This window comes from Thermobia domestica, chromosome 3 (assembly GCF_964235325.1).
Source record: "Thermobia domestica chromosome 3, izTheDome1.hap1.1, whole genome shotgun sequence".
Lineage (NCBI taxonomy): Eukaryota > Metazoa > Arthropoda > Insecta > Zygentoma > Lepismatidae > Thermobia > Thermobia domestica.
This window is the reverse complement of record NC_137456.1, coordinates 72,623,236-72,740,717: the sequence shown is the minus strand read 5'-3', so window position 1 is coordinate 72,740,717 and position 117,482 is coordinate 72,623,236. Positions and strand designations below refer to the sequence as shown.

Sequence of the window (117,482 nt, the reverse complement as noted above, 5' to 3'; positions counted from 1 at the left end):
AAGCATTACTAGTGGAAGAACCTGGTCAAAATATCTCGAACATGTTCCGCTTTCAGAGTATGGAGGCAAATTAGCGAAAGCGATTCTCCAATTTTTGGAACAAAGTTGAACAGACATTCACAACTACTTGCATTGGAATGCGATGGAATTAATGTGAATTCAAGTAGATTTAATAGAATAATGATATGTGTGGGGGGAAAACTTAGGAAAGAAGATGAATGTGTGTCTAGTACATACGAACAAACTTCCTTTCGACCACCTAGTTAAACATCTCGATGGAGCATCTACGAGCTCAAAGACACTAACTGATCTCTCTGGACTAATTATACAACCTTGTTGGTTGATAAGTTCTTCAAGATAGCTGTATCTTTATGTAAGTATCCTTGCACTTGAATGACCGTTACATTGGCCGATTCAGTACATGGTTCAGGTATAATTGCTGTGAAATTTCCCAACACTTGTGGAAAATCGTTGAATTGACCCATTTTCTTTCAGAAAACAAGAAACAAGTTTTTCCATTCATTTGCACATGTTAATGAATATTTCTCTATTTCTGATAGCCATTTTTCATCCACGATAAGGGACAAAAGCAGCGACATTAGGACATTAAGATGAAGATCAAGACAGGGGGTTTCCCAGGATTTTGATTTCAGGGGTAGATATTTTCTGGGGGGTGTCCCGACTTCTGCATATTAGGTTTCTATATATATCTTTTACCATATACACACTTAATGTTTATACGTATTTAATGTTAAAATATATTAAAAAGCTAATATACCAAGTTAAATCAATGAAATCCAAAACCTGCTCGTTACTTGCGTAGCTTACCTCTCGAGTCATATTAATAATATGTTTACTCACCGTTAAACTATTGCAACTATTAAGAAAAAACTAGCACTCACGATTTCTGGAAGCAGAATTAGATTTTCAACCATCCCTCATATGAACACGTAAGTCCATAAAACACATATTAATACCAAATATACAGAACTTCACTTTATTTGCAAAAGGCAGCTAGCAATCCAAATACTAATCACCCTGTTTGCTTGCAGTTCAATCATACATAACTTAAGGTTGAAATAAACGACTTTTCACTTCACATAAGTTACCACACTTGCAGTATGTGTCACTATGCACATCTAGTGTTTTCTCCTTGATTTCTTAAGCCAGCGGTTGTAAGTTCTCTCAATGAAATCGTTGAATAGGCGAACACTTTCTTCATCATCTTCCCTTGCATCTGGAATCTTGGGACCCTCGATGAACACTTTCATAAGAGCACACACATGTTCAGGGGAGAGTAGCTCTTTGAGAGCAGAACATTCTGTTCGTTGTCGAGAAAGATCTCTCCACAGAAGCTGTTCCAATGGGCAGAAAAAGTATCTTCCTCGCAACAGTTGAGTCATTGTAAGTTAAACTACACAAAAATCGTCACTAGAAATATCCTCTGGCAACCTCTTTTCCATTCTACCTAGGTATACTCAAAAGAAAGTTCTTCCGACACTTTCAGTAGAGAAGACAGTTTCTTGAAGTCTGGCTTCTTTTCTTCTCTTTCAAAGTTTTCTGAAACGTGACCAAAACCTGAGAATCATCGTTAAATCTCAGTCTAACATCTTCCACAACTGTCTTTCTGTATTTCTCAGAAACACGCAGTATTTCAGTTTTGTCAATATCACTGACGGATACAACACCAGCTTCTTGTGCAGACTCGATCATTTTTGCTGACAGATCAGAAATCTATTTTTAGACATAGTGCTCGCAATGCTCTAATTCAGTTATGAATAAACTATGCTTCCGGGTGAGATAAGGCCTTCTGAAAGGTTTCCTTCGTTCCACAACATGATGCCTAATCTTAGGAATGAAAAGAAGAATGGGTTTTTTTCGATAAAATTGCATTAGAACAGACCGATACACGAACATTTGACTTCACTTCAGAGAATCACTGCATCCCAGTACAAACCAGATTACAAAAACTTCATTGGTAATAGAGCTTAGTATTACAACAATTGTCAAATGTGCCATTCTTATTTTAGAAAATTATATTGGGTCGATTAAGATTCTTTTCCCTTTTCCGTTGGTCCTCTTCTAAGAAAGTTCACCCGTCACTATCCTAGTTCGTGCTGTTTGGCAAACGAACGTGTAATAATCACCCGCACCACAAGGGAAGCCCTAGTTTGCCTCACATGGTACGTTCAAGTGATGACGTCATGAACAACACAGATTATACCCGAATTATGCAAAGCGACATTCACATAATGATTCGCGTTCGTTTCATTTATCGATCTTTTGGCAATCGCTCAGTAGTATCGACATTTTTAAAAAGCAAAGCAATTGATGAATTCGCCAGTTTTGTAACCAAGTTATTTTAAAAGTCGTTAGTCGCTTTTCTAAACATTTTGTCATTATCTGCCTCTCGGAGTCCGCTAGATTTAGCAACTTGTCGCTAAGATCGGCAACATCAGCACCGAATTACGATATGTAGGGCCTTATGCAGAGTCGTTCTGACGCGTGATTAGTGTCATACTAAAAAATTAGACTAACATATGTTTCCTGCAGTAGTCAGGCCTTTAGTATGACTATAACCATACGTCAAAATGACACTGCATAAGGCAGATAGTGTTGCCAGTCAAAACACGCAAATGTTAATTAAGTTTTAATAATGTTCCTTGCTAAATAACATAGACAAAAAAATACTCTCCATTATCTACGCTAAATCAGAATATACACCGTATCTATAGAATAGAAACAGAAATAAGGACAGTAATAGAAGCTGAAATATCTTGCGAGTGTCGGTAATTCTGTAACCATAAAGCTGGGTATCGGCAGAACAAGACAGCTTGTCATGCTTGGGATCCTTCTTGGAGCGTGAAAGTGGTTGAGGAAGGGAGGCAAGGCAATGCGAGTTAGAAGGAAGCAGATGTTGCCTCGCAAGCCTTGCATCCCTTGCTCAACGGCGCACCTAGAAGGAGACACTCTGTACAGTACAACTGACTACAACAGTGAATTATCTTTGACAGTATTCTCGTGATAGTTTTGAGGTGTGTTAGGAGGGTATTAACTGAAATTATCTAGGATGTGTTCCTCGTAATCTGGGGGTGTAGAGGGGATGTAAGAAAATCTATGGATCAAGAACTGTCTACAATAGAAAAGAAGAGGCTTACGTGAGTTCACCATCCGCGAAATAGACTTTGGAACTGTTGATTTCTACATGATTGGTTTTATCAGGTAACGGGAACAATGGCTAAGTCGATAACTACGAACCGGATTGAAGAAAACAACAAGAACGCAGCCAAGACCGATTATAACATTACGCCGTTTCCCTAACATTCTCAGACTGTTGAGATACTTTAGTAGCGGAGGCTTTGAAAGCAGTTTGTGGACCCGAGCGAAGAGACGCTTACATTCAGGCCAAACTGCACTCGTCAACATATACCAGTGTTTCAAACAAAGTATAATTATGTCATGTGAAGATGAACAAGTTTACTAACAAAAGCATGACTAACAACGGGTTAAGGTGGGCGGGAGGAATGATACAATTAAAATAAATATTTAAATTAGCTTTGATGTTTATCTGAAGCCGACATGGTACATAACGTATGACTCGTATCATTTTTTCTGTATATTTTCCCGCGTTTATGAAGTGAAGTAGAAGCCATGGAAACAGGTAATGACGCTTGGCGGCTTGGGAAGCAAAATCTTATGCGATAAGGTAACGCATAGGTACCCCGGCTAATGAGCTGGGGAATTGGAACATTTGTGTGTGTGCGATGTGCGAATGGGATCTTCAGGTCCGTACCAAAGATGTTATAAAATAGAGGATCTGCCCATACAACAAAATCGTGAAACCATACATCATAGCTTCGCCACACCTACTCTGCGCACTCTGCACCACTAAGATCGCAATGTTCCGAGCCAACAATCATGGCGGAAACGAGAGTAGTCAATCAGACGTGCCGGTTCAGACGTTGCTCGCTTCATTGAGTTCATATGATGAGGCTACGTATGGGCAGATCCTCTATTTTACAACATCCTTGGTCCGTGCGGTGGTGTCCGATGCGCTCGCAAACCTCGAAGACCACATAATGGCGAATCTTGGTGCAAAAGATAGTGATGATGGTATGAATTGTGTTGAAGAATGACGGATGTATGTTAAGACATTGCGAACATTGAATGTAAAAGAGGAACGATAAGAGAAATATGCGGGAACGATGATAACGGACTTTGGAAGAAAAATTTACTGATTTGTATATATATATATATATATATATATATATATATATATATATATATATATATATATATATATATATATATATAATTCCAGATACTCATTCACTCATTTTATTACCTTGCTCTACCTACAACCTAAATGGGACAAAGTTTTACAATATAATTTCGGTTATATATGATGATCATAATATATATACACAATATTTTGGAGAACATGCAGCAACCATACTAACGGGCAATAGAAAAACGAAACTACTGGGTAAGTTGAATGACACCAATTCCGTGAAACAGGCGACATAAATTCGCGAATATTTGTTTCACGTATATTATGAGAAGTTTGGGCTTCACCGCGTGATGGATGGCTTCACTTTTTAATTTTGTGTAAAAACCAGACTGAAAATTTTTGGTACTTTTATAATTATGGAGTCTGAAGGTTCAAAGAGAAATTGTCGCAAGCAATGAGCTTGATTGGAATAGTAGTTTTTCTTGGGATGATTCCCAGGAAGCAATCTATTTATCTGATGAAGATTCAGATATAGTTCACGAATTATAACATGTACAAGATGAAGAAAAGTAAGAGAGTGATTATTATTTTTCACACTCTATGGATAAGTTTCCAGAACTGGATTTTGATATGGAATATGATTTATTTGAGGACAAGGAGATGTGAATGTATTTAGATCCGATTCGCCTCCAGAAATTTTGACACTCTCGCCAATCCGTTCCCCTAAACACTTCATATCACAGTTAGATAATTTTGTGCATATATTGTTCATGTAAAAACATTGATAGTAAATGTGTGACAGACTGTATTACACATTGAAAACCAGATTATCCATTAATGTGCAGATGATGCCAAGGGAATCTACAATGAAGAAACGCATAAATGTTTGGTTGTAGATCCTATATCATACAAAACAAGGGTAGTGTGTTATTACCACACCGAAAGTTGAAGACCTTTTCTTCACTGTATGTGGATGCACAAAAGATGAACGCATATCATACCATTTTTATAGTAGTTATAGCAGTTGTGACCAATCTTACATACTTATTACCTAATGGAAATTTTGCTTCAAAAAACACAACATGGATACCAATTAAACGCACTTTAAGAATATGATTTGAACGAACGTTCAGTGTTTCTGTAAAGTGTTCGTGATTGGATGAATTTTGTTATGATTTTTTATTTTATTTCTTTTTGTTTTGCTGAAGGATCATATATTCTTATATAAACTGGTTATAATAATTTTGGTAGTGGAAACTGTGCAAATAGAGAACGTTGGGCCTAACTGTATATCTTTATATGTATGAGTATGTGCGTAAGCGCATGTGCAAAACATCACTAATATTTTTCACTTTTAAGTAAGAAACTGTGAAAGTTCTCAGTAGACAATCTAGTCATGGAGAATCCAAACAACAATAGTGTTCATATTGTTGAAAACCCACCTAAGAAGATTGGTGAACTGCCCAAACTCATTGAACTCTAGTTTTAATGAAAATTAAATTTCTACTTATCAACAAATAGTGAAAACCAAAATGGTGTTACCGAAAACGTTATACGTAAAACATCTAAGAATACTAGGGGTTTTAGCAAACAAGAAAAATATACGCTCTCGGAAACACAAAGACTTTGTGTTTCCGAGTGCACTTTCAGCACTAAATTGGCCAATATGTGGTTGTGCATATAAACACATTACTATTGATTGTATAAAGAACATATAGAAAAAATGAGAACCTGAATATTGTCATGAATGTTACAGTAAAGAAAAGCACACAACTGACACAAATATATTAGGAACGTGAAAGACTAGAAAGTTTCACAAAACCAGTCGAAAACACATGTCTTACAGATCAAAACATGTGTAACAAAAGAAATTCGTGATATTTATAGCGAAGCATAAGAAAGACAATTGTACACGGGATAAACACCAAATTGCAGAGATGAAATAGTTAATCCCTTGTTTGAAAAAGATAAGAATTTAACATACAATAAGTACTCATATTCTTAAGTGAGTTTTGTTTCTTTTTTTAGTCTTGCGAGAACTATGACTATTGTATAGCATGAAATGATATACAATAAACATTACGTTGGTTTTAAAAAGTACATAGTGAACATAAAATTCATGTTTTATTTTTTACAAGAAATCGAGAACTCGAGAACTTTATACTATGTTGAATTTTAAACTTATTTGAATATATATATCTGTGTGTATGTGTTCGTCATACAAGATTTCTTAAATACTTTAATTCTATTTTACATACATTTTAAATTTGATTATATAGAATACAAACATATATCAATTATGCATGTATAACTTTTATTACATTTTACATATTTTTCAGTGCACGTTTGAAATAAAAAAACATGTAAATATTTTCTAAAAGAAAAACTTTCTTAAATTGCAAATAAGAAAAGTATATTTCTTTTCATTTGTAAAAAATTTTTACATGATTTATCTAATTCTATCTGACACACACTCATAGTCAACGTCTTGCGAATAAAATCAGAAAAATAAACACACTGCTGAACAAGACTGCACTTATTTAATATAAAAACACATTTACAAGTGACGTTTCGATCTTCTAACCAAGATCATCATCAGACGTACACCTCTGATGAGGATCTTGGCTAGAAGATCGAAACGTCACGTGTAAATGTGTTTTTATATTAAATAAGTGCAGTCTTGTTCAGCAGTGTGTTTATTTTTCTAATTCTATCGTTTAAGATTTTACTTTTTGAAGTTTTAAACATTTTTTAAATTAATTTTTCCTTATGATTTAGTGTAGAAAAATGAAACAAATTCAACACATAATGTTGATTCTTCTTCCCGGCAAACTTGAATATTTGAAAAATATATTCGTATTTTAATTAAGAAACCGATTTATTTTGGTGTTGGAGTTACCATACTGTGAAGGTAATATCCACACTCTAATTTATTTATATAAACACACACCCCATGTGCTCCTGTTGAATCGGAAGAATGCAAATGTATTAATATCACTAGTGCTTTAACATTTTTAAGGTAAATTATCTATAGCGTAAACAGCAAGGAAATGATCAGCTATGAATTTATCAGCAATTACAACTTTTACAATTTCAATTGTAAGCGTTTTAAACTTATTTTGTGGCTACTATATGTTAATATATGCTTGTTGTTGTTTAAGTGTCTAAATTTGTAAAAACGATATAGTTAATATTTGGCATGTTGTTTGAGTTTGCAGCATCGTGAAAACAATGTAGTTAATATTTGCATGTTGTTGTTTGAGAGATTTTATAATTGTAAAAGCGATGTATTTTCATTTTTACACGTTGCTTAAGATGTCAACCTTGTGAAGATGAAGTAAATAACAGTTGCATGTTGTTCTTTTAAGAGCTTTTTAAATTTTTAAAAACGATGTAGTTAATATTTGCAAGTTGTACTGTATTTTAATTTTTGCAAGTTCTATTTTATTTTTGCAAGTCGCATTTTAATTTTTGGAAATTATGTTTTAATTTTCACATGTATTTCTCTTCTTTTGTAAGTTGTATTTTAATCTTTACGAGTTGTATTTTTATATTTGCATGTTCTTAAGAATTTTCAACTTGGTAAGAAATGATGTAGTTAATATCTGTTATGTTGTATTCTTATTTTTGCATATTATTCAACAGTATTTCAATTTGTAAAAACGATCTATTTAATGTTTGCTGCTATAGTTCATTTTTGTGCGTCTTGTTGTTTAAGAGTTTTTAATTTTGTAAATGCGATATAGTTAACATCTACATTTTTTTATTACTCATTTCTGACTGTGAGAAATATAATTATACGTTGTAACTTGCATGAGGAATATAAGTATTTTAAACACTTGCATTTACAACAGCAAAGCAAACTTTTATTTACAGGAAACGTCTTCAGACTGTGTAGCGAACATTTAATAATACTGCAATATATACGAATAAAACTAAACTGTAACATAAATAAATACGTAAATGAACATATTAATAGGTGTGTTTTAAAATTAGACACAATTATGATTTTGTACAAAAAACGAAAAGAAACTTTTAATACTTGAGAGTAAGACATTATTTCACATTTTCATAATTTTATAAGGGAGACTATTACATTTTAAACAGAAATTATTTAATACTTTTGAAAGATTGTACATAATGCAATTTTCACAGAGTATTACTGAAATGATAAAATGAATTAAATATATGAGAATATTAATAATTGAATAATATGAATGAGTTTTGTCTTTTCTGGCGAATATTACGTTATTGTAATTTATATTGGTTCGAACTTCTTACGAAATAATTTTAAACATCAAGTGTTGGAGCAAATACTAATATGAAAGAATAAATATTTTAAAATAATTGAGAAACAGAAAAGATGAATACAGAAGGAGAGTTTCAACTAAAAACAAATATTTAAAAGTAGGAGAGGGTCCAAGTAAAATGAAGGGCAAGGGGAATGAAAACAAATGGAATTTTTAAACCAACGGAAACTGCAAAACTTGGTACATCCTGTGTTCTCAGTAAACTTCCCTCGACGAGCTGGAGTTATTGAATAAATCGTCAGTCCACCGATTAATCGCAACATCCATGCTTTATAATAGCATTATGTGCAAAGATTTTTGAAGTTAAAGAAATTTCTGTCATTTTTAAGTGTTCTCCTTTACCAAAACAAAAACTTCAAATTTTCTCCTGACCATCTTAAATGTCCCTGACTTTCCAGTTTGTAGGAATCCTTTCGAATTACATAATTAATGTCATCACCACAGGAGAGACCGGTTCGATTCCCGATGGGACCTCAGGTGGTTCAAATCCTACAGTAAGGTTTAAATCCATGTCTCATATAGCTTTAGTCCAAAACTTAATCTTCATTATGGCTATACGATTAGGCTATATATTCCTTTGACAGATGAGGCCCCGATTCAATTTCCTCTGACAGCTCTCTAGATTCAGCTGAAGCTTTAAGTTCACCTTAAATATAACCTCGTGGTTGAACCTTAATCTAAAATATCATTAAATTTTAAAGGGATTGAGTTCGATGCTTCATCATGGGTTGTCTTGTGTGCACACTTGTGTTTTGTGGAACAGCAATCTTCTGATATGAAAGACGAAAGGGTCAAGGTCCGATATATGTCAATAGTTATTGAAACAAGCTTTTTACTAGAATCAGCACAATTTTTGCTTCAGCTGATATCCGGTACAATTAAAGAGGAATGAGTGGCTTTGAAAATGTAACGCTTGGTACGCGTTTATGGTAAATAGAGTTTGTTTTATTAATTGATTCGGGTCCTACCTTAATCAATAATAATAAAAGTGTGCTATTTAATGCTGTAATGGCTAACTACATATCATAGTTTCGAGTTCGATTTTTGATGGGGATTATTTTTAAAAAATACGATCTCGCTATCTTTTGAGAAAAAAGTTTAATACAAATTGAAGATTTAAAAAAAATACTTTCCAGTTAGAGCTCACAGCCTTTTCTTTTAGGCTTCCTAAGTATATCGTAAATGTCCGAAGTCATAGAACGGCTTTGTCCGTCCTTCCATCTGTCTGTCGATAGGTATCAAAGCAAAAACAGTAAGGTATCGAGACGCGGTTTTTTGTAATCGATTCCGCGCCCCAAGAATAGTTAAACTGAGCGTGTGAATGAAGGGAAGTGGATGCCCACCATGCTGGCAGACTATTGCTGGTGTATCATTAGAGACAAGAGACACACTCAGTACAAAAGAAAAAAGTAAACCATTATGTACGATCGACAGCTGTTTCGCATACCTACAATTCTATATAAGATATAGTGTCAACAATATATAGTAATGCTTTACAAACACAAACAAACATTACGTGCTGATACTCCAAAACTATCCCTGATGCAGAAAAACTAAAATCAGATTTGAATTCAAGAGTGAAAATCCTTTCAGAATCACTACTCGATCTCGCAGGGAAGCAACATCTATTGGCATTAGCAGCAAGTGACAGGGTATGTAGTGACATCTATATTGCGTAACGCACTGAAGTTTTCAGTTTATAAGGAAGTTTTGTGCCCCTTGTCTTTCTACAACCAACATAATTATATTACACAAGGTTGTATAACATTCTAGGATAGTGTAACAAACATAACGACATATTTCCCTTTTATATAAAAGTAACCAAGAAAGTTCTGTTGCTTTTTCACTCACCACTTTCGAACATCGATATGTCACCTAAGACGTACCTGGAAGATCAAAAATAGTCCCCATCAGCATCAATGACCTTCTGCCAACGTTCTGGAAGGCCATGAATTCCATCCATGGTAAAACTTGGTGGGTCATGAAGCGAAGAAGGTATCTAGTGCATTTTGCACCTCTACTAGGAATTTTAACTGGCGTCCTCTAAGGCGATTGTTCAAGGAATGGAACAGGTGATAATCGGACGCTGCAAAGTCCGAGGAGTATGGCGGATGCAATAGTTTCCCATTCAAGGCGTAAAATGGTGTCCCGGGTAATCCTAGCCACATGGGGATTAGCGTTGTCCTGTAACGGGAGGACCCCTTCGATTCAGAAGTGCTGGCTCCAGAGTTTTGAGTTTTTCTTGAACACGGCTCAACTGCTGACAGCACCCAGTTGCATTGATGCTCTGATCAGCTGGTAGCAGTCCACCGAGCACACAGGAGGATTTTCTTCTGATGTAGTGCTGGTTTCGGCTGTTTTGGGATCGGTGCATGGGATGCTAATCACTGATGACGGCGCCGTGGAGCTTCGTATAGGACCTACTTCTTATAACATGTCAAAGCACCCTGTCCAGAAATGGATCCTTCCTCAGCCGAGACAGCAAAGAAACACAGATGTCTGCTCGCGTTGCCTTCTGGCCCGGAGTTAAATCATGTGGGACCCACCGACCCAACTTGTAGTGCTTCCCAAGTTAATGGAGGTGTTACCGAATGGTTTCTTCACTCTCACTGAATTGTAGTCCCAGCTCTTCACATGACTGGCCACTGTTTGCCTCAATTCCTGCCTGAAGATCTCCATTTTGTACATATGTTGGTCTTCCGGCACGTGGTGAGTCTTCGAGTGTTTCGTCACCGTACTTAAACTTGTTAAACCACCGCTGCACTGTCAACGTAATCACGACACCCTCACCAAAGGCCTGACATATCTTTCGCCCTGCTGCAACTGCGTTTGACTACTTTGAACTCGTACAGCATACACGCTCTTATGACACTCTGTGGAGGTCCCATGTTCACTTTGTACTTACGCAAGTTCACGGTGTAACTGAACTGCCACAACCAGGTAGTATGGTGGTTATACCCACACCAACAACTGATCTTCGCCATATCTCCATTCGCATTCAACTCACGGTGTGAGGGCCAATGGAACACAGACCTCCACAAAAAGTGACAGAATTTTTTTGGTTACCTTAGTAATTAGGAGGGCTCGCATTTCTATGATCTAAAACTTAGAAAATATACATGGATTTATGCCCTAAAAATAGCAAAGTGTGACCTAAAATACACAACTTGACATTAATAAAGGGCTTGACTTCAAACATTTTGAAACTTTACTTACATGATATCAGGTTCTGTTAGTAAAGAAACCTGCAACGAATGTCAAATATTCCCCATACTCGATTTTTTTAAGTACCCCAATAATCATTTCAAGGGTTGGCCAGGGGAAAATTCTCCAGGGATCGTATCTCCGATTGTTATCAACGTGAATTGCTAGTATTTTTGCAGTACTACTTTCATCCATCGCGTATTTCAAGTTTTTCCTTGATGTGGAAGGAAATTTTCCATCAACCAACAACAAATCAACTCCTTCAGGTACTACTGCTGAGGAGTTGATAGAGAGAGACAGAGACAAGACAGACTGAAATGGCGATTTCTCTTATTAAAGTGGTTGATTCGCCTGGTCAAAAACTCCTACCCATCATCTATTCAATATTTTAAAATCTTCTTACACAAGCCCAAATATTTCTAAGAAACAAAGTTCCAAGTTACCTCGTTGCCAATATTGGCAAATATATTTCTGAGCAATAAGTGAAACTCGCGTAAAATATTACCAAAAATATGCTTTTATATCATTTTGGGCCCAAATACGTATAATCTTAAATTAAAATATAGATCAAATATTAATTTATATGACCAATAAAAACTTAATTTCCGTGTTCAAAAGTCAGAAATGTCTTTATACTTAATCAGGCGTGAAAAACGATACCAAGATTTAAAAAAAAAAAAAAAAAAAAAGTCATAGAAATTAGAGCCTTAATAATTATAAGATTTACGCGATCCGGCTCGCAGTATTTGCAGAAGAACTTGTTTAGTCGCTCAAATGTTAGGAGAATATCATAAACATGATTTTGTGAATTTTCAGATTCAATTTCTTCACTCAATGCCAACAATTTAAACGAATTCAGGGTTCCTACTGATCTGGAGAAATTTATTTCCCTGACGTTTGGCAGGAAATTCCGACTTTCATGACAGATGCTGGATGACGTTGACATAAATAAGGAATAAATAACGGTGAATATTTATATATGAGAACAATTATTCTATAGAGACAAATAGTAATCAATTGCTCATAAGTACATTCCATTTACGTTCCATAAAAATCTGAACAACGTCTATTATAATAGTTGGCTAAGCTGAAAATCGTATACAATTGATGTTAAAAAACGTATTTTATAAGATTTTCCTGACTTTCCCTGACTTCCCTGACCAGTAGGAACCCTGGAATTGATCGAACAGAAGAAAAAACTGAATCCCAATAAAACAGCAGTCTACGACTAAACAGAAAACAGGACAAACAATACTTCTACAATAGAAAATTAAAGAGAATTTGTATCATGCAGTAATCTCTACCAGATATCTCTAAAGAAGCCCTTCTCTGGCAATGAGGATGTATGGAGCCTATTTTGTAATAGGTGATGTAAATTAAAACACAATTCAAAATATAAATCAATTTATTGTTTTTTATAAAATATTTATGACACAATAAGGCACTTCAAATTAATACATGGATTACTCTACTATAAGATGTATTTATGAAGAAACTATTAACAACAGAATTTTATCAAAGAGATTCTATTTCAAATCTGACTCAATCTACAAACTCTAAGCAATCTGTGTGTGTGTTGCTTATTCATTTTATTCATTCTTTCACTGTTTGTGGTGGACATCACCGTCATTCCTGAGTTTTCTCAGGTTTCTCCTGTTTCCTCCCACATTCTCACTCTACCACTAGTTATTTCATGATCATTCACTGTCATTAATCATCAGTCTGCTTTAGCTTAAAAGGCATGGCTGAAAGACACTGAAAGACTTACAAACAAGTATCATAATGAAAACCACAGATAAAAAGTAATAGAGTACATATTAAGACGAAACTAACTTTGGGTGTCATTCTGCAGATTGTCTAAGCTACTAGTTGGTTTTGAATGTGTCCATACAGAACTTTTTGTTAAGTGTTGAACCTATATCGTCAAGAAACAGAATTTAAACAACACAATCCACACAGTGAACCTCCACTTTCGTAGCAACACAATAACGTTAATTTCACAACAAATACTATTCGGATTCATTTCATTCTTAACATTTTTTATTCATTTTAACACTTCTTTCACTATTTCAATGAGAAACAAGAGGGAATAAGAGAAAGAATATTTCTAGACCAATACTATAGTCTTTTGTCGCAAAAATAAGAACTTACTTTGGTAATAAATTATAATCATAGAGGTCTCGGGTTTTGCTATACAATTTTTCGTTTGCATCGCATTTATAAGATGTTAGTGTAGAAAACTGTGATGCGATATCGCTTAATAGGAATGTTGATATAAACTCTTATTGTATCTTCTACTATTATACAGTGCTTCCTATGTTCAAAGGGATCTCTCTCTTTCTACATAGTAGAAAGTTGCACTAAAATCGCTGTTATTAGTACAAGAAATATCAAACTTCAAATTTTATTATTTTATTGAATTGTAGCTGATCGCCAAATGTTATCAATAGTTTCGACCAAATACTAACAGCCGATTCCCACTGCCTTTATCTTTTGAATTCTTAAACCTTTTCCCTACCTCGGAATTCAAGAAGTAGCCTAACAAATCTCAAACTGACCTTCCCGCATAGAAATCGAACCAAAATATGACTGCAAAAGGCAAGCGTATTAATACTAGGCTTCTCGACGCTGAATAATTCATCATAACTATTCTGCCATCATCGGCAGGTCATTTGCTGCAACTGTGAAACTTCTATGCTCCACGGTCTTTGGCTTATCTCTTCGTCTTCACGTATGATTTTTCTGTTTTGATGTCGACCATTAATTGTAGTCTCCTTCGCCCCATTTCTCTCTTTTCTGCCACCATACAATTTTAGCACGTCCGTTGACACATTTCTTTGTTAGCCAATATCCTAATCAGTTTCTCTTTGTTTAAAATTGTTTCTTTTTCCTCCAGCAATTCTAACACCCTTTCATTCGTTTCCCGCTCAACCCAGTTAATTCTCTCCATTCTTCTCCACACACACATTTCGAAAGCCTTCAGTTTTTTTTTTCATCGTTTTTGCGTAACGTCCATGTTCCTAACCCACACAGTACAATACTTCACACGAAGCATTTTGTTTTTTTTTTTTTTTTCTCAACTCTTTATTCAAGGTCCCACAAAATAGTATTTTCTTTCTCCTAAAGGTTCTTTCGCCATTCCTATCCTTAATAACCTACAAGGCTTCATAAATTAAAGTAACACAAATATTAAGCAAGCCACAGTTCCAAAACCGTGCCCTACGAAAAGCTTGAATAAGAATAACCATAAAATGACTGGCAGTGGGAAGATTGAAATTGCCAATTTCAGTTGGTAAGTACTGTAAACAAATTATTTAATTAGCCAATCTACCATCAGCCAAGACTGTAAATTATTCATTGTAGCTTTGGAAAATTCAAGATTACTAATAAAACTCCAACTGACCAAAGCAGTAGATATATTTTAAGATTATATATTTGTGTTACATAGCCGAAACTGCAACACAGATAGATAATCTTAAAATACATATACTGCTTTGGTCAGTTGGAGTTTTATTAGCAGCCAAGACTGGTGGGTGTGGTCTTGTAATCCACCTCTTTTATAAGCGTTGATCTTGAATGATGGTTTGTGCTTACCTATTGCATTGGATTCAAGACCTCCATTTGTAGTTCGGAACCCACGCTAGTAATAGTTCCTGTCTTTCGTAACCTTGGCGGTGCATCAGAATATAAAAGAAATCAAGCAATGAACTTGTTACAAAATGGAAATCTCTTTTACAAGCATCTTAAAAACTGTTCTTAAAGAAACTAGAATACATATACCGTTCAGCAAAAAAGGCTTCTTCAATGTAATTTGTATCAAAACAAATTCGAAGAAACACATTGCTGAATATTCTAAACCAATCTATACATTTCTTTGTTTTTTCTTAACATTATATTTAATTACTCATTTTTTATATCTACGGCTGTTTCACTGGTTTTAATTCAATTCTTTATGCAAACGTTTACCCCTAATACATATTTATCTATATAAAAACTAAATTTTACAATTTTTCATGTGGAATAATCATATTACAGTATTGTCTCACAAAAGAAACTGACAAAACCTGCGAAACAATTGTTGGGATATATAAAAGAATAAGCAAATGAAAATAATTACAAGAAAAACATATATAGGTTAATTTAAAATGATTAACAATTGTCGAGAAACTTTAAAACAATATATAACATTGATCACTATATTGTTGGTTTTCGATCAATATATTCACTCACTGATACTACTGATCCTTATTTACGGACGCAATAATACGAAACAATGTTTTCCGATTTGATGTTTACACCACATTCTTAAACTATTGAGATCAAATAACTTTTGACAGTAGCTGTATATAAACTATTTTTAACTGTACAAAATGGAATTGAAAAATACACAATATAGAATACTAAACATAAAGTGAGTTAAAATATACGAATAACTCTTTCTCATATACATATGGTGTGTGTGTGTGTGTGTTACTTCATTCAATTTAAATTCTAAAACAGTTAAAAAACTGCAGTTACACAAAAAGTAACTGACAACACAAAATCGTGCCTGTGACACACTTGTTATTCACGAAGATACTAGTAGAAATCTTCTTCATTAACTTTAGTTCCTCCCTGTTGATTTTTAATCTGTTCCTGGCTTCTATACATGTCCGCTACCTAGAACAAAGAAAGTGATATATATATAGCACAGGGCATCTATTTTTAAATCAAGTACGCAACTCTTGTTTCTAAAAATCAAATAAATCTGCTCAGTGACTGCATTTGCACCAGTTCCTTTCGTAAAAATTTAACTAAGAATAACTCGAGATGAATGCGATAAAACTGCGTTATTCTTTTCTACATTATAGAGCACATACTGCATTTGTTTCACTGGTACACTTACAACAGACCGGCAAGTATGTACACTCATGTCCAAAATTATTGTCGTGTGTCTATAAATATGTTGTTCTAGGAATATAATTTGATAATGAATTCGTCCGGTATTTCTTAAAATATTAGTATGTTTGTAATCGGCAAAGACATGTATGTGTCAAATTTCTTGTCAAAAGAGCAGTAAATAAGAACAATACAACGAAAATAAAATTTTCTTGTCCATTTAGCAATATTTTATTTTACTCATTGTAATTTTCGTATTTATAATTCTTTTCCTATGAAATTTACTACAAATATACATTTCCCGATTACACACATAGTATCAGTATTAAAAGTACTCTGCAAAATTATTAAATTATATTCTTATAAGAAGGCAGTTGTAGATATGCGACAATAATTTTGGACATGAGTGTGCATCCCCACCCACTCCCACATACTTGTTTTGTGAACGCTTTCTCATGAAATTATACATGAAATTATGGCCATACAAATTCGAACCAAATTACAAAAATATATTGTTAGTAGGGTTTTATACTTGTCTTACTCTTTATATTTTATATACTTAACTACCAAAAAATAGTGAAAACAATCATACACTAAAAAGAGTACACTTTACGACCTTTCGCTAACGTTTCATCAGATGGAGAAAAAGGCGTAGGAAGAAAAATTAAAAAGCAGAAAACTACCAGTTAAGCGCCCAGATAGACAGCGCCGTCTTAAAATGCAACATCACGTAATAGTACTGTAATTAGGCCCAAGGCGAAGAGAATTTAATAGCGGAAGATAAAATTTATGGGATGGCTTGGTCGATAAAGAATGCAGGAGAGTGAAGGAATAATAAACGAAGAGAAAATTACATGATCTAGTCACAAAAAAATTCAGATCATTACATTTCAATATTAAATTAATTAATGCATCTAAGTGCTACGTGACAGCGAACTTTTTTTTTTTTTTTTTTTTTTTTTCGTGGTGAGTTCAAAGTGGTGTGATTCACCTAAACGCCGAAAATTAAAAGACATTTCGCCTTCTCGTTCAAAGCGAAATTTGCTAGTTCCTGTTTATGAATATTTACAAAATCCTTTGCATCACACTTCTACATAACTAAACAATAAATTAGAAAAAAAAAAAGCTTTTTCCCATTTCATTAGACTTTCCTAAGCGACTAATTCTCATAACATCGAGTTCCTTCTGTATGTATTTAATATTTTTCAGAAAGACTATTTAAATGGAACAAATTCTTAGAGCGAATTGCGTTTTTGCAGTTCATCAAGTCTAAATTGTTCTTCAAAAATGATTTAAGCATATCATTAATTTTCACATCTAATTACAAATATTGTAAAATTTCGTTTTCATTTACAACACTACAGCATCAACTTCCAGCACTACGCAATATTGTAGCGCTTAATTATTCGCCAAAAATGGAAAATGCATTAAGGTATGTTAAATATTTTTTATAATTATCTTAAATATTTCGTTAAGTATATTGCTTAAGTGAAGTAGCTTTCAACTATAATTTTGCTTAATGCTAAAAAGTAATATAACTATACATGTCTTTTGTAATGATTCCCTTTGATATGTAGAAAATAAAATATTTGGACAGCCTTTCTGTATCTCTGCAATCCGCAGTTGTGAGGTATAAATCGCACTAAGGAAGGAAGGGGGAATATATAAATACAAGCAAACTGATACATAAAAAGAAGGAAAAGTATACGCAAAAGAAATGTAACTAATTAAACTTTGAAATTTGAACTGATTTAGATACCAGCCATTGAATGATACTCCAGAAGTTTTATATATATATATATATATATATATATATATATATATAAACTTTCTTAGTGCCCACTTTCTAAGGTCTCATCTTTAGAACCCCCTCAAACCTACAGACGACAAAAGTAGAAGTTGTCAAAAATATTTATAGCACCTACAAATCTTGAAGAGAATCATCACAATTAAAAAGTTACGATTTCCAACACTTTTCTACCCCATGGCAACTCTTCCTACATGCGCTGTTATTTGTAAGGGTGTTCACGTCACATTCTTTTGATTCAGGGTTCCAGGTGGCTCAGATTTCATGATAAATTGTAGATTACAGTATATGTCTTATAGCTTCAAGCTGAAAAGGGACGTTAAATTACAAATACTATATATGATGGACGGAAAGTAAACATATATTTAAAATATTAATAATTCGTATATATTAAAGGATTTTCATTTAAACGATCTGCAAGTGGTAGAAATCTTACCATCCTGATATTTATTTATTTTTTTATTTATTTATTTTTTTTAAATGACACGAACAGGAGTTTCAGGGAAGTCACATCGTAAAATTTTATATTTTACTGCTACGCTAAGGACAGAAGGCTTCATACAGCTTCAGAAAGCGTATACGAGAATTAATACATAACGTAAGCACACTTCCCTTAGCCTGTAGCGGTAAAGTTAAAATGTTTACCGATGTGATTTCTCATAAGAGCCGCCACAGAACAGAAGATAAATGGAAAACATTTAAACTGGTTTCGCTGTACTAAGCGTGGCGGTCAGTGGTACGGGTGCAGAGTTAGTGAAGAAAGAAACATAGACTTAGTGATATCGTACACTCAAGGATTATCAGAATTTGCCATTTCCAAACTGATGATGAGGGGGTCTCCGACGAGGTCGTCCCTCCGTATCCTAATAAGGGGAAAACTTCTAATTGATTCAACATTCACATAAAGTTTAAAAAAAATGTCAATACGGCCAGGGCGCTACGGAAAGTGGCCTTATCCACCACGATATGCGAACTGTTCTAACGGCAAAGTTCATCCCTGGAAGCCACATTTCTGTTCTCGGCGAGAGACAACGGAGATACTATGTTGACCGATATTGTTTGAGAATAATTTTATAAGATGAGGCAATGTATAGGTGTGTGTATAAAGCACCAAATTAACCAAAGATTATAATGTGGTGTAGCATAGCATGCCGTATGTTTTGGACACGATGAACGTCATCTTACTATGATGGAAAATGAGGTATAGCCTTCTCTGTTCATCTGGGATAATGTTCATGATCTCATATTGATGCAAGATTATGCTCCGCCTCCTTTTGGTCTTGAATTCATGCCTGGCTTGGTGAGAATTTCCTAGATTTCTGTTGAGTCGTACTGGCTGGCATGAGTGATCGGTACGAAGTCTTAATCTTTAGCCGTGGATTCTTTTCAGGGATTGGTTTTAAAGATTAAACCAAACCATACATTTTGGATCAAGTGGAAGATTGTATTCACCATGTGCTCACCAATATTCTACCACATTTTCTATGTCTGTAGTGGATATTCTCAATCGTTTGCAGATCCTGGATACCATGTGCCATTTCGAAGAACGTAATTCCAATATCCCAACCATTATAAATAGTAAAGGACAGGGAAATTCGATTTAGATAATAAAAGGGATGTTGTTATAGTATCTCACATTTACCTTAATCTTATACATTTAATAATGACTACCTCAAATAGCTGAAATATATTGAGAATCATGTTTTTCTCATTATGGAGTTATGAGTATTATATGTTTTTAACTTTGACAACGTTTTTGGTGTGCAACTTTTCACTCAATCCGTTTCTTGATGCTGCAACATCAAAATACAATAGTACTGCATTACAGATCTGAATTATATGTACTTTTATCAATTTTAACCACTAATAATCTACGGGATTATTTTATTTTGCAAGTTTCTACCGTATATGTTCATGTTCTTGGATGGTTGAATTGATTGAAGTTTAGCATCCCTTCCAGCATCTAGGCTATACCAGACACGGACTAATAGTTTAAAGTAGAATCCGAGTCACCATAATGCGTTGAAATTTCAAGGCTCTCCCACCTGAGATCAAACCCGGATCCCATGAATCAAAAGTACGCATGCTAACCATAAGGCCAGCGAGAGTGCTATGTTCATGCTTTTATTATTAGTTATTTGTAAGTGAAGAACATTATACAATTAGTAGACGCTATACTATATTACAATGTTACCTGAATCGCCGTTGTAGCGTCTTCAACATTTTTGTCTTCCCTTATTCTTATGAATCGTGGGAACCTTAGAGAAATGCCTTTCTCAGGATCAACCTGTAATGACACAAACGTACGATGTTAAGTTCACTAGTAAGTCTTAATTTCAAAATACCACATATAAAAATATAGCAAAATGTTAGAACTGCTAGGTGCAATTAGATTGCAGTTTTAATAATATTGCGACGACGAACCAATTTCCTTGAAAGTGAAAAATTTATCAAACAGTATGGACACTTGTGACTTTAATATAAGTAGGGCATTTCACAGCATGAATTTGTCTGAGATGATTAATTACTTTAAGAAAAAACCTTTATATTGTATTGAATTAGAATTTAGCGTTCCTATCAGCAGCAAGGTTATATCAGACATGGATTTACAGCTTTACGTAGGTAATGAAATGAAATCTTTAAGTTTTACGTCCCACGGTTATGTCGGCTAGGCTAGAGGAGACGGTAATAATGAGAAATGAATGAAATGGTAGAATGAAGAAAGTGGGAGGAAACTGAGAACCCCGAGGAAATCCACGCACACGGTGTTTATCCACCACAAAGATCACTTGGGGCGAGTTGGGATGGAACCAGGGACCCCACGCACCAGAGGTGAACGCTCTATCACTGAGCCACCGCGGCCCTCAGGAAAGGAACCCGGGTCTCCCGCTCCGAAGACGCGTACGCTAACCATTTAGCCATAAGGGAACTCAAAAATTATTTATTTATAATGTATTTTAGTGTTAAGAATTAACGTGATTAAACTTAATATTTCTCTTCAACCTGGCTTTATACCTAGTTTGGTAGGCTGCAAGGATAAGAGCATTACATGTCATTTACTTTTTTGCTTGGTATTTTTGCCTCCAGCCCTACGACTCAAAATCTACATCGAATAAAGTACAATGAACCCTAATCTTAACGTTCTTAATTAGGTTTCTAATAACTTTTTATATTTATTTACCTATATATTTATTTTAGTGACTGAAAATAAGTATCAATTATCTGGGAACTATCTATGAATCTGGTATCTTCAAAACGCTAGAAAATAAAGTATTGACTGTTTTAGAGCTTTCCTTACAAACAAGAAATCTGGAGATATACACAGATATAATTTAACTGTCGGGCACTCAAATATCTGTATCTAGGTATAATATGGAAAGTTTTAAAGACAATTATTAGTTCATATAATAGCACTGTACATATATCGAAAGATAGGTGAATCGTCTACTTTCGAAAATTATATTCTACGTTGGTCTTATGGTGATTATAAAAAATAAAATAAAATGAAATGAAGAGTGTATGCTAAGAAGTGTAGTAATGACCCTTAAGTTAGACGACTTCCACGAGAGCAATAAATCCACAAACAATAGATATTTAGAAATTTACACAAAGTATTTTCCTAAGGCTTTCTTATGGATAAGTGATTAGCTTGAGATACTGAAATAAAAACAAAATATATGCGCCATAGCTACATGCCTTCTCATTTCATGCAAAAAAAAAAAAAAAAATCATTTATGAAAATAAGAATGGGAAAATTACTTACAATGCCTAATGCAGCACGATGAATTGGCGACAGTGAGAGATCAGCGCATTTAATTTCCCATACTTGGACGACATCAAACCAATGATCTGGTTCCAAACTTGAATCATAACGGTAGTAAGATTTGGGCTGGGGTATTACATGGTCCTTGAAGAAAGTGGAGTGCTTCTGGAGATCTTCATCACTGAATCCAGTTCCAATCTATAATCACAAAGAGCACATACAAATGCAAAACCAATTACTTCTGTAGCTTTAAGTTAGTTACTGTTTACTAAAATATGTGGGTTTGTAAGTTTGTTCAGTCAAGTATTCTGCATTAAAATATCAATTTACCTAAATGTTATTCGTTAAGTACATATTATAGTGAACAAAAGCAACTTCTTTTATAACTTTATAAATGTTTATTTTGTGATTTTTTGTAGTTGTTATTATTGTTATGTAATTGCAATCGAAGAAAAATTCTAAATATTGTTTCGTTTCAATGTTTACTATTGATAAAATACATCGAAAATGCCGTACTTTTTGTGTATGTGTGTGGGGGGTCATACAGACCCCACGAGAGGCATTTAGTGAAATAAGTATCTTTGGTATCTATTTATGTATAAATGAGTTTGAGCCAAAGTGGACTCAAATAATCCGTATCTTTATTCACTTTTCTTATTCATATGCAGATTAAGTCGGTATATTTCTTTAATTTGGACCAATAAAAATCGTTGTTAACTAACTTGAACTAAATTAGTTCTTCTGTACTCCGTAGTACTTTGAAATCGTTCATATGTAATTCTGTGTAATGGTTTCACTTGTGCAACTGTTTATCTTTTTGTCCTTCTGAAATGACTCTTGACAGTTATATTAAGAAGCATGTAAAGATCAGTACAACGTATTTTTTTTTATCAGGATTCCTTCGTGAGTGAGTCGGCAGACGTATCGCATTTGTGGCCAATTAGTCCTGGTTCTGAGTTTAAATGGGGGACAATTTCTCTCGGATGTAACTCGAGAAGCGGTTTTTATTCCGCTTTAAGCTTATGTGACCCCTTCCAGCATAACTCGGTTGTTGCATAATAATATCAAGGCGAAACTTATTTCTGTCCATATATGATATGAATATATAGAGCAAATCATTTAAACCATAAAAACCTGGTTTAAACAAACAAACAAAAAAAAAAGTTTTTTTTTTTTAAATAAAAACCATGGTTTTTGCCAACCCTGATTTAATGTAACTGTTAAAATTTTCAAGGTGATCACCTCCAGCATCTCTTATAACTTCCATGACATTAAAGTTTAGCTTCGAGTTAATTTCAGTTGTTTAAAGTGGTTTGTGGAAAATAAAATACGGCAAGTTATGAACTGCATAGTTACTTTCTGAACACCCTGTACTTCCTACTTACAGGTTAACTTTACCCATCATTTGGATAATATTTAAAAAATCGTTAAAACAATGATCGATGACGAAGAAAGATTGCTTAAACGAATTTCCCGCTATTGTTCAGAAGCTGGTTACAATGTTGGGTGAAGAATCAATGTTCTAAATGGATAACATTATTGATACAATAATACGTTCATGAATGTCGTTATTGTAAGTAAGTTACCTCTCATAACTGTGCTGGTATATTATCGAAACACAATTTTGTTTAAATTTAAAAAAAAAAAAGTATAAGCAGTCTTCTGCTCCACATACCTTGCATAAACTTTGGTATTCTTCATTTTCGGAATCATAACAAGCCAAAAGGAAACCTCCATAAGTACCAGTTCGCTTTCCACGTCCAAGGTAGCCTCCTAAAACCACTACATCCAATGTATCCCCACATGTATCCAAATAATCCTTCTTTAATTTCAACCAGTTTCGGGAACGCTTAGCGATTTCGTAAGTAGCTTCTTCATCTAATGTTTTCACCATAAGCCCTTCACAATTTCCTGAAAATATAATATTAGAAATGTTTTAAAAGAGTAATGCCAACTATTAAAATTACACATTAGAAATGTTACGCTAAAAGCATTCAATTAAAGACCTTCAAATGCTCGCTCAATTATTAAGTGCCAAATTTTCAAAATTTTCGAACGTAACATGATTTATTTTCCAGCTCATCCTACTCAAGAGATCACTCCTATTCCATTTCTTCTAGGCGTGGGAGACCTGGGTTCGATTCCCAGCGGGAACTCATGTGGTTCGGATTCCACGTTAATCGGTAGGTCCCGTCTCATATAAAGTCGCTACTGAAAGGGACGTTAAACTCAAAATCAACTCAACTCATTTCTTCCAATATATTAGTTACAAATATCTCAAGCTTACTCTTCATTATACTACACACAGAAAATGACAAGGTTTTCCTTTATTTTCCTCTAGATAAAATTACTACTTCGTTTTCTATAAACCTCATTTATATTATTACAAATATAACTTGAATATTTGAAATAGAATAACAGACAATCAACAAGTGTAACAAGCAATTAATACTTTAACTAATAAACTAAAACCTGTCTCAATTCTAAGTTAAACGGAACGAAAAATATTTTAAACTTGCGCCTAGAGAACAAAACATTGAACTTAGCGTAAGAGGGATTTTGCAAATGGTAAGAAATGTTCTCGTGGATTTAAGCAGGTAGGTATATCATATGAGGCGTTCTGGATAGCAAAGGCGAACATTCCTCTTTCAATTAATTATTATTACTTCAGACAAATAATAATAAAATGAGCTGTTGTTGAGTTTACCCTTGCTACCAGGAATGCATCATATTTATATTATACAGATTGTCTCAAAAGTCCAATGACAGAGTGACTGTTATCAGTTACAACAAAATGTATGAGGAGAAACAGTCTCCAAATATCATGTTTTCTATCTAAAGTGAAGGGATTTTTTTTTTTAATTAGACGCCCGTTTCGGCTGTACACTCTTTATGCGCCCAATGTTAATGAAAACGTAACATTGTCATTTACCTGGACCCACAACACAAGTGAATGAAGTTACTGCCTTTTACACTAACATGTCGATGGCCAGCCCACATTTCAAATATCCCCATTCACCATACTCTTACAAAATTTATCCACCTCCCGGTAAATGGTAACGTTGCATTTTCATTTAACATTTGGCGCCTAAAGAGTGTACAGCCCAAACGGCTCGTCTGATTTAAGAAATTCCTTGACTTTATATTGAAAACATCATATTTGGAGACTGTTTCCCCTCTTATATTTTGTGTAACTCCGATAATAACAGTTACCCTATGTCAGGGGACTTTCGAGACACCCTGTATAATATACACCATCAACCAAACAAAAACTATGCTATCTCAACAGAACAAAGATTGATTTATGAGACGACCAGAATATATAACAACTCAATGCTAATATAATATGAAAAACTTCATAGACATTTCTGTCACTACAACGTATCTATCTCTTCTATCTCCAGGATATCAAGTTGTGAGGGAAACAAATCTACGAGGGGTGATCAGAAAGTAAGGTTACAAAGCCTGCAGTGAAACGTGTATACATTTCTGATACAACCAATATAATATAGCCAATAGATTAGGTTATTTTTCGACACACTCTCCACATTGGTTGAGGCACTTGTCGCATCTTGGGATTAGTCCGATGATTTCCTCCTGGTAAAAATTCTGTCCTTGCGTGTTCAGCCATGTTGTCACGAAATGTTTCACCTCCTCATCTGAAGTGAATGGACGACCTCCTAGGTGCTTCCGAACGACATTTCCAATTCTGCCATCGGATGCCGCAACGAGATCCTCCTGTTGTCTTGAATCAGCTCCTCCACGCAAGCTGTGTTCAAATCTGTTGATGCCATGCTGGGTCGGTCACAGCTCTTCGTCGGTGACGCTTTCTCTACCAGACCAAACTTTTGACATCATTTTGCGACATGCTGACGAGACAGTCTCTCTCCGTATACCTCTACCAGCTTCCGGTGAATTTCAGCCGCGGTTACAAGTTTCGCCCACAGAAATCGTATAACTGAGCGAACTTTGCACGATCACTTTTCCAAACGAGTCGCCATTTGTGTTTACCTACAACTAGTGCCGTCGGTGGAGGGTGGCTGAAACTGCACAGTTGCCAACTCAATGTATTAAAATTACCGCAAACTCCTCATTCCTCTATAACACACGAAACTCCAGAAATTTCGGCCTTGTAACCTAGTTTCTGATCCTCCCTCGTATTTTGATTGTATGTCACTATTCTACACTACACTAGAAATCAGCAGAAAAACATTTCAGCTGCAGGAACCAAAACTTCAATCTTCCAAGTATGACCGCATTACAGTGATGTAATCTTATATGCAATTTTAATAAGATATATTTCATTGTGTGCTTAGCAAATGCTAAGAGCATTAGCAGAACAAATTGAGACAGGACAGATATACAAAGTAATCCCAAATGTGAGTTCAGAGATAGTTTGCAGTTTACTTTTTGATTTTGAGACCGTAATAACTCTTATGATAAAAGCAGATAAATGTTGACAGAAACACAGAAACTCGACAGACAGTACTGTTTCAAAAATTTTAAGTTAGATAATAAAAATGTCAATATGGAATTCTTCCACATCATTACTTTAAAAAACAGGGGCTTCCATCATTTTCTGAATACCACACTGTAATAAATACAGGATAATCTCAGTTATAACACCGAACTGAGCCAATTACTAGTAAACAACAAAAATTCGTTAACAAGATACTTGTAGATCAGAGTAAACTTTTTTACCTTTAACAGATTCTTCCAGAAATTCCTGGACTTCTTCCATAGACTGAGAATCAATACTGGTAGCGAACTGAAACTGACCTTCTACTTCTTTAAAATTCTCCTTTAATAGTTTCCTTCTGGTAGCCAATGTTTCTTTCACGAGTGACTTTCCATTCAAATATAACAAATCAAACATGAACACACACACCCTTACTTTGATTTCGGCCTCATTCGCTTCCTGTAATGAATATAGAGTTAAACAAGTGAGTTTCGTTTCACAGCGTCAAACTATGCGAATTCAACACTCAAACTTGAAGTAGTACATCTATAATTATCGGTTGCAATAGAGGAATAAGATCAAAAGACAGAACCTGCTTCTCGGACGCTGAATCCATATCAAAAAAGCCATTACCAGGGTGTCTACTAAAATTCTAAAATGAAATTTCGTGACTTTTTCGTGACCTTTTCTTTAGCAAACCATAAAATTTAGTAACATTCTCAAGAGCGAGTTTGGGTGCAAATGGGGCCGAATTTTCATGCATGTGATACAAGCGTGCTTTCCTTGTAATTTGGTAACGTCTAAAGCCGACCACATACATTTTTGGTGGTGAATTTTGACGTTTTATAGAACAAAATTTTCCAGTCTATACTTATAATTTGTACAGATAACAACAATCGTGACCCAAAAGCTCGGTTTCTTGACTTTCATGACCGTTTTCTGATTTCGTGACTTATTTTTTCATGACTTTCGTGACTGACAGCACCTTGATAACTCGCTCTCTTACTGTTTTTGCTCTATTGAGATTAATATTGAAACCGGAAGTGGTAACTGACGTCTATAACTTATGACTGCAATAGAAGAATAAAATCAGGGGTGAACGCATTCTTGAGGACTGAATGCAATCAAGTTGTTTGGAAGTCTAATGCAATCAAAGTAATGTTGTAACGTTGCAAGTAACAAATTAATACGTTCGCACTGTAAGAAGAACGATACACATAAATCAACTTTATTTCACAATAAAACTATCCATCACGTAACAATAAATTTGAAATGTTGACAACCCGAAAAATAATTATAAGAAAATTAGATTTTTATTAGTCAAATATTAGGTCTCATAATAATTAAATGTTGTAAGATTAAAATCCAATTCTTGTATTACTAATGCCATGGCCGAAACGGACGAGAATTTTTGAGATGTATGGTAACGTGAAACTAATGTAATTTAATGAAATTTCTAAAATAAAATATGCGCAAGAACTGCTAAAACTTGTCTAATAGTTACTAATTTCAATTATTTCTGTAGGTATTTGTAATTGTTAAGCTCTTGGATGAACACTAGCATTTCTTTCCAAGAAACTGCAAGAGGAAGTTTACTACAAATAATAATAATAATAATATTATTAATAATAATAATAATAATAATAATAAATAAATAAATAAAATTGACAAAGAGAGTAAGTGGAACATTTGCATATGACATCAAATTTAATAATAGTGCTGATAATAATAATATTAATAATTTGAAAACAATTTTGCTAGCTATCCGTGAGCAACATGGGATATTTTTCAGACGCTTTCTAAAAGACAAGTTTTTTTTCCTTTTGTGTGTGTGTGTGTGTGTAAAATTTTCCATTTTCTTTATAAATCTAGACGTCATAAATAATAATAGCTTCTAGGAAAGTATTATTTATTCTAATGACTCATCATTAGAGATGCAAAAAAGCCGGCTTTTTTGAATCGATGGTTTTTTTCACATAAAAAGCCGGCGTTTTTGGGAAAAAAACGAGAATTTTGGAAATTTTGGCTTTTTTCAATTTCATGATTTTTCTATCTAAATAGCTTTCTTATAGTATATTCTATAGTTAGATAAGAATTCCATGACCTAAATGCAATATTTCGCTCTAAAATTCACCATCAAGATGGATGGAGCACATGTTTTACGAATTAAAGCTAACATGAAGAATGTACTATTTGAGGGCAATTTTAGAGACTATTTAACTTTATTTTAACTTTTGAGTTATCGACATTTTTTCTTCTCGGGATCATTTCAGTTTGTCATCCGTTTTTCATTTCTAAGAGCTTAGCACTCTAGCTTCTAGCGCAAAACTTAAACTTACGTTGTTCTATATATCCGTCAAAGCGTACGTTTTTCAATATATCCGTCTAACCGTACTTCCACATTTCTGTTATACTGTAGCTGTGCAACGGTTTAGCAATAATTTTCCGGATACAACCTTGAATACTAATGTATACAAATAATCAGTAGTGGATTTAGAAACGTACTTTGTGATGGGTTTCTCTGATTGTTTCGTTTCCTAAAATGTCCTAATTTTATTTGGGAGGAGCTTGAAGTTTATGAGTACAGGCATAACTAATACTGTATTTCGTTTCGTTTATATATTTAGCGATAATCTTCCGGATACAACCTTGAAGATCATTTTATACTGAGAATTAGTGGCGGATTTAGAAAAGTATTTTGGGAGTTTGCTTTTCTTACTAATGTTTAGTTTTTCTAAACATTCGTAATTTTTATTTGGCGGGAGCTTAAAGTTTATGAGTAAAGGCATAACTAATAGATATTTCGTTTGTTTTAGACATTCCGTGATTTTGGGGAACAGGCTTCAGTCCGAAAGACCGCCCCCTAACCTTCGCAAAACCGTCACTGCTGGTAATTAGTAATAATAACGATTTAAAAACAATAAGAAAGGAAGTCGGCCAACTCACAGTACACGCACTATTTCTACTTCACAGATGGAATGAAGGAAAGCTTTGTCAGAATGGTCGAATGGTGAGTTGAATCCCGGACTTCCCGATAGAAGCGCAAAAGCTCCACTCAGTTATGTTTGTTGTGCAGTTGTATTTATCTTCCGTAAACCTTTTTGTGTGGGGGTGGGGGTGGGAAGAGTTCCATAATGATATGAAGGGTGTGAGCCAAGAACATGCTAACTAACAAATTTTCAATTGCTGAGTTATGCAGCACCAGATAGACAGCAACGCATACCGCTTTGTTTAATCCTTCATGTATAGTCTTATGTGAAAAATCAGCTTTCCGACTTTCAAAATGGATTGTGCAGCAGAAAATCTCTAATTTCTTAAAATAGTAAAATTGTGAGTTACCATGTTCTTGCCTCACATCCTTCATATGTTGAATCCCTCTTGTTAAAAATACAGAAAACTTGAGGACTGAGTAAACCGTGATGGTGCTTATATAAAACTGTAGAATTTCAAGAATATATTAAACCAAAAGCTCTAGATGTGCAACCTTTAAGTGTATCATATAAATCTAAGTATTTTTATTATGTTTTATTTTAATTTTATTTTGTTCTAAAAAGAGGGTTTGGAATATTTTGAAGTAAAAATACTAGATAGAATTTTGCTACTTATTTGTGTATTTTTTTCAAAGAAGTGTTTATTTTTAGGGTTGACTGGTTTACACCAGCTGTTTTTCTTTCTTTTTTTAAAATAAACAACTGGTTTAAACCAACAAAAAATAAATAAATAAATAAATAAATAAAAATAAAAATAAAAAGAACGAAAAATGCGAATCGTGTGAACTTCATGGTAACGTTTCCTCACATCAAACCATCCGCATTAGTTTTATTTCCTTTTCACCTTTTAATCAAGGTGTCCCATGTTCAATTCTCGGTCGAACCACAACCCTTCTTTCATGCGTAAACAAAGTAGCGGTTCGGATGTAACTTTAAGCAAAAGTCTTCTCCTTGATAACCTCGGTATTACGTAAGGATGTTAAGCCTGAACATATGAAACGAAACCAAATTGTATATTTCTGCATGCCTGAATGCCTGTTGTTTTATAAAGAAGCCAAAGTTGCTTAAATATATTGATATAAATTGGCAAAATTTATCGATTGCCTACGTAGCTTCCAACATTAGCTTGGATTGTACTTTCAATGATATGTACGTACTAAATTTGTAATTTAATACCTCAGTTTTAGCGTACTGATTATGATACGTTGACCTTTAAATTTTACATGTAAAGCAATAACAGCATTTCTTTTATTGTTTTACATTTAGAGTAATGACGGGATTTTCCCGATGGCTAGGGCGGGAGTTTCTCAATTTAAGAAATTTACTGACCGGACTTCTTTAAGCTTATTTGACCTCTTCCAGCATAACCCAGTTGTTGCATAATAACACCAAGACGAAACAAACTTATTTCTGTCAATATGTAATATAAATACATAAAGCAAACTATCTAAATCCAAAAAAAAACCTGGTTTAAACCAAAAAAACCTAGTTTAAACTCCCCCCAAAAACGGGTTTTTGGCATTTTCAAAAACAACCATGGTTCTTGCTAACATTGCTTACTTTTGTATTTAGGGGGTTAAAAAAATCTTATTATATACATTGGTTAATCCTTTGGAATTCATAATGTAAATATGTTGAGAAGTAAAACTGTTTGAAATATCTTTTCGAAATTCATGGTTTATTTTCGAGGTTTTATATTATTATCGGCATCAACCACTAATTAAATGACTTTTTGTGTTATAGAGAAGCGAAACAAAATCTAGTTTATCAATTTAAAGCAGAATTTTGAAAAAAGCCCAAAATTTCCCAAGCAAAAAAGCAAAGCAGAAAAAACCGAGTTTTTTTCCGAGCCCTTGCATCTCTACTCATCATACATGTTAAATTTTGTTTAAAGTAAAGATGCAATCCTCAGTACTATTGTGGCAAGAATATAATAATGAATTTATCAGCTCTGAAACAGAGATATCAAAACTGTATATATTCGCCACATGTTATGGGACCGGCACGTATGAAATCGGTTTATAAATTTCATACTGCAGATCAAGGCACTCATCAGCTTTTCATGATGGAATTTAAAGCTTCATGAATAAAATTATTTGTAAGTGATGAGTTCATTGTCATTATGAATCTCAAGATTTCAAGTCGCAATGAAACATTCCATGTAGGTTTAAACCCTAAAAGCTGCAGCGAATCTATCGATATTTAATCTAAAAGCACTCTCCGCTAGAGAAAAGAAATTATATTTTCTTCCTTCAACACAACACAAGACCTCATTCAGCAAGTGTGTGGAAGAACAGTTTCGAGCATGGCTGGCTTACCCTAACCGACCTGTCATATTCATTCACCTCTCTCGATGCCTGTAAAATGCTGGTTGAAGAGAAATTTCTTTAATGAAAATCACGCTTGAAAATGTTTCGGAGACTTTTTCACACTGAAACCAATGAAATTCTTCCCGTAAGTTACCGAAGAGCTAATTGGCAACTGATACAACTTATTCCAAATAATGGTGGAAATAAAAGGGTTACGACAATTTTAGTCTTTCCAAATTTAGTAGTAATTTTTTTTAAAAAAATAAAAAATAAATAATAAAAAAAACAGGACACCGGAAATGATCTATGATTCGACCTAATACTTTCACCTTCTAATTAGAGACTCCTAGAAATTGGCTTAAAATTCCTCCGTATGGGTCTCGTATGAAACATAGAACGATAATGTTCATTGGGACGCACAAATTGATATCAAGGTCATTACTATAAATAATTGGAAAGACTTTAAAATCTCAAATTTCCTACCCTCGCAGACTACTTCTTTCTTTCCTCAAAAATAGGTTGGTGGGCAACGTGAAAATTTAAAAATTTTCCTCTAATTTGAGAGAGCTGTTTTATACTTTGATAATGTCTCTTCTTCATAACTGCATCTAGATATTCTATCCTTGGTCTTCCTTTTCTTGGTTTTCCTTCTGCCTTTCCACCGAATAAGATGGCCATGCATGCTGTTTCTTCTTTCTACTATTATCTTCATGATCTGTTGTCCTTCATTAGCTTCCTTTAGTACGTCTTCATTCCTTTTCCTCTCGGTCCATGATAAGTGCAGCATTCCGCGCCAACACCACATTTCAAATGCTTCCAGCTTTTCTCAATGTCCACGTCTCTGATCCGTAAAGCGCCACGCTCCATACCAAGAGTCTTAATAAATCGTTTTCGAACGTCCAACGACACATTTTGAGGATGTTAGCAGTCCTCTTTTCCTATTGAATGTTTGTTTAGCCTGTGCTATTCTGGAACTTGCGTCTTTTTCACTTCTTCCGTCCAAGGATATTAGACTTCCTAAATAGGGGAACGTCTTAGCGTCTTTGATTTTCTCTCCCTTTAGCCATACGTTTGCTCCCTCCTGTATTTTTTTGAAATTCTCACTGATTTTTTAAAATCAATTAATCTATTATGAAGTAACTTTAGTAAGTAAATACTGAATATTGTCTCCGGACATAACATTCAAGTTAACTAACTTTGCAGTAACCAAACTGTGTCTAGGAATCACTAAGCAAAATCAATTCTGATTTCCCTCTACTTTTTAATGTATCAAGTAGACCTACTTCAGAATAAAATGAACGGTCTTCAAATACATCAAACAATAGACCTACTGCACAACAAAACTAAGGCCTAGCTCTAAATTACTTGACAAACTTGTACACACAATTTCTATTCCGGTAACTAACAACATTCATAACAACAACAGAACACATTCACTCACTTCCTTTTTTAAACACATTTTATCTGATAATTTCTTTTTTAAACTCCTACGAAAGACTCATCATACAGCACACAAAGATGTATCTAATACCCATTAAATTACACCTTAAAATTATAATAAAGAATGCAATCCCAATGAGTGAATTTAATAATAATAATAATAATAAACTAGAATTGAAACATTTAACAGTAATTTCCTAATTAACAAACACAAACGGCTGTATGTACCAACAAAGTTCAACTGTTGAACGACGTTCGATCTTAAGACCCGATCAAGTGGTGAATGAACTAGGTTTCACCTTGAACGGTCGATTTCTGGGGATTAAATTCGTTGATTTTGGTTAGTCTACAGTACTGAAACAAATGTGGAATTGTGCAATAAAATTCCTAGAACTCATTTACATAAACGTTCATTTGAACTTTGTTGTGCACACAGTCGAAAGTGTAGTAACTCTATGGACCTTTTTTTTGCTTGCACTACACATTCGCACTGAATTTCAGTAACCGTAATAAAATGATAAAGATCTTCAAAATTGGTCAATTGCGGCTTCTTTTCTCGACACATGTCAATGTGTTTGGTCCGTCAACTTCACTGCGTGCAGTGTCTGTCCAGGAATCCAAGAACATACATCAAGAACGACGTTGAAGTGGTTAATGTCTTTAATCATCTCACAAACGACAGCCTTCACGTGTCCTCACAAGCAAAAATTTATAAGCGCTAATTCTGGGGACTGGCAGCCGTTCAACAGATCCATGACCAATTGATTGATTGGGAAATTGGACATCCAGTCCCTGGAGTGCGCACACATCGTAATGGGAGGGACGCAGTCTTGTTGAAAGACAGATGAAATGGACAATTCTCCTTTAGAACTAAAGGCACAACAGTATCACGGAGAATGGCAAAGCACGTCTCTACAGCTAAGGTGTTATCAATGAAGATAGGACCAACTTTTATATATATATATATATATATATATATATATATATATATATATATATATATATATATCCTAATTTTTACATCTATCACTTCTTCAGCACCTGTTTTGGAAGGGTCAGTCCACTGGATACTGCAAATTTTGGAGACTGACTCCAGTGCCGTAAAAATTTCCTAAGCACGACGCTACGAGTCAAGTTGGGATCGTGACGGAGATGCAGTTGTCTCCATCCACAAAACTCCACTCATCCGCACTGCGGTGATGCAGGTATTGCAATTTACATGGACGTCACTTGTTGCACTGCATGAAATGAATGATACTGGGTTGATTGACTCTTACACACTGTCTTCTTCTACACAGATTTTAACCTTAAGCAATAATCATGACTGGGAAGCCTCCAAGAAAATACTCGCTAAGTTTCATCAAGATTTTTACGACAGTCAACATGGAGCAAATACACAAAAGTACATGTCATTTCGAGTACATCGATGTCCCTCTCTTTAATAATTAAAATTATGTTTAGAATATCAAACAGTAATATCTGATGAATAGAGGAAACACATTTAATAAAGAAAGCTAAAATTAGTCCCGCAATATTTTTAAAATAGTGCAAGATGCGTAAATGAATCCTTACCTTCTTTTTTCTCGTGCTCAATACTTGGAAAGGAAGAATTTGTTCCTTTTCCCTATCCCACGCAACTGCTTCACAGTCCATAATGCAAGATTTGACATCCTCTCCAAGGCACGATGGGAGACTAGAAATTATATCAGGATACTTAGTTGTGTTATTCTCTTGATTTCGACTGTATATGGATATCTTTCCATTCTCGTCCATATGGATCTACAACCAAAGATATAAGCTTCATTGAATTTATAATTTGTTGGTGGCGTATAAAATTTTACATATAAAAAATAATCATCCAAATATGTTGATTTAGTAACATTCGAACAATAAAAAAGAAAATGCTAAAGAAACGTAAGTGTCAATACTTTGAATTCGGTTTGATCAATTACTTCAGGTCGACGGAACTTAAGACTGTCACATTCCTAAGGGAAAAATAGCGAACACAGATCACAACATAGCGGAAGTGTGCACCAAAACAAAATCGCGTAGCGTATATAATAAGCCGAATAATAATATAATTCAGAGACAATTCTTCATAGATAGAATACACACTGTCTCTATTAGAGCTAACCTATTCTAGTTTATCTTACCGCTGTGAACATTTTAAATTTCTATTGGCATGAAGAAAGAAAGAAAAAATCAAAATGATATTGGAATTTTCTAGAATATATTTCCACGTTAATCCCTTAAGCACGATTTCTACATATTTCTAAAAGCAACATCTACTAATAGAAATATCTAGATTGAGTGTAGTTCATGACAAAAGTAATTATCATATGGAACGTACGTTCTATATAATAAAGTACGAGGCTTACAATGCCGAAATAACACTGATTATTCTCTAGGACTTCGCCAAATTTTTGTACCATTTACTTCTTGCAGCAATCCTTAATAGGATGTGATTACGCTGATCTTGACTCCGGTCTCAACTTTCATTCTCACCTGGAATCTGAACCAAGCTTGATTATATAAAGGACATGCTGTGAGGTAACATGGATCTCCTCTGTTAATCACCAGGCACGATTCCACGGTTTGATTTATCAGTGTAGAGTAGAACGCTGATATTGGTGGTTACTCGACTTGCCAATGAGTCTGATGTCTCTAGACCCCTTTTATCTACGCTACATGTTTCCTTTGCTGTTTCTGTATTGAACCTCTTTTTATAGTTATGGTGTTAAGGGACCACAAACAAGTTTCCCTCCAGAGAGTTTCGTTTCGTCTCTCTCAGCAAATAGATACTTGTCTCATTTGAGTGATTTGAATCAGAGTCTATTAACCTCTAATGTAAATTTAAAAGAGTGTGTAGTTCGAAAACAGCTACTCACTCTGTTATATTCAATGTCTAATGTGACAAGATCAAAATTAAGAGAGAAATTGACAGATTAAATTGCCGAACTACTTAAGGTACCGCAGAATAGTGTATATTTTTACGGTATTTTGATATATGTTTATATTTAAATAAATTACCTGTGCTCGCTCACCGTCGTACTTCCATTCACATGTAAATTTCATATTTTCAAACCTCTGCAGTACGTCTTGAACACCTTTAGTCGGCTGAGCCAACATGGGTTTAAGAGGAATTCCAGGCGTTATACGACAGTGATTAGGTAACTCTCTTATTCCTTCTTTCAACAAAACAGGGATTATCCTATCGTACGTTGGACACTCACTAAAAATAAAAAGTAAATTAATTATATGGAGCGTAAAACCACCTACTATTGTTTGATTTTTGATTGTATAGAGCACATAATTTTGAATACAATGTATTAATTTTATAGGTCAAAATATTAGGAAAAATCCAATGACTTTTGAAGATATTTAATCTAAATCCATGGTCTGCAAAATTGCAGCTAAATAGCATATAACTAACCTTATTATCCATATTTAACATTTTAAATTGAAAAAAAGAAAAAGAAAGTAAAAGGAAAGAAGAAATTTCGGGGATTAAGTAGCAAGATTTTTCCAGAATAGTACAGCGGGGAAGAGCGATCTAATAATGAGTTCGGTTTAACAATTTTAAAAAGTTATTGAAAAAAAGTAACAGAGCACACTGAACTACAGCAACCTCGTTTATCCGGACTTACTGGGACCAAAGGCAATCCGGAAAATCGAAAATCTGGATATATGGGTAATAAGCACAACAAATTCTTAAATAAGCAGACTTACCATTTACTACGATAACTCTTCACATTATTTCTTAACATAACAAAGAATTGGCCCACTGTCTTCCTGTTTCAAACACGTGGCGTTTGAATGATTAAGGGGAGTCGGAATTCAAGGTCAAAGTCAAAACTATTTATAGCCTGTAAGTCAATCCACTTCTACGCCCTGTGACAATGTAGTAAAGCTTTCTTAAACTCGACAAAAAGCATTTTATGTACAGTATTACCATAATTTATTGTACAATCTATGCAGAAATTGTACATTTAATCAAAATAAGAAGCGAAAGTTTGGTGTACTTATACTTACGTTCTTGCTATCATATTAAAAATTATTATCTGTGTGAACATTAAATTTAAAAGACATCTACAAATCTGATCCGGATCAATGAGGGTCGGATAAAGGAGGCTGTATTATATATAAATAAATCATAAAACATATCGTCAACGGCGTCGAAAGCACGAACTCTTACCCAACATCTTTAGCTTATGCTATTAACTGCACCCTTGCCGTTAATCAGTGTCTTTAACACATGCTATTAACATGAAGTTATTAACATGTATTAGATACCATTATATTCCTTTAAATATCATTTTTCAGATTTCTACACAAATAGATTTGTGAACTGGGAAAATGGATATAATTTTCTATGCGTTAAAAAAGAAAGCAACTGTAATGAAGTTAATAGAGGTCTGAACCCAGGTTCTTTCCCAGTATATCCACGTTCAGTAGTTAGATCTGTCTCTTCAGATTTTCTATCTTACCTGTTATGTTTAGACTCCTGACATTTTATCCTCCAATTTGTATTGTCTGTCGATACGTAAGCGACTCCTTTACCCCCACCCCCAAAAAATGGAGCTAACTGTTTTTGTAGTACGGGATTCTAAGTTTATTATTGTGCCCATTTGAAGCTGAATAAATAAGAAGATAGGACGACGAGAAAAAGTTACAGCATAATAAACGAGAGCCCTAGCAGTAAAACTAGCTACGAAACTAAGGGATAAAAGTATTATGCAAGTATATATGCCAACGACAGCGCACGATGATGAAGTGCAGCAAGCTCATGAAGTTATTGAAAATGTTATTAAAGACATAAAAGGCGAAGAAAATCTTATTCTGGCAGGAAACTGAAATCTGAAGGTAAAGAATATCTTCTGGTAGGAAAAGGCGCACAAGTGTTAATAGTAGGAAAATATGGACTAGGGAAGCTCAACGAAAGAGGAGAAAAACTGATTGAATTTCGCACAAACAGGCTAGTAACAGCAAATACTTTGTTCAAGAAATGTAAGTGCAGGATTTATACATCGAAAATGCAAGTAGATTTAGATAGGTACCAAGTAGATTATATACTTGTTAAGGTACCAAGTAGATTATATACTTGTTAAGGAGAGATTCAGAACCCAAATTAAAAATTCTAAAAGTACCCAGGAGCGGATGTGGACAGTGACCACAACATAGTTATGATGAAGACTAAGTTGAAATTTACGCAAGTTTGTAAAAAAGAATAAAAGAGGAACAATAAAAAAGAATAAAAGAGGAAGAACTGATACAAGCAAGCTAAAGATCAAAGCAATTCAAGGAAGTTAGAAGTATTCGGTCACGAAGAAAAGATAATAATGAAAGAATGGATAGCCAAGGAAATTCCATAATTGCGTTGAAATCTGGAATAAGTTTTGTCACCATCAATCTTAGATCTGATTCCACATTAAGACGATTGCGCTTTAAGGTTTTTAATAAGGTTTGAAGAGCAGAAAACGTCTGCTCACATAAGTAAGTGGTAGGGAAAGGCATCAAATGTTGCAATGTCTTTTTGGGCAACTCTTCATACTCACAACGCACACGCAACCAAAAGCTACAAAGTTCATTTTCTTTGAAAACGTTTTTCCATGAAGTATCGGAGGATAATTCCAATAGCTGTTCTTGTTCTGTGTTAGAGATTCATACCTTGTATGTCATGGATTTCTACATTATTGAAAGAATTTAATCCAATCATTACCAGGTTGACAGAAATATTCTCGAAAACTTGTAGCTAATGCTCTCAAGTGTCCTACAAGTGTTTTGTGCATTTCAGCTGAGTTTTTCACCTGAAAAATCAATGAAATCCCTGAGCACTGGAAATGATGAATAGTTATTGTTTTGCACTCGTATTGCCCACAGCTGCAGTTTCTTAATCTTAAAAATACTTCTTGCATAACAGCTGTGACTTCCATTTTATTACAACATATTTCAATTTTTAGGAGTCGTTGACCCCCTGGCTAGTTTCCGCGGATTCCACTTTGAGAACCATTGGTATAGAAGAATGATAAAAATTAGATGGACAGACAAGGTATCAAATGAGAAAGTATTGGAAATGATGGGAGAGAAAAAGAGAATATTGAAGAATATTTCGAAAAGATGAAATAGGATGATTGTACGCATTATGAGACATGGAGGAATCATGTCAGGAGCTATGGAAGGAATTGCAAAAGGAAAAATATCTAGAGGAAGGTCGGATTGAAATATACGGTCCAAATAATGCAATATATAGGGAAGAAGAAAAGCTACAAAGAAATGAAAAGTCTGGCCCAGGATAGGGAAGGGTGGAAAGCTGTGTCAAACCAATCGAGAGATTGCTAACTTATGATGATGATGATGATGATGGTACACGCGTAAAGGACAACACTTGAAATTTCTAACATTTCGTTAACTTATTGCTGATTTTAGTGTCTTGTATGGAAAAATGATTAAATTGATTTAGGATTTTAGATTTCTGTGCTTTCAGAATCTAAGGCCATTTAACCCTTCACGTCTTTGAGGGATGACCTCCCTCGGCGAGCACACAATCCGGGGAAAGGGAAGGAAGAAAGGAAGCGGCCTGGGACCTATAAGTTAGGTACCACCCCGGCATTTGCCTGGTGTGAATGAGGAAAACCCAGGAAAAACCTCATTCAGGGTGGCTGGCCTGAAAAAGCGTTTTATGCTCTTTCGACCGAGTGTCCCCATCGGGAATCGAACCGGAGATAGCTCGCACCGAAGACGAGAGCGTTAGCGACTAGGCTAGACGCGGCCACAATGATTAAATTGAATAAAAGTAAAAAATATTTGTGAAACTGAAGTTCTTCACTACTGTCTAGCTATTGAAGGAAACAGGATTAGTTGCCGAAATCATACTAACCAAACTCTTTAAAATTCTTATTATACGTGAGTGTCAGCTAACTTTTTTTTTTTTTTTTTTTTTTTTTTTTATCGCAGTTTCTTAAGTGCCCACACAAAAGGACGATGACATCACAGCCCTCCAGTGGCTTTGTTTACAGTAAGAACCTTATTTGTTTCAGGACTGCACAAGAAGCTATGATGACAAAAGTGGTTTATTGTTCCCACGAGGCCAACATGCCCGACAAATAAAATAGTTCTATGCATCGGAATGTATTGACGGACCACGTACGGTGTGATTGTTTTCATGCAAAAGAAGGACAGAGAGAATTTTCGAAACCTGGAAAAATTTCATGGATTCCCATATATTATCTTAGCTTCCTTGTATCCATTTCGTACTTAACGTTTCATTGCGAGCACAACTATATATAATTCGAATTGCTGGTGAAATATGAAACACGAATAACTTTACTTCAAAAATATTATGCATTCACTGCCCAAAAGAATTTACGAAATTGTAAAATGAAAAGTATCTACTTGCCGAAACTGCACCAATAATACATATACACGAAATATTTCAGTCAGATCGGCCTTTTTATAGAAGTAGCAAAAGAAAGAAAAATGACTAGTATAAATAAATCCACATTTCTCGTAACGAACTTTCTACAAACACAAGAAACTTTAGAATTATAATGCTTTTAGGATTTTATGTCACCAGCGTTGTGTGTACTGTACTAATCATCAGCCCACTGGACTGTTGAAAACAGTCTTTAATACAGTTCGTTGAGAGTTCACGGAGTTCTTCTTTGCTACAACTGAAGGAGGAGTACGATCTGTCTTTGAGAAATATGTAGTAAATAAAAATTTTAGGCATAGCTATCGGAAAGTTGATGTTGATTGCACTATTTTTCATACATATTCGTACGGCAACGAGCAAATTCTATAGATTCTACACCATTTCTACTATCAATAGAATGTACAAAGGTATAGCTTTTTATTAAACTACATAATATCTTACTCATATCAGAACAATTTTATTATTAATATTAAAAGGAATCAAGCTTTAATAGTCGTACCTAATGAAACATTTTTTTTTTTCTTTATTTTTACGTATTACTACAAACTGAAAAATAACAGGGAGTTAATTTTTGTATAAACCTGCAAGGTTTAATTTACTAATAATATATAAACGCTCATGTAAAAACATTTTTACAATAATTATATTAATTACTAACTATAGGATTAGCTTCTAAACATTAAATGCCAGGGACGCTTACCAGTATGTTGTTTTCAAAATTAAAGCTTCTTCATCTAATTTGTTTTTAAACTGTTCAGATGACATTTTCTTTGCTGTATTAATTATTTCTGGAGGATAAGGTTGTCCAGGTGGTGTTGTTACACATGCAAGCGCCAAAGCCTGAAAAGACAGACATATTTACAATAATAAAGTGTAATTCTTTATAAACCGAGGTACTTCTGAAAAAAGCTGTTCGGAGAATGTCACCTTCATATTTTATTACTATACATACCGAACTGTGATAATTTTCTTGCATGTTCGTCTCGTATTCGAAGTTTGGATTAAAATGTTTTATGAGCTTAAAGCTTTCTTAAAAAAATATTTTTTTTTAACACGTGTTTAACTGGGGACACTTAAAGAAATTTAAGCCTTAACAATATAATAATTTCAAAGATGGCCAATATCTATGTTAACTGTTCCCGACAGAAAGAAACCACATCAGTGACGGTTTTTTGGTTTTTATCATCTCTAGTCGCAATAAATAGGAACCTGAGATAAACAGTGGACTGAAAAGTTTACTATGGCAACGAAAAGAGCGACGTAGTACTTTAAGATAGATAAATAACAAGAAACTATGCTTCCTTTTAAGTTTGTCTCACAAAAGCTGAACAGGTAGCTGAAAATTAGTTCAAAAAATAATTAACTTACTTACATTGGAAGAAAAAAAGTGTATTTTATTTAAACTTATTTTTCATAAAGAACTTTAGGTTCATCATTGACCACAGAAAGTTCCTTGTATTTCTGGCTTTATAGTTTGGCAATTTTTGAAGAAAGCTACACACATCATTTGTAATTTACCACCATTGTTTAATACAGTGCAGCCCACTTATAACGAACTCCGAAATAGCGAATTACTGGATATTACGAACATAAATGAAATCCTCGTCACACTGCCTATTTAAATTACTGAAGAAATGACCGTATATTACGAACAATATTTTCCTTAAAGACTACTTATAGCGAAGTTTTCAGAACGTGATCATGTTTTCTTTTCTTCTGCTTGTGAATAACAGTTACCGCAAAACTGGTTTTCACAGCTGTTGTCACTGTGCAAGCCAGGTATTACTCACTCCTCCCCCTCCCAATTGGATGACAGCAGAAATCGCCCCTGTAATTCGTATTTTACATTTTACGAAGTAGATTCCGATGATGAGGAAGAAGTGAAAAATGTGAAACAACCCGTAAGTTTCAAAGAAGCGATCCAAAGTTTGGAAAACATGCAACGTTATCTTTCGAACACAGCAACACACGGTGCCGGATAATGCATTTCGGGCATTTGAGGAAGTGGAAGTGCTACGAACAGCGGTAGCAGACACGGTTCAGAAGAAAATTATAGGTTTTTTCAAGCATGCTTGAACAGTTGAGTTGAGTTGATTTTTAGTTTAACGTCCCGTTCAGCAGCGAGGCTATATGAGACGTGGACCTACTGATTAACGTGGAATCCGAACCACATGAGCCCCCGCCGGGCATGCTTGAACACGTAAGAAGAACTGCAGTATGTACGATAGGCTAGATAACAACCCAATTAATAAAATTATCTTCAGATCTAATGCTATACTGCTGTATATTCTTTTTTAAACGTATCTGCTTGTTATCAAATACTTTGTTTTTTTTCCATAAGTCGGAAAAATACATGAGTTTGTTTGTACCGAAGTTCGGATATAAAGAAATTGTGTTGGTCCCTTGAAATTCGTTATAAGTGGGCTGCACTGTAATGGATTTTCACTGAAGAAGTCACTTCAGTGAAATAAATTAGATTAGGAATGGTACAACTTTATTGACAATTTTTAATACAACAAAAATTAAGAGTATTCAATTTTATTTAACATAACGGTAAAATTACACTTACCTGAAGAACAGATTGTTCTGCAAGGCCAATCCGTAGCTTGCCCAACAAAGAACGAATCAAATAGCGAGCTTCAGAGTAACGACACGCTACAAACATTGACTGTATTTTGTCCATTTTTTTCGACATAGACTGAAAAAGTAAAATATAAAAGTACTAGATTATTTTCATTATTCCAATGCTGTCAATTCTGAAACATTGGTATTGGTCATGTTCTTAGATCCAACTTAATATTAGTGAATATTCAAATGATCTACTACATCGCTATCTTAATTAAAAACATTAGACGTTCATTAAGGTATAGACAAACGTAAGTTATAGACAAGAGTGAAGTTTTTATCTTTTCACAATGCAATTAACTTATTATCTCGTGTCCTAATCGAAGGGTATTCATAAGTAACTTTAACAAAAACAGTTTCAAGATAAAACAAATGCAAAATTTAACTTATGATTCTAAGAACACTTTAAAAACTTCTGTCAAAACTAATTCAACCTCTGGCGCAACAGCCTTTAGGGGGCCAGAGCCTACTAGCCGGTCTGTGGCACTCATGTATCTTGGAGTGATATGTATTCTGCTTTCCTAGCCGTTAATGTTGTTGGTTTTTATATATATATATATATATATATATATATATATATATATATATATATATATATATATATATATATATACAAGTAATTTCCAATTAACCTAACACTCTGGGTAGGTGCTGTAACAACAACACTATCTGGTGAATATGAACGGTCATTCACCTTCCCTGACAAGATCTGGTATTGCTTGACTTCGCTGATCTTACGAGAAGTGGTATTGCAGTGCAGCTAGGAAGTTCTTTTATAACATCCGTTAATCTTATGAGACTGAGATTTAGGTTAAACTTTCTGAACGCTACACTAACCTTCAGGAATAATAATATAAAAGTTTTCTTGTGACTTACCGCGTGGCCTGTCATTTGAGCAATTTCTTTCAATTTTTCGAAAACTTTTCTTAACGTAAGTTTCGCAGGCTGGAACATCATTCTCTGATTACTCCGGCTCTGTTCTGCGACGATTCCTAAATCTCCTGCATCAGCAGCATCCGCTTTTATCTTCTCCAATGTTCGACCTGTAGTCTGGGCTATTGTCTTCATCAAAGTAGTTTCTGCGATACCTAGCTCCAAGCCTTAAAAGAAGTAAATTAAGTTCAGTTATAAATATCTAGTAAAACCAATCAATTCTGTGTTATATTGTTGTCTGTTGAAGTTTAACATCTCTTTTCAGCACCGAGGTTAAACGAGGAATCTACAGTTTAAGGTGGAATCCGAACCGTGTAATGCATTTAAATTTGAATAATCTCCCACGGGACCACTAAAGGCGCCCGCGCGCTAGCCACTAGATCAGCAAGGAGGGCCTATGTTACATTTATGACCAATAAAAAGTGTTTACATGCTCTTTCGAAACACGTCGTCTGGTTTTTGAAAATGTTGGGAAACAAAAAAACATCAGTGGTGTTAATTAATAGTTAATCCAATGAGATGCATACCTACTAACTGTAAATACAAATTCTTGTACCTTAAAACATCTAAAAGATTTAAAATCTGGGTAAAAAGATTAAACATTAAACTGTCAAGTTAACGTCTCAGGATTACATCCTGCAGGGTAAAGTAGGCAGACTAGGGCTCCTATTCATCTGGAGAAATCTATTTCCCTGATTTTCCCTGACCTTTTCGCAGGAAATTCCCTGACTTTCATGACAGGTGTCCGATGACGTTGACATACAAATAAGGAACAAATAACGGTGAATATTTATATATGAGAACATTTATTCTATAAAGACAAATAGTAATCAATTGCTCACACGTACATTCCACTTATCTTACCAAATAGGTATTATAATGGTTGGCTTAGCTGAAATTGGTGCATAATTAATGTTAGAAAAAGTATATTTTATAAAATTTCCTTGATTTTCACTTTTTTCCCTGAGCTTCTCTGACCTGCACCATTTTCCCTGAGTATTCCCTGACTTCCATAATTTCCCTCACCAGTAGGAACCCTGCAGACAGATAATAAACGTGAATTATGAATTGGTGGAATGAGAATGTGGGAAGCCAGAAAAAAACACGGACACCTTGTTGATCACTACAAAGTTACATGGTCTGGAATCAAACCAAGGACTCCTTGCACCAGAGGTAAGCGCTCTACTACTGAACCACCGTACCCCTTTAAAATCTGTGTAGGTTCGAAACAGTAGCGCATTTGAAAAAAACTTCTTGCTACATAGCCATCCTGTAGATTAAAAGTGACAGGATCAGTTTAAAATAGGGGGAAATTAAATGCTGATTTTATGTACAGGGTGGTCCATAAGTCTTAGTACAGGGGATTATTTTGGAAACAAACATGATTAAAGCAAATCTGGGTAGCGGAGGGCGGACTTGGGTAAAGGAGCTACCGATTGATGCATGCGTGGTGAATGGCGGCCATCTTGGATCCAGGTTATTTTTTTCAAATAGGAAGCTAGGCATGTGACACACCAATTAACACTTTTTTTTTTTTTTCAGGGGAATGCAGTCCCACAAGCAGAAATGCGTTATCATGTCCCGTTCCACAGTTATGACGCCCCAAAGTTGACGGTTTTCTGTTTCCTTGCAGGCAGAGCGACATGGCGCTAACGCCGCAAGAAAGACGTGATGCCCCAAATTTAACAGGTTTTCTTTTCGTTGCAGGTAGAGCGAGATGGCACTGACGAAGCAGGAAAGAATTGAGATCATCGTAATGTCTGGGGAAAGAAGCAGTCGTGTGATTGCCCAGGACTTCAACGCGCGTCATCCCGAAAGACCTGCAATAAGCCACAACACCGTTAACTACCTTATTAGGAAATTCAGTGTAACTGGTAATGTTGCCGACAAACCACGGTCTCTTCCCACAGGAACCGCGATAGATGAGGAGACATCCACAATGGTGTTTGCTGCGAGTGTAAAAAGTCCGAAGCGCAGCACAAGACAACTATCAGCGATAACAGGCGTATAGAAAGCGCGCCCAAACGATAGCCAGTCGGGAGACTTTGAATTTAGCACAAAGAAATCGTCATAAAGTTTATGGTCTCTTTGGAAGAAGAAAAAGCTAAACGTTGCCATACGTAGTACCTCCCTTTCCCTCTCTCCCTCTTTCTCTTCCACCCATGTGTCTAATAGTGTGTGTGTGTGTGTGAGGTTATGTCAAAGAAAAAGAATCATTGACAAAAATATGGCAACAGTTTGGCTTTAGTTTATTGCCCATCAGTCAGTTTTCAAGGGAGAGGAAAACCAAATAGGACAGTATGAAAAGAAACCACACATGGGGGCGGCTTCCCTTTGTGAGCAAGTGGCTGTCTCTAGAGTGAGGCTACTATACCACGTGCTTCCATGATGAGGATTCTCCATACGAACAAGTGGCATCTCTTCAAGCTGCAGCTTGTCCACAACCTTTCAGAGGATAATCCAGACCGGCGCATGGAATTCGCGAATTGGGCTTTTTTACAATATGACTGAGATCCGCATTTCCCAGCCAGCGTTCTCTTTACAGACGAGGCAAACTTTTATTTGAATAGGGAAGTGAATCGCCAAACATGCGATATTGGTCGGATATAAACCCACATACAATCAATCCCTGCAAGAGGGTTACCCCTACTCATATCATAGTGTGGTGTGGCATATGGAACACGTCGATCATAGGACCCTTATTCATTCCTGGTACTCTAAATGGTGTCCGATATCTGGACATGTTACAGGAGTTGGTTTCCATTGTTTCTTCGCTCTGATGCCACCTTGCCGCGATATTTTCAGCAAGATGGTGCCCCGCCGCACTATGCGCTACCTGTGCGGGTATGCTTGGATCTGCATTTTCCTGGACATTGGATCGGTCGCCGAGGCCCTGTGGAGTGGCCAGCCCCGTCGCTGGACCTCAGTCTCTTGGATTTTTTATGGAGGCACTTAAAACACCTGGTACATCAGAAGAAGATTCGGGATGTTGCACATCTAGGGACGTATTCAGGACACCTGTGATAGCATCACTCCTGCTGTGTTGTTACGGGTTCAGGAGGATTGGATTAAGAGAGTCCGGTTGTGTGTTGCAATGGACGGGCAACATGTGGAGCACATCCGGTAGGTGGGACTTTGGGGCGTCATAACTTTGAAACGGGACATAATAACGCATTTCTGCTTGAGGACTGCATTCCCCTGCAAAAAAAACAGTGTTAATTGATGTATCACATGCCTACCTTCCAATTTAAAAAAAATTAACCTGAATCTAAGGTGGCCGCCATTTACCATACATGCATCAGGGCTCCTTTACCCAAGTCCGCCCACTGCTGACCAGATTTGCTTTAATCATGTTTGTTTCCAAAATAATCCACTGTACTAAGACTTATGGACCACCCTGTATAATGAAAGCTCCTTGCTATGTATTTCTATGCAACATCACAAACAGCAAACACTCAACGGACGATTTTGAGCTGACATTCAAATAACGGCCCTGCACTGCGAGACGTAACTGTACGCACATTTAAGATAAAGTTAAAGGAGTACTAACCACCAATTAAAAAATGAAATCTGTAAGTTTTACGTCCCACGGTTATGCCGGTTAGGCTAAAGGAGACGGTGATAATGAGAGATGAGTGAAATGGTGGAATGAAGAAAGTGGGAGGAAACGGGAGTACCCCGAGAAAACCCACGAGCACGGTGTTTGTCCACCACAAAGTTCACTTGGCGGGGGCTGGGATCGAACCCGGGACCCCAAGCACCAGAGGTGAACGCTCTACCACTGAGCCACCGTGCCCCCAAACCACCAATTAATGGCAGCACATTTCCCTTATCTTTCCAATGTATTTTTGTAAGGAACGCACATATTCGCAACAATACAGTCTAAAAACAAAACTGAATCAATGATACGAGAATGATCGAAATAATTTTTTGATGTGGTTGTTTCTTTCATCGTTGAGTGTGTTTCATTATTGCAAGCATTTCTGAAAAATACAATTAAGTGCTCCCAGCAATCAATAATATATAATTAGAAAGTAAATGGATTATTCTCTGATTATTTATTCAACTTGTCTTTGGACAATGTTTGAATAATTATTTCTTGAATTTGATTGAATTATTTCCTCTCCAAAATACATTGAAAAGATAGCGGACACGTGTTACCATCTATTGGCCATAGTTGAGCCTTTACATTCATCTTAAAGATTTTTAGATGTTTTAAGAAACGAGAATTTTCATTCACAACTATAGTTGTTTGCTTATTGAGACTGAACTCTCTCGTGACTCAATAGTTGGCGTCTTTATCTTTGACATGGAGACCCAGCTTCGACTTCAAATAGAAGAACATATTTTTCGGATTCTGCATCAAAACTATAGATCCATGTCGCATATAATCTCGGTACTCCGAAGAGATAACTAGAAACGAACCACTTCCTAAACTGATACAAGTCGTTTTAATCGGTTTACCGACGCGTGGCATCATCACTTTCAGTTCTCTTAGCATCTATCTACCTAGCATTCAAAGATCCACTAGTTTCCCTACCTAAATATACTTCACGGATCAGTTAACAGTATGTAAAGCTAGCGACAAAAATTCTTTCCGTTTGGTAAAATGTATTTTGGGAATAATGGTGGTATGGCTGGAACGTACAACGGTGGATGCTTTTTAATTTACTGAAAACTGTACTCAAATTGTCCTTCCATTCTGAAGTTCTTTGCGACACTAATTTCATCGAACGGAAAGAACTTTTGTCGCTGACTGTACAATAGCACTAGAAAATGAGCTAAAAATCCTTGCACTTGATGCTTCTTTTGAGTTACACATCGATCTATGATAAAAATAAATTTGCTGTTGAAAAAAATGATAAAGGAAAGAATACAAAATGTTTAACTTTACATGAGTTCATTGCCAAGCAGAAAGCTACGGTAGGCCTATTAGAGTTTAAATAAGCAAATCTGCACTCAAAAAGTATACACTGAACCAGAGTATCCTGAGAATGAGAGTATCGGAGGACCATAAAAATAAAGAAAATCCACTAATATTATTGCCTTTTTGCCGAGGAATAAAAACAAAATGTATCACATCCTCACTCTAGAACTGGGAAAAACACGGGAAAGCCTTAATCAAAATTGCTTAAACACGATTCCACCTCTTTTACCTTTCCCTGTCGAACAGAAACGTATTGATGTTAGCTATGTGACTATTTCATTAATCAGTTCAATACTGACTTTCTCCCACATCGCATACTAGAATTTCTTCTGATTTTTCCGCACGAAATTATGCACATATACTAATTTTTTTTATAATAACGTAACATACATAGAAAATTTATAACACACATACCTTCGTAAGCTGGTGCAAGCTTATTTAAACACAGGTAAACACTACAAAGCAGATCTTCGGGAGTCAGGACAATAACCGACCTGAAGTAGTTGGATAATATCTCTATCATTTTGAGCCTTGCACTTGTGTTCTCTATATGTTCTAAAGTTTTCGCCAACGCCAGATATGGAACGCTATAAGGAAAAATAAAAACGAAAACAATATATGCCATAAAAGCTCATTACAACATACTATGAACTGTACATTTCAGAGTAAAACTTCTGCTAGCTAATGTATTATTATCAAAATGTTTCATAAAAACCTAATATTGATACAGGCTACTTTAACTACCACCATGCAGTTAATTATTGTTAATTTTAATAGGTTTATATTATATATATATATATAGCATCACAAAGCTCAGAAGTATTGTCTCAATCATAAATTTTATACTCAGAGACCTCAGCCATAGGCATGCATCATAGCCCAGTGATATTACAAGTTAATTCATACATCTACAGAGTAATGTCCATCACCTCCAGAAACACTGACTACTGAAGATCTAAAACAGAATTCCCTTCACTACTAACGAACTACAGAAATCTCCTATTCAACTTTTTGTACTCAATGCAACTGTAGTAATTTTCACAAAGTAACATACATAAGTAATGTACTTGGGTTATTAATACGAAATCAAATATTCAAAAACTATTTAAAACTGAAAACTACTAATTGGTCCCAAGATATCAGATTCAGGGTTCGCACAACCTCTGGTGCTGATTTCTCAGAACTCCAATGACCAAAGAAGTGAACGAACTTTCCTTGACCCACGAACACTATCATTTGTGGTTAGGTTTAGTAAAAACATAGTTTTCTAATCGGCCTCCACCCTTCCATAACCGTTCAACGCTCTCCTTTTTAAGTGCAATGTGGACTTATTTTATTGCAATAAATATTTACTGTGAGTCAAATTTCCTATATTTAGAATACAATAAAACACAAGTATCACACAATGTTTATAACTTAACGATATCTTTAATATCTCAGCATACTGAAAACCCTCATAAACACAATATATATATATATATATATATATATATATATATATATATATATATATATATATTTTATAATTTGCTTATCTCTGATTATCTACTAGCAACAAAGCTGACTTTTTACTTCTATCTGCTGTAACATCTGAACATTTTATTCAATTTGTTGTTCTTTCAAAACTAAGTTTTAACATCTATCGCCCTCCTTAAGTTTCTTCATTTCTAAAGTTTTTTTTTTTTTCTTTTTCTGATCGTAAGTTAGGACAATTCCAAATTTTGTACAGAAATGTTACTGAACAAACGAATGTTCGAATAAAAATCAGAAGAATCTGTGATATCCACTAGTAGTCATTTTTCTTACTTCAATTAAGATACCTCCTGACAGAAGCTAGTGCAACTAGTACGAAACTAGGAAGGGGAAATGAAACTTTCGGGAGATTACCTTCCATAGCTAATTTGTCTCATCTAGAAAAAAACATTACATTTCATTGTTTGGCTGGATTTAATTTTAGCGTTTTTTTTTTTTTTTTTTTTTTTTTTTTTTTTTTTTTTTTTTTTTTTTTTTTTCAATAACAGTTAAATGAGATTGGCAACACCATGATTCTCAACAAATTTAAAATTATTTTTTTGAAGTCAAGAAAATAATTTTCTATTTATATCTGTTAGATGATTCCTAAAATACAATATCAACCACCGTTTCTAGTAGAACTAAATTTCCTTGGTAATAATTAAGCCCAATAAACGGACGGCAACTTACAAAACATCTTTTTCTAAAAATGTTAAATGTCCGGAAAGCAACATTCGTTGCCAAGCACGAACTAGGAAACTATGCAATCCGAAGAAAGATATAGAGAAAAGGATGAATTTACGTACATCAAAATAAAATGGCAGTCAGTCTTGGAATCGACTCTAAAAAGCTTTTACCTAGCGACAATACCATCTACTCCAAAACTGGTAATGAAGAAATTTTATTTATTTATACATACACGTTTATTTCTTGACATTACAAACATTTATAGGTCTTAAACCCATCACGTACGAGGGATGACGTCCTTCGGCGAGCACAATATCCAGGGAAGGTTGAAGGAAGGAAGCGGCCTAGGGATCCGTATCTTACGTATCATGCTGTCATTTGTTTGGTGTGAATTAGGAATACTCAGAAAAAAAAAAAGAAAAAAAACTCACTCAGGATGGTTTGCATGAAAAAACTGTTAAGACCTTTTTTCACCGAGTGCCCCCACCGGAAATCAAACCCGGGACTTCTCACACAAAGCTCATGAAGAAAAAAGAACGAAAGTAAAGACCAAAAGCATTTAATAGATTCGGCTGATCATAATGGCAGCGAAAAATACTTAACAGAAGCATGCACTATCAGAAACCTTACATTAGATATAAACGGAACTAATAAAAGGAACAACATTCGATGCAAATTAGAGCAAACTAATTTTTAAAAAGCAAGGTTAATAGATGTTCTTATGAATTTTAAACAGAATGTCTTTTCTGCTGAATATGTATAATTATATTCTTCTACACCACCGATCCAGCAAGTCTTAATCTGGAAAGTACCATATACTCCCACACCACCGATCCAGCGAGCCTTAACCTGATAAGTACCGTGTCTTCTACTCAATATGAGTTCTAATACAAATCCGTAAAAATTCTCAAATGTTTAATTTACATTTCGAAAATACTTTTGTTATTTAAGGCAAATTATACTTAGAAAGTGCTGATGTCTAAGCATCATGAAATTCCACAGCGACCAACCGCTGAAAAAAGAAATACTTTTCTAAAGGATGTAAATGTACGTATTACTTCACCTATTCATTCTCAAATCTCTCAAAAAATACCAACGCAATGACTGTTGCTGCGTTTAAATTACTGAAATACAGATAACCTATAAACATAAATAAAATTGATGGACAACTTTCCTTCATCTTAGACTAATAATGTTAATTATGCACTCCCATCTAACCACTAAGTTGAACTTGTACTTCTACTTACGGTTCTCCTCTCTTCCAGAAAGCACTGTCTATTGGATGATAGTTGGATTTACTGGGATCATAGTTTACGCCAGGATCCTCTTTACTTGCTCCCGATAAAGTGGATTTCTTTTCGTTTTGATTTGTACTCTTGGTTTCTGCACTTTGTACTGGACTCTTCTTTGACTTTTTATCTCGAGGAGCTGCAAATATAAAATAAATAAATATAAAACGTTAATGATTATGAGAGTTTTCAAACATTTGTGTCGGATTTTTAGGTATTTTAACAAAGAAGAAAGTAAACGAAGATATACAGTCCGCAGCAAAAAACCTGCAACATGAGCATGTAAGTTTATTGTGAAACGACGAAGTCTTTTGCTCCAAAATAAGTGTGCAGGGGAGGATGCCGAGGTCTCTCCTGGTGTGATTCGTGTCACTTAGACGTTATTTTGATTCCCTGGGCTGTTAGGTGTAGTTTCGCAATAAACTTAGATGCTCATGTTGCAGGTCTTTTTGCTGTGGACTGTACAATATTCGTACTCATCTGCTATAAACTAAGCTCAGAAATCCACAGAAAATCTAGCGGATGAAACAGGGGCATCATAAATTGGTCCGAATGGGTCAAGAATGCGCAACTCTGAATAAAATAATTTTGTTTTATAAAAAAACTTAAAACCTAATGATCCAACTAACTTATAAAATGTATTTTTATGAGTGATTCTGTCAGAATTGAATTCCCAGAACGAACAGTTAGAGTTGCCCGTGTAGTAATTTGATACTAATCACACGTTTGTGCATATTTTAACTAAATACATATATTAATTTCAAGCCGATAGTCACTTCTTAGTATCACCTATCTTCGCGTTAATTATCAAGTACTCGCATCATTAAACATAAACAAAGGTGCCATTAAACACCTACAATAAATCTATGTCCTTAAAAAGTGAAATTTAATTTAAAATCCACCAAGACTAGACCGATATTGAATCAAATTTGTTATAAAATGTACGAGAAGATAAATTGAATAAGATTAAAAATAGTTTTAACACATTATCTTGATGAATAAAATAAGCTCTAACACTTGACGCACATTTTAACTAACAGCAGCTCTACGATTTGCAGAAACATAACAGAAGGAATATCATTACAATAGAACGCACAAAACATGTGTTTCAAAATTTAAATAACTTACTAAAGTCAAGTATTATGTTGTTACCAAAATTAAGAAGGAAAAACTGAATCTTGGTTGACTGCCCACATTTTGCCTTTACTAAGCTTTCGCTGAGTCACAGTAAAACTCTACCGACAGCTAAGAAGTTTCATATTTAGGCACTACTTTCTAAAATAAAATAAATCCATATTCCACAGACGCAATTCGCAAAACTTACCAAAGAAACTATGAACAGGAGTTTTTGTTGGTTCCTTTTTCTCGCCTGTTTCCTTCTTCTCAGGTTTGTCTTGGTCTGAAATATTCTCATTCTCTGCTTTGGTCTCGTCCGTTTTACTTTCTTCCGAAGGTTTCACTTCTGTTTCTTCATCTTTTCCATTCACAGTTTCTTCGCTGTTTTCTTTAATATCATCTTTTATACTTTCTTTCAGTTTCTTGGTCTTACTCGCAGACTCTTCATTTTTAACTTTTCGCTTTTTGGTCTGTTGTCGTGGTGTCTTAGTTTTTGGTGTCTTTTTGTTCACTTTGAAAAAAAGGAAAATAAAATCACTAACATTACGAATATATACCAAAAAAAAAAAAAAAAAAAAAAAAATGCAAAGATTAATGTTCTAATTAAATATACTTTACGGTATTACTTAAGACAATGAACCAGGTTTTCATAATACAAAATACAGAAAACCCTGTTAAGTTAACCTTTACAAAGTTCCACAGACTTTACAAAGTTCCACCGAAATAAGATTACGTAAGTATTTTGTAACAGAACAGTTCACAAACTTGTTCAAGCGTATCTGAAACTTGATCCACGAATATTCCAACAACTTTACTCTGGTTCAAGAATATATCACAACTTCACTGTTCAATAAGTTAAAGCGTTCGCAGGTGATGCAGAATGCGGTTACAAAGAACAAGCTTACCTAACGAATCCTACTTTAGAACAGCAACAGCTATGAAAGCTCTATATAAAGCTACGTTGTTCGTGGAAAGAAACGTGTACGATTCACATTTTACCAACACTAAGAATCCATGACTGAATTTGGACAAAGGCAATTTAAATAAACACTGAAATATTAAACTTAGGAACTTGTTTAGTTCCTTCAAGTTAAACAATCGGATAATATCCAATGTTTGGTACAGCTTCACAAGATGACGGTGTAATCCACGAACATGGATCCTCCACTTGGTACTACTTTAAGGTTATTTCCAAATTGCCAATATTTATTTTAAAAGCAATTTCTCTTCTTCATCGTTCCACCACTGCCGGAATCTCAAATCCATTCGAATATTACGGATTTCGGCTTCCTCTTCGGCCAGTATACACATGTATTTACGTGTAATCTATCCAATAAAAAAAAAAAAAAAAAATGCAAGTTATTCGGTAGTTGACTTTGCATGGGTCCTGAAGTATCAGTAGAGTTTCTCAAAGTTTAATTTAATTTTGTTGAGAGCTCCATTTACGATTAAATGTTTTTCTGGGTTAGTTGAATTTTAATTTTTACTAGATTAATAAGTCCAGAAATAACTTTTTTCACCTAAAAACTATATTTATTGGGCTTTCTCCACCGATTTTTGAATTACTTATATCTTTTCTTTAACATATTGCATCAACACATTGCTCTTGTTATTATCACAGATGTAAAAATTTATAGTACGTACTTTAGAATTCCTAATCCCATAGTTAAATGAAAGGATTTATGATTTCGATGGAGTAATTTTATAAAAGAAGAAATTATTATTCATATATACTACATATACCTCAATATTCTCCTATTTAATGTACATAAGACTGTTCGAAAACTCCGATGGTCAACTGTCCCAATATGGTCACTCTACGCTCTAAATGTGGAACTGAGAGTGGTGGATAATACTTTAGTTAAGGATAACTTTTAATGGTATTTTGTGTAATTATAAAAAAAGACAAATTAGGGTATAGCTTTAAAAGTGTAAAGAATACTCTATTACGTTTTAGAACCGGAAATTTGTATCCACATATGTATAAACACAGGTGGACTCGCATTTGTTTACATTTTACATGTATCACATAGAAGCCGAATAACTACTATATATCTATCTATCTATCTATCTATCTCTCTCTCTCTCTCTCTCTCTCTCTCTCTCTCTCTATATATATATATATATATATATATATATATATATATATATATATATATATATACACCGGGTGCACCATTTATAATGTCCCACCATTATAACAGAGGAACTAAGAGAGAGAGAGAGAAGCGAAAGTTTGCAAAAAGCAACTACAGGAAGGGGGACATCTATCCATATATTGGGTAATATCGCCAGGTGAACAGTGTTGCCAACCCAATATAAAGTTATGATTTTTTAAATGGAATGACCTAAATTTAATTTCATAATTCGAATCAACAATGAAAACAAAGACGAAAGAGATGACACTCGCAAATCAGTGTTGCATACTTTTTGAGAAATAACGTTAAACATGTGTCAAATTTAAACGCCTTTAACACACACAAGGAATGAAGTAGTAACTATTTGTGCACATTAAATTAAATACCGGGAAGAACTCTTCAAGATGACTTCAAGTTTAGAAGTATCAGCTAAACAGTGTTGCCACAACAGAAGAGAGAAAAGATGAGTTTGGAAATAGTGCAATAACTTGGAAAAGGCTCCTATTACAGTATGGTTTAAAATTCACGGAGCAAATAAGTATGTCATAAGGAGCATTGTCACGTTTATTTGAGATCGATAAGTGAAGTACTTAACGAGATATTCGGTACTTTGTAAAAGCTGAGAATTTTGTGCTGTACAAGATGGTAACGCTGTTTCAAAATTCCCTTTTTTCCCTCTGCGTTGGAAAAATTTATAGTAGTAATCTGTGAAATAAGTTATATTCTGTGACATGCCGATTTAAAGCAAACAATATTTGTTTCTGTTTCATTAATTCTGTAATGTATGCTACGAATAATTGTTTCTTGATCATCGTAAAGACATATTACTTTAATTTAATGTCTTTCTCCTGAATATAAGTTAGAAAAGACAATAAAACGTAGATATTAATAGTTGACATAAATTAAAGTTTAAATTTAATTGAAAATACCTAGGCTAAGTTCTGTTAAATTCTTGCAATTTTTTTTCAAATCATCCAATATTTACACGTACTGTTCAATTTTAGGGGAATATACACAACTCATTTTGTATTTCATTCAGCACGAAATTGACTACAAATAATTTACAAATTGTTTTTAACAAGTGAGCTGCATTTATGGATTCATAGGTGCCGATTCCCGGCATCACTGCTGTATCACCGGACCAATTTGAATATCGAAAAAAGTACCAAAATGTACTGCATTCGATTATATTTGGTTGGATTACATTACGTAACGTGTTATTACGTTATTAGGCGTGTAGTTTTACTATACGGATCCATAATATAAGTAGTAGTAGAAATAGGAGTAGAAGTAGTAGTAGTAGTAGGAGGAGGAACGGGTTAGAAGCCCCGCAGGGGGTCGTTGGGTTCTGTTCTCGACATGAAACGGGCAAATTAAAGACTTGCCCAAATTTTTCTGTGCATTTTACAGTCTATGGATCCGTATAATAAAACAAGTGTACCTCTCCGCGAAATAGTCCATCTGCCTCCACATACAGTGCCGCTTACAACATCAAAAACAGTCAGCAAATACAACCACTTTCTTAACTTTTACTATTCCCCTTACCTGACTTTCACTCATTCTTCCTCACAAACTTAAATAAATTCTGCAATTTACCCGATAAATTTCCTAAAACTAGTGCGGCGATACAACAGTTAACCCCGATTCCCTTATGAGGATTCAAACGTTATGGGTAAAAATACAGCACGTAGAAATATGCAATAAAAGCTATAGTGGAACAAACACCAAACAACCTGTGTTATGTGGCCATTAAAAACAAGAAATGTATCTGATCGGTCAAGAAACTAAGAACCTGATGGGTGCATGAACGATTGGATCCGTATTGAGCTAGCGGGGGCCGCGGTGGCTCAGTGGTAGAGCGTTCACCTCTGGTGCATGGGGTCCCGGGTTCAAACCCTGCTCCCGCCAAGTGAACCTTGTGGTGGACAAACACCGTGTGCGTGGGTTTTCTCGAGGTTCTCCCGTTTCCTCCCACTTTCTTCATTCCACCATTTCATTCATTTCTCATAATCACCGTATCCTTTAGCCTAACCGGCATAACTGTGGGACGTAAGACTCATAGATTTCATTTTTTTCCGTATTGAGCTAGCGAGTAAACGAGTACAGTGTAAAAAAAATGATCAGATCGGTATTGGATGGCCACAAAAAGCAAAGAAATATTTAACCAAGTCAGAGCAGGGCGAAACTAGTAGAACTCAAGGTGTCTATAGGGATCAGGCGCGTTAGCAAAGGTGGGTATCCTTGTAAACAAAATAGTGTAAACATACTGTATAAAGAATATTCCATAGTTCTTCTGCAAATTATACGTGGCATCGTTATTCCTTAGCGCAGGTTAACTTTCTATATAACGTACCACGTTTATGCCATTTAGGCTAAGGAGGACAATGGTTAAGGCAAGTGACTGATGATGGAAGAATTGGTGGGATAAAAATGTGAAAGAAAGCGAGAGTACCCACCAACCCCATGGACATGATGTTATCCACCACAATCTTACTGGACCGGAAATCGTACCAGGGATCCCACACACCAGAGGTAAGCGCTCTCCGCTGAGCCACCGTGCCCTCCCAGCTTAACATTAAGAAGAAATATCTACACAATTTTCCTATTATAATTCAATCTTTTTTTTTTTTTTTTTTTTTTTTTTTTTTTTTTTTTTTTGTACAATGCTTCACAATAATTGAATACAGATTTCTGATATACTCAAAATGATATGTCTGGAAAGCGATTCTTCTCGGAAAAGTACGTACAAACCTCTGCATGGTGGTGACTGGAAACTATCATTTCATCTATTTGAACAGAACGAAGTTGAAACTCACACGGGCTTGTGTCCATATGGAGGACGCATGTCAGCGACAGTGTATATGTGCGTAAAAGAAGACAAGGGCGAGAAACGAGCACAACCTGTGCTACGTAGCCATTGTGATATGACACATACTTGGAGTTCAGGAAAAGCAAACATGGGACTGAGTTTTTAGAAAATAAACACGTCAGTACGGAAAGTAAAACGGAGAGGCTTATTTTCGCTTTGTGTTGACGCAAATCATTACAAAATGAGATAATCCAGGTATAAGTACGAGGTTCATTTCAAAAATCTTGCACACAGCCCATGCACGACCGTTTCAGTGGTTTGATTAAGTTCACTTTTAGGTTAGTTTGGGTCAGAGTTTGGGCTTCACGGCTGTTTCTGTGTTTTCTCGTTTACGTTGCTGTGTTGTGAAAAATTCAGTGGTGAATCCGACTGAGGTTGGGTTATACATAATGACAAGCGTTCCTATATCAAAATCGAAACTCTATGTGGAACGATACCAACTAAAATTTACAATGCTTTGCGAGACGTTTGTGGAAATAGTATAGTGGATGATAGCACTGTATTACGATGCTCTGCTCGTTTCCGTGAAGGTCGTGTAAGCACTGCGGACACCCTTGCAATAGGCTACACCTTTGAGATTATTGTGAATGACATTTTGAGAGAGGATCGACGAAAACATAGAAAGAAAATTGCATATGAGGCCAAAATGACTGTCACTTCAGTTTACAGAATCATTACTGAGAAGCTGAAGATGAAGATGAAATGGATTCCGCATGATCTGAGTAAAGAGCAGACAGCGTGTCGCAAAAGAATCGCTGAAGAATTACTTCAACGTTATCAAACAGAAGAAGATCAGTTTTTACGAAGGACTGTTGCAATTCTTCATCACGCAGTCTGAATTAGAACTGAAATCTCAGTCGTCACAATAAAACAGTTCAGACTCTCACGCCCGAAGAAATTCCGCCGGCAACAATCAAAGGTTAAACTCACGATGATCCCGTATGATACGAATGGAGAGATGGCTAGAATAGAGTGTCACAGGGGACGTCTGTACCAAGTGTATACTACAAGCTGTTTCTGCAAAATGTTCTGCGAACGAAAATTCGTGAAAGATATCCTGATTTGCTTGCAGCTGGCATCGTCATTTTGAACGATAATGCAAGACCGCATACTGCTCTACAAGTAAGGGTGACACTTGACAAGTATGAATGGAAAATACTTCCCTTCTCAATATAGTCCTGATTTCAGCCCACCAGACTTTGATTTGTTTTCCAAATTGAAAGAACAACTCTATGGAAAACGTTTTGATTCAATTGACAAATCTTTCAGTGAAGTGACCCGAGTGATCAAACACCTCAACAATGGAAAAAATTAAATCATTAAGTTTTACGTCCCACGGTTATGCCGGTTAGGCTAAAGGAGACGGTGATGATGAGAGATGAGTGAAATGGTAGAATGAAGAAAGTGGGAGGAAACAGGAGAACCCCGAGAAAACCCACGAGCACGGTTTGTCCACCACAAAGTTCACACGGCGCGAGCTGGGATCGAACCAGGGACCCCAAGCACCGGAGATGAACGCTCTACCACTAACCCACCGCCCCCCCCTCAAATGTGAAGGTGCCCTATCCAGAATACAGAATTTACCAAATGTTGGGAAGCTGTCATAAACAAGTATGGAGATTATATTGAAGGCCTGTAAAGATATTTTTACAATAAATTATTTACTTCCAAAACATCTTTCAGTGTGCGGAAGTTCGAAATGACTGTCGTACAATACATTGCATAAAATATTCCGAACAGTTGCTAGGACATAACATTGTACGTAAGGGTACATGTAAACACTAAGTGCAAACATTAGAATCTATTGGTACCATAACAAATAACGGTCTTATGTGCCACACTAAATAACAGTATGTGAGTCTAATTTCGTAATAATGTTCGTAAAATTTGCAGATCACAAACGAACACAAGTAATGAAATAATAATTATAATTGCATACCAAGTATCGCAAAAAAAAAAAAAAAAAAAAACTTTCGATTTCGCTAACACAATCCACTGCAGAATAAAGCCGTATAAAACATTTTAAGACATTCATTAATTACTACCCAGCTGCTGCGTATGTAAGAGAAAACTTGACCCTATGACTTTTGTGATATTAATACACAATTCACATATTTTTACGTTTGGTGAAGTATCATAGAAGGAGTTTACCAAATGTATACTTTGCTAAGCTAACCAAAGCCAACCTACCTATCCTAACTCATATTTTATGTTCAAGAACAACAGGAAAGAAAAAAAAACCTAATTTTATTGAACCCCGTCAGCACTATATTGCATAAGTTAAACATGTCACGAATTGTTGTACGTGAGCCCGTGTATAATACATTACTTCAGTCTTACTACTTGTATTTTGGTCAACTTATTTACCTTTGAATTTATAATAAATATGGAGCTGATTTACTTTTGGTAAACCAAATTCTGAAAGATTTACAAGTAAAATTCAATACTTCGCATGAAAAGACATATATTTATAAAGAACAAATTTCTGCAAGCGATAGAATTAAATACAAAGTAATAACACATCTGTATTTTATGTTTACAAGTGCAGGGTTACTAGTGTAAAATCCTTACAAGTACGGATAAAATAAGTGAGTGCATATGAAAGATGGTTCTATTAGAAACTATTTTCGGTCCATGTTCCGTTAAGGGTGTCCAAAACTACACTGGACCCTCTTAACCTAACCTAATAGAACCTAATGTAACGTTATATTATGTAATCAAACGAAAATCAATAGAAAGAAGTGGTGTCAAAGACACTGGACCTCCTTAACGGAACATTGACCCAGGCACGTAGCCAGGATTTCGTGAAGGGGGGGTTCAGACATGAAATACTGTGGTCATCAAAGAAGGGGCTCGATCACTCTAAACTATTTTACTGGAACATATGTTGGTTCGTTTAGCCAGGATTTCGTAACGGGTGGGTGGGGGGGTTGACATGAAATTTTGATGGCCCAAGAGCTCGATCAATCTAAACTACTTTACTATCAACATATATTGGTTTGTTAGGACAATAAAATTAGGATATGTTGGCAAGTATTTTAATAAAAATTAGGAAGAAATTTCGAGCAAAATAATAAAAAAAAGTATTGAAAAAGATTTTGCAATATTTACGTCCTTCTCCTGTTTATTCAAATATAACAATTTTCCTTTCGTTATGACCTCAATTATTATAAAAAGTGCATACTGAATACTGTCTTGTAAAGAATCTTCTAATATAAATAAAATAAAGAGTTTGTGTGTTTGTGTGTTTGTCTGTCTGTGTGCGGCCTGGGGACCAGACGAGTGGACCTAGAGTTAACAAATTTTGGTCAGGGGTACCTTGGCCCAGGTCCCAGATCAAGACGAAGCGTTTTTTTCAAATTTCGAAACAGTGGGTTCTCAGGGGGTCGTTTACCGGAACCGACTTGGGAACCAGACAAATTGACCGAGAGTTGCCAAATTTTAGTCACGGATACCTTGGTCCAGGCTCCAGACCAGAGTTAAATGTTTTTGTCGAAATTCGAACCAAGGGGGGTCTCAGGGGGGCGTTTACGGGACATGTAAAAGTAGTACAAAATGACCGATATTTATTTATTTATTTAACAATCACCAGATACAGCTCAGAGGCTATTTTACATTGGATATCCAACAACATTAACAATGGAAAGGATTTGGGAAGGTATCGGCCAGGGCTTGTTTAGTAGCTGCCATCCCGTCATTTGCCTGGTAGGACTGTGGGAAACCCTGGAAAACCTCAGTCAGGATGGTAGGCAGCGGGATTCGAAGCCACGACCTCCCGAATGCGAAGCCAACGCTCTACCACTTCAGCTATTAGTGTCGAATTCATATTTTCGCGGTCGTTGAAATCAATGGTGAAACTCCAGTCGCATTAATTTCCAAATTCACGCTATTCGGCTCCGGGCCGGGGGTCACCGAAGTGGGGATGAGTACCAAGGCATATAAAAGTAATCCAAAATGACCGATATTAGTGTCAAATCCATAGTTTTCGCGGTCGCTGAAATCAATGGTGACACTTCCATTAGCAATGACTTGCAAGCATGCGGGCCGGGAGTCAGTGGGGGGTGGATACCGAGACATGTAAAAAATAGCCCAAAATGACCGATATTAGTATCAAATCCGTAGTTTTCGCGGTCGCTGAGATCAATGGTGATACTCCCACAGGCGCTGACTTCCAAATACAGCCCCTGTGCGAAGCATGTGTATATTCGACTAGTTTTACAATATATGCGTTCCTTTCTCTGTTGAATCAAATGCTAACAGAACTTTCTTTCAATATAATTTTCTGTTTTTATTATTCTGTCAGCTACTGTCAGTTCCAAATGACAGGTTAAAGGAGCAACAGAAAATTGTCCTTGAAATAACATGTTTGATACTGCAGGGATGCGATGACGAAAAGTTATGATTAAAAATGTCCATGGTGTTATACAACGGCACTTATGCTTTCGAAAGCTTGAAATCTCCCTGACTAGTAGCAGGAATTCTGAATTCCATAACTTTTCTTGAAATTTCAAATTCCCTTACTCTTCCAGAATACCTCGCTTACCTCTCCACCATATTGCAAGTAATACAAATCTCCTCATAAGAAAGAGTAAGCAAAAGCTTCCTGTAGTTTTCTTTTTAATTTTTAACGCTAATCCTTCTTTTTGTCATTTCATTTTGTTTTATCCTTTCTTAAGTTTTTCATTTCTGGTCTCGAAGGGGGGGGGGGTCCGGACCCCCAGGACCCCCCCCCCTTGGCTACGTGCCTGATTGACAGAATTTTCCAAAGTGTACAGAAAATGTATTTTATGTTTACAAGTGAAACGCTACAAGTATGAAACCCTGACAAGTATTATTGAAACTCATATCATTGCCAAAATCTACTCGTTTTCACTATCCTCATTTTTGCATATACCAACATTCGCTGACGCACCTGCTCCTTTCGGACACACCCCCTCGCTAGAGCTCGATCAATCAATTTTGTCCTGCCGTGACTCGGTTAGATAGCGTTCGTGCTTTTTAGTGGCCTCCTAGCAAATGTTGTTCCGTGTTTTTGCATTGCAGTTTTTATGCATACATCTGGACGCCGTATGTACACGCAAATCCTGGAAGAGTTTTAATTTTTCAACGATTATGATGGTCCACTTAAAATTTAACTATGCTATTTGAGATATTTTCATGTCGCCTAGCGCAAATTATTTAGTAAACAATAAGGAATTTGTGAAAGAATTGTAATTTTTAAACAATTATTTCGAGTGGTGCGGCAAAAGTAAACCTGCACGAGAAATAATCCTAAATCTGTGCTTAAAACATTATGTCGAGCTTCACATGAAAGACAGTAGCGCGTTTCAAACTAATTCGATGAATTGTAACTACACATTAAATAAATGAACTGACAACTACGGAAGATAACGTGCAGTTTCACAAGCTGGCGGCAAAGTAGAAATGGAAAAAAAATACACGAACTTTATGGTAAATATAATTATCTATTTCCAGAATAAGACTAATTTCACTGCATATAGGTTACAACTCACACATCTAACCTTTGCAGAGATTTATAATATGGTAACAAAATAATAATTAAAAAAAGTACTAGTTAAGGCCAATGACTTTAAAATTTTAAGTTTCTAAGTGAGAATTCATCTGTACTAACTATACCATACAAAGGAATTTGATTTGTGAACGAATGGGTATTGCGAGAAACTTGGGGGACCATTCCGATATGGAATGCGTCAGCGCAAAGCAATATTTACCATTTTGTTAGTGATCATCGGCATAGCAGTTATAACGACTTCTTGCATTTCTTGTATGTAGAATTTTTTGAGCATTGCTTCCGAATGATCCTCGTAGACGTGCGTTAGCAAACGAAGGAAGTGAGTGGTTATCTTGGTTACACGTACTTGGTTACACCCAGGGCCGTGCCGTGAAAAATCAGCGCCCGGGGCGAGAGTATACGACGGCGACCCCACACATACATTCCAAACAATTTTTCGTATCTTTTCTCCTGTTTCTCCCGTATTTTACGCCCCCTTACTTCGGCTCCCGGAGTCGTCGACCCGCTCCCCCTACGGCACGGCCCAGGTTACAACCACTAGCTACCACACGGCCAAACAAATTGTCCTTGCAAACCATCTTTTGTATTGCTTCAATTGCAACAAACTCTTATTTATTTCATTCATTCGTGTTTAAAAAAGAAATGGTAACAAGTCGGTAATATTTAGAGATAATATTGAATTGTTTCGATATTACTCCCCTAAAGTTGCACAGAATAAGTGTATTCACCGCACGAAAGTAGCAATTAGGTAACTCTCGTAAACGTATTTGTACCATATTGTTGAAATATGAATTCGTATTACTAACTCAAAAACAATTTATATCCACAACATTACGTTTGATTAGTCCCTTCAAGAACTCAAATGGGTTTCATTTCATTGTATGTCCATTCATTAATGTTTTATTTCGTTTTAATCATTTCTTCACGATTTCTCCAACGCTGAGGGAAAAAAGGGAATTTTGAGACATCGTTACCATCTTGTACAGCACAAAATTCTCAGCTTTTACAAAGTACCGAATATCTCGGTAAGTACTTTACTTATCGATCTCAAATAAACGTGACAATGCTCCTTATGACATACTTATTTGCTCCATGAATTTTAAACCATACTGTAATAGGAGCCTTTTCCAAGTTATTGCACTATTTCCAAACTCCACTTTTCTCTCTTCTGTTGTGGCAACACTGTTTAGCTGATACTTCTAAACTTGAAGTCATCTTAAAGAGTTCTTCCCGGTATTTAATTTAATGTGCACAAATAGTTACTACTTCATTCCTTGTGTGTGTTAAAGGCGTTTAAATTTGACACATGTTTAACGTTATTTCTCAAAAAGTATGCAACACTGATTTGCGAGTGTCATCTCTTTCGTCTTTGTTTTCATTGCTGATTCGAATTATGAAATTAAATTTAGGTCATTCCATTTAAAAAATCATAACTTTATATTGGGTTGGCAACACTGTTCACCTGGTGATGTTACCCAATATATGGATAGATGTCCCCCTTCCTATAGTTGCTTTTTGCAAACTTTCGCTTCTCTCCCTCTCTTGGTTCCTCTGTTATAATGGTGGGACATTATAAATGATGCACCCGGTATATATATATATATATATATATATATATATATATATATATATATATATATATATATATATATTGACAACCTAGCCACTCAGTGCCTATTTGGGGATGCAAAGATGAGTGCTACTAGGCGCCTTCCACTCACCATCTAGAATGAGTGGGTAAATTATAACTTAACTTGCAAGAGGTTTTCGTATGGGGATTAAACAAATAAATATACGTCCACTTCATTTAACATAAAACACTGTATTTCTGAAATCTGATGAATGAACTGTGAGATTTCTGAATGTTTGCTATAACGGATATTCGGAGTCATTTGCCAGTAAGGTATAGTACAATCAAGTATTGAGCTTTGAATTCTGACTCGGAGTCACACATACCTGGATAAATCTGTTGCTGTCCCACGTCGTTCTGGTGTTGAACTCTGCTCCTTAAGCTGACACTCCGTGTTGTTGGACGATGAAAGTGGGCATTGAGGAATGGGCCTCTCAATGTAAATCTCCCTCGAAGTTCTGCGTCGTTAGAATATGTTGAAGTACAACGTACTGTTTTCTCCTATCATCTGGTGGATAATTAAATGTAACTTGGTCCTCCAGACTCGAACCCAAGTATCTTTAAAGTCGATGAACAATCTTGGAACTCTCAGAACTAATCATCAAGAACTGCGGAACTGATCCTCTCGAACTCTCTAAGAACTCTCAGGAACTCTTCCAAAACCTTCTCGTCCTGTGGTTTTGTTTGGCGGGGTCCAACTACCATCGTCTGCTTTTTCCGTCTGCTGTGGCACGTGCGACACCGTTTTCCCATGGAGAGACAAATTCCTTCCATGTGTCAAAACTCAAAACTGCAACCCTCGACACGTTCTGACTTCCCGATTCTAAGCAATTCTCCGTACATCCGTAATCTCATGAAATTCATAAAATCCCACAAATTCACGTTTTGTACAATTTCTAGAATCTGGCTAATGTGAGGAAAGACACATTGTCAACATTTCCTTCCTACATTGCCAGACACGTTACGATGACATTCTTATACACAACTGTTTACAATGAATTGCTGACACAACTATTAGCGAGATTGTGCAGCTTGCATTAACTTTACATATTCAACATTAAATTCCCATAACCTTACTTAACGATTTCGAGACATAAACATAACAATAAATCTAAAATATACAAATTATTATTCTCGAAAATCGAGTTCTTCCACAATATATATATATACACTTCCAAAAGTGAATTATTGGTTATTATGCACTCTATAAACGACTAAAAGATGAATTGTAATAATAGTAATACATTATAGTACATTTTATAGTGAATCATATCTGTGCAAACTAAGAAATGTAGTAACGCGTAAGAAGTTATTTGTGATGCAACTATACTATCACCTAACCTAACAAGTTATTCAAACAAGTTTAAATAAAGCATTGAACGTACACTTAATCATTTAACTTGCATAGAGTAAGAATAAGGTCAGCCATGCCATTGTGCACCTTAGCATGTAGGGGTTACGTATAGTACGAGGAGTGCAAGGGTTAGTGCATATTATTATAAATATATTACGTAATATTACGAGTTGGGAAAACAAACTATAGCATTTTTCCCGACAATTCAATAAAAAAATATTATAAATGAAAAATTCCGAAAAGGAATAATAAGTGTATATTTTTTATTATTTAAGATGTTGTATTGGTCTGCTCTTTTCTCAGAGGAATAATTTTATATTAAATAAATTCTGACCTGTCACTTCTCTCCCTCTAACTGCCTTCAAGATGGAATTTCTACTTAACCTCTTACCACTACGGACAGCTAGTACACACAAGCATATATTTAAGCGTAATCTTTTTGTATGCACCAGACAGAAAATGTGTTCTGATCATCAAATTGTCTTCCTGAATTTTTACTGGATTTACCACTTTTAAATGCCATCTACAATTCCGCTTCGTGAACATCCGCGGGGCTAATTGTACATGAGTTCTTCCACATGTCCCCCCTTAAAAACTTGGTTGCTCCGCAAACCAAATTCGACATCGTAAGAGGGCGATTTTCTATAAACACCCTGTACATGATATATACTGACACCATATTAAAGATAAATGTAAACTTGAGACGAAATAAAATATGTATTATTATTCAACATAATTATATAAATATTAATTAATCTTCCTTCACCTAACATTTATTTAAAAATTATATTCGAATTTTTTTTAATCTTTGTATTACTTTCTAACATTATAAAATACGACATTTCAAAATGTAATGTCGCAAAGTATATCCTCGCGACATCTAGCGAGTTTTTACTAAACTACTTGCACATCACATTTTGTCCAGAGTGATTGTGCATACATACATTTGCAAGTACTCTTGAGTTATCTCCTCTTAGCGACAACGCTTTTACAATATCAAATAACCAAAAACTTCCATTACTCTGAATGTTCATACTTGCCAACCAATGAAGTTATTGGCCGTATCAGTAATGTTTTAACTTCGTCTCTTTCCACCTCTCTATGGATGGAACTGGAAAAATCAAAACTTGTAACATAGTTTTTTAGAACATATGTAATTAACATATTCACATTTGCACTATAAAACTTGAAAATATTAATGTTTTATTTTCATGAAAAATTTTATTCACTGATATTTAATCTGAACAGAAAGAAAATCCTGCAGCAGGGCATTGGAAATCCTGACACTTCATGCTACCTAGTAACTGCAAGCTCAACAGTTTTTCAATCAAGCTTTGTCAAGGTTAATTCAACTTCCTGCCTTCTATTCACGCGTCACCGTTGACTGGATAACATCAAGTTCCAATATTGCGTCGCAATTATTACACTATTAGTTTTAAAACACTTTGTTTTACAACACCACTATGTCACACGATGTACGTGAATGTTTTATCTACGTCGAATGTTTATTGGAATTCACTAAAATGTTCCAATTCGTGACCTCTATTCGTGGGATTGCGTGCGGGATCTCTTGCACTACAGTAGTGTTACCGACATTCAAAATTCATGCTAGTACTCGACCATTACTCTACCAATCTGGCATATCCGTTCATGATTAAAATATTCAAAAATGTGATATATTAAAAATTAAAATATTATAAAGTGATTAAATATTTACAAGTGAAAATTTATTGATTAATATGTGATCTTTACTCTAATGGATATACAAACTTTATGTGGACATTACAATGGACTATTTACTGGATTAACTATATGGGTAAGTACAAAATTTACACGCGAATATATATATTTATTTATTTATTTAAATACTATAACTATTTACTTGTCCTTAACCTATAATTATTATTAACCTAACACTTGTTAACTGCATACAAAAATTGATTGCGATTCAGAAAATGATGGATTTTCCATTTCCTAAAAATCCTGAAGGCTTTGGTCGTTAAATACGGCAGCCTGACTTGCCGTATCATCTCAATCAACAATTGGCTACAGTTAGCATATTTATAACTATCTATACATGGTTTTACAAAATCTGACGGGTTTTCAAAAATTAAAATTTTAATTCTTCTCTATACCTAAATTTAATAAAATTAACGTGACGTGATTCTCTCTTTTTTTTTTTTCAATATCGAAGACGTGACTCTTATTCTTTTAAATCATAACCATAGACTATTTATTTAATTATTATTTATTTATTTACTTATTTACCTACTTTCATTGTCTAGGATGGCCATTCCGCAACAATTACACTAGGTTAACTTCATCTTATTTTTATTATTATTATTATTAATCTTCTTAACTTACTATTTTATACTTATCTCTATATTAAATTATTACATTATTACATTATTTTAACACTTGCCGACAGGGCCTATAGCGTGTGAGAAGGACTACTATCGAAGAAAGTCTAAAACTACTTCTTATTTCCAACTCCAAAAGTTCTATATCTGTTCAGGGCTTCTCGTCTGCAGGAAAAATCCTCTGCATGTCCCCGATAATATTTCTCCATTTTCTTCTTTTCTTGCGCTTTATTCATATATATTCTATATTTATATCTATTTCTTATATTCCCATGGAGTACTCCTAGCGCTCATATATGCATACATAATTATCTATATATCTACTCGTCGATGCATGCTTAAATCTATAAACTTCAATATTTACTTCTCTCTTCTTACTCTTATTTATTTATTTCTTAACATTATTTACTATTAATTATTATTTCTATCTTCTTCTCTCTCCACATTTTATTATTAATTATAGTCTATGTTATAGATCTACTGATGGTTATTTCTTTTACGTCTTACGTCTATAATTACTTACATTCTAAATTTCTCTTCCACTAAAATTTCCTTCTTCTCAATACTCACATTCCTAAATCCAACTCTCTTTTCCTCTTTCTTCCTGACTAATACAACTGAATCGATTAATCTAGACTATTTTTACTTTTATACTAGAAGAATATAATTATATTCTATTTCTACTATTAGATGCTCTACTACCTCTCTCTTCTGACTATCCTAGAATTCCCTAGAATATCAAATGATTTACTAACTAATTAATTCTACCTTAATTTTAATCTTACGCTAAGGGATTAGCTAAAAATGAAGGATATCTCCACCAAAAAAAATTTGCACGGCTTTCACGTGATGTACGAGTCAACTCCTGTGTCTCTTTTCAACAATCACGGAAGACTTATGTTGCATTATAAATAAAATATTCTCATCGAAGTGTGGTAAGCACCCACTTTAACTCGAAGAGAATGGGATTTCCTTCCTGATTAGAGTTTCCCCTAATGAAAGGTTTGGCCTAATTAACTGGGTTTCTTAATTTTAACTTACGTCTAGACTAACTCTATTTCAATTGCATCATTCATTTTTGTTTTTTTTTTCATTCTTGCCTTCTCTTACATCTAAAATCCTAATGCAAAACTAATCACACAAAATCATTCATGTTTCATTTCCTTTGTTTTGCTTTTCTTCTCCATAGTCTTTTCCTATTTTTAGTCTACGTCACTATTTAAATTATATTAAAACTATATGCCATAAAGACATACTACAATAAAACCAATTGATAGTCAGATTTTCTTCCAATAATAATAATAATACTATAACTACCCATATATTTATGTCCTACATTACTAACACAAAATATCTTATAATCAAATTACTATCGTTACTAAATACTAAATCATAATAATCTACTAATAATATATCCTTATCCTATACATATATCTAACCAATAATAATACTAATATCTATACAAAAATTCTTCCACTTTCTTGACCATCTCTAGGCTAATAACCAAGGTGTTCGTTGTTTAAAGAACAACGCAAAAGCTACTAAATCGAGCAACGATTTATCGCTTGCCACTATGATCTTTGCTTTTTTCTCGTATAACGCTATAGTACTAACAAATTCTGAAATTTTTACTGCCTGAGTGCAGTCAAATCTATTTCTAAAACGATCAAGCCATGTATTCACTAGCTCTTGACTAGCACTGCTAGTAAATAACGCACATACTTTGTATTTTAGTTGCTCATCTTTGATTGCGAAAAATATAGCGTTGCGTATTAATGTGTTTGTCTCTGAAATACCAGTAATTACGGACAAGAAATGTCTCCTGAATCCCAACTCTACTAAATCATCAACGCTGAAATTCTTCTCTGAGAATTCAATCATATAATAGTTTTTGTATCTGCGACCCAGAACGTTCTCTCTAAACGTCTGTTCTTTCGTTACGTTATATGTCGGAAAATATTCCGCAAAGTATCTTAAAACTCCTAAATCTAATGAATAGTACCTAGATTTACTAAACATCGTCGCAGGTTTTCCATTGTCTTTAAGAACAGGATAGTGCATCCTATGATTGTTCTTTAGGGACAACATTGTAATAACTATTTACTATTTACTACTAATTGAATAATCAATAGTCTAATCCTAGGATTAATGTGAGTTATATTTAATATATTGTACAACAACTGTTTCGTCTCTGTTATTCTGCCTGCTTCACCACGGAGCAAATTTTCCGTGCGGCTCTCAACGTAACCTTGTACCTTCGTGTCAACTCGGCTACACTCGTGCTTAATCGCTTGAGCGACTCTCGTCCTCCGTTCAACACAACCTGCCTGATACATGCATCTGTTCTGTGTGTCCAGAACATAAATACAACGAAATTATTTCACTTTCTTTTCTCTTAATATTATTGTTGTAAACTCGTAATATTATTACTGTATTTGTTACTTTTATTAACCTTAATATTATAGCACAAACTAGCATTTAATTACTATGTTTAGTAAACGTAATCCGTTGTTTAATATAACTGATACATATTTCTTTCATTCGATCGAGAATCGAACTCAGTCGTCGCGCTTATTTTACAGTTAAGCTGAATCGAAGCGAGGGTGGGATGGGTGGGTTTCATTAACAATTCTATTAGTTACTACTTTTAACATTATTCACCATAAATGGGTGGGTAGGGAGGGATTTAAATTCACTATAGTTTAAATTTACTAAACGCACATAATTCACTATGGGTGGGACAAGAGGGATTTAAATTTACTATTGTTTAACTTTACTATTATTTAACTCTACTGGGACCGCTACTAAGGCGTAAGCCACCAGCGTCTCCAACATGACAACCTAGCCACTCAGTGCCTATTTGGGGATGCAAAGATGAGTGCTACTAGGCGCCTTCCACTCACCATCTAGAATGAGTGGGTAAATTATAACTTAACTTGCAAGAGGTTTTCGTATGGGGATTAAACAAATAAATATACGTCCACTTCATTTAACATAAAACACTGTATTTCTGAAATCTGATGAATGAACTGTGAGATTTCTGAATGTTTGCTATAACGGATATTCGGAGTCATTTGCCAGTAAGGTATAGTACAATCAAGTATTGAGCTTTGAATTCTGACTCGGAGTCACACATACCTGGATAAATCTGTTGCTGTCCCACGTCGTTCTGGTGTTGAACTCTGCTCCTTAAGCTGACACTCCGTGTTGTTGGACGATGAAAGTGGGCATTGAGGAATGGGCCTCTCAATGTAAATCTCCCTCGAAGTTCTGCGTCGTTAGAATATGTTGAAGTACAACGTACTGTTTTCTCCTATCATCTGGTGGATAATTAAATGTAACTTGGTCCTCCAGACTCGAACCCAAGTATCTTTAAAGTCGATGAACAATCTTGGAACTCTCAGAACTAATCATCAAGAACTGCGGAACTGATCCTCTCGAACTCTCTAAGAACTCTCAGGAACTCTTCCAAAACCTTCTCGTCCTGTGGTTTTGTTTGGCGGGGTCCAACTACCATCGTCTGCTTTTTCCGTCTGCTGTGGCACGTGCGACACCGTTTTCCCATGGAGAGACAAATTCCTTCCATGTGTCAAAACTCAAAACTGCAACCCTCGACACGTTCTGACTTCCCGATTCTAAGCAATTCTCCGTACATCCGTAATCTCATGAAATTCATAAAATCCCACAAATTCACGTTTTGTACAATTTCTAGAATCTGGCTAATGTGAGGAAAGACACATTGTCAACATTTCCTTCCTACATTGCCAGACACGTTACGATGACATTCTTATACACAACTGTTTACAATGAATTGCTGACACAACTATTAGCGAGATTGTGCAGCTTGCATTAACTTTACATATTCAACATTAAATTCCCATAACCTTACTTAACGATTTCGAGACATAAACATAACAATAAATCTAAAATATACAAATTATTATTCTCGAAAATCGAGTTCTTCCACAATATATATATATACACTTCCAAAAGTGAATTATTGGTTATTATGCACTCTATAAACGACTAAAAGATGAATTGTAATAATAGTAATACATTATAGTACATTTTATAGTGAATCATATCTGTGCAAACTAAGAAATGTAGTAACGCGTAAGAAGTTATTTGTGATGCAACTATACTATCACCTAACCTAACAAGTTATTCAAACAAGTTTAAATAAAGCATTGAACGTACACTTAATCATTTAACTTGCATAGAGTAAGAATAAGGTCAGCCATGCCATTGTGCACCTTAGCATGTAGGGGTTACGTATAGTACGAGGAGTGCAAGGGTTAGTGCATATTATTATAAATATATTACGTAATATTACGAGTTGGGAAAACAAACTATAGCATTTTTCCCGACAATTCAATAAAAAAATATTATAAATGAAAAATTCCGAAAAGGAATAATAAGTGTATATTTTTTATTATTTAAGATGTTGTATTGGTCTGCTCTTTTCTCAGAGGAATAATTTTATATTAAATAAATTCTGACCTGTCACTTCTCTCCCTCTAACTGCCTTCAAGATGGAATTTCTACTTAACCTCTTACCACTACGGACAGCTAGTACACACAAGCATATATTTAAGCGTAATCTTTTTGTATGCACCAGACAGAAAATGTGTTCTGATCATCAAATTGTCTTCCTGAATTTTTACTGGATTTACCACTTTTAAATGCCATCTACAATTCCGCTTCGTGAACATCCGCGGGGCTAATTGTACATGCCTTTTTCACCCTTCTACACCCTGTAATCCAGGTGGTCAAGGGAAATTTTTTTGAAATATATCACCTACTTAGTACGAGATAAATAGTCCAGCAGAAATACAATTATCGTGCTACTATACGAATAGTTCAGGAAATGCTTGCTGAATAAAATAAGGTCAAACATTTCACACACAAATTAACTACCAGCAGATCTACGATTTGCAGAAGTGGAACAGGCATGAATATCATCTACAACAGAACACACGAAACATGTTTTTAAATATTTAAATAACTTACCAAAAGTTTAGTATTATCTTCTCACAAAAACTAAGAAAGATAAACCGAACGCTGGTGAATAGCCTACATTTTGCCTTTACTAAGCTTTCGTTGGATCACAGTAGAACTCTATCGACGGCTAAGGGGGTTTCAAAATCTGGCACTACTTTCTATATAAAATAAAATAAAATCCGTACTTTACAGAACTTACTGTCTGTTTCTTTCTTCTCCGTTTCTTCTAGTTCTGAAACATTCTCATCCTCTGCTTTCGTCTCGTCCACTTCGCTTTCTTCTGAAGGTTTCCCTTCCGTTTCTTCATCTTTTCCATTCACAGTTTCTTCGTCGTTTTCTTTACTGTCATCTTTTACACTTTCTTTCAGTTTCTTGGTCTTACTTGCAGACTCCTCATTTTTGACTTTTCGCTTTTTGGTCTGTTGTCGCGGAGTCTTGGTTTTAGGAGTCTTTTTATTTGCTTTATAAGAGAAAAATAAAAACCACACATTATGAATAGTGCCCTTGAAACTTAGTTAAAGGCAAAGACTTAGACAAAGGCAACTTAATTAAATAATGAAACACTAAATTATATTCAATAGCGTGTTTAGTTCCTTCAAGTTAAGCAATGAGATAATACAAACAACTTAATAAATCATAATTCACGAAGACAAAATTCACAAACTTCTTAAAAACAAATTTAATTACAAAACAAAACAAAATATAACCTTACGTTTCGGGTACAGAATTTACAAATGGAATTGACAAGTTTACAATAGTCAGTGAAATCTAGAATATTGTACACCGGAATCACATAAAGACCTTTACCACTGTTAGTGGAGCGTGTGATCTGGTAACTCTGACAACCAATATGCAGAACAGAGAATAATGTAAACATTAACAAGCGAAATCTGTATCTAAAACTCGAATTTAAAATTCTAATTGTAATTTCCAGTTTTCATTGCATATAATAATAATAATAATAATTCACAGTCTGCCAAAATTTTCGAATACGACAGGAGCCGAAACCAACAATGGATAGGAGCAGGCCAACATATAGAGGCACATACCAACTACAAGTACAAAGATTTCTCGATTTGATAACAGATGTTGCCGCTAGAACTGTAATCTAACTATTGTTCAACAGCGGGATGTATTAACCTAGCTCTATTGTAACTAACTCTCTGGTTTTCTTCAGCCCATTTAAAATTGAAGGACGTCTGTTTCTAAAATTCGCATAGTGCACAATTTGGTCCTCTTCCCACAAAACAGAAAACAAAGGTCTTTTTAGTGGTTACCTTCCTAAATTCTTAAGGGGAAAAAATTATGATTATTATATACGAATTCTAAAATTTTACAACACGCAACTACCCGTAAAAATTTTTCACAACTAAAAATAATGCCTGTCGAGATTATCCTTATCCAAATATTACGAACCGTAGGTCTCTATAACGTTAATTTAAACTCAGTATTCCGGATAGCTGAGAGGCTAGATGAAGAACTATTTTGTCTCTAGGTTTTAAATTTAGCAACATTCTTTCGTATACAATCACAAGATGGCGGATTTGTAAGACTTCTAGTTGTAATAGCTAGCTAGCTATGTTGTTCAGTATATATTGTAAGTAATGATTATATTTAATGGGGCATGGTAGTGATAGAGCGCTCACATCTGATATACTGATATTAGGAGAGCTCCTTCGTGGCTAAAGTGGTTAGCGTACGCGCCTTTGGCGTGGGAGACCCGGGTTCGATTCCCGGTGGGAGCTCATATGGTTCGGATTCCACGTTAATCAGTAGGTCCACGTCTCATATAGCCTCGCTGCTGAAGGGGATGTTAAACTCAAAATCAACTCAACTGATACTAGAGATCCCTGCCCGTGACCGTGAATTTTCTCGGGGTTTCCTCGCCGCCTCTCATACTCTCATTTCACCAATTCTTTTGTAATCACAGCGACATTAAATTAAAGATTTCATTTTACAATTTTTGAGCAATAATTTGAACAGTATGTGAATTCAGGAAACCGATGTCTTCACTGGCTCAAGAAAACAACACAATTAGTTGTTGAAATATCCCAAATTCAAACTTCAAGGAGGCACGTGAACTGTTTTCTTTTTAAATAACCTTATTACTCAGTAGTGTTATTTATATTGCATAAATATTTTGTAATCTGTAATACGCAATTATTACTACATTGCGTACTATCAACATCACTTTGTAGAAGTATTATTAACAGTTTCTAATAAGTTTAATAGATGGAAATAACCCAATAACGCTCACAGTAAAGATATTTATCTCAAATCACTAAATTTTTATCTGATAGAAGGAAACGTCTTCAGCATCATGTTATTACAAAATATTGGAGAAATGAAATAATGCTTCAACAAACTAAAAACAAAACATTATTACGAGAAAAACTAATTTAAAAATTAGTAATAGATAATAAATACATAGTGATTTGAATTCATAAAATAGTTTTAAAATTGAGGATCCTAGATTGTTTCCTTATATTTAATCGTATTCTCTGGGTTACTGTATAAGCTATAATAAGCACTGGGGCATGGGAGCTTAGTGGTAGAGCGGTATGCTCAGCTTTGGTATGAGAGATACCTACTTCCATACCAGGTGAGCCTGTGGTAGATATTGTATCTGCAATTTCTCCTGATCAACAATCTAATTCCACCAATTCACCTGCTTCCATCATGTGCCTCCTTTAGGGTAAAAAGCATAATTCTTAGCCGTTAAACTAAAGATTTTTCTTTTTATAATATACCTTGAAATATTACTACACTACCACGCCATTTCACTTTAATATCATGATTTGGGGGTGTTGTGTCGTCAATATATTTTTCTTCAAAAATATTCAAAATAGCAAAAATAGATGAAACTATTAGTTTAACTTCCGGCCTGTAGATTAAAGGAGACGACGATAATTTCACGTGAATGATTGTGGGAGAACCAGTGAATTGTAAATATGTAAGGAAAAAATGGTACAACCGAAAGAGAAACGAAAGAAGAAAAAACAATAAAAGTCCACCATAAACTCGTATGACCTGAGATCTCTTGCATTAATGAGTACTTTAAAATTAAACCACAGTGTTTTCCAATCAAATAATGAATTTGCTGTTTGGAAAATATTAACGCTTCTGAAGAAACATTCCAACGAAGGCTGAACTCGTGAGAGTGATAAAATATCACAATATACTTCTACAAATAAAACAAAATAGATAAATAAAACATTACTTACCAGCATTCTTCTTATCAGAAGATGGGGAAGGTGATTTATTCTTACTATTCGAATCATTCTGTTTCTCAGGGGACTTTGCTTCTGTTGTTAGCGATGTGTCTTCCAGTGACGATTTCTTTAATGCTGGACTAATAAAAGAGAACATAATTAATAATAATACTTACTATCTCTACGTTGATCTTAAACATATTTTACTCCTGATGTAAATATATTACTGGGTGGGTTGGGTAATTACGAAAAATGTATGTACTTGTTAATTTTGTAGAAAGATTTTACTATATGTAAGTTCTTATCTGCGTGTTACGGCGCAGAAGATTAACAACAATAAATAGCTAATATTTCCTGAAGTGAATGAACAAAGCTACTCTGCGAATTGTATAAAACCTGTTCTGCCACAATAGTTAATACAATTTGTACTCTGCTAATACATACCGATGTTAATATTTGCAAATCGTTCATCTAAAATCAGTTTCATACATACAGCATAAAAAACAGACAATTGTCTGAAAATATACATATATCATACATTAATCTATGCATTTTATTATAAATTAATATAAAGGAGGAAATGTCGTTACCTGTGTGGGACATCATAAATTACATCAAATACCCTGAACAGTCTCAAAAGATTTTCAATAGTCTAGATAGATTGCTCCAGTGGGTTATTGAAAAAAAAAAAAAAAAAAAAAAAATGGGGAGCGTAGAGAAACTGCAATATGCAAACCAAAAACTGACTCAAGAACTTAACATTACGAAAGTAAGCACATCAAACCTCTTGAGGTTCGCCCAGGGAGCGGCTAGGTCTGACCCTACCGTGCGGAAGCAATCCATCATAACTACAGCAGCACAAAACCCTACGCAACCACTCTTCATCAAACCCAAAGTTGAAGAGAGAGTGCAAGCAGTACGGCAAACCTTATGCAGGTTCTCAGTTCAGCAAGGGACGGACTGAGGATCCGAACAGTTCGGACTGCAAGTAGAAATGTGGTGTTGAAGGAGTCTGCAACTGATCTGCGAACGATGCATGCCAATGAATAAGTAACATCAAAGCTTAGGGTGCAGCTTCCGAAAAAGAGGTTCCCACTAGGATCGTTTACGATATTCCACTGAATAACACGGACGAGGAAAGGATATAAGCAAAACTTTGCTGCCCACATGGACCTATAAGAGCTCAAAGTGCACTTCCGCCTTCATTTTAAAAAGGACCACAGAATAAGTCTTCGATTCACCACGTCATCGAAGTTTCGGTGTAGATGAAGAAAATGTACTCAATTGAAAGACAATTTACATGGATATCCAACTACTAGCAGTCCGCGATTTTCTCAGGTCCTCAGTTTCAAGTAGGTCACACCATGAAACAATGCAAGGTGGATAGTGTGCTCTCACTGTGGTGTCTCAGGACACAACCACCCACCCCAGGAAGACCGCACGACTATGGGCATTCCATGCACAAAGCGCAAACGAATAAGCTTTTGAAAGGATAACGATGGTCTAATGCAGAGAGCAATCTGTCAAACCGATTTGGATTGTAATATGGGTACTAGAACGGGCACCCTTGGTGAATCGAATCAATGACGGAACAATTCACATTTCAAGTATCCCAGTTGAATGCCATGAGGGCAAAAATGGTAATGTATGATGTCTACAAGCTTACAGAAAAATGTGTGATGACTATGGTACAATACCGGACTTGCTTGTCACGGCACCAATAGAGCTATAGAATTTCATCAAAAGGCAGCATTGATATTACTCAATAGTCAACCACAGTCTCGCAACTGTTTGACTACATATTCTGCGTGGATGATAGGGTTCAAGTGTATTGATCTTCGTATTCTCGTATTTCCAGTTCACCCATGAGCCGTTCTTGGGCAGAGAGGTGTTCTACAACACGCAGTTTCCATCTTTTATGACATCAACGCCAACTTCTCTATCTGGTTCTCTAGGGAACTGGATCACAGTAGAGAATTCATTGAGAAAGCAATAGCAGAATTGATATAGGTTATCTGTAAGCAACCTAGCAATGTTTCCACATACTCCAACAAGACGGTTACGAAAGGGAATATAGATCTCACATTGTCAAATGAGCGCAAATCTGGTGTAGTGCAGGATTGCAAAGTACATGATGCTGCCACGTACAATGATCATAATGTGAATACAATCACACTGACAGCTGCTAAAGACAAGATCTCAAGGCAAAGTAAACTCGGAGAAGCTTAGGTATAACCCAAAATTCATTAATTAGAATAAATTTAGAGAAGCACTGGAGCTATTGAAGGTCATAATGCAAAATGTGGATGGCACAGCACACAAAATGCAAGTACCACGTTTGTACAGTATTGAACGAGGCTCAAAGCCCACTCGACCCTACAAAATGCTTACCATGTTATACTGGATGCAGAGGCTATCACGGCTTCATGCACCTCCGACATCCGGCGAGTCATACTAGAATGTAATAGAAGGGCTAAACACCTATTCGAACGAGTTTTAAACAAAGTAAAGGTTGGCCTTATAGGAGAATTTTGTCCGAAACAATTCGGACTTAGATCCCGGGGGTATGATCTACAAAATTGCAATGAAGAAAATCGAGACATCCATGATCATGCACTCTCTTCGGAAAAGCGACATTACACATATGAAGGGACGCACGAAATACTGGATTTCCTGCTAAATAACCTCCTCCCAGATGACAATCCAGAAGGTTGACAGGAAATACCTCTGAAGTCTTTGACGCTACAATAACGGAAATCAAGGATGCCATATCAAGCTGCGAAGAACTATGGGATAAAACCTAAAACCTTCAAGACGTGCTCTGAATAACTGGCAGAGGTTATGACAATGATGTATAATTCCTTGGCTCAAAGGAGCGTACGGATATCCTGGAAGGAGACCTCAATAAACATTCTCAACAAGAGAGACGAAAGGATCTTTCGTATTCAAAACAGTACGGGCCAATTTGCTTGCTGAACGTAATGGGCAAGGTACAGAAGAAGCCTTTCATCAGGAGACCGAAATCTGCCGTATGTAACCAATTCCCACACATCTTATACTTACTAAAATATTTTCATATCTGTCTTGATAATCTGATAGCTGTCAGCAAAAATTCGACGTTTAATGTATTATATATATATATATTAGCCTTCTGAAAATAGGAGAGCAAGGTGAGTACCTTTGAGTCTGACAAAACAATTGTTTACCGGGGCACCTTATAACTAAAAATGACAATATAGTCCAATTTAATCAAGATTTATCAGATAGGTTAACAGACAAGTTATAAAATTTACGAAGCAACGACCGTTAAGTCACAGACGAACTGAGCTAATCTGATCTTGCGTGAACTAACCTTTCAGAATCACTCTCTTCGTCACTGCTCTCTATCCTCTTCACAGTTTTCTTCCGCTTCGCTGTCTTGATCGGTGAAACGATCTCTGCTTCCTTGGCCGTTCCATTGGAGACACCACTCTTCTCTCTGTTACAAGGCCAGATGGAAAGAACTCTTGTCAGCACATAATTATTGGGTTGTATAATGCGTAGATTGCATCTCTGCACATTGCATGTTACACTTCCAATTTTGGTAAAACTACATACTGAGTAGAAGCGTAGTACTTCCTTTCGAGCAAGGGCATGATATCTATTAAGGAGGGTAAATAGACCACAGCTGCGATTGCGCAGCATTTTAAGGTTTGGCAACGCACCAATTTACCTAAGAGAAAAAAATTTTGCGCGTTTAGAAGCAAGTTGTACGTGAACTCGTACTTATTAAAAAATAATACTTAGTTATATACTTGAAGACATCATATTCATATATACATATATATAGGGGCTAGACCAAAAAAATCTAAAACACTTCATACAGGACACGTAAGTTTGGCCCTCCATTGTACAACGTGTGTTGCGGATGCCGATCGTTTTTTGTTTTCAATTAGTCATGTGGACTTTCCTCTTCCATCAGCAGTAACCCGTACACCTGTGAGTGTCGTGGTGTGAAAATGGTAGGGTAAAATGGGCGACCTGACAGACTTCCAAAGAGGCATGATCGTTGGTGCCCGTCTGGTTGGAGCTTCAGTGGCAACAGTGGCGAACACTGTGGGGATATCGAAAGGCACTGTGTCCAATGTCACGAGGGCATACACAATTCATAGGCAAACGACGTCTGCAAAATACAACAGTGGTCGAAAGACAATCCTGTCAGATAGGGACCGGAGGGCATTAAAACTGATTGTAGCAGCTAAAAAGAAGACAACTGCAATGAAAATTACGTCTGAACTCAATTCCGGCCTACAGAACCCGGTTTCATCGAAAACAGTGCGACGGGAACTTCATAAAATGAAAATTCATGGCAGAACCGCTATCGCCAAACGCCTGGTCACAGCAGTAAATGCGAAGAGGCGTATCCAGTGGTGCAAGGACCACAAGGCGTGGACTCATGAGCAGTGGAAACACGTAATGTGGTCCGAGAATCGACCTTTACCTTGTTTCCACCAACCGGTCGTGTTTACGTATGGAGAACACCGTCGCAGGCCTATGATACAGACTGTCTGCTCCCAACTGTAAAGCATGGGGATGGTTCTGTTACAGTATGGGCAGTGATATCGTGGTTTTCCGCAGGACCCATCATAGCTCTGGATGGAATGATGAATGCTAAGGCGTATGAGGCCATTTTGGGGGACCAGGTTCTACCCATGGCCTAAATATTGTTCCCTGATGGTGATGGCATCTACCAAGATGATTTGGCACCCTGTCACGCTGCAAAAATGGTGAAATCATGGTTTGAGGAGCTGACCAGGAGCTATCACACTTCCCCTGGGTCCCACAATCACCAGATCTGAACATCATTGAGCCATTGTGGTCTGAGTTAGAAAGGCGTGTTCGGTCTCATTACCCTCCACCAGCAACTCTTAAGGAACTGGAGCATGTTTTGGAGGAACAATGGTACAAAATTTCACACACCACGATTCAGGAGCTGTATACGTCCATTCCACGTCGGATCCAAGCTGTTTTGGACGCAAAAGGAGACCCCACACCATACTAGGTATGATTTTCACACTTTTGCAGTTTTAGATTTTTTTGTCCAACCCCTGTATATACAAAATTCTGTGTCTTGCTCGGTTAGGTCCTCAGATTAACGGAGGAAATTAATTTAAAGAAAGGGAAAATTTGAATAATCGTGATATTATTAAAAAAAAAAAAAAACTATTTCCTTCCTCAGATACATAAAAAAGTGGTGTTTGGTAACTATCTCAACCTTTATTAGCTTTCCCCAATATTCCGGTTTTATACATAAAAAAATTGTATAAACATATTATCTGCACATGTAAGTTACTCTAACTTAAAAACAGAATACTTATCTACTTGGACTAAAACACATGAGGAGAAAGCAGTTGTTTGTAAAATATCGCACTTATTTATTCAATTCGGGGTTAAATTCAAGTTACATTCTTAATAATGTTTCTACTATTGTGGACCACGTTTTCAATCATGTTCAATCCTTAGAAATGGCTTTAAAAAGAAACAATTACACGTCCTTTATCAATATTAATTCCCATACACATATTGAATCATTTAGCGGAATTTTACCAGATCGATCACAATACGAACGCGAAATGGATCCCAAAAACAACAGTAATAATCAAAGTCGCTCTCTCTTCTCTCTCTCTCTGTTAGCTTTCCCTTTTTCTATTTCTTCTGATAATGACATGCATTAAATGACTATTGTCGTAACACAACCAGTGTGCCCTCTCCGCTGGTCTACTGCTAGTGTGCAAGCGTCATTGGTGTACGAGACCCCAGATTTCGGGTGGGAAAGCCTTGAAAATAAACGCATCATGTTGGTTAAGATTCCGCCTTAAACTGTACGTCCAAGTGTTATATATCCTTGGTGCTGATAAGGGACTCCAAATAACCATGCCCTATAAAGATATTTTTTACTCAAATCACCAAAAATTAGGGAAAAAGAAAACATTTTTCAGTGCACATAATGAGCTAAGGAGCTGTTATATATGCAGTCAGCGAATGTATTATGAGAAATGATGAATCTAAAGCACTTACCCATTATTTTCTTCCGACCTGTCTGCCTTCGGTTCAGTTGTTTCTTTGGAAGATTTACTCGGCTGCTGCCGTGAGAAAAACGAGCTAAAATACAATAAACATAAAGATTAATATCAAACTTGACAAAACTTGTCTCAATAGATTTCCAACAAATTGATCTCAATAAATATTTAAAAGTTACTTATCAGAGAAAAGAGGAAACAACAAATGTAGAAAATCTGAGGAGGAGAAAACAACAATGATTAGAGATATAGAAAATGAAATTTTATTTGAAATATGTACAGTATTTGAAATATGCAAATTGCTGCATGATTTTGAATGTCTGAATAATTTTAAAAAAGAAAAAAAAAATATTTTTATTAAAACTTATAAGATGCATCATCATTAATATATCTTTACAAATGTATAATTGAAGACTTAAAGAAGTAAATTTCGATCTAAGTGCCATTTTCTGAAGTTTTGAGTTATAACCGGAATGATGGTCTATGGGTCTAAATGACGAAGATCAAAGCGATTGAGGTAGGCGCGATACTGAGTTTGATGCTGTTCCTTGTAACAACCAAACAATAAATATTAATTTACCAATATCCTAAATTACTAAATGATATACCAAACCGTACCGTGCCTATGTATTTATCAAAGAGAAATAACTTCACGATCCGTTCCTAACTTCGTTAGTCGCTCGATGTACGATCAATACAGAAGTTAAAAGAACTGAAATAAATAATGGTCCATTCACTACTGCACAGTAACATCGTTACGTCTTGATATGAAATATAGTTGGCTAAACTACGTAAGAATGTATCACTCAAATACACGAAAGTGTCAAAAATAAACTTTAAAAAAGGAAGATATCAACTATCAAGAAAACACTTCACAGAATATAAACTACAGTCTTCTAGTCGCCTATCACATACTCATGACTAGTTGCTCCAATGTCACGCCTCTGAGCGTGTAAACGAAGAGAATTGAAAAGTAATTTAACATTCACATGCAAAAGAATGTTAATAAAAACCTTGGAACTAGAACTCGGCACTGAAAATAGCTACACGAAATCGATATTAGGTAAGTGAAACAATAAGAATTAAACTAACTGGTTATACCAAAAAGGATTCAATAAAAACTCAAGACTACAAAACGCAAATGCATTTCTCTCCCGTTATGGCCAGGACTATCGTTTAGACTGCAAAGCGTAGTGCTCGAAAAAATTTTCTTGACACCAAAGAGCCTGTTCTGAAAACAAGGCGCCCCAATAATACAAATCCTATCTGATATATAGACCTACATGTCTTGTCCTTAAATTATATTACTGGTATAAAAAGAACAACTGGAACACCAACGTTGTACGATTCTGAAATTTCACTCCTAACTTCACATGGTTCCGACTCAATACTCGAACAAAATTTTAGGTAAATATAATCTGGCAGCGACATATCCGCAAGACAATCTTTTAGTAACTAATTAATATATATATTATTTATAATTAAGATATAGCAATATTGCAGACAAATGTGAAGAAAACACGGAAGCTGTTCAGTAGCAGTTATAATGTTAACTTTTGATTCTTCAGCTACCTTAACTCACTCACTAATGTGATCAAGTTGAGAAGACATAAAACAGTATGGAGGCTGGACTAAGGGAATATTCAACAAACCGTGTACAAACAGCAAAAGGAAGTCTACAGAACTTTCATAGATGAAATAAGGAACAACAAAATTTACGTCATAAAGGTATCAAATTTCACTTTTATTTCCCTCATTATTATTAAACGAGAAAAATCTGTAATACCTTCGTAGTAATGACGTATCAGAACTCCTTGAAGTTACGAACTAAAATTTAGTTTTCGTTCAAGTTTTTGCAGGATTTCAGCTGCTGCAAGTAGTAAAATATATCCTTCAATAAAAAGTAGTTATCAATGAATTCTAGATAACTGAAGAGATATTTTCAACTACTCTTTCTGAGTCACGACCTCCATGACGTAATCTGTGTATCGCGTGAATCTGTGACGTTCAATCAATACAAAGTGGAGGAAGGGGAGAAAGGAGTACAGCGCTACTTTTACTTGAATGTGCTTAGTTTGAATAATTGTTCTTTCATGTTGACACAGTCAGGTAATCCGAAGTGAATTTCTGTCTTACATTATTATATTGATAACCAGTTCATCGCGTTGAATCAATATTACAGGCCACATAACCAAAATAACTATTGAAAATAATGATAAATAAGTTTTACAACGAAATTAGGTTATGCAACTTCAACACGGTAAATGTAAAATTACAATGTATCTTGTAAGTAGTATGAAATAAAAAATAATACTGTGCATGTCAATTCAGACAGAGGATAACAATACCGATTTTATTAAACATTTTTATCGTGTGGAATTCTTAAATTGCAATTACAACATAACTCATAAACCGTCACATCACTTACTTTCCTACTGCTCGAATTAACTTTTAATAGGTTTGTTCGATGTGGACTATTTTTGTGAAATACCAATTAGAGAATTCAGCAAAAGTTTAACTCTGTCTTTGATGGTTCGTAACTCAGAAACCAAAAGTCTGCACAGGAAAAAATTTCACACGCGTACTAAGCAGGTCAAGGACTATCATTACCCTAAGCTTGATGAAGATCGATCGACCGAATTCACCTAAAGACGTCCGATTTATACTGTTCTTGTGATACTGATTTTCTTACTCGACTGGTCTCTGTAATCACCACTAATGTTTTCATTGGATCATTACAATTTCAAGCAGAATAAATCTGTTATTTCTAACTACCAGTGGAAGTGTGAGGAGTCTTTTGGGCATTTAGAGCTTTTATAGTTAAATTACAAAGTACTCAATAAGGTTTACTTAAAGACATAAATTGACCCATTTTTAATCAAATTACCAAAAAGGTAAGTGAAACCAACATTGTTGATTGCGTACGTACGTAAAGTGAACGGTTTTGGTCATTTATTCCGTGACGTCTTTCAACAGATAAAATTACTCAAAGATTGTAACCATTTTATAAAGCACATTTTGCATTTTTGGTGCAAGGGTTCAAAACTGCAATTACAGCACTTGAGACGGTCCCTTTTCCGCTCATGTATAATTGTTTATATTAGTACGAGATCGTTGGGATCTGATGACCCAAAATGGCGCCCTTCGAGTTCGATCCAAAGCCACATCAAGTGTTCGTTTATAGAACTCGCTGTGCGTGAATGTGCTGCCACCAAGTGAGAAAAACCAAAATGAAAAAAACAAAGGATATCAAGCTTTTTTTGTAAAATTTAATTTTTAAACTATTTCAAGTAGTTATAATGTAGATATTCTTATTATAATCGTAACTATTTTACCACATTTAATAGGTGGATAAGTATGTTAACATTTCCAACATCTTCCGGTATTTAAACCTACCAATTGAAAAATAAGGGGGGCGAAGTGAAGCTATCCTCGCCAGGGGGGATAGCGTCCTTTTTTTTTTTTTTCGGGTTGATTATGGCCTGTTAACATCCCAGGTAGCTACGGTGGACTGAAACCTTGAAAATAGAAGAAACCCACTGCATTTAATATGTGAGTTATTAGTGGAAAATACAGTTAGGAAGGTGGGGTGAAGGACTAAAGGATAACTATGAAGTGAGACCGTCATAATCCGAACTACGACAGAATTCTTCTTCCCTGATGATGATGCACGTGCTTCACCCATAATGGATTAGTTCGCAGTGGATAAGGTTTGAACGTTAGTTTCCAGGATTACAAGGTAACATCAATGTTTTTTTTTTTTTTTTTATTTATTTATAATGCGGCTGGAGTAAATCTAGAAGATAAATTGTAAATCCGGAAGGGTCATGCGACTCGGAAGATTCCAGGCGTAGGGGAAGTGACTGCTGCCGTCTAAATTTAGTTTCGGACGAATTGGCTGATGTTTTATAAACCGTGACAAACCTTAAAAATTTGAACTAGGAACTAAATTCTTGGTTTCGAAAATTTATTTTTTTATATCAAATAAAAAGGGGGGAACAAAAATAAGTTAATATATACGCCTGCTTATTGTAATTTTTTTTTTTTTCAACAATAAAAGTAATATTATATGAGTTTCTTTAGAGTAATGGAATCTAGAAACATGATTGTTTAAAGTAAATCTTTCCGGTCAAGCATGGGTCCCCAGTCGCCTGGGTGATAGAATTCGTCCTTCCTCTCCCTTCACTTCCACTTCCACTTGTCTCGGTTGGAACTTCAAATATCAAAAATCTACGCTTAGCTTAGCACCTCTCCATATCAAATCTTCGTTCAAATCTCTTTCGTTTTGTGTGAATTGATTCCCTTGTTCGTTAGTTGGTTAGGTTAGTTTTAGTATTGTTAACTATTGTGTACCAAAATCTGAAATTGGCTCTGTTGTTTGTGGTTAATAGGACCCTTCCAGTAAACTTTAAGTATGGAATGATAAACCGGGGGTGATGTTTAGAACGTTCACTGCTTTCTCTCTCTATCCTGCTGGCATGTTGTTAACATAAATGCTTGTGATAATGGAATTACCTGAAGCTTGTCCGCTCACCCTGTAACTTAAAGAAATATTTGGCAGATACGATTAGTAGTTAAAAATTTGTGCTACACAAAAGTGACACTAGAGAAGTTGCGATTTAATGAGCCATGGGCAAAGAAATAGTTAAATATATGAAGAAAGTGTGTATTTAGAGACGTGTTGCGCCTGAGATAGACAGGTTGCCCGCTCGAAGACAGATAATATTTTATTTCTTCAGTGTGTTTATGTAGGCCCGGCCATTCTCTATCTCCACCGCTGCCACTTTCATAGGGTGTTCAGCCATTAGGAAAACTGTTGGGTGAAAATTGTATTCAGTTTGTGAACCGATTTAATAAGTATGCCGTAAACCTTTGTAATAGTTATTTTGTATTCCTGATGTATGTCAGCAGGCGAAAGAAATGTTACCACCCCCCTTCCTTTCGAATGATGTGATAGTGCTTAAGAACGATTGTAAAATTTAATACTAAATTTGTGACGAAATTGAATTCAGGCAACATAACAATTTTTTTTTTTTTTTTTTTTTTTTTTTTTTTTTTTTTTTTTTTTTTTTTTTTTGTCAACCCGATATAAACAGAACTCGTAAGTTTGTGCTATGTAATTCTAAATCTCCAAAATGCAAAAATGTACTTGCACTAAGAATCGGATTGACGAAACAGAATTTATATTGTATGAAACTAACTATAACCTGAACTAAATTTTATTTGGAAACTTAAGAGGTGCATTAAAATAAATGTTCTGTTCGCGTAGATATGGTTGTAAAGGCAGGTTTGGTGAAGACAAAATTTGGAATTAAGAACATAATCTGGAACTAAATTTTCAACCTAATTATACTTTTTTTTTTTTCCACTTGCAATGTGTGTTTCAGTCTTTTCTTTTTTTTCTCCCCGTGCGGGAAGGAGAGCTCTGTCATTGTAGTATTATTTTTTTTTTCTGTTCTAACAATAAATTTAGTTTGTACTGTCCGAAGTAGTCGTCATTGTGTTATGAGATCTGAATATCCCTTAGTTATAAGCTGGATTAACAATATTGGCAAGTGGTCTTCAGAACGAAAGAATTAAACTTTATGGATATTATCAACAGTTACAGTGCTTCTCGCAGTGGTCTCAACAGGAGAAAAGATCCTGATTCAAAGTGTAATTTAATTTAATTTTATTTTATTTTATTTCCTTTTTATATTTTAATTTAAGTTTTTTTTTTCTTTCTTCGTTGTGCAATTACAATTTAAGTTAAGGTTGGATGGCCTGGAGTACCTTCAGTACCCAGGAGAATATTCAACCTACGCCAAATTCTGAGGAAAGGAAGAAAGCGAAATAAATCGTTACATTAAAAAGTGGCGACCCAGCCTTAGGATGATTCTCTTGTCTGAGTACTGCTCGAGATGTAACGTGTAATAATATTAATGGATAATTCAAATATTAAGCAGGTGAAGTGGAAGTGAAGTGGAGAGATGGTGGGTGAGTTTTGTTTTCCGGTGCTGGGACTGGAGGCTTGACTGGAAATATCTTATGAGTGTTTATATAAGTATATAGTGTTCTTGAAGTGAAAGTTTCAATGTCTTTTTGTTTTGTTTTATGCTAACTGTGTTTGTAAAGCGATTGTAAAATGGCGTCTCGTGGAAGTGGCTCCGATGGGGATAGCGTTTGTTCGGGTTCTCAGCAAAAAGAATATGCAGGTTGTGATAATGCGCATCAAGTAGTCAGTAATGAAGGAGTAGAGAAAGTGAAAGCCGTGATGTGCGAGAGTTGCCTTCGCTGGTTTCATTTTGATTGTGTAGGTATGAAGAACACCTCTAGCATGTTTGCTTTAGTAAGCGCTGATTCCTACCGTTGGGTATGTGCAGGGTGCGAAGCAGCTAAGCTACCCCAGCCTAACAATGGCAATGACGAATATCCCGAAAAGGGAAACAAGGAGTTTACGCTTGATAACGGTATTTCTGATAATGCACCCATCGCGACCTCGTCACCTGTCTTACGAGACAATTGTACTGTGTCGTCTGTCTCGCGAGAAGACGGTCTTATGTTAATGATGGAAAAACTGTTCAAGAAGATAGACGAAATTAGTTACGAGGTAGTTAGTAGTAAAAAGGAGGTGAGTAAAGTTAACCAGAAAATCGACGAAGGGTTCGAGAAATTTGGGACTCAAATTACTGAGGTGCAGTCTAAAATTGAACGAACTGCTATAACCGTGCAGCAATTATCCTCTAAGTTGGAGCAAGTAAAAATACAAGCTCATGAGGAATTGCAAGTAGCAAGCCAGAAATTAATGGATAATGTTGGGATAGTTAGCACGAAGGTCGAGAGTAATGAATTACGAATTCAAACACTTGAGCATAATATGAAGGGAACCTTGAGTAGGCTCGAATCTCAGGATACGCGTTTGCAACAATTACCTGAGAGGATAGAAGCGCAGAATATTGTTTTACAAGAAGTTAAAAGTAAGCAGGATGGAGTTGAGGGCGCAGTGGGCGAGCTGAAATCACAGAATTCCAAAACAAATGAAAGATTAGAGAAGTATCAAGGTGAAATAGGAAATGAAGTAACAGCATTGAAACAGCAATTAGAAAAGTAAGAATTAGCTTTGCATGAGGATAGTAAAAGTGACAAGTCTGTAGATCACGAAATTCCTAGAAAAAGAGCGCACGTGAACTTTGAAACCGGGTTTGCTCAAACAAGTAACCGGAATAGGAATATCCCAACTAACAATCCTTTTGTATACAACCTGTCGACTCCTCCTCTGTCGAGTGGTAATGATAATTATCATTATATGGCAGGCAATTGGCAAAACAAGATTTTTGAGGGTACTAACTTAGGAAATTGTTTCGGATCTTCTTTTATAACAACCACCCCGAATTTGGAATCTCAATGGCAATGGCAAGGCCAAAAACCTGATGTTCATCCAGTAACTTCTAACCCATTTTTCTTTTCACCTAATAGTGGTTTCCAAAATTCTCCTAGTTTCTCATCGTCTATTATCAAACCTAAAGACCTTAAAGATTTTCCGGTTTTTAGTGGAGAGGTGACAGCAGGTGCAGGCCGATCTTTCTTGCGAAATTTACAACGATGTTTGGATATGTATAGATTGTCTGATGCCGAAAAACTTTTAATAGTGTCGAAATGTTTGATGCGGGGGGCCGAAGCGTGGCTGCAATCAGTGGCACGCGATATTAAAAGTTATGAAGATTTTGTAAAACTTTTTAAGAAACAGTATTGTTCTGCCAGTATGGAAAGGATCCATAAGAAAGCTTTGCAAGCTTTATGATTCGATAGGTCGAAATTTCTACACTCCTTGAGTTTGCTTGGTATATAGTTGAGGTTTATTTCAATATAACTGAAGTGCCAGACCAGTCGGAATTGATAGACATTTTATTGGGTTGCTTGCCGGCTGAGGATTCGCGGTTGTTCATGGTAAGCCCGTGTTCAGACATCGATGAATTGATGGCTAAGATTGCAGCACTGTCGGGTCACGGCAAACGCGCACGCGAGTGATTTAAGACCTCCTGCGAGACGGTTTTCTGCCAAACAGGCTAAAGTCGTCAAAAATAAAATTCAACAAGTAGAAAGTGGGAGTCAACTGATTTTCTTAGCTACTTCGACAGCCAACGTACTAACCGAGATAATTTAGGATACGGTAATGATAATAGAAATAATCGGAAATGGTCAAAACGCGCAAACAATCAAGGCTTTGGATCGTACCGAGGAAGGAATCGTAACTTCCGACGAAGATGGCGTGGTAGTCGAAATGGAAATTCGAACTATAGGCATGAGTCATCAGAAAACACTTCCGGTCAAAGTAATGAGAGAAATAGTGATAACACAATTTTACCAATAACTCGGGAAACATAAACGGAAATAGTACGACCCCAGACAGACGGGCTCCGGCCCCGGAAAACTAGAAAAGCAGTCACTTTTGGAAATGGGGAAGCTGGCTGCGGTAAGGATGAAGACCCCATTATAATTGATCAGATGTTAGAAACTATTCCTAAAACTTTAATATCGTTAGAACCTAATGAAATTTCTCAGACTTTTGATACTAATCAACAATCAGTTTATTTCAATGTAAATTTTGTAGTAGAAGACGAAATATTAGAACCAATTAGTGAACATTATTTTTCATCGTCTCCGGTAGTAAGTGGTGATATAGGGGGTGTAACGTTAAATTGTACAATAGATAGTGGCTCGGATCTGAACCTGATGGACTGGGAGATATGGAGAAAACTTAAGCAGAAATTCCCATCTGCTAAGTTAAGACCATATTCAGGATTGACTTTGGGCGCCTTTGCCGGCAAGGAGAAATTTTCTGTGCAGGATGTTCAAACTTTTAATTTAAACATTCAGAACCGGATTTTGATGTGCCAATCTTTGTCATAAAAATATTTAAGGACTGATTTAATTTTGGGTTGTCCCTTCTTGGACAAGTTCCAAGGAGTGATTGATAGATGTAGAAGAGAAGTTAGATTGAAGGATAATTCCGGGAAGGAAATTGTTATTGAAACTACAAACCCGAACATACTTTCGGTTTCTATTCGATGGTTGAAATCGAAACTAGTCCTTTTCAAAAGTCACTGGAAAAGATAGTTGCGGTCGTAAGCGAAACTTCTAATAGTAAAGATCAGTCTAAAGTGGGTTCAAGGACAGATTCGGTTAGGTTGGAGAATACAGCTGGGTCAGTAACGGAATTTGAATCTAATCTTAGTGAAGATGAAATTCGAACTTATATTTCCTCTCGAGACGATCTAGACTCCTCTTCGAAACAACGCTTACAAGATTTACTTATTAAAAATAGAGATCTCTTTTCTGAGTATCCGCGAAGAGTTAGAACACCCCTGTGCAGGATCGAATTGACGGATGAGGTGCCTATTGTCGGTCCGTATTATCCTATTCCCCAGTCTATGCAGGCAGCTTTCGAAGAAGAACTCCAAAAATGGATTAAGTTAGGGATCGCTAAAGAACAACCTTCTCCTTACCGCAACCCGATCCATTGTGTGAAAAAGCTTCTGATGGTGTACGCCCAGTCCTTGATACGCGATATCTCAATAAAAAGGTAATTTCATCTAAAATACAAGTGGAGCCGATTGGGGACATCCTCAATCGTGTTGCCAAAGCATGGTATTTCAGTAATTTTGATTGCTCGTCAGGCTATTATGGAATAGGACTTCATCCTTCTTCGTATAACTGTACCAGCTTTGTTTACTTAGGCAGACAATATGTAATGACTGTTCTTCCGATGGGAATCAAAAGTGCTCCATCTATTTTCAAAATGTAATGTATAGTTTTTTTCAAAATTCTACGAAATCGTACGTAACGGTCTATCTAGATGATGTTCTCGTCTCTAGCATCACTTTAGACCAACATTTTGAACATTTGGAACGTGTTTTTGAAATTTTTAGATCGGCTAATTTTTCTTTGAATTTCAAGAAGTGTAGTTTCCTGCAGAAAGAAATCCACTTCTTAGGACATGTAATAAGTGGCCAGGAAGTTAAGACAGACCCGCGTCACAACGAACCCATAAGATGTTTTCCTATTCCAAAAATCCAAGAAACAAGTCAGGCAATTTTTAGGTTTAATTGGTTGGAGACGCAAGTTCATAGCTAATTTCGCAGGACTAACAGCTCCATTTTTCGACCTTCTTAAAAAGGATAAGAAATTTCAGATGACACCCGAATTGCTAGAACTTTTCTTCAAATTAAGAGAAATCATTAGTCAACCTCCAGCTTTAGGCCAACCCTATTTTTCTCTTCCTTATCATATTTATTCGGATGCTTGTGCAGAGAATTTAGCAGGCTATTTGTGCCAATACCCTTCCTCCGGAAGCAGACCCTGTGGTGATAGCTTATGCTAGCCGTCGGTTCGACCACATGAATTATCTTGATCAATCTTTCAACTTGAACTCTTAGCCGTACTGTTCCTCTGCGAACATTTTTCTCAATATGTTTGGGTCGAACTACGTATATTCATTGTGATAACGCTGCCGTTACGCACGCGTTTACAATGAAGAACTTGGATCCTCGTACCACCCGTATTTTATTGAAATTGCAACGTTTTGATTTAATTTTTGAACATTTATCCGGCGGTCCAATCAAATTGCTGATATACTTAGCCGAAATCCTCCTGAGGTAACTAAGGAACAAGAGCTCCGGTATGTAAATTTTCTTACGGTACAGGATTCTTCAGCTCTAGACTTTAACGAAATTAAGGAAAAACAACGTACCCCGACCCCCTTTGTGTTAAACTTCGGTCCTCTTTGGATAACGTTTCTAAATCCAATCATATTTTGGTTCATCAGGATCTCCTTTATATCAAAAATCGTAAAACTAATCAGTGGCTGTTAGTTATCCCTCAGGAACTTACAACAAAAATCGTTGAGTTAGTTCATTCCAAGGGACATTTCGGAGCGAGGAAATGTTGGTCGTTTTGTCGGTCATTGTTTTACTGGAAAGGGGTAAAGCTTAGTATAAAACAATACATACGAAATTGTATAAAATGTGCAGAAACAAAATTCGCGAACCGCATTATTGCAAAGGATGATTGTAGCATAGAGGCAAGAATGCCACATGAACGATTAGGACTGGACATCGTGGGGAAATTACCAGGAAGTCATGGTTTCTATTATATTCTTTCAATAATAGACATTTATTCTCGGTACGTGTGTTTCTTTCCACTTAAAACGGCCCACGCTAAGGAGATAATAGCAGTGTTGGAAAGGAGATATTTCTATCTGTTCCCCTATCCCAGGGCAATTATCTCTGATCGTGGCCCACAGTTCCTTTCTAAGCTTTTTAAAGGATATTGTAATCGTAACAGTATTAAGCATGTTCTTACTTCCAGCTACACCCCGAATGCGAATGGCCTAGCGGAACGCAGCCATAAAGAACTTAATCGTATTATTAGACTGGAGTGTCAGGAGAGACAAACGCAATGGAGTCAGGTATTAAAGCTCGCGCAGGAACTTTTAAACTATTCCTTATGTAGTAGTATAAACTGTACGCCTGCTGAACTGTTCTTATCGTATTCAGCGGCGGAAGTCTTTAAGAAATCATTTCCGTGGCCCTCAAATTTAAATAATTTAAATATTAGAGATAAATATCTTGAAATTCACCCGGACGTGACCTCAAAAGTTGAAAGAAAAAGGGTAAAGAAAACTGGGCGAGAGGTAATCCTGAAAGAGGGACATCTTGTGATGGTAAAAACCCATTACCTCTCATCTGCAGTTAAGCATGAAACGTATAAATTTATGAAATGCTATGTCGGCCCTTATGTGGTCCAGAAAATTCTGAAAAACAGCGCCATTCTTTATACGTTGAAAGGCGAAAGTATAGGAACCCAAAACTTTCAAAACCTAAAATTATTTGACTGTACCAAGGAGAAGAGATTAGAACTCCTCCGTGATTATCCTCACATCATACAAGACGAGGTTACGTAACGATTGGAAGGTAAAGGAAATAGAAACCAAAAACAGGCTATAGGATATGTAGTAAAAAAAAAAAAAGAAAGAAAAAAAAAGTTGTAGGTCTTTGAATTTTTATTATGGTATGTGATTGTTTTATACTGTGATTTTGTTAGTGGTAGGAAGATATTCCTTACGTTAAGATAGGTATAAATTCGTTGTCATGTCACATTGCGTTTTTTTTTCTTCCTTTCATTGTTAGTGTATTTCCATGTTATGTTGTCATATTGATTTTTTTTCTTTTCTTTCTCCCATTAGTAGTGTATTTCCATTCTCGTGTACTTTATATTTTTTTTTTTGGTTAAGTATAGTCTTATGTCATATTATTTGTGTATGTGATGTTGATGTCTTGCAGATGATTTCATTGACTGAATCTTAGGTGTAATTTTATGTCGTGCGGGTTAATGTGAATTGTCAGTGGAACCTGAAGATTTTTTTTATATAGTTTAAGAAGTTTTTTTTTCTTTTCTCTTAGCTAATATCTTTGTAGGTATAGGTTAGGATTTTTTTTCTTCTCCTTTGTTACTTATGTCGTGTGTTATCAGTAATAGGATGTCATTTTTTTTCTTTCATTGGTAAGGCTTGTTAAATGTTATGTCGTGTTTGTTGTCTTCTACCTGACCTTCATTGACGATTTAGGTAAGAGTTAGCTTTGGTGTCGTGTGAACTCGAATTAAATAATTGGGAATCAAGATGGAAAAATAAATAATCTCCATCGAGATAATTTATTTTTCTTCGGTGGGCCCCGAAGATGAGACGGTCCCTTTTCCGCTCATGTATAATTGTTTATATTAGTACGAGATCGTTGGGATCTGATGACCCAAAATGGCGCCCTTCGAGTTCGATCCAAAGCCACATCAAGTGTTCGTTTATAGTACTCGCTATGCGTGAATGTGCTGCCACCAAGTGAGAAAAACCAAAATGAAAAAAACAAAAGATATCAAGCTTTTTTTGTAAAATTTAATTTTTAAACTATTTCAAGTAAGTAGTTATAATGTAGATATTCTTATTATAATCGTAACTATTTTACCACATTTAATAGGTGGATAAGTATGTTAACATTTCCAACATCTTCCGGTATTTAAACCTACCAATTGAAAAATAAGGGGGGCGAAGTGAAGCTATCCTCGCCAGGGGGGATAGCGTCCTTTTTTTTTTTCGGGTTGATTATGGCCTGTTAACATCCCAGGTAGCTACGGTGGACTGAAACCTTGAAAATAGAAGAAACCCACTGCATTTAATATGTGAGTTATTAGTGGAAAATACAGTTAGGAAGGTGGGGTGAAGGACTAAAGGATAACTATGAAGTGAGACCGTCATAATCCGAACTACGACAGAATTCTTCTTCCCTGATGATGATGCACGTGCTTCACCCATAATGGATTAGTTCGCAGTGGATAAGGTTTGAACGTTAGTTTCCAGGATTACAAGGTAACATCAATGTTTTTTTTTTTTTTATTTTATTTATAATGCGGCTGGAGTAAATCTAGAAGATAAATTGTAAATCCGGAAGGGTCATGCGACTCGGAAGATTCCAGGCGTAGGGGAAGTGACTGCTGCCGTCTAAATTTAGTTTCGGACGAATTGGCTGATGTTTTATAAACCGTGACAAACCTTAAAAATTTGAACTAGGAACTAAATTCTTGGTTTTCGAAAATTTATTTTTTTATATCAAATAAAAAGGGGGGAACAAAAATAAGTTAATATATACGCGTGCTTATTGTAAATTTTTTTTTTTTTTTCAACGATAAAAGTAATATTATATGAGTTTCTTTAGAGTAATGGAATCTAGAAACATGATTGTTTAAAGTAAATCTTTCCGGTCAAGCATGGGTCCCCAGTCGCCTGGGTGATAGAATTCGTCCTTCCTCTCCCTTCACTTCCACTTCCACTTGTCTCGGTTGGAACTTCAAATATCAAAAATCTACGCTTAGCTTAGCACCTCTCCATATCAAATCTTCGTTCAAATCTCTTTCGTTTTGTGTGAATTGATTCCCTTGTTCGTTAGTTGGTTAGGTTAGTTTTAGTATTGTTAACTATTGTGTACCAAAATCTGAAACTGGCTCTGTTGTTTGTGGTTAATAGGACCCTTCCAGTAAACTTTAAGTATGGAATGATAAACCGGGGGTGATGTTTAGAACGTTCACTGCTTTCTCTCTCTATCCTGCTGGCATGTTGTTAACATAAATGCTTGTGATAATGGAATTACCTGAAGCTTGTCCGCTCACCCTGTAACTTAAAGAAATATTTGGCAGATACGATTAGTAGTTAAAAATTTGTGCTACACAAAAGTGACACTAGAGAAGTTGCGATTTAATGAGCCATGGGCAAAGAAATAGTTAAATATATGAAGAAAGTGTGTATTTAGAGACGTGTTGCGCCTGAGATAGACAGGTTGCCCGCTCGAAGACAGATAATATTTTATTTCTTCAGTGTGTTTATGTAGGCCCGGCCATTCTCTATCTCCACCGCTGCCACTTTCATAGGGTGTTCAGCCATTAGGAAAACTGTTGGGTGAAAATTGTATTCAGTTTGTGAACCGATTTAATAAGTATGCCGTAAACCTTTGTAATAGTTATTTTGTATTCCTGATGTATGTCAGCAGGCGAAAGAAATGTTACCACCCCCCTTCCTTTCGAATGATGTGATAGTGCTTAAGAACGATTGTAAAATTTAATACTAAATTTGTGACGAAATTGAATTCAGGCAACAAATTTTTTTTTTTTTTTTTTTTTTTTTTTTTTTTTTTTTTTTTTTTTTTTGTCAACCCGATATAAACAGAACTCGTAATTTTGTGCTATGTAATTCTAAATCTCCAAAATGCAAAAATGTACTTGCACTAAGAATCGGATTGACGAAACAGAATTTATATTGTATGAAACTAACTATAACCTGAACTAAATTTTATTTGGAAACTTAAGAGGTGCATTAAAATAAATGTTCTGTTCGCGTAGATATGGTTGTAAAGGCAGGTTTGGTGAAGACAAAATTTGGAATTAAGAACATAATCTGGAACTAAATTTTCAACCTAATTATACTTTTTTTTTTCTTTCCACTTGCAATGTGTGTTTCAGTCTTTTCTTTTTTTTTCTCCCCGTGCGGGAAGGAGAGCTCTGTCATTGTAGTATTATTTTTTTTTCTGTTCTAACAATAAATTTAGTTTGTACTGTCCGAAGTAGTCGTCATTGTGTTATGAGATCTGAATATCCCTTAGTTATAAGCTGGATTAACAATATTGGCAAGTGGTCTTCAGAACGAAAGAATTAAACTTTATGGATATTATCAACAGTTACAGTGCTTCTCGCAGTGGTCTCAACAGGAGAAAAGATCCTGATTCAAAGTGTAAGTTAATTTAATTTAATTTTATCTTTTTTTTTTTCAAATCTTCCATTCTTCATTATTGCAGATGTTATTTTATTTCCTTTTTATATTTTAATTTAAGTTTTTTTTTTTTTTCTTCGTTGTGCAATTACAATTTAAGTTACGGTTGGATGGCCTGGAGTACCTTCAGTACCCAGGAGAATATTTAACCTACGCCAAATTCTGAGGAAAGGAAGAAAGTGAAATAAATCGTTACACACTTAACAAACTGATTGTTTATGTAGAATGTGTTTTAGTACTAACTTTTTCAGGTTGTTACCAGCAAGCATAACTATACTGGTGAAAGTTTTACAACTAGAAATGCAAAGGCTAGGGGTGGAAAAAGTTTCTTCCACGGCGTTTTTGCATGGGAAATTTTGGGCCTTCTTGAACATTTAAACATTAGTGAAGAAACAATAGTTTACATACGCAATTCCCTTTCACATTATAAAAAACATTTAATAACTGCATTCTGAAGGGAGCAAATCATGGAAAGTTCAATAATAATAATAATAATAATAATAATAATAATAATAATAATAATAATAATAATATCAATTGACGGAAAAGAAAAAAAGGCAAATTGGTGGACACAATGGGTTTCCTAATTACCAATAAGTGTTCTAAATATGTAGTAGTTAGATTTAATGGAACAAAATAATCATTAAAATTTATGAATAAACTGAACTTCGGTTTTTTGGAGCTAAACATAGTTTATGTATATGTAGGAGGTTACGTGGAACAAGTGCATATACCTATAAACATAGCATTTATTGAGAACATTAAAATTCGGGCATGAGAGGTATAATGCTATATCTAAATTTCCCATTTCAATTATACTGACACGATATAATACTAAAGAAAGAATAAATTATGTAAATAACAGGGTTGGCAAAAACCATAGTTTCTATTGAAAAAAAAAAACTGTTTTTTTGGTTTAAACTTTTTTTTTTTTAAATAATTTGCTCTATATATTCATATCATATATGGACAGAAATAAGCTTGTTTCGCCTTGATGTTATTATGCAACAACCGGGTTATTCTGGAAGGGGTCACATAAGCTTAAAGCGGAATAAAAACCGCTTCTCGAGTTACATCCGAGAGAAATTGTCCTCGATTTGAACTCGGAACCAGGACTAATCGCCCACAAATGCGATACGTCTACCGACTTACGAAGGAACTCTGATAAAAATACGTTGGACTAACTTTACATGCTTCTTAATATAACTGTCAAGAGTCATTTCAGAAGGACAAAAAGATAAACAGTTGCACAAGTGAATCATTATACAGAATTACATATGGACAATTTCAAAGTATGACGGAGTACAGAAGAACTAATTTAGTTCAAGTTAGTTAACAACGACTTTTATTAGTCCAAGTTAAAGAAATACAACGACTTAATTTGCATATCAGTAAGAAAAGTGAATAAAGATACGAATTATTTGAGTCCACTTTGGCTCAGACTCATTTATACATAAATAGATACCAAAGATACTTCTCATTTCATTAAATGCCTCTTGTGAGGTCTGTATGAACCTCCCCCCCCCCCGCGCACAAAAGTACGGCATTTCGATGTATTTTATCAATAGTAAACATCGAAACTAAACAATATTTAGAACTTTCTTTGATTGCAATTACATAATAATAATAACTACAAAAAAAAAAAAAAAATCACAAAACAAACATTTATAAACTTATTTAAAAAAAAAAAGTTGATTTTGTAGTATAATCTTTTTGAGTAATGAATGGGGAATTTAGGTTTGAATATAATACGAATAATATACGGGAGTGAAACGTGACAACCCACAAATGTGTGTTCATCAAGATTTTACAAACACACACTTTTACGAACACTTTTCGTTTTTTTGGTTTAAACCATTTTTTTTAAACCAGTTGGTTTAAACCAGCCAACCCTGGTAAATAATATATCTTTACTACCAATAAAACTAACATTATTCCGTAGAAAATACGAAAACTCGATTTAGGGACCGTTCAAAAATTTTGTGGTCCCTGATCCAAAAACTAATTATTGGCCTAGATCGCAAACTTTTGATCCATTTTCCTTGGAAAATTGTTTCTTTATCTGGTAGTTTGAGTTTAAGCAACCAATAACACAAATCACGATGTACAGCTTTCAGGCACTTTGTAAGGTGGTTAGATAACCAACATGACTGTTTTGATATGCTAGATTGCATATTTTACATTTGCTAAACGCCAGTGAAATACTAGCTGAAAATCAAATAAAGATAGCCAGTCCCAGACTGAACACAGAACTCGTAGGCAGGGTTGGCAAAAACCATGTTTTTTATTGAAAAAAAAAAGTTTTTTTTTTTTTTTTTGGTTTAAACCAGGTTTATTTGGTTTAAATAATTTGCTCTATATATTCATATCATATATGGGCAGAAATAAGTTTGTTTCGCCTTGATGTTATTATGGAACAGCCGGGTTATCCTGGAAGGGGTCACATAAGCTTCAAGCGGAATAAAAACTGCTTCTCGAGTTACATCCGAGAGAAACTGTCCTCCATTTGAACTCGGAACCGGGACTAATTGGCCACAAATGCGATACGTCTGCCGACTCACTCACGAAGGAATCCTGATAAAAATACGTTGTACTGATCTTTACATGCTTCTTAATACAACTGTCAAAGAGTCATTTCAGAAGGACAAAAAGATAAACAGTTGCACAAGTGAAACCATTATACAGAATTACATATGGACAATTTCAAAGTACTACGGAGTACAGAAGAACTAATTTAGTTCAAGTAAGCTAACAACGACTTTTATTAGTCCAAATTAAGGAAATACAACGACTTAATTTGCAAATCAGTAAGAAAAGTGAATAAAGATACGAATTATTTGAGTCCACTTTGGCTCAGATTCATTTAGATATAAAAAGACACTTCTCATTTCACTAAATGCCTCTCGTGGGGTCTCTATGACCCCCCCCCACACACACACACACAAAGTACGATGTATTTTATCAATAGTAAACATTGAAACGAAACAATACTTAGAATTTTTCTTTGATTGTAATTACATAACAATAACAACTACAAAAAATCACAAAACACACATTTATAAACTTATATTTTTAAAAAGTTGCTTTTGTAGTATAATCTTTTTGAGTAATGAATGGGGAATTTAGGTCTGAATATAATACAAATAATATACGGGAGTGAAACGTGATAACCCACAAATTGTGTTCATCAAGATATTTCAAACACTTACACTTTTACGAACATTTTTCGTTTATTGGTTTAAACCAGCCAATCCTGCTCGTAAGTAACAAATGTTGTAGAGGCACTTTTCCACTTGCACAATCTACTTACAAGAAAGGTGATACTTTAACAAAATACGATAAAAAAATTAAAAAAGACAAAAATATCCGTCTTTTCACAAAAAAACAGTGCACTATATGCAAATATTTCTGTGAGGAAACACCTAACACCCATTTTTTTTTTTTTTTTCTATCTCGAACTGATGCCATAACACGTGATTGGGGCTACATTCCAATTCTTGTCCGTAATATATAACGACAGTGTATTTTTCTTTCTTTATTCTTCCAATAGGTTATAAACATGGAACTATTTGCCAGGCAGAGGGAACTACTTGGCGCAAGATTACCGCATGGTTGGTTTCTGGGAAAGCAACAAGCATTTGTATTCTGGACATGGCTGTAGGTGTACAGACATTGCCCTGGATGTGAATTAACAGTAATACAGTTTCTGGAACAATACAGTGATACGTGAACCCCCCCAAAAAAACTAACTTGTGTAGTGAATATTCGATAAGGTAGGTTTTATTATTTTCTGATTATATTTCTGATTTATTTTATTATTATAATTTTTAAATTTTCGTAGTTTTTATTACGCTTTTGGTCGAAAACTAGCAGGACGCCCTACTTCGCAATAAATGTGTGATTGAAATAGTAGTGCTTGTTCATGCCAATCAAAGCTGCTGACGAAAATGAGGGTTTTCTTTGAAATTTTCGTCATCAATACATACTTAAACGTATTCCTACGTTTTAGCTAACAATTGCAATCATATGTCAGTTTATTTCTTGACTTGATATACATCTCAATCCCAGCATTCATTGTATAATTGCGCTAGCTACAGACAGTACATAAACTGCACGAAACTAAAATTTACTAACGCTGTTACTTTTATGAATACAAAATTTTTGGGTGGAGGAGGAATAAAGGTTAATATTTTGTTCTGACTACACTACTCAATGACGGTTCCAGAGATGATTGTATATAATAAGATAATGTTCATACAGCAGAAGGCACAGTGTGTGCTGGGGTTTGCGGCAGGGTTGGCAAAAACCATGGTTTTTATTTAAAAAAAAAAAAAAAAAAAAAAGATTTTTTTGGTTTAAACCCGGTTTTTTTGGTTTAAATAATTTACTCTATGTATTTATATTAAATATGGACAGAAATTAGCTTGTTTCGGCTTGGTGTTATTATGCAACAACAAGGTTATGCTAGAAGGGGTCACATAAGCTTAAAGCGGAATCTAAACCGCTTCTCGGCTTACATCCAAGAGAAATTGTCCATTTGGACACGAAACCGGGACTAATTGGTCACAAATGCGATTGCCGACTCACTCACGAAGGACTCCTGATAAAAATACGTTGTACTGATCTTTACATAGGCCTACTTGTTAATATAATTGTCAAGAGTCATTTCAGAAGGACAAAAAGATAAACAGTTACACAAGTAAAAACATTATACAGAATTATATATAAATCGGGAAACTCCCGCCTTAGCCATTGGGAAAATCCTGTTATTACTTTGAATGTATTTGTATGTAAAATTTTGAGGTCAACGTATCATAATCACTACGCTAAAACCGAGGTATTAAATTACAAATTTGGTATGTAGATATCATTCAATAAAATTAAAACCAAGTCAAATCCAAGCTGATTGGAAGGTACGTAGGCAGTTGATAAATTTTGCCCATTTCTATCAATATATTTAAACAACCTTGGCTTCTTTATAAAACAACAGGCATTCATTCACGTAGAAATATATAATTTGGTTTCATTTCGTATGTTTAGGCTTAACATCCTTATGAAATACCAAGGTTATCACGGAGAAGACTGTTGCTTAGAGGGACACCTCGAATCGCTACTTGGTTTACACTTGAAAAATGGGTTGTGGTTCGACCGAGAATTGAACACGGGACCCCTTGATTAAAAGGTGAAAAGTAGATAAACATAATGCGGATGGTTTGATATGTGGAAACGTCACCATGAAGTTCACACGATTTAAAGCATTTTTCGTTCTTATTTGTGTGTGTGTGTGTGTATGTATGTTTAAACCATCCAACCATAGTTTAAACCAGCCAACCCTGGTTTGCGGAATTAAAATTTTGAGTTTCACTGTGGAGAAAGTTCCAAACAACGTACGGCAAAGATATCACGAAAGGTTTCGAAAACTACAAGGCTACGGGAAGTATTTTACATCTAGGAAGTGGAAGGCAAGAAACAAGTGATGATGTGATTCACATACAGGAAGGTTTTATTTTTATTTATTTTTTTTTTTTCACTGTGTTTTTATGGCATATATGCTGTGATTATACCTATAACCGTTAAAGCTCATCTAAAATGAATCTGGACCAAAGACACCTAGAAATGCAACTCCCCACAAGAAAATAAGGCCTTGTGCCGCAGAGTAGGTCCAGAGCTGTACGGCTTAGGGTAGGTAAAGGCAGATTCAGACGAAGATTAAGAATACCGGTAGTTCGTCACATTAAGAAAGCGTGTTTTTTTCACTCCTCTTCAAGAGCCTTAAATGATTTCTTAAGATGTCCTGATCTGTTATTATCCTGGAGCATGCCCAAATAATTCCGTACGATACAGATTGATAATATGCGTACAAACTGATACACCTTAGAAATGATTCGTGCTATTTTACTATATGCAAATATTTCATCAGGAAATTCAGTCGCAACGCCTTAGAAGTTGTACTTATTGGTCCAGATTCATTTTACAAGGGCTTCCACTTACTATACTGGTATAAATACCTATTTGGATGTATGTCATGGAGGCGACTGTGGAAAAAAACATAAAAACGACTTGTGCTAGGTGATCATTAAAACAGTCCGGGCAAGAGCACAGCACGAGGTTCCGCGTGATAGTATGGAGAGGTTCTCGCAGGGAGTAGGCACGTCAGCGAAGGAGGGCTTGGATAAACGAAGGCCATTACTCGAGCAGACGGCTCTACCAAATTTTCACACATTTATTGCATTTTTCGGTTTCTTCTTGCACAGCATGCACTAAATGAGGAGCTAATGCATAGACCACGAACCAACTTGCTAGGTGGCCACTAAAAGCACGAATGCTATCTAACCGAGTCAGGGCAGGAGCGTGGCATGGGGCCCGAGCGGAGCAAGGGGGTGTGTCCGTAGGAAGCAGGCGCGTCAGCGACGGGGAGCATACGCATAAACAAGGATAGTGGAAAAATACATAAAATATCCGTAATAATTTTCACCTTCAAAAACACTTAAATAATCGTAATAACTCTTACTTTCAAAATGACTTCACTGGTTTCCCGGGTACAATTGGCCCGCGGCGAGGAGAAATTCGTCTGCTTTGAATGATTACTTCTTTTTCACACTTCGCATAGGTGATTTTACGTTTCAACATACCATGACGTTGCAAAAACTTTATAATATGACGCTCTTTATCACACAATTCTTTGTAATAAAATCGTATGTTTGCATTATATCCATCGCAATGTCTATTGCTAACACGAACAGAACATTCCCGCCGTTTATTTCCACCTTTTTCGCATTCTTGTATTCTTCCGCGTTCCGCTTCAATAAATAGTTACACTTAGAATAAGTTCACTCCCATTCAAAATGTATTTCAATATGATATCTAATGACAGAAATTACTTATATCCACACTATACCTCTTTTATGAAAAGTGTTTGACATCGTATTTTACCCATAAATTTTGATAGAGCCGTCTGCTCGAGTGAACCCCTTGTATTTCTATACTTGTAAACATAAAAAATATTTTTCCTACATCGTGCAGAAATGCAGTTAGTAGAAATAAAAGTTACACAATCATCTCTGATATACAGCGATTCGTTTTAACACCAGTATAGCCCTTTTAACAATTTCACACTTGTGAACATCAAATATTGATATTCCAAATTTTGAAAAACTACTCCAATAATGGTATCTGATTCGTAAAATTGTTTTTATGACAGGCTATTTTAATCAATACCAAAACACCAAGCTGTGCTTGATTGCAATTAAAAAGCAAAAATTGTATTTAACCTAGCCAGAACAGTTGGGCACTAGTGCGACAGTACGTCTGTGGAGTAGACGCGTCAACGACGGTGGGTATGGGTGTAACGGGAGTGCAAGAGTAACTTTGATGTAAACGCTCCACGATTAACAACAACGAAACGATATATCTGAAAACGTTCCACCAAATTTCTCATAAATATTTCTGAATTTTTCAGTAATCTGAATCTGGCTCACATATCCGGGAATTAACCCATTCTGACTTTTCAATGAACTAAGAAGAATCCTTCTCATGCAGTTATAGTACAAATCATTTACAAATATTGCCCGTTCTTTTAATCCTTTTCATTCAGTTATCCTATCCAAACATTTTAAAACTGAGCTAGTTCATTTACGTATGGGTACATAAAACAGTTTTCTGATAGGGTGATCATAATCATGGAAAACCTTCTATATTTCTTCTCGCATGTCAGGATAGCTAATTTTTATATACTTACACCTTCAGGAACACTTACATTTATATCGCCAATTCTAAATATTAACTACAATATTATAAACAAGAATACTGTAATTGACTTACGTGATTGTCTTCTGCACCATTTCCCGCTCGAATTCTCTACATTTGCTGCGCCATCTCTCTTCTATTGAATTGCATTTTTTAACCTTTCTTCCGTTTCTTAAGCAATGTTTCACCTTTTTCCGTTCAAAGGCGTCAAGTTTAGCTCTTTTCGAAAACGTTTTAGCAGTCATCCTTTTAAGCGTATCTCTCGGTTTACTGTTATGCCTTACATTGTGAATTATTTCTGCTTTCCATATTCTTTGTCGTTTGTTCTATTCACGTTTCCTCTTTTCCACATTACATTTTCTTCTATACGAAATGCAAGTACCTAAACGTTCTTGACCCATGACTTTCTGTAGGACAACTAGGGGTTTTCTTCTGTATCATCCTTCGCAAAAATTACGGAGCGTAACGCAACAGGGAAACGCAAGGTCAATTAATAACTACTAAGCTTCTTATCGCAAACTCAGACGAAGATCTTATGTTTGAAGTACTCAAGTGGGTACTAAATGTGGCCCTAGATCACTTTAAAAATTTTGGAAATGTTAACTTTCTTAATTAGCCATCTTTTACAATTTACTTCAACTTGTTTTTACTGGTTCTTCATGCAATTTCGATAAATTTCTGAATATTAGACCAGAACATTAGCAATAGTCTCTTCACAGTTTGTACACTGTCTTTTATTTAAGTTTTCTTTATCAAGTGTCCTGTTCCTTCTAACACGCTATACATAATAATATTCACACTTGCTATTTATGAACTTATTTTAAAAAATATTTTGTTTGATTTATGTTCCAATGCAACACCGAGCATATGCGTTATATCATTAAAGCAGAATTCAAATCGTTTGTATTCAAGGCATGTTCTTGATTTAACTTCAAGTTAAATTTTATTCAAAATTCATGTTTAGCGAAAGCGAGCGAATTGCCCGAAACTACGAAAGATCCTCTTAACTCTGTTAGTGCACTTGTTAACATTTTACAGTAGAAAAAAAATCCATTAAGAGCATAATCCAAGATCACTATGCTATATGAGCGAGCCAACCAATTCTCTATTAGGTACCTACTTTAATAAGCTTTATTGATGTGAATCTGTATATTGCAAATCTACGGTAGTTAAGCAATTTTTTGTTCCATCTTCCATATTATTTGAAATGAAATCTTTCAGTTTAACATCCCACGCGAATGCCTTTTAGGCTAACAGAGATGAATGATTAAGGCAAGTGAATGATGATAGAACAATTGGTAGAATGATAATGGAGGAGGAAAACAGGAGTGCCTTATAAAACCTATGGAAACAATTTGTCCACTGCAAACTTACTTGCTCGGGAATCGAACCAGAGAACCCAAGCACCAGAGTTAAGCGCTCTGTCACTGAGCTACATGTCCTTATTCATATCATTTAATTGTTATCCCTTTTCACTATAGAATTTCTCAGTTCTAGTCCTTGGCCAGTTTGTTTTATCTGAAAAGAAAAGAGAAGATGCAGCGCTTGAAACATGAGGAGAATTGAGGACAAACATTCCCACTTTTGCAAGAATGGCGAAAAAGTTAAAAGTTATTATACTATATTATACTGATCGTTCATTCTTGTTTCCCAGTGTTTCTGAGCGGTCCTCATTTATTCTGAGTATTTCACTAGTCTCTTAATATTGTCTTTTTTGCTCGGTAACAAAGATTGTTTCGTTACTTACTACACGTTAGAATATTACATCAGTGATGATTTCAAGAGTGACCCGGGAGAAGTTTCCAAGGAGCTATTTAATTCCCCCTCTGGGTAAATCTTCGATCGTGGTCAATAAGAGTTACCTGAATTTTCGCAATATCACTTTCATGCCCAGTATAATGAAATCACTCCCGGGCAAAATGGTCTGAAATCATCACTGTATTTCATATCTACCGGTATATTCTTTAACAGGTTAAGTGAACAAAGACTGTATTTTCTTTTATTTATGGCATAGTGCTGTGGTTTCCAACCAATGTGTCTCAGAATCCCATAGATTATGTATTGAACTTTTAGAATTTAAAAATCATTAAGCATTGAACAAGTAGTTAAAATCATAGATTGTGTATTGAATTTTTAGAATTAAAAGTCATTAAGCATTTAATAATCATAGATTGTGTATTGAATTTTTAGAATTAAAAGTCATTAAGCTTTTAATAATTAGTTAAAATCATAGATTGTGTATTGAATTTTTAGAATTTAAAAGTCATTAAACATTTAATAATCCGTTAAAATCAATTTTAAACAGACTAGCAGCGTTCACCCCGCTTCGCTGCGGTCACCCCGGAACGCAATAAACTTTGTTACTTAGATAATTTTTACTTTTTCGCTTTCAAGTGATCTATCATAGTAGATTGCAGTAAATGTTAACATTATATCGCCTGTCATTTATGTTAACCCGCCGAGTGACACGGTCATGCGGGTTGCATATAAATACGTTTATTTTTACCTATGATGAACTAACAAAGGATTTGTACGTTATGGACACTTGAATGGTCAATTATCTCAAGACACTGGTAATTAAAAATTAAAGTAATATGATAAAAACCATCTAGGGTCCAAATCCTAATAACCCCCCAAAAATAAAAGAAATTGGTTCAGCCGTATTAGCGTGATAAGGGAACAAAGGATTTGTGCGTTCTCTTTTATATAATAGATTGCCTATCAACACAACCAGCGATAGCAAAATTACTCAGTAATACATAAGGTCATTAATTTATAGAGACTTATAAACTTATACTATTATAATTCATAAAAATTATTAATAAAAAAATTAAATCAGATAATTCATGATTTCCTGGGCATTCAGTAAAGTTTGTCGTTAGCACCCCCCCAAAAAAAAAGTTGGGGGCTCCCATAGTGTATAGTGTGTCAATTTAATATCGTGACAGTGTTCATGTGATAAATCCTTATTTGTGTTTGTTTCCATCACTTTAATACGAATTCATGATAATATCTGAATGAATGCGACTTTTAAAAACTAGGCATATATATCGCATTTTATCACTGAACTGCAGAGCCGTGCCGTGGGGGGGGCTACGGGCCCGGGCGCCGAAGTAAGGGGCGAAAAATTCGGGAGAAAGAGGAAAAAAGATAGGAAAAATGCTTGGAATATATGTATGGGGGCACCGGCTTATACTCTCGCCCCGGGCGCTGATTTTCCACGGCACGGCCCTGCTGAACAGCCAGTAGTATGAGCGACACTTGGACTAACTTAGAAACTGGCTCAGGGGCCATGGTCTAGGGGTACCTAGTACTGCCCCTGTAATTTTTTTAAAAAATTGTTTTATCCTCTTTTATGAGACTAGATCACGTTTAAGGTTATTTGCATGGGTATAAGGATCTATTCTCTTTCATAAGACTAGCAAACGGTACTTGGGCTAACTTAGAACCTGGTATAGGGACCATGGTCCAGGGGTACCTAGTACCGCCCCTGTATTTTTTTTTTAAATATTTCATTCCCTTTTATGAGACTAGATCACGTTATAAGGCTATATGCATTATTGTACATTATTGTCAACCTCTTAAATTTTGGAAGAGGTACTCAGAAATAGTGAAGGACCAGCCAATTAATTTGGGAATCGTCAAAAATCAAAGTTTGGCAATTGTTCTCTACCTGGGTCAATTTATGTCCTTATAGGTAAAAAAATGTCAAAATTCAAATTTGAAGATTTTGACCTAATTTATAATCTTAACACTTTGACCACTCATAGCCTAAGTGATTGGTGCAATCTACTTTATTGATCTCTCCTCTGACTAACATTATCACATGAAGGTTGTAGTGTATTGAAGAGTAGACAGACCTGTGCTGATTATTAGTTTATCTAGTTCCGTTCACCTCCAAGTAACTGATGGAAGTTTACACTTACGGTTCAAAACTTTACATTAATTTCACAACAACCCAGTATATCAGTAATTCTCAACCTTTTCCATCCTGGGACCAGCGACTCCGATCTTTGTATAACTTTGTGGGGAGGATTGCGTTCAGGTATGTGTGTTTAATTGTCATGTGTTCAAGCACAAATGAAAATAAATGTACCCAGATTGTTGGGGGAACCAAGCAAATCCAGATACGGTCGGGCCCTTTGGTCCCCAGGATCGGAGTCCATGTCGGGACTCACGGTACCCAGAAGAATAATGAAAATTCTTATGAGATTTTAAATACTACGAGAATAAACTTTTCGCACTGAAGGAATAAATATGACGCATGGCTTTCTTTTTCTTCGTAAGCGATTCACTTCAGTTTTCACTTGAATTCAAGAATATAATATTGTTTCACCCAGTCATATAAAGAAGGTAGATGATGCTTTAACCTAAATTTCAAAATATCCCTCCTTCATTCTTAAAAATTGCTCAACCATATTTTCACTTCCTTCTGTCTTTGGTATGATTTAGGGGCGAGAAAAGTAGTTATTTCCAATACCAATGAGAGTGAATGATTTCCACTCACATACTGGGAGTAATAATTCCAAATCAACCTAACCCCATTTGATTCGCTGTGTTATGTACAAATGAAAAACATTAGACTAATAATCAGAATATCCACGATGAAAGACCATGAGCGAAGACCATCGCCAAAAAGACCACTGGCAAAGATCAACGTAAAAGACCACGAATTCTCCCAATCATGATACTTTATATGAAATTCACACTTTCTTGTTTTCATTGTTCATCTTATTCTTGAATTGGGTTATTTCTATATTATTTATCATAAGATGTTTGTCACCTCATGGCTTGCTTAATATGTGTATACGTAAGAAGAAATTTTGACAACTCGTCATTCTACCAGGCATTCCTTGAAAACACAGGAAATTACAGTCAGTGTTTTCCAGCAGTTCTGCGTTACAACATTTGTACGTCTGCATTTCTATTCTCTTAGAGTATAATGCCTTCGTATTGTTTTATCTTGTAAAATTTCTTCCTTGTTTCTGGTGCATTAGCCTAATTGACATTTGAACATTGAACTTTACAATTTAGAGTGTTTTTAAAATTACAGAAAAATCAAATTGGTGCTACAATATGAAGCAATTCAGTCTGATACAAGAATTTCGCTACCAGTTTACTCATTACTAATCAATAGGTCGCGAATCATAGGCTGAGAATTGCTTCGGTGTATGTTAATTTGTCGTTTAAATATACAAGCATTACACGCGCACTAGACCCAACGCAAAGGAAAATGTGTCTATCAAGGAAACTCAAATCAAATTGAAATTCAGCTTTAAATTACACACACTTGCCTTCCACTCATACCAGATAGTGTCACTAACATATACCAATTAAACCAACTTATTGAATATTCTTTAAACAATACATATGTGAAGAGGATAAAATTCAATAGGTTTTATATTTGAGGGAATACATGATAAAGAATATAATATGATAATTGACAAATGACAAAATAGCTAGAAAGTTTAAGTTTATGTATAATGAACGACAATTTCATCGACAATTGTCTTATGTTAATGGCGAGAATTAAACTGGCAACACTAATTGCCTCCACCAAACCTACAAAGTTATTATTTACATTGTTGTCGTTACTATCAAGGGTGCCGATTTCTCTGTAAATTTGGGGGGTGCATTCAGATGCAGAAGGCATATAACTTATGAGGATTTTAAGACAAATTGCATTCAAATTATGCCTAATATTCCATATTCTTAAATACAATAAGGGGGCCCACATGAGCTTTGGAGGGGCCTCGGGCCCCCAGGATCGGTGCCCCTGGTTACTATGACACAAAGTTCTAAACATTCCATTTCCATGCAATTTGAAATGAAGTGCTTATCGTATACTCGGAAAGATAGAGTCATCGTTTGGAACTAAAACAGTAGAAGAATCATTGGTGCCAGTAGTTAAAATTTTAATATGGGAATAGATGATTTTATGTATTTGGTCTAGGAATTAATTCGTGCGGTTTTACAAAAGATGGCGTAACTAGCTTATTGTCCCATAGTTTCGTTGATCCAAACATGCGTTGAAAACTACTGTCATTGAGCATCTTGTTTAGTATATGTCAGTTGCTTGAAGCGGAAACAACAACATTTTTTCTTCAACTGAAAATGGCGCATTTTGTGCCTGATAAAGTGTTTTTGCGGGGAGTTATTCTTCATTGCTTTAACATGAAGAAAAGTGCTACCGCAAGTCATCATATTTTAGTGGAAGTGTTTGGTGACCATGCTCTAGCTGAGCGAACGTGTCAGAAGTGGTTTGCACGGTTTAAAGGTGGTGATTTCAGCTTGGAAGACCAAAAGCAATTTGGACAGCCAAAAGAATTTGAAGATGAAGAATTGAGAGCATTGCTTGATCAGGATTCGTGTCAAACGCAGGACGAACTTGCAGAAGCATTTGGAGTTGAGCAAACAACAGTTTCCAAACGTCTCAAAGCCATAGGAATGATTCAAAAGATGTCTTATTGGGTTTCACATGAATTGAAAAGAAAGACGTTGAACGAAGAAAAACCGTTTGCGAATTGCTGCTTCAAAGACAGAAAAGGAAGGGATTTTTGCATCGAATTGTAACTGGTGATGAGAAGTGGATTCATTACGAGAATCCTAAACGAAAAAAGGCCTGGGTGAAGCAAGGTGAACCAGGTCCTTCACAACCGAAACGAGATATTCATTGTGCAAAGGTTATGCTGTATATATGGTGGGATTTGAAACGTGTGGTGTACTATGAACTTCTGAAACTTGGTGAAACTATTAATGGACACCGCTATCGACAACAATTAATGCGTTTGAAGCAAGCTCTGGCCTGAAAACGACCAGAATGGAATAACAGGCATAATAAACTTATTTATCAAGATGATAACGCTCGACCACATGTCGCAAAACCGGTCAAAACCTATTTGGAAAATGTCGGATGGAAAGTGTTACTCCACCCGCGATATTCACCAGACACTGCTCCGTCTGACTACTACTTGATCGATTGCATGAATAACGATTTGATTGGACAGCGGTTCACTTCTTCAGAAAATATCGAAAAATGGATCTTTGATTAGATTGCGTCAAAAGATGAGGAATTCTTTCGACACGGAATCCGTAAATTGCCTGAAAGATGGGAGAAAGTAGTGGCTAGCGATGGACAATATTTTTGTTAACGTATTCATTTACTTTGTTTTTGAAATAAAGCTTCAATTTTTATTAAAAACCGCACGAATTAATTCCTAGACCAAATAACAAGTATTCGATGGTAAGAGAATGGTTGAAAATCAACGTGAAACAAACCACATGTTTTGAAATTCACAAAGGTTAATAATTTAACAACTTCATTCATTTCAGAAAGAGTGTAACTCACTGAGTCAATCGCGTCGATAAGACCACTGGTTTCTGATATGGATTAAGCATCCCAAGAACAGCTGGAATAAGGTAGAATTTCTGACCTTATCCTACTGTTGCAATTGGGATTGCAATAGTCAAGACATAATAGCCAAGGACATTACAGTCAAATCCTCAAAACCGGATCACTTTCAAGAGAAAGAGCTGCAGCTCGGAAGGAAACAATACAAATAAGGAAACTTCACACTCATATGGTAGAAGGTAGATTGAAAAAAGTTTTTTTGTTTTTTTGTTTTTAATAAAATATAAATATATAATAAACAAAACATGGAACATGTACGGAAACTACACATTAAGCAATGTCTTTTCAACTGGATCGTATGTCCTGTTAATTGGATCATAACTCATTTCTAACAGCACAAAAACACGAAAAAATCTAAATGAATAATAAATGATAATCAAGGCGTAACAACTAGCTCAATCTATAATGGAACGTGGGACGTAAAACTCAAAGATTTCATTTTCATTTTCAATCTATAATGGCATCATTTCCTAGCATTTACAATCATTTCTTAAGGTTTTTTCTAAACAACTGTCCAGAAAGGAATATCTTTTATCCTCTGACACCAACACAGTCATCTTGGAACCACGTGTTACAGGAGCTGAATTGGGTCATTTCTTCTTAAGTTTTTCTCAAGCAAAGCACTTTCCAGAAATGAATGCCTTTTTTCGTCGGGCACCAACACAGTCTTTCTCGGGCACCATGAACTTCTTACCACTGATCTTCCTAGCTTGTACCCAGAATTATCAGTGGGGGAAGGAGGAATATAAAATTAAATGCGTTATCCATTTGTTATCTAGCATGTAGTGCAAAAATGTTTTAAGTATAGTAAAATTGATCCACATTTTATTAGGAAAAGAATGATGGTTTTTCTACTAAAAATAACACTAAGTTTTGATCAAAATTGTAACAAATAAACTATTTTTTAAAAATGAAAATATTTGTTTTCCACGAGAGAAACAAATGCTTTCTACCGATCCACTTTATGGAACCTTTGTATCAATGAACCTGTTTACAGGACAATTCAAGATCCGGTTTACAAGACAACCTTTCGCAAAACTTTCAGCTGTGAGCAGCTAACGAGTAAGACGAGGCGTCACTGAATTTCATTAATTGTTGCACAATGGTTATCGTAATGAACAGGGCTTCAAAAATCCACTCACCTGCTCGCCAGTGACGAGTACTTTTTTACATTTGGCAAATAAGTTCGATCAATCAGAAAAGTGAATTCAAGAATAAAGAGCAGGTAACTCTCTTTTTATTTGTAAGAGAATGCCAATAAACACAATAAAAATGTATATGTTTACTGTGCGGCAAAGTGATTTTTGTTTATTTGTATAAACACTGTGACTGCAAAGTAGTCGGCTAGTAGATTTTTTTTTTTTTTTTTTTTTTTTTTTTTTGCTGGCGAGTACTTGTAGCAAGATTTTTTAAGAACTGTTAATGAACAACCAAAATATGGTTAGTTTGAACTACAAATACTTACAGTAGAATCTTATGTTTTTCTTCTGCTGTTCTTTCGGTAGCAACTTTTGTTCTAACAATGGACGCCTAAACTTTATTTCCGATTCTCTCCGACGCCGAAACAGACGCCACCACATACACACTTCCAACGGTGGTATTCACTTAAATGGCCTTGAACACTTCGATATGGCTAGACACGGGAACACAGAAGTGCCAACTATTTTTCACACATCTCGCTTTTTTTTTATTATTATTATTTACTTTGATCCTCTTTATAAGTCGATTTGGTTTTGAGGACTTGACTCTACTATTTGCGTTTTCAAAATTGAAACCCCATCATTTGGCAGTTTATTGCAATTTCACAATCTGAAACGAAATTAATGTATTACTCAGATGCATTGAAACTAATCATCATCATCAAAAGTATTCTGCTATTATTGACAGGTCACTAGCCACAACTGAGCACTGCTTCCATGTTTTACGATCTTCAGCTAACCTCTTCGTCTTCACGTAGGACGATTTTCCTGTTTTGATATCCTCAATTAATTGTAGTCTCCTTCGCCCCATTCCTCTCCTTGCTGCCACCATACCCTCTACCACGTCCCTTATGATACAGTTCCTTCTTAACGAATGTCCCAACCAGTTTCTCTTTTTCTTCTTAATAATATCTAAAATTATTCTTTTCTCCTCCAATATTTCTTACATTCTTTCATTCGTTTTCTGATCGACTCAGTTAATTCTCTCCATTCTTCTCCACACCCACATTTCGAAAGCTTCTAGTCTTTTTTAATTATTTTTGTGTAATGTCCATGTTTCTGCCCCATACAGTACAATACTCCGCACGAAGTATTTTATAACACTTTTTCTCTCTCTTTATTCAAAGTCCCACTAAATAGTTTTTTCTTCCTCCTAAAGGCTACTTTTACCGTTCCTATCCTTCTTTTATTTCACGTTCACACTTCATATCATCACTAATAATACTACTTAGTTATCGGAAATTAGTCACCTGTTCCATTTTTTTTCCTCCTACTTCTATATTTCAGATCAATCGCTTCGTTCCAATAACCATAGCTTTTGTGTTTTTACATTTATTTTCATCCCATATTCTTCAAAGCCCTTCCTCAAGTTTTCTAACATCTTATTGATTTTCTCTTCAGATTTCGCAACAAGCTCATGTTATCTGCAAACCGTATACACCTAATCATTCTACCTCATACCGAAATGTCATCTTCATTATATAAGCTCTTTTTCACTATCTCTTCTAGATAGATACAGTAGTGGATCGTAGTCTGTACAAGCACCGGTTACAATGTTGCAATATCAAAGGTATGTAGGTACGCGCAAGTGTTCCCCTCCCCCAGCATTCTTGAGTCTTATCCAAGAAATATTCAGGAAATATGAAGAAGAAAGTCTTTTAAGCTCTATTTGTATATTATTGATTAAATTATTTCTCTAATATTAATTTAAT

The 117,482-nt window shown here is 35.4% G+C and overlaps 1 protein-coding gene across 1 annotated transcript; it reads right to left on the bottom strand.

Moving 5' to 3' along the window:
* Positions 1 to 13,132: 13,132 nt before the first annotated feature.
* Positions 13,133 to 107,456, bottom strand: DNAlig1 (DNA ligase 1). The gene is made up of 18 exons (XM_081751101.1): positions 107,236 to 107,456; positions 84,067 to 84,150; positions 81,362 to 81,487; positions 78,022 to 78,149; positions 74,997 to 75,257; positions 54,121 to 54,423; positions 52,755 to 52,935; positions 49,723 to 49,895; positions 44,325 to 44,548; positions 43,393 to 43,521; positions 41,524 to 41,663; positions 36,422 to 36,623; positions 34,964 to 35,170; positions 26,895 to 27,111; positions 23,869 to 24,104; positions 22,194 to 22,391; positions 20,625 to 20,717; positions 13,133 to 16,404 (listed from the first exon to the last, which is right to left on the bottom strand). The coding sequence occupies exons 1-18, from the start codon at positions 107,403 to 107,405 to the stop codon at positions 16,324 to 16,326; spliced, it is 3,153 nt and encodes a 1,050-aa protein (XP_081607227.1). The 5' UTR covers positions 107,406 to 107,456; the 3' UTR covers positions 13,133 to 16,323.
* Positions 107,457 to 117,482: the final 10,026 nt, after the last annotated feature.

Excerpts from the sequence above, each read along its gene's own strand:
- DNAlig1 (XM_081751101.1), bottom strand. The coding sequence starts at position 107,405 with ATGACTGCTAAAACGTTTTCGAAAAGAGCTAAACTTGACGCCTTTGAA. Across the intron at positions 78,150-81,361 it reads GAAGAGAGTGATTCTGAAAG|TCCAGCATTAAAGAAATCGT; the intron begins GTTAGTTCACGC and ends CTCTTTTATTAG. Across the intron at positions 20,718-22,193 it reads ATCGTGCTGCATTAGGCATT|GTTGATCCTGAGAAAGGCAT; the intron begins GTAAGTAATTTT and ends GTGTCATTACAG.